The following is a 144,179-nucleotide window of genomic DNA, read 5'->3' on the forward strand; positions in this document are numbered from 1 at the left end:
CAAGAGCTAAAGTCAGGCTAAGGGGTTGACGCTGAACCTTTGCAGTCAAAATGGCCACACTTTAAAGTTCTGACAAATCATAGAGTTGCCCACTGCTCTCCACCCTGCCCCCAAATATAAGAAAGAACAAAACTGCAGTCTCTTTGCTGTTGAAGAAAATATGTGAATTCCATTTATTTCTTTCTTGCTAAGTAGAGGGCTTTGCCAGGTTGCCCCTAGGAAAATAGTCTAAGAGTGGAATGAAAACCATGACGTCTTTTTTTTACCTATGGGAGATTAATCGCCCCATAAAACTCATGTTTGCTTTTGTGGAAAGAAAAAGAAGGGCATCGGAGGGGTTGGCACAGAGTTTGCACCTCGTGTGCTGGGAACCCAGCCACCTCTCTCAGTCGGCGGTCCCCATTAAGGATGACCATTTGGCCCCTGTGTTCCCTTGTTAACATGTGGAACAATGTTGCAGCTGTCCTAGAGAAGGGGCCCTGTTTTGGGCCCCTCAATAATGTAGGGGCTAGAACTCTCACTAGCTCTGTCGTAAACAGCACCACCTGTGGCAAGCTCTGTTTGAATTTACTCCAGCATACTCAAAGGCAGCAGATGCCATCGACATTTTCCCTATTGTATGAAGCAGTATTAAACATCTGGCCCCTTCAGGGAAGGGAGGGTTATCTTCTCTTTCCCAAAATGAATGGATGATCACATTTCAAATATATATGCTCTATGGCTCTAACTCCTGGGAAGATATGGAAGATTGAGGTTTCACTGCTTTCTGCCACTAAAATAGTGCCCAGGCAATCATTCATAATTTAGTATATATGACTGGAGGTGTACCCACCAGGTAAATATATTCTGCTTCAATAATGCCAGACAGCATTTAGATACTAGAGATTTTCATCATTGCAATTTATATTGTTTTTGTCTTACTATAAAGGTAACACATGCCCATAATAAATAACATTCACGGAGTAAAAATTTAGGAAATAGAAATAAAAATATTCCTTAAAATCCCATAACCCAGAGATGATTACTTCCAATATTGCTTTAATATGCATATAAAGTGGAGTAATCCTGTAATATTTAATTAGCTTTTTGCATATCATGAACATTTCTGATACGAAATATTTTATGGAGCATTGATAATTTTTAGAGTAGGTATTATATTCACATGAGTTATATATCATATGATATAATGAGTTATATATAATGTAATATCTAATTGACATGAGTTATATGTTATATATAATATATATATTTGAAGGACAAATGAAAAGTTTTATTCCTGCCCCATCTTCCATCCACCTGCTTGTTACCCTCCATTCTCCATAGCTAACTACCTACTTCATTGGTTTTAAAATCTCTTCCCAGAGTTTCTTTGCACAATGTAAGCGGATTTAATTGTATGTTCTTATTCCCCTCACAACTTTGATGCAAAATGTAGCCTTCTGTATACACTTTTACACATTGATTTTCTCACCCATCTGTCTATTCTTTCTGCAACATTGTCCATGCCACATGAGTTTTATATTGCCTGATTGTTTGGGGGATATTGTTTAACCAATTCCTGATTTTTGAACAATCTTTTTAGACATTTAGGCTGTCTCAAAACTGCTTTATTAGATGTATCCTTGTATACAACTCATGATTATTTCCTTAGGATAAATTATTTGAAATTCTTTGCTGGGCTTTTGCTTCATGTTTTCTAAATTGTCCCTGAAAGGCTGTAGCACTTTATGCCTTCCCCAGCAAGGGTCGCCAGTGGTTCAAAAGGGAATGAAGTTAACAGAGGCCATTTGGAACAGTGAACCTTTTGACTATCCTATGCAGAAGGAAATAGGAACAGGAAAGCCATGGTAGACTGGTACTGTGATGGTGTGGAGGGGGAGGGTAGGTGAGAGGTGGTGGGCATCCTTGAAAGAATATGTCAGAACCCGAGTGAGATGTCTGTTCTGGTCCTGCCTCTGACATGACATCTGGGTCTTCAAGTCTGTTTTTTCATCATTGAGAAAGGGTTTCTGAGTTTATTGCGGTCTCATTTTATCCCAAAATGCCTTTATAAAGATGAAATGTCTTTTCCAGCTCTAAAAGTCTTTATTTGTGTAATGGTACCTTTGTGTTCAAAGGAAATGAATTGGGCTTCTGCTTATCCTGGTTGTGGTTTGAAAGGATAGACCGCCTTCTTTCTAATGCTCTGTGTTACTCATCTCTCATTTCAGTAAATGCTAAGCCTAAACTTCTCAATCCACTACATGTCACAAAATTCAGAATGAACTGGAGAGGGAATGTTAAAAGTACAACAGATTGCTGACTGTGTGTAATTTTTTTTAAATTCCCTTAGTTTTAGATGAGATAACAGACCATGTAGACCTGCATCAGCATTAAGCAGCAGCAGATGATTCGCGCAAACACCGAGCTTGGGGAGGCTGCCACAGTGGGAGATTTGGCTCTTTGTGGTGCAGTGATTTAACAGGTGGCAGCCAGGGAGGCTGGGCTTCAGTTCAGAAACCCCCTAATCAGGCCTTCCTGTGGGGGTCAGTCATCAGCCAGCCCCTGCAGGCAAGCATTCCGTTATTGGCCAGCTAAGTGTCCAAGCCGCTTGCCATTAGAAGCTTCCCCCACTTCGCCAAATGAGAACTTTGGTCACTGAGATGAGACCGGTCAAGTATAAATAAGATGCCAGGCATTTCCTTCCTTTGTCTACAGCAAGCAAACTAAAGAGGATCCGGGTGAGCAAGAACTGGAAGCATTAATAGACACAATTCAGAAGCAACTGAAACATCATCCATGCAAAGACAACATTCGTGAAACATTTCAAATTTATGACAAGGAAGCTTCAGGATATGTGGACAAAGAAATGTTCTTTAAAATCTGTGACTCTCTCCACCTCCCAGTTGATGATTCTTTGATTAAGGAGGTCAGTATGAATTGCTCTTCTGGGTGACTGCAGAGGCTGAACACCGTTCATTCTCTCCCAAAGGCAATTGCATGCATATTTTGTTTTAATGGGAAACTTAAAGGTGTTCAAATCAGATCTCCTATTCAGTTCTGGTTATGGTGTTTCCCCTGGATTTTTGCATTGATGTTCTTTCCTAATGGCTGCAGCAGGGACTCTGTTTAAGTGGATAGGGGCTAGACAGCACAGGGTGGCTGATGAGTCATTTCTGGGCTGAAGGAGACTCCACAGAGGTGATCCTAGAGAGGCAGCCCCGAGGGGAGACTCAAAGGTAACTGGGTTGAGCAGAATGGTGGGCAGCCTGTGACACCCTTCATGGCGATGCTTACATTAGCCCAGCAGTCTAGCCATCATGGAAGAGGGCATGATCACTGCCAGGGGCAGTGACGTCTATTGGTAAGGGGTCACGCATGGCCAGATGCAAGTGGAGGAAGGACATGGCCAGTCTCCTTCTAGAATTTTCATAAGTGAGTAAAAGAAGGTGTTTTGTGCCTTTTTTCATTATAAATTCCCAGGAAGCTTGGGTCTCCCTGGAACTCAGAACAAAGTTTCTCCCACAATTGCCAAGGACTGTGACTTTTCATGGAGACTTCTCACTGATGAAAAACACTGAAGTGCTGTAGACCTTCTTAAAGATTTTTTAGCAAAAAGTGATGTTCAGAACTGAAGACTCACTTAGGGAAGGCTGTCTGTATGGTGCTGGAGGGGCTAGATCAGAGATGAGGATTTTTCATAAATCAGGACATTAGGGAGTACAGGAGACAGGAGAGAAGGTGTTCACCTGGGCAAATGCCCCTTTGGCTTCCCAAATCTCAGAGTGATAGTGTGCCCAGCTTTTAAGTCATGTGTGCCATCCATGACCTAGCGAAGAGAGGAACTGCAGTCAGTGGGAAGGGGGGGGGGGGGAGGTGTGGGCGGCATGGGTTTGCACATTTTGTAAAGGTGACCACAGCAAATCTAGAAGTCTACCATCACCCACAGCTGCATTTCAGGGGACCTGGTTTGAGCAGTGATGTAACTGGATTCTTTTGTTAGGCGATGATAATAGCAGCTTGCTATTTTAAGAGTTTTACTCTGTGCAGGCTGGGTGGACAAAGCTCGTATTTGAATATAAAAATAATTAAAAGTGCTTTGGAAATGGCAATGTGCTTACAAATGTTAGTCCTGAAATCCCAGGCAGGCCTTTTATTCCATCTGAGCTTCAATTTCATAAAGTTTAAGATGGGCATAACATCTGAGCTACCTGGCAGGTTCGCAGGACCATTTTGGAATCCTCTGATACAAACTCTGACCTGGTTTACAAAGGCTGAGGATTGTTATTAACAAGCGTACCCCGCAGCTCTGCCTCACTTGCTCTCTGCTCTCTCCTGCAGTTGATCAGGGTGTGCTCTCACGGAGAAGACAAGATTAACTACTCTAACTTTGTTCGTGCTTTTTCAAACGGACCTGGCTGATGAGAGAATGTGGTATCGTTTGGAGGTTGGACCTACATTTTGAAACACCTTCTACTTTTCAGAGAGGCATTTACAGAACTCTTAAAATATAGGAACCAAAAAAACATAACTTTAATACTAAAGTCTAAATTAAATTGGATCTTTAAAGAGCTAAGATGGTACCTTATTTAGTGAGGTAGGGGTAGGGATATTGTGATGGTTAATTTTATGTGTCAACTTGTCTGGGCCTTGGGGTCATTTTTCTGGATGTGACTGTTTCTGGATGAGATTAACATTTGAGTTTATAGAATGAGTAAAGCAGATTGCCCTCCCTGGTGTGGGTGGGCCTCACCCACTCCCCTGAAAGCCTGAATAGGCTGTGCTTTCCCGAAGTAAGAAAGAATTCCTCCTGCTTGCCTTTGAACTAGGACAACCTTTTCCTGCCTTTGGACTCAAACTAAAACACTGGCTCATCCTGGGTCTCAAGCCTGCTGGCCTGGCCTTCAGACCAGAACTACACCATCAGCTCTCCTGGGTCTCTAGCCTGCTTGCTGCAAATCTTGGGCTTTGTCAGCCTCCGTAATCATGTGAGCCAATTCTTATAATAATCATCTTTCTCTCTATATACATTCCATTGGTTCTGTTTCTCTGGACAATCCTCATACAGGTGTGGCATGATTAAGAGCAGGAGAAAAACTAGATTTTGCCAGGAGAAGCATCACTTGGGGTGTAGACAGCACACAGACTGCTGTTGCTGCAAGCCGATGCCCCCCGCCATGTGCCTACTTACCCCAGCATTGCAGGGAAATAGACATTGGCAAACTGTGGCTATAGGCCCATTAGACCTGCATTTAAACAAAAATGGAATAGAACAGAAAATATGAGAGTGTAATACAAATAGTAGGTATATACTGTTTCATGAAACTTTTGTTTCAGCTGAGGATGTATTTACTGGGTCATAATAGAAAATGTATTTTGTGATTTGAACTATAGTTAATAATTTTATACACACACACACATATCTACACACATGCTGCTTTTAGAAAATATATATAAAATCCCTGCTTTTAGAGAACCTGGCCTTGAGATGGGAGGAAAAACAGTTACTGGTTATCTGTGAGCTCTGACTCAGTTTTTAGAACCATGGCTGCTCCAGAGTTGAGGTCAGCCACCAGCTCCAGCTCCTCCCTGCTGCCCAGCCAGTGGTGTGAATGAGTGGGAGTTGTCGATACAAGATCCGGGATACCTGGCCTCGGAAGTGCTGGGTAACTTCCCACAGTTCTTCCTCTCTTGCTGAACCAAGCCACCTCGAACTAGCTTGCTAAAAGTTCTGTAAGATAGTACATGTTGAGTTTTTCTGCTCCAGGTCAAGATTTCAAGAACCACCCAATTTAAAATTTTTTACCCCCAGTCACTCATTACTATTGAAAGTATTATTTTCAAGTATTCAGAAGTCCATTTCAGTCTAAAGTGAAAATACTAAGCTCTATCCTGCATGCCCAGGCCAAGCTTAGATACACATAGTCTGTGTGTGTGTGAGTGAGTGAGAGAGAGAGAGGAAAGAGGGAGGAAGGATGGGTAGGTGCTGGGGCAGCTATGGTGGGTTTCTCCTTCCTTCCTTTCTGCTCCTTCCCCTTCCCACCTGCCATACTACTGTTTCTGGCCTTTGTAATGTCTGGGAAGGGTTAGGGAGTAGACACCAGAGGAAAGGGGCAAGGTCTTACTTCTGTGGCCAGTAAAGCCCTAACTGGACCAGGACCTTCTGTGTGTCATGTGCCGAAAATCTGGCTCTTTCTCTCTCCCAAGGCAGCTTTTGTGAGTTCTCAGGACACTTTCCCCCAGAAAACCTCCCAGAGTGCCATTCTCAGATACAGATGGCCCAGTCTCCAACATGCCCGGTTCCAGTAGTACATTCCCTCCAGGCTCCCTCTCATCCTCTCAGGAGGCCCTACAGGTGGGGCCTCCTTGGGCTAACCCTTCCAGATCCACTCTTTCCCTCTGTATCCACTTAGATTGCTCTCAGGGCTCTGCAGTTAAGCAGCTCAGACAGTCCATCTTCTGGAGACTCGCTTTAGGGGAGAAGCAGGCACCCTAAACTTCACGCTCTCTAAACTCCAGGGGATACGTGTCAAGCCCTGAGTCTGTTAAAGCACCTCCGTCATGGAGCTTGTGGACCTACAGCACTGATGGCCCCTCTCAAGAAATCCACACTCCATCAATTTCTCCCCCGCCCCCGCAGGAGGGAGGTTCACCAGACTCTGGGCCTGCTTCAAGTCTCTGGTGGCTCTGCACCAGCTGCAGCAGAGATCCTTGCCGACTTCTGTCTTTGGCTTAAATGGAGACATTAGGAAAAAATCCTCTTATCCACCCTTTGAGATCCAAGTGCTCATAGCCCTTCTGTCCGATCCGACATTTCTTCTTCTTGGACTCCTGGCACCCTACCCACTGTTATGGGGAGCAGGATGAAAACGTCAGCCTGCTGCAGCCGTCAGAAGTGCCTCACAGCTGTGCTGAGCACAGTAGGCAGCATTCACATGTATGACTTGGGCTCACGATCCACTCACCACTCACTTTCCAAGTCTCCCCGAGATGGGAAGGTTCGATATGCCAGCACCATCACCAGGTGCAGACGACCAGAGCTAGCAGGTCACTTCTGTCATCCACACACAGAAGGGCTGTGCTCAGCCCTGCTAGTTTACATGAGATGGCCGAGTACAGGCGCCATGCAAGTCCGAGCAAATCGCTTTTCCTACTGAATCCCGAATGGCGGTGCGGCCTTTTGAGGTCACTTACACTGCGGTCACACCCGACACGCATCTGGCGTCCTGGCCTAGATGATGGAAGAGTTGAGCGTTAGCCTGCAGCAAGCAGTACTATAGGGAGAAACGACCTCCTTTGTCTCCCCTCCCTGGTGGCCGGCTAAAAGAAGCCACTACTCAGGCCCTGGGCCTGGACTCTGTCTGCACTACTAGGGGGCCTTGAAAATACCATCGAATTAACATGTATCAAACCCATATCTATAGGCACTGAGGGTATTTGGGACCACCAGGTGGAGAAGCCCTCTCGAAACAGTTTCCAGAGAATCAAGGGCCACTTGGATGAGGGACTCCTTAATGTCCTGCTGGCACAGAAGTGTGCCTCTTAAAAAAAAAAAAAAATTGAGTGCTTTACTTGTAGCATGAACAGCACTCACTATCCCTAAATCTCGCCAGCACTGCTGCCTGCAAAAACAAGCAACAAGCACACAAACCCCACATGTAAGCAAATGGGCTCAGAAAGGTTAACCACCTGGGGCCACCTAGCTGCTTCTGGCAGAGCCAGACTGAAACCCAAGTCTGAGCCAAAGCCTGACCTCTGTGAGTGCCACTCACCTTGACCTCAGGTGAACCCTTCCTGGGTAATCCTCACACCCTGTGGTGTCCATGGCTGACTGCCAGCTGTAACCACTCCTCTCCTGAGCTCTCAGAAGATGGTTCTGGAAAACACAGACCACTGCAGCCAAGAGCAGGCCTTAGAACTGGCACCAGCAGCCCCCACTGCCCTCCATTGTCACCACTACTGCTCAGCACCGGCACCAAGATTCCACACACACCTTCCGTCTTCTCCGAGCCAGTGACTTCACACCATAGTAGGCATCAAGTCCACGGCACTTCCTTGTGAGAGCTACAAACTCAAGGTCAAGAAAACTCCTTTCCGTTTTTATAGTCTACTGATACAGACTCAAAAATGCTCGTTACTATGCACACTGCATGTAACTTTCTCCATCCTTACAGTTCCCTCATTCACATGACCAAGATGAACACCGTTCAAAAAGATATATGAGAAAGAACTCCTACAGTGAAAAATGAGGCTAAAATTGACATGAAATTATTTTCCAAGTGAAAGCAAATGTAAGCATCCAGATTAAAAAGGAATAGAAGTAATTATACCAGAGACAATTAGACTGATAATTCTATGCCTTTTATTCAGTTATTTCAAAAATATTTGATTTGTTTCGAAATGTACATTAAAAAAAAATCCATACAAAACTGCAATTTGTTTTAAAACCAGACAGAAACGGTGGAAAAGGATTTTGAAAAAAGTTCACTGAAAATAAAAAGACCCCCCCCTCCAAAAAAAAAAAAAAAAAAACCCCTTTTACATGAAAGCATAAATACAGCAGGTACAAATTTTCCTTGAGTTCCTTGTTGAAATTTGGTCCATAACGTGAACAGGCTAAAGTAGAAAACAAAAAGACACTTTGTCCACATTTGCATTAGGAGTTGCTCAGGCGGCACCAGCGGCCTCAGCTTGTCCTTCAGCTGTTTGTTAAACCAGAGGGACAGACACGTGAGGTGTATGGTCTCATCACACAAACACGGGAATCCGCCCCCAAGGCAACAGTGGCACTTACGATGCCAGCCCGCTCCTACCGGGGGAGCAGGGCTGTCCCCGCGTGGCCGCATCTCCGCACAAGCTGCTTCCTCTCCACGCAAACAAGAAACTCTAGAACGCCTTTAGACAGAGTGACGGTGACATCTCAGGGGTCACAGCAGATCTACTTCCCAGACATGGACTTATTTAATGCCCCATCATGAGGATGGTTTTTTTTTTTTTTTTCCAACAGATTAAAAAAAAAAAAAACAACACGAACTTCTAAGGTGATGCTACGATGCTCTATTCGAGTGCCACAGAAACCAACCCAGGGTGAAGACAAGGGCAGCAACACAGGGGAAGTGGCGCACATTTCTTCTGTAAGGGATGTCGACCGCCCTCCCACGGGTCCCTTCCCTCCCCAACTGCAGGGTGTTTAGGGACAGCAAGGCCTGTGGAAAGACCACCGGCTGGGAGAGTTATTGCACAGCCCGGAAGAGCAAGGGGACGGCAGGCAGCCGCTGCGAACATAGGTAACACTGAGTTTGGAGCGCAAGGAGACTGCAACAGCCACACTAGACCCACTGTCAAATGGGTGTCTGTGGGCCGACACTTGTGACTAACACCTTTACCATACAAACTGTGGGTTGAATGGGAGACAAAACAGAGTGGAAGAGGTTACAGCCAGGGCGCCTTTCTTTTTAAACTAGGTGTGGGGGGTGCTGGCAGAGCAGGGTTCACAGGGCACTCAGTGTCCCTGGAGGCCACCAGGCTTCCTTCCATGGGTAGGAGGCACAGGTGACTGCAGCCACCCCTGTGGGCCAGAAAACCGACACAAAGGAGAAACCAGAAACCTAGAACTGACCACATACCCGAACACGATGGAGGGAGGGAACTGAGACGAGTGTGGCCAAACTGTCACAATCTATGTCCCTTTTACATGTGATATCCCAGGGTCTGGTGTCCTTGGCTGCACAGGACAGACCACCCTAGAGGCCTGGCAGCTGGCAGTACAAGCCAAGGCCAGAAGACCACATGGCAAGTAAGGCACTTCTACAGCGAGGAGGAGGGTCTGCTCAGGACAAACTCTCGGGGGTTGCTGAGCACAGAGTCAGAACGGAACATGGAAGTCTCGATGCTGTTGAGACATCTATAAAAACGAGTAGGGGGGAGGCAGGAGAGGAGAGACCCGGGGTAAAGACAGTGAAGCCGATGAAGGCTTGCTCATTGGGCTAGCCTCCGGCTGAAGAGGGATTCTATTTAAGTGTCTCACCATCTGACAATGGCCCTGCGCCCTTCTGAGGAGCAGGGTTGTGGGCTGGGAGGCAGTGGGAGGGAAGGAAGACCATTCTATCTTCCCACCTCCCAAGACCACAGCACACCTTCCATTATGGAACAACTCTGCTCACTTGAGTCTCCCAGGCACTCAGCAAGGGGAGTGAGTGCTGTCCAGGCCAGGGAAAACGGACAGGGAAGGCTGAAATCTGTGATGTAAATCCAACAGCTGAGCCTTCCCTAGCCACATGTGGCCTGGCAAGCCACTTCAAATTTAAAGAGGCATCCAGGGAGAAGAATTTTCTATTGTGGAATCTTGGGAGAGTGTACTCTCTGCCCCTACCTCTTATTCACCACTTAGGGGAAAAAAAAAAAAAAAAAAAATCAAAGGCCGCTAAGGAAGAAGATCCCTAAAGAAAACCGAGATGCACACCTCCTGGGAGAATACCCCACCCAAGCTTTAGGGGTTTCTAGGGTCCCAGGGATTCTAGTCAAGAGAAGCATCTGCAAAGGTGGCCAGAATACAGATGTCAATTTTGGTTTCTGAAATGTCAGTAAGTTCTGCCTGGGGACAGAAACAGAAACGTTTCTCGGCAACCATTTACATCTGTTGGCCCAGACACACACACACGGGGTTAGAATGGACTAGAATGGGGGAGAAGCAGCTCCCCTCCTGGCTCAGCCTGCTTCCCTTTCCTCTAGAACCTTCCCCTACCTTCAAAAGGAACACATGTCACTTAATTGTGCAGCTATCAGAGCCTAGATGGTAAAAATAACTTTCCCACCACTGAACCCGAGGAGCACAGGGCCCTCCTGTCCACCACACAGCCTGCCTCTCTTGCCCACTGCCACCTGCCACACCTGTGCTGGCCAGGGATGTTTAGAGAGAGAGGCGGCTGTTGGCTGAGGTAGATGAGCATCTGTTCTCCTGCTCTTGCTGAGCCAGCCTCTCAAACTCAGAGCTGTCTGGCAGGGCCTTCCCAGATGGCTTGGCACTTTGGGAACAGGAGAGCGTGTAGAAGATGGAAGACGACAGCCAAAGTGGCCAAATCAGGACAAGCCAGCACAACAAGCTCACAGGATGGAGTTATTTCGGCAACATGCTTTGAGCCAGCCTGCCAAAGCCCGGGCTCTGCTCTGAAATACATGTGGCGGGGATGCCAGTGGGGTGACAAAGCACCCTACATTTACTCTCATCCCGTCTCCTCTCAAATCATCCCAGAGGCCCTGCTAGTGACATGCTAGCCTGAGTCATAGTCTCAGGGAGCCTAGGTTGACCCAGACCCCTGGAGTGGTGGTAGCAGCTCTGAATCATACCTACCACAGAGCCAGAAGTTTGCAGGAGGCTGAGGGAGCATGAAGCCACGTAGTCTCTGACCACAAACACCTAGCACACCTACATGAGAAGGGGGCTGCCTGATGGCATGCCTGGGGCCGCTCTCCCCACCTCCCAGGCCTGCAGCCTACTGCATACCCACCGAAAATTAAATGGGGCTCACCTGAGGGAGTGGCCCCTCACAGGAGGCAGGTTGCTGCCCGAGACACAGCCAGAAGAGGACCAGGAAGGGCTGTGAGGCTGACGGGCAGGTTGGAGGCTGCTGGCCAAATGCCCCTCCATCTCCAGGCAAGGTAAGGAACCCAAACGCAGCCTCAGCAGGGTATTTGGCCGAATGGCTAAAGGGTCCTGGCTCGGGTCTGCAGGGTTGATTCCAAGTACCCTTTTAGCAACATTCTGCTCTGCAGCCTAGGAAGTGTCAGACGAGGATGGGAGAGATGCAGATCTCCAAAAGTGCCGTCCCACTTCCTAAGGGTAATCAGAAGCCCAGGGTAGCTTTTCGCATTTCTACCTTATCCTGGACAGAGGAGGGTACAACTTCCTCAGTCACTGGAAAATCCAATCTGTTGCTGATAAAAGGGACATGGAGGAGGAGTTGCCCTGATGAAAAAACCCATCTCCCCCCTTTTAGGATAATAACCCAAGGTTTGGCTTCTACTGTGGCATCAGAAAGAGGACCAGCACATCAAAGGGTACTAACATTTCTATGCCCCCCAAGAATCACTCCCCAGCACCTTAATGCAGAATTCAAGAGTTCTTAATTAGGACCTCTGAAAGCCTAACCCCTTCCCGAAGTCCAAACCAGGCCCCACATGGGCTTGGAGGCCTTGTCTTTGGGTGGAGCAGAGGGAAAGGATATGTGAGGGACAGGGCAGAGGCCCCCCAGTGGCACAGTGGTAGAGTGGCGTTTGCTCATCTACCCTGCAGACCAATTCCAAATCGGTCCTGCTCTCAGATAGTCTCAAATGCTGGAGGTGCGCTGGACAGACATCGGAGGATGACAACGACCTTGCCGAAGAACACACGACAGACGGGGCCAGAGGGGATGTGGACCAGTGACCCTCTCTGGGGCACCAGGGGACGAGTGGGGGACTCGGATGTTCCTGCAGCTAGAGAGATGAAGTCAGGTAGCGAGGCCAGCCCTGACAGGGCTGCCTGGGTCTGGGGTTGAGGACCAGCGTCCGTCAGGCTGGTCTGTTCACTGTGGTTTGGATTTGGTTTTGGATGCTGGTGAACGGTTGAAAAAGCAGCTGTAGCTGGGGCTGAAGAAAGGCTGAGGACAACAGCTCCATCACCTCTGCCGCTGTTACCTTTCCAGAGGAGCCTGCTGCTCAGTACGCTTTGTTCTTGCTTTAGAGGGTGGGGAGACTTGTCCTCCTTCAGCACCTCCCCGGCAAAGCGAGGGCAGGCTGGCCCCCGTCCATGACCAGCCACCGGTAAGCCGTCTCGAGTCACGGGACCCAACATGGTTAACACCATCTTTCTGGACCAGGTCTCCATGCCCCACAGCCAAATGCCTTGGCAATTCCAAGGAGCAGTGGCTATGCCGGGCCTCCAGCTGGTGCGTGTGGAACTGGAATCATACATCTCAGTTAATCAGCACCTAGGAGATTATGATCCAAGAGGGCTGGTCTCTCCTCTCCTCGAGCGAACATGGGGCCCGTGGGTGGGCCTGCCAGTGGCCCCAGGCAGAGGCTCCTTGGCACGAGGCTTCTGGCTTTGACAAGTCCTGGGGACTGAAGCTGGGTGGTGGATGGCCAGGACTCACTGCAACTTGAGCTCCCTCTCATTGTAAAAATCAGACACGGAAAAATTGCACAATACGGTGAGAGAAGTAAAAAGCAGCAGCCGTGAAGGAAGAGAAAGAGGAGGCAAGCAAAAAGATAACCATGAGGGCCTGGGCTTCTAGAAAACCCAACACAGGACAGAGGCAAGGACGTGAGGTGGCTTAAGGGAGAGAAAGAAGGAAGAGTTTTGGTTTTATTGAGAATGGTTTATGGAGGAGTAAGAAAAGAAAGCCAAAAAGTGAGAAAGGAAAAGCCCCATTTGAAGACAGGTTCCTGCTGCTTGAGATGGAGCATCAGGAGCAGGAGGGGGAAGGCAGTGGCGGGGGCCAGGCTCCCCAACCTCCCTGCCGTGCCCCCATGAGAGGATCCCTGTTCCAGCACTTTGGCCTCAAGGAGACTTGAGTTTCTTAGTCCGTGGGGAGGTCCCATTCTCCGCTTTCACTACTCCGTTTTCATGGTAACCTAGGAAGTGAAGGGAGACAGACACACATGGTGTTCCTGCCTGGACTGGAACAGGAGAGGGGCCCGTGAGGGCCGAGCTTGCACATGGGGACCAGCCAAGGGGATGCCTGGCTGCAGCTTCCTGCCAAGATGGGAAACCAGTAGATGCTCCCAGGAGGCCCTTGCTCCCCTCAACGTGACTCTGCTAAAGGTGGTTGGTCTCTGACTGTCCTTTAGCAGGAGGCGGCTGGGATGACATATAGTAACCCAGGAACAGGCCGGGGCCCGCCCGCCTGCTCGCCCAGGCCTCAGGCTGGAACCAGATCCTAGGTGGAATCGCACAGACGCTGCCAGGGGCCTCAGTTTCTCTCCCCCACAGTGCACCAGCCCACTTCCGCGACCACTCCCTGGGAAGGGAGAGTGGAAAGGAGGAGGTAGAGACGCTGTAGGGACAGGCATTACTCAGAGGCCTGATACTCCTCTGGCAGAAAAAAACTGTGCTTTTTACTGTTGTGGAAAACACCTCCATGTGCTTGCTCAAAGTCAATCTGGCTGCAGCCTCACGCCCCACATCCCCTCCCAGCCAGGCCTGACTCGTCACACCCAGCCCCGCACGTGTCTGGTTCAAACGCACGGGAGCCCTTGCCAAGCAGGCCACACCTGGAGCAAGGCAGGTGAGTCAGGGAACAGAGCCCGGTGCAGACAGGCCCCCGGGCTGCACAGAACGTGCAGGGCTGCCAGTGGGCCTGGGACCTGGCAGGGGCGGGCAGTTACTGGAGCGTGGCCAGGGCCAGAGGCAAAGCGGGCATCCCACCCTTTCCGCCCACCCAGCACTGTATCGCCCCTAGTCATTCTTGAAGACAGGAGAGGAGCCAGCGGCCTGGGAGGCGGGGGATGCCGAGATGCGGAGCAAGAGGGCAGGTGAGGACAGGGCTGCTGGGCCGCACAGGGAACAGGCGGCAGATCTTGGCTGGGGTTCAGAAGCCACTTCGAGGACATGCTTCCGGCCACAGCTCCCCAGCCGGTTGCTGCCCTGCCCCACCGCGGCCAGCCTCACCCACAAAGTGTCCCTGGCCCACACCCAGCCACGTGCCAGTTAGGCCCCGGCAGGGGCCGAGGACCCAGGGCCCCAGGGAAGGACAGGGGAGCGGCAGGGCTGGTCTGGGTGGAGGTGGAGGAGCCGAGCCCAGGCCCCTCCCCACCCATCCCAGACCCACTTCTGTGTCTACCTGCCCACGGGCCCAGCACTCACCAGATTCCCTCTTGACGAGCCTGGCTGGCAGTCTGGGGGCAGCTGGGACTCTCCGCTTGGCGCTCTGCTCATTCCAGTATTCCCGCCAGTGTCGCAGCTGGGAGTGGATGAAGCGCCACATGAGCCAGGCCTGGGCAGCGCACACCAGCAGCAGCACACAGAGCCTGCGGAGGGACAGGGCGGTGGGCTCGGGAGTCGCCTCAGGGCGGAGCGGGAGACCAGGGCAGGAACCCCACAGCTCCCTTGGTCATCACCCTGGGCGCCAGCACGCCCCCATCATGCCACCCGCACGAGGGAGGGCGTGTGGTTCGGTGCCGGTCTCCGCTCTAGTGCACTTTAGGGCTGGTGACAAAGAGATGGGGTCTAGGGACACCAGGGAGGAGGAGGGGACATCTGCATATCCAGCTCCAGAGTCACTGCCTCCATGGCCTGTCTTTTCTGTACCCACAACAAACAACATGACTAAGCTCCATGTACATATACTGAAAGAATTCAACTGAATTGAACTACAATACAGCAGAATAATTCTAGAAGAGTGGCTTCTCATTTAGAATGCCACTTAAAAGCTGAGCAACAATGGATCAATCACACACCCTCCCAGGCCCAAGGGTCACATGGGAACACAACGGCTTCCTCCCCACTTTCCCTGCTACTATGGGAGGCCACAGGCCGCGCTGCTGAGCACACGTGGCTGTAATGATCAGCTGAGGGGCTAGAGAGGTCACCTATCATGCACTTGAAGCACTGGACAAGGGGGAGGGGATTCCTGCTTGGGAACCTCGACTAGAGTCCCAGCAGGTGGTGGAGATGGTTTTGCTGGAGGCAGAAGGCTGGCACTCCTTCTCCCCTCAGGCCTGATGTCTACAGATCTCCAGCTAAACATCAGTGTGCGGGAGACCCCGGGGGTCTATTGCCCCCTGACCTTCTGAAGTTGTGCCAAGTTCAGGAGGCTCCTGGCAGCACTCAGGGAGCCTTGATTTATCTTTGGGGGCTTTTTCCCAACTCACCTGCAAAGTAAGGTGTTGAAGTTTCCTTTCTCGGGATCAAAGGCCTGGTTTTCTATGCGAGCGAGTCCAAAGCCGATGGCCAGCACGGCGAGTGTGAGGATGAAGAGGCGGGTGACCCCAAACACAGCAGCCCAGGCGTTAAACCTGCTCGTGGAGGTGGCAAAGGGACGTCAGCCTTTAGGGCCGGTGAGGGAGCTTTCACCCACTTCTCCAGAAGCAACGCCAAGTGGAAAGAGGGTGTGAAGGTAGCGCATCGGGGTGTTTGAGGGAGGAGATCTCTGGAGTAAGATACTCCAAAAAAACAACCCTGGGGTTCCATCTGCAGGAAGGGGCACTATCAGCCAGGCCTCATGGGAGGCTCCTGCCCACAGCACTGTGAGTGGGCCAGCCTGCTTTACACTACTTACAGCTTCTCGTTGTTCTCGTCGGCAAAGTAGAAGAGTCGAGCCATGTGGAAGAGGAACTCAGTTGAGTACTGCAGCAGCAGCAAGATCAGGCCCAGGCGGCTGAGGCTGGGAGAAACGGACAAGCCTCACAGTTCCCCCCTGGGATGCTACAGAGCGTGAGGCACCCCGCACCCTGGGCTCTGCTCTCCTCGCCAGCCTTCCCTGGCTGGCCCTCCTCACCCTACAGGATTCAGTTCTGCCATCACACCTTTAACAGAATACTGAATCCCCCAGGCCTCCGCCTGTCCTGTCTGGGTCAGGGGCCCCTCACCGCTCCCACAGTGAACCTAACTTAGGCTCCACGGCACCAGTCACCATGCATTCTTTACCGGGCCCAGGACCCAGTGCATAAAAGGTGCTCAGACCAAGTGACTGAGCTTTGTACACACTTGAGCTTTGTACACAGAAATACAAAGGATTCCCGTCTGGTTTTTCATTATCCAAGTCTTCACAGCTAAGAGGTACAAGAAGAAGCAAAACTCAACATAATGCAAAGAGATGTGCTACTGAACCCACCTCTTAAAAATCTGCACCCACTCAGACACCCCCTCCCCTCAATTCCAGGCATGGTGGCGTTACCAGCTTTCTTAGGCAGTTTGCTATGGATGTCAACTGTAGCTCAAATGGAGAAAGACCGCGAAGGGAAACCGCGGACCCTGCTGAACATGCAGGGCTTCAGGTAGTCAATAAAAAAATGTGGGAGCAGCCCCACAGGCTGTGCTAATGAAGGGCCCGGCCAATTCCACCCAACAAAACGAAAGCAGTGCAGAATCCAGTGGGGTGGTCACTGGGTCCTGAGGATGGTCAAGAGAATGATGGGAGCACTACCCAAGGTCTTCACGTGACCTAGAAAGTCCAATATGACCGTGCCCAGTGACCTCATGTCAAAACTCATTTTCTGCATTCCAGCCACGGTGGGCTTTACGAACACCTCAGGGCCTCTGCACCTGCTGTTTCTCTGCCCACACAGCTCTATCCCCAGATCTTCACATGCCTGACTCTCATCATACCTGCCTCAACCTGAGTCACCTCCCTCCCCACGACAAAGGTGCCACGTAGACAAGTCGCTGTTACAATACCCTACTTTATTGTTTTAGAGAGTACACTAGTGAGCAGGGGAGAGGAGCAGGGGGACAGGGAGAGAAAGACAAAATGAATGAATGAATATCTCAGGGGAGAGGGAAGGGGGGCAGGGAGAGGGAAGGAGAGGGGGAGAGGGGGAGAGGGAGGGAGAGAGGGACAGAGGGACAGAGGGACAGAGAGAAAATATCTCAAGCAGGCTCCATACCCAATGAGGAGCCCAATGTAGGGCTTGATCTCATGACCCTGGGACCATGACCTGAACAGAAATCAAGAGTCAGACGTTCAACCAACTAAGCCACCCAGGTGCCCCTAGTATTTTCTTCATCGCATTTACCAACACAGGAAGCTATTTTCTTGTTAATTGTCTGACTCCCTCTAGATTGGACACCCCAGGAGAACAAGGCCTTGGTCTGACTTCACCCAGGGGTAACTTCGGCTCCAAGAGCAGTGCCTGGCCCAGAGGAGGAGCTCAGGTACGTGTCAAGCAAGTGAAGGCCTCTAAAAGTCAAGCTCTTCACCAAAACAAGGCTCTGCAATCATTCAGCATTTCAAAGGTCTGCCTCCCTTGGGAAATCCTGTAGTCAGGGGGTCTCTCCTGTCCCCACACTCACTTCTGAAAACCACAGCAAGGATGGAAGCAAAGGAAGGCCAGGCCACGGTCCTTACAGGAGCAGAGAGACGGCTGCACCAGCATCGCTGGAAAGGGAATGGGCCTCGTTTTGGAGGGCCTGCTGCTCCCTGCCCTCTCACTTCTATCCTCATCCCAAAACAAGAATGACAGGACTCGCCCAAACAGGGTCTGACACCTGCCCTTCTCCTTCCGTGGGACACATCAGCTGTGGGAAAAGCAGATCTTAGAGCATCTCCTTTCTTTGGGAGGAACACTGACAATACAGCAGGGACCCGACAAGTAGCAAGAAGCTCTCTTTCCACATGGTCCTGCCTGAAGGTTCTCACCCTGGTCCTCACCACACACTGCTGGGTGCAGCACAAGAGCAAGGCTGGTCCCACCATAGAGGCTTTGGCCTCCAAGGACCCATCCAGGTGTCGATGCTATTTCACGCCTCCAGGGATAAGAGCATATTTGAGAGCTGCCATCCTCCTAATTCCATTACCCCAGGTCCGTCATCCTCACAGGAAGCCTGCTGTGAGGGCCTAGGAGATGACAGGCCCAAGGACCTCCAAGCAGCTTAGCAGAAAGTTATACATCACAAACCCTTAAAACGTCAGCCCAGAGAAAGTACAGGGTGCTCTCCTATCCTGCTCGGATAAAGCTCAGGAAAATTCCAAATTAGCAACGACATATCTACTCATCAGTAGGATTCTTTTTGTAAAAGACACTCAAGGCCAAACACCATGGCCATTCCTCTGACTTCAAAGGCACGGTTCAAGTGCCAGCATCCCTCGAAGACTTCCCTGGCTCTGTCTCAGGCTGCGTTAGTCCCTCTTCTGGATTCCCACGGCAGATGACCCATATTGTAGCACAGCCATCATCTCACTAAGCTGTCCTGACCTGTGCCTCTGCTGTCACTCCTACTAGGCTGAGCATGAACCACTAAAGACAAGGGAATCGCCGCCTTTGTATCCCCAGGTCTTAGCACGGTGCTTGGCAAACAGAAGGTGTGCAGTAACTGCCTCCTAACTGAATGTGTGGAGAGATGCATGGACATAAAAGGGCACAGAAATGTGACAGGCTCTGGGATCTCACTCACTTTAAGAGGTATGCTCCAGCTATGTGGACCAGGTACAGACAGATGTACTGGAGCTGGCGGGGAATTTCCTCCTGCAAACAAGAGAAGCAGGCAGTAAATGTGCTCATCCCCACCTCCTCTCCGCAGAGGGGAGGTACAGAGGGGCGGGGAGAGGGCAGCAGGCCAGGTTGCTCTGACACAGACAGTCCCCAGGTCACACCAGAAGCCCATGCACCAGGCTGCTGGGAAGTCAGAGGACGAGGTGCTGGCTTCAGGTCCATGTGGCAGGGCTGGGTTGAGAAAGAAGAGACAGGGACTGGGGAACAGGGCTTCTGGAAATAATTCAGAGGAAGACTATTTAAAAAAAAAAAAAAAAAAGACTGGGAAAGGCAAAAACCTCTGATCCACTACCCGGAAGACAAGAGGTAGACCTCCCCCAAAGCCACATGTCTAGTGTGGGCAGCAGGAGACCCGCTGGTGGCCTGCTCTCAGGGAGATCTTTGTGGAGACTTCACTGGCTCAGCATTTTCCTCAACCCGCCAACACGTCCCCTGTCCCCACCCAGCTCTGGGCTTCTGGAGGAAGGCTCAGGGGAAGGAGGCTGGGAAGAGCAGGAGGGGAGTGAAGGGCACGTACCTTCCAAGGGGGAAACGAGTACTCACCTTCCGTACCTTCTGGAAGTACAGCTCAGGCAGTGCATGCAGCCAGTAGGCCAGCTGGCACAGGTAGAAAAACTTCACCTGGAAGCTGGAGACAAGGAAACGAGTCACACGGGAGGGAGAAGACTATCCCTGCAGGTGCTCGCAAAACACAGGACAAGAAGGTGAGGCCCAGGACCGTGGGACGAGCTGGGCCAGGACTGCGGGAGGGAGGCCCCACACCCGGGGACCCTGCTCCACATACGGGACCACTTAATGGGACACGGAGTCCACAGAAAGAAACAAAAATGGTGAAAAGAGTACAGAGGAGGAAGGTTCTTCGGCTTGGAGAAGGGAAGGCTGAGCAAGGACAAGGAAGACGGGGCACCAATATACTGAAGAGTGAACAGATTTAAGCAAAGGAGGGTCCTCGTGCAGCTGTTAGCCCTGTGCTGTTGTGGTTCCGAAGGGTGGCCAGGAATGGCAGGGAGGGTGTCCTGTGGGAGGCAGACCTGGTGCTGCCCTTCTGGGGTCTTGGCAGCACAGAGCAGGAAGGGAAGGGGGTGCTGCCTCTGGAAGGGCACCCGCCACGCGAGGCTGGGCGGACCGTGTGTGGTGCACGAGCGCGGGTCACCAAGGACATACAAAGCCCAGAGAGCGTTACGGAGATGCTCCGCTTGCGTATCCATCTTCCGACCATTTAGGTGCCTGCTGTGGACTAAATGTGTGCGTCCCCTCAAAATTCCTATGTTGGAACCCGAATCCCAATGTGATGGTGCTAGGAGGTGGGGGCCTTTGGGAGGAGATCTAGCAGTGAGGACGGGGACCTCAGTAATGGGATTCGTGCCCTCGTCAAACAGACCCCAGAGGGCTCCTTCTCTGCTCCTCCACATGAGGATACGGCCAGAAGACAACCATCTATGAACCAGACACCAAAACTGCCGGCGTCCTCATCTTGGGCTTTTCGGCCTCCAGAACTGTGAGAAGTTTCTGTTGTTTATAAGCCACGCAGCCTACGGGGTCCTGGCACAGCAGCCTGAGCTAGGACACCCGCTCCGTGACGGGGGCTACCGCAGAAGACATTTCATTTGGGGGTTGTCCAGTCAAGCGCCCTAGGAGGAAGCAGCTCCCGGATGAGACTGCCATCTACAATACTGGGCCCCCACAGGCTCGGGGTGCAACCTGCTCCTCCTGCCAGCTGGTCTGGAGTTCTCTGGGGTGGGGAAGCCGGTGGACCAGCTTGCTCCTCCCTGGAGACCAAGTCATGAGAATACTCACGGGAGGTACACGTGTGGGTAGTCTTCCCAGAGGCTTCTTGGGTTTGTTAAATATCCTTCCTGTAGTGGGCAAGAAGAGGTAGTGTTTAGAGATGTGGATATGAGACCCGCTGGGGCCCTGGGCAGGCCTAGGGGTCAGGGGCACATCCAATCCCCAGCTGCCAGGAAGAGGAAGATACAGGAAACGTGAAAACGAAGGCCTTCTCTGAAGGGGAGCCACCCGGCCTTCAACTGGCTTTTTTATTGTGAAAATGCTCTACTCTGGGGTTTGAAGACCTGTGTCTGGACATGAATCTGGGACTTACTGGCTCTAGCCTCTGAGCAAGCTTGTCTCCCTAAGCTTCAGTTGGGTCATCTTTAAATGAGGACAAAAATACCCTCCCAGAGTTATTGTTAGAAATAAATGTGATAGCTCATGTTTATGTGTCTAGCATGATGCCTGGCATGAAGGTACTCAGGAAATGCTTGTAGAATGAGTAAGCACGTGACCTCTAGAATCACCATCCACTGGAAAAATGAAAAGCCTACTTTGGCTTTTCACAACTCTGGCAGTAAAAAGAATGCAGGACCGCACAGGCCACCCTGGGAGGCCTCACCCCAGAGGCCTTGTAAGTGTGACACATACCACACTGGGTCATCATTGCTAGAGATCTCCATTACTCTGCAAGCTCATGGGTCTCATCATGCCCTTCTTTACACCTCCAGCACCTAGCCCAGGGCCTATTACAGAGTGGGCGAGGTAACCTGAAAACCCTCCCATCACGAAACATCTAGAAATGCTGAGTGAAACCTAACAACTAATTCTTTTGTATTCAAAAAGTTTTTACCAGAAAGGGAAAACCTTTGGAATTCAAAAGGGCTAGAAGGCTAAAAGCCTAAGCAGTAAGGGGAGGCTGAGGCAGCCCACAAGGCCCTATTCTTGGGCCAGGGTGGTCATGCCCATGTGGGAACAGAAGATGATGCCTCGGGAGTTGGAGCCCAAGACCTTGTATAAAATCAGGATCCCTGGGGCACCTGGGTGGCTCAGTCGGTTAAGTGTCCAACTTCGGCTCAGGTCATGATCTCACGGTCAGTGAGTCTGAGCCCCATGTCGGGCTCTGTGCTGACAGCTCAGAGCCTGGAGCCTGCCTCAGATTGTGTGTCTCCCTCTCTCTCTGCCCATCCCCCGCTTGTTCTCATTCTCTCTCCTTCCCTCTCAAAAATAAACAAACATTGAAAAAAATTTTTAAAAATATCAGGACCCCTCAATGGCTACAAACTTCAAGAGAAGGTTAGATTAGAGTCTGCATTAGTTTGGATTAGACTAGAGAAAGGGTCGACTATAGTCTGGCAACAATAAAAGGAGATAAAGAAGCTGTTTGCTCACCCTGTGCTCACGATGAAAACTAAAATATATTAGCCCTTGAAAATCTGTAACCTTGGGTTCACTTTCAGATGGGTTTGGAGTTCAAATTTATAACCACTTTTATGGTCCAGGAACCACCAAGCTAAGAAATTAGTGTTAATGCTACTGTGACACCATTGGGACATACTCTCATCCAAGGATGTACAGGATTCTCATGCATTAAAATCTTGCTAAAGAGGAGATTACAATCCAAAATTACAAAACATAAGAGGAAACAATCCACCATGAGCAAGAGTCAGCTGATGTTACAGGAATCCAATAAAAACTTGTTGGTTGAATGAATCAATGATGAACGCTTTAGGTGATTTCTCCCTTCTGAGGGAAAAAACAAGGCTCTTATTTGTCACTCAGAGATGGTTAGATCAATATGACCCCATTCCACAAACAGGCTAATAAAGGAAAAGACAGGAAGTAGCTCCTGAAATGAGATGGTTTTTCAGCAGCATAGGTGAAATCTGAGCTGGGCCACCAACCTCCTGGCCCAATAACCTCAAGCCCAGTTCCTCAGTAAGTCAGAAAATAAACTGAGCTGGCGGCTTTGATGAGGAGACTGAGACTCAAATGTCACACTGGGACTAAGATCAGGGCGTTAGCAGTGCTCAAAGCCAACGTGGTCCAGGGACAAACACTTGACTTACTGCCTCGTGGATCCACAGCTGTGTTTCCACGTGAGGCCTGACCTACCCACCCTCAAGTCACTACATTACCTTGGACATCTCAGGTATAGTCCCCAGCCCCCAGCCCACAAGCTGGGGCCCCATTAGCACAGTGACCAAAGTGACAGGTCCAGTCAGGCCACATGCACCAGTGTGGTCATGGTAACATTTCTGAAGGAAAAGGTCTCTCCCCAACCCCTCACAGCCTCACTCCCAGTCCTTTCTTCCTACCACTGCCTCCTCCCTCAGTCACACACAGATGGAAAGTTCCGGGGCCTCTGGAGGGTGACAGGAGCACTTTGCCACACCGCTGCTATCGGGCTCTGCCTTCCCTCTCTGCTGCTCATGAGGACCCAGGCACACAGTCATATATATGGTCTTCCACTCTCTACCTCAGTCCAGGGAAATCAGAGGTAAGAACGCACCATGATGGAAGAAGCAGCAATGCATTTAAGGAGGAAAATGGTACATCTGGGACTGACGTGGGAGGAAAACTTCGGCCCAAAAAGAGGCCGCCCAAGAGAAGCAGCATGGAGAAAAACCTAAAAGTCCAGATGATCTTGTGATTTTAAACATGAACCTCCTTGGCCTGGCGCCTTTTCTTAGGAGACAAGGAGGTCAGAACTTTTAAGCCAACAAGCAAAGAAAACTCCCCAGAAAAATGCTGCCTGCTTGTGAATGTCCAGTCCACAGGGAGTTCAGGGAGGGTATGCAGGGGGGAGGGTGGGGGAGTCGGAGGAAAATGACTCACCGCTCTGAGAACAGCCTTTTCCAGACCTCGGGCCAGGCAGCTGCCTGAGGGCGGCCTGGGGCCGGGTTGCCCTCAGAGCTCTGGCAGGCCATGTACCTGAGATCATGGGGAGCCAAGAGGGCTAGAGCCAGCACCTGCACCCCACCCGCCTCTGAATCCCAGGCCCCATCAGGCACTGGCAGAGGGGCCTGGGAACTTTTGAAATCCTTCGTTATCTCCTTAACCTACAAGCTAAGTGAGGCCTGAGCGAACTGGAGCAATCTCTCCCTCCCCCACCCCTGCCCTGCAGCCTTCCTTTTTGGTGAATGGACAAACAGAACCACAGAAACAGCAGAATCCAGTCATAACACAGCCACAGTTGCTACCTAGATTCAGACATACCAATAGCGTTTGTCCTTCAGAAACAATCATGTACTAAAGTTCTGCTCTGAGTAGCCAGTCTGTTAACAGGAAATCAGTCCAGGGTGAAGAGCATTCCCCATACCAGGCTCTCAAGGAGCACCAGACTTCAGGATTTAAAACATGAAGGGAAACATCCCCAGGAAGCCGGCATGGAGACCAAACACGGCCCGCCCTGCTTTCCCCTATAGAGTGCTCATGTTTTGTTGTGTTTTCTAATCAATAGGAAGTAGTCCATAGGTAGGTTAACAGTAGGAGGTTGATCTTTTCATAAATTATTGGTCGGTCCAGTCACACTCTCATCACTCTGCTTGTATAAATGCAGAGAGAAATGTCCAAACCCCACTGCCCAAAACCAGTTACTTCTAGGGGGATGGATCTGGGGCAATTTTTTTTACTTAAAAAAACAAAAAAAAACCTTTTACGTATTTCTTATGTAATAGACGGTCATCTAGAAGTTTACAAAAACAATTGACTTGTTATTTTAAAAGCAGTTAAGGGCCAGAGCAAGAAGACGTAACTGCTGCTTACCCCCTCAGTCTCACAACCACTGTTTAGTGAGCACTTAGTACCTGCCGGGCTCTGCACTAGAGACTCTGTGAGCATGCAGGCTGTTCACAAGCAGTTCGGGGTCTAGTGGGACAGACAGACAGCACGGAATATATGCATGAATGAGAAAAACGTCACAGCAATGGGTGTAGTGCATGCAGTACAAACTGGGGGAGGGGGTTCTCTGAGGAGATGGCATTTATGTGGAGACTCAGATGGGAAGGAGTCAGCCGCGGGCGGCCGTGGGATTCAGGGGGTGGAGCATGTGAGGAGAGGAACTGCCCCCGCAAAGTGCAAGAATCAGGAACAGCCAGGAAAGGTAGAGGAGCAGAGGTAATAGTGGGACCCAGATCACAGGAGCGAGGAAGATAATGGCTTAACTGGCTGCAAGAGGGACAAGGGCTTTTACACAAGGGTGCAGGACTTCATTTATGTTCTAAAAGGACCTGTCTGGGTAAGCAGAAGAAAACGGATTGTGGAGGGAGGCTACGAGAGAGGAAACGTCTCCATCTAGAAGGACGATGGTCAGTGGTCCAGGCAAGAGGTAATGGCGGTTTGGACTGTGGAGCAGGACTTCCCAACCTTGGCACTACCAACATCTGGGGCTGGGTAATTCTCGGTGGTGGGGGCTGCCCTGTGTGGTGCAGGACATTCAGCAGCACTCCTGGGCTCCACCTGCCAGCCCCATGTCCCCAGGGGCCAAAATCTCCCCTGTGGAAACTGGTGGGCCGGGCTACAGCATGTATAGAACCTCAATGACCTCTGCAGGTGGGGTTCACAGGACCTGCTGTGGACCAAGTTCCAAGAAACTGCTCAAAGCTTTTACAAACTGCAGGTGGGGTTCACAGGACCTGATGAACTGACTGCAGACAGTAGAAGACAAGAACCAAGGAAGATTTCATCCTAACAGAAAAATAGGATTTAAGAAACACTTAGCTATTTCTCACTCCTTTTACAAAACTACCCTCCCTTCTTCTTCAATCATCTTTATTCCCTGCAGGATGGTGCAGTGGGAGTAGAGGAGGGCCAGGAGCGGCATGGTGCTCTTAGGAGTTGGGGGTCACTGGAGCTTTCCAGGGTCCCCATGGCCCCCACTTTCTACTGAAGATGTTGAGTGGGGAACTGGCTGTCACCATAATAAAGGCCTGTCATGAGCTTCCCCAAGTAAAGTGCTACATGCTGTCAGACTAATGAGCATCATTTTTAAGCCCCTGAAGGCCTGAGAGAAACAAAGAGCAGTTGAGCATTTAACGCACTGGAAGAGACATCACATAACATGGCTTTTGGCCTCCAGAATCTGGTCTAAATGTGTCACAGCTCCAGGAGAATATCTGGGGCTGAAGTAGGAGGGGTAGAAGTGATTCAGAGACGAGGCAATGTTTCTTCTGAAAGACGCTGAGGCCATTCAGCCTCAAAGCAGCAGAGGGACTCCACGGGCAAACACCGAGAGGTTGGGAGAAGTCTGAAAGGCAGCATTACCTAGACCTGAAGGGGCCCGGACACACACTGTGCAACATTAAGGGACGCTCCTCATATGGGCCACACTGCACATCTTTCCCTCTGGGGACAGTATAACATGGCAGTCCTGCTCAAGAGGACAGAAGCCTCAGGTCCTACATTTAAAATTCCTAATGTTCTGTTTAGGAAACGGTTCCATGATTAAAGGATAAGAGACATACAAGCAATATACACAAGGACATGCAGACTCCTGCTCTCAGAACGTGAATTCAGCGTTGAGCTCTGGAAGCAGAGAGTTCCTTAGGATGTGAAAGTTCATCACTGTCACTGAAGGAAGAGGAAGGGGGTGAGAGGTCAGCGGAAGGCAGGGAATGAGAGGTCAGCAGAAGGCAGGGAAGGGAACTTAGAGATCACAGGGTTGCTGAATTTTCCAAGCCCTAGGCCTGTGTTTCTCACAGGACGACTCTAGCTCTAGAAAAAGGGACCAAGTTACAGACAGGAGTTATTTCACGTGGGGGTGGGGGGCTTCTAATTAAACACTTTCATGCATCACAGGCCAGGTCTTGTTACAGCGAACCCCAAAAGACTGTCCGCATTCCTTGCTAGTAAGGAATTCTGGTGTATCAAAGGCTGCTTGAAATAAGAGTCCTATTGTGTAGAAAGGAGAGGTAGATAAATTGTCTGGTCCCCCAGGCATTTGTGGGAATGGCACTGACTCTCACAGGATTTGATGTGCGGATGAGGGGATGCTTGCAGGAGGCCAGTGTGGTAAAACAGAAAGCGTACTGAACTTGGAACCAGACTCCTAGGTCCCAGTCTGGCCCTTGCCACCTCAGAACCACATGACCATGGGGACACTGCAAAATTTGATCTTGGATGCCATCAATCTATCAACATGGGGACCAGAATAAACAAACAACTCATCTCATGGGATAGCACTGGTAGGAGGACACTGTCAAATGATGCAGTGCTGTGTAGAGGTATGGTACCATTATCATAGCATCACAGAATAACTATAACAAGGGTTTATTTTTGGACAAGAGGGCTCTCTGCAGCTTTAAAAGAGCATCTATACCATCTGGCCCCTCTCTCCTACCATGAGGATACAAAAATAGTCGTAGTTCCAAGAAACTGCTCAAAGCTTTTACAAACTGCTCCTGACTCTTTTCCTTCCCTGCTTAGCCCTTCACGGTCATTTTATCAGCCATCTGAGAAGAGATACGTTGCTGGAAGCCCAGGCCCTGTGCTTCAGCGGTCCCCGGGGCCACTCACCGTCACCACCACGTAGAAGCACCATACCACAGAGCTGAGATGAAAGACGACCAGCTGTCCAGATTCGTTGAACTTGCTGTGTTTCACCTTGGAGAGGTGAAGCCGTTTGCTGATTTTCTAAAGAATAAAGAGAATCCTGCATATTAATATATGCAGGTGCATTCGTAATGGGCGGCTTCAAACTCCCATTTTCTACCCTTGAAAGGATAGCAGTCTGAAGCGGCCATGGCTCAGGCCATTCAGTGTAAGCCTGCTGTGTGCATGGAGCGCTCAGTTCAAGGCAAGCATGTTGAGAAAGCGGCCAGATTGAGGTCCTCAGCCTAGATGTAAAGAAAACACCCCACAATCAGGCCACATATGACAGACCCATAAGCACTGTGTCTTGCCATTTCGGGCAGCTGTCCCCTCATGCAGTAAACGCTGCATCCCATGCACTAAGAAGGCTGTGAGAGGGGACAGAAACCACAGTGTGTCACAATGGATGTCCAGTCAATAGGACCAATCAGGGCATGCAGATTAGGAGGGAAAGGGGCAGAGAGCTGCAGTGTCCTCTAAGGCGAGGCCCTTCTGCCCACCGCATCTCCCCGGCTTGTGATCTCAGAATCCAGACAGCATCACTCACATCTAAAATGTACTCCTGAACCACAGCGTGCAAGATGATGGTGATGAAGACGTAGAACAAGATGGTGACCAGATCCTTCGGCCCATAGTGGTAGTGCACAGTCTCACTATCTGTGGAGGTAAGAAAAGCCATGTCAGCATCCCCGGGCTGAGGAAATGCTCTGGGACCCCAAACTGAAGAGATCTCTGAAGCAGAAGGCGCCATGCCGTACCCCTAGACTTGGAAGAAACCTTTTTCCCTAGAATCCTACCCACCCTGTGGGCATCGCCCTTGGTAAGTGCCAATGGGGAGGATTAAGGAGAACCAAGCACAAACGGTGATGACTACATCTCCTGCATCTGGGCAGGAGAGCGCAGTGGTTAGCAGCCAGGATAAGAGACAAGCCATCTCGATCGCTCCCTGGCTATGCGACTATACAGAAGTGACCAACCTCTCTGAGCCACAATTTCCATCCCTGGAAGATGGGACTGTCGTCTTCAGCACGGAAGCATGGAGTAGCGGTTAGGAGCGTGGACTCAGAAGCCCGAGTTTATATCACAGCTCACTCATTACCTATGTGACTTTGGGGCACCTCTATATGTGACTTTTCTGTGCCTCAGTTTCCTCATCTGTAAAATGAGAGTAACAGCAGTTCCTGTATCGTAAGGTTTCCCTCAGAATCAGACAGCTTCAAAGCAAAGTGCAGGGAACAATATCTAGTACATAGCAAGTGCCATATGTATATTTGTTATTATTTCTGTTGTTGGGCTAGTGTGAGGATTAAGTGAAATAATTTGTATCAAGAGGATTATCACCATGCCTACACCCATGGCAAACATGCCATAAGTGGCAGTCTATTAAAATATTATTTAATAGTAATAAATTAGCATCCCAGACATGTAATAAGCCTTGTATAGCCCTGCTGTGGCGGCCTCGTTCTCCACGGACAGAGGAGGATTTATACTTTTGTTCCAGTTAGCAGGCTAGGGTTGCAAGGGCTCATGAACCCGCGCTGGGTCTCTGCTGCTCTGTAAACGCCCCCCTGGCTCCACCAAGCAGACTCGCTGGCTGCCTTTCCAGCTGTGCTGTGCTCACGCCGAGTCGCACACACATGAGTCATCTGTCTCTGCCAGGATGCGTTTACCAGAAGGTGGACCAGGGCCGGTGAGTTTCGGGGTGGCCACGGAGCGAAGCAGAGCTGACTGGGTCACCCAGGGAGTCAAACCATCCCCTCTGCCTCCCGGGACGGAGAGAACGGGATGGTCCATGGCTCTGAGTGGGGAGAAGGCAGCGAGCATGTGAACTCTGGAATCAGACAGACTTGCCTTTTTCCTCTCCCTCCTCCTTTCCACAAAAACCTACTCTGTAAGGGGCACTGGGCTAACTGCCGGAGTGTGGAGATAAGGGATACTGGCCGGACTTCAGAGCACACAGACTAGTGAGGAGACGGATAAGTAAACGTACAATTACCCTACAGACAGGCACGTGGGGCCAAGAGGCAAAGAGAGCGTCCCAGCGGGCCCCGGCAGGCCAGGGCCCAACCCCGGCTGGGTGGGCGCAGTGGGCAGCAGGTCAGGGTGAACAGGAGGACACCGGAACTTGGGGAGAAGCACGGGGGGGGGGGAGGGGGGCATCTAGGCTGAGGAGGTAGTGTCTGCACAGGCTGCAGGGAATGAGACCACAGCGCCTGTTGAGTGCCTGGGCACCGCGTGAAAGGGGGTGGGCTTTGTCCTGGGGGCAACATGGGACACATGGAAGAATTCAAATCCAACAGGCAAATGACAAAATACGGGTTTTGGAAAGTTTACTCTGGCAGCAGTGAACAGCGCCGTGCCTGGAGGTGAAGACACCAGTCAGGGAGCTGCCTCCGGATCCACAATAAGGAAGCATGGAGGCCTGAATTAAAGCAGGATGAGAGACGGAGAGGGCTGTCAGTGAGACAACGGGCAACACAGGGGGACTGGCCCACCCAGGGGCTGAGGGCTGGGAGGGGGAGTCAGGCACTGGCCGGTGGAGAAGGCACTAGAGCCAAGAGGATTGCTGCAATGACACTTTCCTAGCCTCCTTCAGAATGGAGGACCAGAGGAGACAAGTTCAATTGTAGTATATTTTGAAACTATAAAATAACTGAACACACGCAGAGTTCCATCAAGACCAGCATCACGAGTTATGGGCGCCTGGGTGGCTCAGTCGGTTAAGTGTTCGACTTCGGCTCAGGTCATGGTCTCACGGTCTATGAGTTTGAGCCCCACGTTGGGCTCTGTGCTGACAGCTCAGAGCCTGGAGACTGCTTTGGATTCTCTGTCTCCCTCTCTCTGTCCCTCCCCTGCTTGCACCCTGTCTCTCTCAAAAATAAACATTAAAAACTTTTTTAAAAAAAGACTAGCATCCCTAGGCAAAATGGGATTTAAACTCAAGTATAGTCTAACAGTAGTGAAATAACACCTGTCAAGACTTTGGGTTATCTTCTTTAAGGCCTATTCAGGATCACCTGTTATTCTTCACCCCCAAATACCATGGTTCCAAAGAGACGTGACCATAGGCTTAGACCCCTCTTGAAACAAGAATCAGTGCATGAGTTAATACATTCTTTTGTTCCTTCGCTGTTGAGAGCCACATGCATGTTTTTCATCAACAAATAAACCATGTGCAGAGCTCCATTCTGGGTGCTGGGAGAAGACCATGAAGGATGGGCACAGACCTGCTCTCTTGGAGCTTAGTGGATGTGCACAAAATTCTCATACTTAAAAACTACAGAGGCTAAAACTACAACACAGCAACAACCAAAAAACTGAAACAACCAGATTAAAAATGGGCAAAGGATGTGAACAGACATTTATCTTAAAAAGACATACAACTAGAGGCACTTGATTAAGCATCCAATTTCCGCTCAGGTCGTGATTTCACGATTCGTGAGTTTGAGCCCCACATCAGGCTTGCTGCTGTCAGCACAGAGCCTACTTCTGATTCTCTGTCCCCCTCTCTCTCTGCCCCCTCTCCCCTCCTCTCAAAAATAAATAAACTTTAAAAAAAAGAGAGATGTACAAATGGTCAACATGTATGTGACAAAGTGCTCACCATCGTTACTGTTAGGGAAATACAAATCGAAACTACCCCACATCCATCAGAATGGCTACAATTTAAAAAAAAAAATGAAAAAGAACAGAAAATAACAAGCGTTGATGAGGACGTAGATAAATTGGAACTTTTATGCACTGTAAAATGGTAGTCACTATGGAAAACAGTATGGTAGTTCCTAAAAAATTAAAAATAGTAAACTCAAAATGGATTAAAGACCTAACTGTAAGATCTGAAGCCATAAAAACTCCTAAACAAACAAAAACATAGGCAGTAATCTCTTGGACATCAGCCTTAGCAACATTTTTCTGGATATATCCCCTAAGGCAAGGGAAACAAAAGCAAAAATAAACTATTGGGCCTACGCCAAAATAAAAAGGTTTTGCACAGCAAAGGAAACCATCAACAAAACAAAAAGGCAACCTACAAACTGGAAGGAGATTATTTGCAAGTGATCTAATAAAGGGTTAATACGCAAAATATATAAAGAATTTATACAAGTCAACACACACACAATAATAATCTGATTAAAAATGAGCACAAGACCTGAATAGACAGGTTTCCAAAGAAGACATACAGATGGCCAACACACATGAAAACATGTTCAACATCACTAATCATCTGGGAAATGCAAATCAAAACTACAATGAGAGAATACCTCACACCTGTCAGAATGGCTAGAATCAGACAAGAAATAACAATTGTTGGTGAGAATGTGGAGAATAGGGAACCCCTGTGCACTGTTGGTGGGGATGTAAATTGGTCCAACCACTGTGGAAAACAGTATGGAGTTTCCCCCCAAAAAATTAAAAATAGAAATACCATACAATCCAGCAATTCTACTACTGGGTATTTACCCAAATAAAATGAAAACACTCATTCAAAAAGATGTTTACTGCACCCCTATGTTTACTGCAGCATTATTAACAATAGCCACATTATGGAAGCAACCTAAGTGTCCACTGATAAAGAAGATGTGGTATATACATGTATATAATGGGATATTATTCAGCCATAAAAACGAAGGAGATCTTGCCATTCGAGACAACATGGATGGACCTACAGGGTATTATGCCAAGTAAAGTAAGTCCGAGAAATATAAATGCCTTAAGATTTCACTTCTATGTGGCATGTAAAAAACAAAACAGAAACAGACTCCTATATAGAGAGAACAGATGGCTGGTTGCCAGACAGTGGGGGTAGGTGATGAGTGAAATAAGTGAAGGGGATTAAGAAGCCTACACTACTAGTTAAAAGTAACCCATGGAGATGACAAGTCCAGTATAGGGAGTCTAGTCAGTGATGCTATAATAATGTCATATGGTGACAGTAACTACACTTTTGGTGATGAGCACAGTGTAATGTCAACTCGCTATGTTTGTTGCACACCAGAAACTATTACAACATTGTATGTCAACTATATTCCCTTTAAAAAAATTAAAAATGGAGTCACCACGTGATTCTGCAATTCCACTTTTGAGTATATACTCAAAACAACTGAAAGCAGGATCTCAAAGAAATATTTGTACACCCATGTTCACAGCAGCATTTTTCGCAATAGCCAAAGGTGGAAATGACCCCAATGTCTATTGACGGATGGATAAACAAAATGTGGTATACACATACAACAGAACACTATTCAGCCTTAGAAAGGAAGGAAATCGTGTCACATGCTACAGCACAGATCAACCTACAGGATATCATACTAAGTGAAATAGGCCAATCACAAAAGACATACTGGATGATTCCATCCTATAAGGTAGAAGTAGTCAAAATCATAGGCACAAACCAGAATGCTAGGTGGGGGCTGTGGAGGGAATGGGGCGTTGCTGTATAATAGCTACAAAGTTGCAGTTTTGCAAGATGAATAGGATTCTGGAGATCACTTGCAGGACAATGTGAATGCATTTAACAGCTACTGAACACTTAGAAATGGTAAAGATCACAAATTTCATCTTCTATATAATTAAAAAAAAAAAAAAAAAACCACCAGTGGCCACATGTGAGAAGTGCTCTGAGGTGGACTGAAGGCTGAGGGGGAATAAGAGGGAGCAGAAGCCTCGCTCTGAGGGACCTGAGCACAGCGCCCAGTGCAGTCGGTGCCCTGCACTCGGATGGTGGCACAGCGATGGGGAGAGGACACGTCCACATAGAGGTGGGGGACGGGCCAGCCATAGGGAGTGGTTCTCAATGGGCAAGGAGAGCAGCTGACAACACGGGGTTGAGAGAGGTAAGGGATACCGGCCATCCTCAGGTCCCCCAGGGGCTTCCGCACCCCAGCCCAGCCCCCCAATGCCACCTCAGGGTCAACACAAGCCACTGACACCCTCCCCTTGCCCCACATCCTTACTGGTGATAATCTGCTCCTTTGAGGTCTTTCGCCTACAATCGTAACGGGTAGCAGCATCCACAAATACTGAGAAGACATGCTCTGGTTCATACACATGATCTCTGGTGCTTTCCCCTTATCTGCTACTTTCCTACTTTTGATCAAAGCAGGCAAGTGAACTGGTTTGGCCCTTTCTGCTCTCCACAGAGCCATGGAGGCTGGGTGGATACTTTGTGAACACAAAGTATTCTTCCAGGAGGCTATAAACAAATCCCTGTTTCCAGCAGATTTTTCTTTTTCTTTCTTTCTTTTTTTTTTTTTTTTTTTGGTTGCTCATTAATTCTAATACAAACCCTCTCAGGACCCAGGCTGGAGTTCTTGCTCTTCAAGCACTGCCCCTGTCTTGCATGAGCTCTCAAAAAGGCTGGCAATGGTTTGGCAGAAACCTAGTATAATTTTTTCTGAAAAGTAACTTGCAACACATCTCTGAGCTATTAGACCAGGGAGGCCACCCTGGTTGTGAGTTGCAGCAAAATACCGACAGGTACCAGGTGGGTAACCCAAACGAGCAAAGCAGTCTGGGTGTGGTAAGCTAAAACCTTTTGGCACAGAGGTCTGCTGGTTACCCAGGGAATATCTGCACGTCCACAGTACGCTTCCCACTGACTTCCTTCAACCATCGCACCTTCTTGGTCTATCATTCACATTTCTGCTTTGAGAGAGGGACACGTTCTTCTTTCTCCACCTTACTAAAAGAACAGTTAAAAGTGGAACACACAGTGACTGACAGGTAGTCTCGCTGTCAGGGACACCCTGGAGGGGAGTCGGTAACTGTGGGAAACTGCACAGCGTGTGTCCCCCGGGGGGAGAAGAAGGAGTGGGGAAGTCGCTCCTCAGATATGGAGGCCGTGGGAGGGATATAGCCCAGTGTGTCCAGATTCTCGATATTCCAGAAGCAAAGAAAGAGATCTTTACATGAAATCACTTGATTTAAAGACACTGTGCACAAATTCAAAATTTTAAAAAACACTTTATGGGCCAACACCAGACTGACAAGAAAAAATGGACCTGCCGGGCCATGGTGACCATGGGCCACCAGTGTGTAACCCCCAGGCAACAGGACCCCTGCAACTTTCCAATAGCAACATCCTGGGAGTCTCCTTCCTACACACCCCCATGGAGTATGTCGATATGCCCTTCTGTAGGCATTACTCTAGCTTTGGAAGAAAGTACCTTCAGTAATGATCTTCCAACTGTAGACGAGTTACTCAGCCCTCATCCAAAGTGGCATCTGCTTGGCTGATCTCTGATCACAGTTTAAAAAGAAAGCTAGAGTAATCAATAACAGCCTTGGCTGTTTTGACCAACAGCCTCAGTCAGCAGCTGCCCCTTTACGGGAGTAACATTCTTATGGACATCCTGCTTTGCTTCCTATGACTAAGAGATACATTCCTGTTTCCTCTGGTGTCACCTGTAAGCAGCTTCTCTGGTCTGCCTCACATGTTCCCATCCCGTCCGGGTACTACTGTGCGGTCTCGGCCCTCCTCCCATGACTTGAGCTGGTTGGTGGCTGTCTGTAGCCATCCCATCCACCTCTTAGATCCTTGGAGTCTGGGCACCTGCCAACGAGACTTCTAGCCTTTGTGTGAAAAACTGGTTGCTCAAAGAGCATCACTGCCCATCCTGGCTGCGTCTTTGCTCCTGGTTCCTTTCCTAATGCCTGCCCATCTGGGTTTATAAGATGTACTTTCTGTTAGTTTCTGTGCTTATGGCCAACTCTGTTTCCATGTTAGTGTGACGTTCTAAAAGAACTCAGATACAAAAAAAAAAAAAAAAAAAAAAAACCACCACAAGCAAAATCAAAAGGGAAATGATCACTTAAGGGGGAAATATTTATAATTCAGATCATAAACAAAGGACTAAGCTTGCTAATATGTAAAACACTTGATAATAAAAAGATCAAAAATCCAAAAGAAAAATGGGCAAAGGATACGAACAATTTACAGAAAAAATTTAAAAGATGCTCCTCCTTACACAGAAAGGAAATGCAAATGAAAACTACAATGAGCTGCCATTTCATACCCATCACATTGGCAAAGATCCACAGCTTGACAACATACTCTCGCTGAGGCTGTGGAGAAACAACCTCTCCTTCACACACCACTGATGGGGGTGCAAAATGGACCACCCCTTTGGAAGGGCAATTTGGCAATTTCTATTGAGATTACAAGCGCATCAACCCTTTGATGTGGCAACTCCACTTCTGGGAATTTATCTTGTGGTAATACCTGCCACGTTCACAATGACATGTGATGAGGTTATGCACGGCAGCACTGTTTTGAACAATAAACTAATGGAAGCAATCCAAGTTGTTTTCATCTATCAGGGGCAGGTTACATAGTCCATAGTTCTAATACACTGGGGCTATGCAAAGTGTGGCTGTGGACCAACAGCACTGGCATCACCTACAGGCTTGGAAACACGGGCTGTTGTGGATCTACCCCAGGCCTGCTGGATCAGAAACTCGGGATGGCCCAGGACTCCATGCTTAATGACATCTCCATGTGATTCTGATGCATGCTAACATTTAAGAAGTGCTGGTATGGGGCGCCTGGGTGGTACAGTCGGTTAAGCATCTGACCTCGGCTCAGGTCATGATCTCACGGTTCGTGAGTTCGAGTCCCGCGTCGGGCTCTGTGCTGACAGCTCAGAGCCTGGAGCCTGCTTCGGATTCTGTGTCTCCCTCTCTCTCTGTCCCTCCCTTGCTCATGCTCTGTCTCAAAAAATAAATAAAACATTAAAAAAAAAATTTTTTTTTAAAGAAGTGCTGATATAAACAATGGGTCTGTTTTTTAAAATCAGAGAGGGGACGCCTAAGTGACTCCATTGGTTAAGCGTCCGACTTCAGTTTAGGTCATTATCTCATCGTGCACGGAGTTCAAGCCCCGCATCGGGCTCTCTGCTGTCAGTGCAGAGCATGCTTTGGATCCTCTGTACCCCTTTCTCCCTGCCCCTCTCCAGCTTGTGCGTGCTCTCAAAAAGAAATAAAAATTAAAAAAAGAAAAAAAATCAGAGAGAAACAAAGATCAGAAACAGGGAAAACCAATCAGGAGATTTAGAAAGCAGACCCATGGTTGCTTTGGGAGGGGGTAATGGCTGGGAGTGCTGTATCCTGCTGTAGGTGATGGTAGCGTGGGTGCACATCTATGTACAAATTCACCGGCCGTACCCTCAAGAACACGTATGTGTCACTGCAGGTGCTATACCTCAATAAAGTTCGTGACGAAGATGATGAAGCTCTCTACCCATTGACATAAAAGGATATCCAGCATACATTACTTAGTGGGGAAAAAAGTTAGGCCCAGAATAGTACAGTATTCCACCAATTACATAAAAAAGAGAAGAAAAGAAATATGCGTATTTGTGTCTGCATAAAGCAACAGTGGAAGGCGGGGGATAAATCCAGGAAGGGCACACAGGAAACAACAGGGATTATCCACAGGGGATGCGAGTGTCAAAGGAAGAGAGTTCAGGGTGAGAACAAGACTGAATTTTTGGACATGTGAGCGTATTTCCTACTCAAAAAATAATCCTTCCGCTTTGTACAAATAAAATTAAAAAGTATCCATTTTTCCCACCTCGCTGTCCCTTCCCCCCCCCCCCTTTTTTTTTTTTTTACCACAGGGACCCAGACAAAGCATGAAAAGACCTGAAGCTCATTTCTAATGCTGCCACTCGCCCACCAGGGTGGGCATGATCCAGGGTCTCTCTGCCCTCAGTTACTCCTTTGGGACAATGAGGATAATGCCATCTACCTCTTCTCACAGAGCTCTAAGGATCAAGTAGATAACTGACTTATAAAGTGCTACACCAAAAGAGGAGATCATTCTGACCACTTCTATCAGAACCAGAAGCTAAAAGAACATAACTGTCACCGTGTACCACATACAAAGTACTCCCATCAGGGTGCTTATTTAGGATAAGGAATACAAACAACCATAAGCCACTTATTGAGCATGTGCTCTGCCTGGCAGTGTAGTGAACACATCTTGTAAGCGGCATCATTCACCTCTCCCAGGAATCCTGAGTATTATACCCATTTTACAGACAGGGCAGCTGAGGTTAAGAGGTGGGAGTTAGTTAGGAGTGGGCTAAGACCCCAAACATGCTGCCAATGACAGGGGGTGAGGCCCATCGTTTATTCCGAGGCCTCCTTGCTTTCTGACTCCCCGAAGGCCATGTTAATATAAACAATGGCACGCCGAGGTGCCAGGGGAAGAGTGGGATCGAGGACAGGCATGGGGCCCATGCCTCACAGGGCAACATTCTGATCTCCACTCTCACTCTGTGTGGCCAGGCCGCCAGGTCACACCGCCGCTGACCTCCCAAACTATAAGCATCACCATGGTTCTCACACGCACTCAGCTGGTATGGGCCGAAATGTGGCTCCCCTCACCCTCCTGCCAAAAATGATTATGTTGAAGTCCTAACCCTTACCACCTCACAATGTGACCTCATTGGGACACGGGGTCTTTACAGAGGTCATCAAGTTAAAATGAGAACGTTAGGGTGTACCCTAATCCAATGTGACTGGTGTCCTTACAAAAAGGGGAAATCCGGAGGCACCTGGGTGGCTCAGTTGGTTAAGCATCCAACTTTGGTTCAGGTCATGATCTCGCAATTCACAAGTTTGAGCCCTGCATTGGGCTCTCTGCCATCAGCACAAACCCTACTTTGGTCCTTTATCTCCCTCTCTCTCCGCCCCTCCCCTGCTTGTGCACTTTGTCTCGCTCTCAAAAATAAATAAACGTTAAAAAAAAAATCTTAAAAAAAAGGGGTGGGGGGATGGATCTGGACACAGAGACACATACAAAGAGGATGGCCGTCTACACGCCAAGGACAGAGGCCTGGAACAGATCGTGGCTCAGAGCCCTCAAGTAAGCCAACCTGCCGACACTTTGATTTTGGAACTTCTAGCCTCCGGAGCTGTGAGACAATAAATTTCTGTTCCTTAAGCCACTTGGTCTGTAGTATTTTGCCATGGCAGCACTAGAGAAATACACACCCTTATACAATCCTTCCTCACATAGACCCTAACCCCGCCCCTGCCCACAAAATTAAAGATCTGCCCGAGGATCTTCAAGGTTACCATTTTATCCCCATCTTGTATGGCTTGAGATAGATTTTCAACAATTTTCTAGTAAGATAGAAAGATAAGGAAAGGATACTTTCATGATGTAAAAAGATGCAGCCAAATGAGAGAAGCATTAAAGAGAACTTGGAAATAAAGGGCCTAACTTGTGACTCGTTTTCTTGATGTACCATTTTTTTTTTTTTTTTTTTTTTTTTTTTTTTGTAATAAAGCTATAACCCTCCCCGGGCCTTCGGGAAAGAAATAAAATAGTAAGTCCTAGGTGCCAAGCACACACTCAGCAGTTTACACACTGCAGTTTACACACATGAGGCTTCTATACACAACTCACCTGGGCAGACAACAATGCAGCACGTGGAGAATGCCTACAGGGAGGGAAAGCATGAACTTCAAGAGAAAACTTCATTGAGAGCCATAAAGGAAAAATAACTCCACAAGGATCCCATGCAAAAAAAAAAAAAAAAAAAGAAAAATCTAGAATCACTGCTTTTTTCTCCCTCTGGGTAAAAAATAACAATGTCAACAAGTTCATTGTTAAATTAGGAACAAAAATTATTTCAGTAAGAACTGAATAAGAAAACAATTATCCTAGCTAGACAGAAGAAGGGATTTGATTGGGAAGGCCAGGAATGTGCAGAAGTGAAAACGCGGGGCAGGGTCTGGATCAGAGGGTGTGTTGGAGGGAAGGGAAAGAACAAGACAACTCACGAGGAGAAGAAACTAGGAGGATGGGAGAAAAGACAGTGGGAGGCTGCAGGTCAAAGACGCCATTGCCAGGCTTCTGGCTGGTGAACAATTAGCCACAGCAACTCAGTCTCCACTTACTTAAACCTCTGGAACTGTACCCGGAAGGGGAGGAATCTTCTGGGCTGTGGCAGGGAATTGGATTAAATCAAGTTTAGGCTGGAAGGGGGTCACCTCTGAGATGCTGTTTTCCCTTTGTGAAAATTCACTGAGCTGACCACCTACGTTGTGTCCACTTTTCTACACAACTGTTATGCTGAGATAATACCTGTCCTGTTCTGAATGGATCAGCCCCAAATTCACACGTTGGGGTCCTAACGCCAAGGTGAAGGTGTTACAGGTGGGGGCCTTTGGGAGTCGCTTATTATTAGGGAATGAGGCGAAGCCTTCATGTATGGGACTGGGGCCTTAGAAGGGAACTCACATAGCTCCCTGCCCCCCACCCCCTATCAGGACACAACAAGACGTTTGTGACTGGAAGAGGGCCCTCACCCGAACATGCTGGCACTCAGATCTCAGGCTTCTAGGCTCCAGACCTGGGAGAAATAAGTTTCTCTTGTTTAGAGGCCACCTTCTATGCTATTCTGTTTGAACAGACCAAACAGAGTGAGGCAGCAAGTTTAACATGTTTCAGTTCACTGGGGAAAAAAAAAAACAAAAACAAAAAACAAAAAACAGGTTCGGGGCTGGCTATCAGTCCTGGGTCAGAGGCCCCTCACTGTCTTTCAGATGGCTGACCAATAAGGCCAGGGACACTGGGGGCTGTGGTTTATTTTCTCTTATTCATACAGACAAGACCTCAGGGCCAAAGGGAACCTTGGCAGCTGCTTTGACCATGGGGCCAGGACAGAGCTAGGTCTCTGCCTCCCTGGTTGGGTTTGCCCTCTCTCCGCTGCCCCATTTGGTAAACCCAGCCTTCCTCTGGCTTGTCTGGGCCAGTGCTGCATGGGGTGTGAGCAGCCCAGCCTTGGTGTGCCCCTGGGAATGTCTGTGTGTCTCAGCTCCCTCAGCAGGAAAAGGATGGGGCCAGGCCAGGCGAGCCTCCAGTACCCTCCAACTACGTTGGGCAGCTTTCTCTGCCCAGAGCCACTGCTTCCCACCCATCTCTTCCCTTTTGTCCCCCACAAGATTATCTTACAAAGAGGCACTCAGTCTGATATGCGATGCCAGTTTCAAGTCCATGGAACAAGCAGAAGACAAGACTAACTCCTGCCACGCAGCCCAGGGAACAAACCCCACTCCAAGCCCTGGACAAAGGCCTTCAGCTGAATGAAGCTTGCAAACCATCTGTCTGAGGTTGTTTTGATGGGGCAGAATGTCTCATCCTACCAGGGGTTGGGAGAACACAGCCAGGCTATCTTATGGGAGGTCCCTGGTCTTTGCATCTCTCCCTGCAAAAAGCTGCACAGCAACTGGTGGCAATAAAGCAGCCAGGACAAGAATGCCAGGGATGTGTCCTTGTCACCTTTGAGGACCACAAAACAAACCTTTCTCTCAAAGAAGCCCTCACCCTCGGCGATTTAGTCCTGGGGCACAGCAACAGGCTCAGGAACGTCAGAGCTACCATGACCCCTGCCCACGCAGGGGGTGCCCCAAACATGGCCATGACTTCTCAGGAAGCTACAGCCCAGCTTGAAACCAAATCCAGCCCATGATACTGTTCACCCCCCTCCACTCCTCAGACCAAAGAGTTCTAGAAAAACCAAAATTGGAAGAGAACAGAAAAATGCAAATGATTCACAGGATTTAGCAAGTTTCCCTGTCTTACCTTCAAGGATGGAAGCAAAGGGTCGTTTGAAAGTCTGCCTGGTGCTTTTTACGCAGGGCACTTAGAACAGCGCTTTTAGTCTTCACAGGAATCACCTGTGGATCTCCTTAAAAAGCAAGATCTGATGCAGGTGTGTGGCAGGGCCCGGGGAGCCTGCATGTCTAACAAGTTCTCAAGTGATGTGAACGGTGTGGGTCCGTGGATCATTTGAGTGGCAAGCACTTAAGAGGACTCTCAGGGCTTCCTGTATTCAGGAAACACTTGAGATTGAGAGCATGACCATAGCTCTCAATTTTGCAGATCAAGGATGGAGACAACAAATGTTACGTGATCCACCCAAGATAATTCAGCAGTTCAGTGGCACAACCCAAGACAACCTTATAAATGCTCAGCCCATTTGGGGTCACCTGTTCTAGACCAGCAGGAAAGCCAGCAGGCCTTGGGTCATTCAGCAAATCAGTGGCAAAGCCCAAAATAACCTTGTAAATGCTCAGCCCATTTGCGGTCACCTGTTCTAGATCAGACGGAAAGCCAGCAGGCCTTGGGTCATTCAGCAAATCAGTGGAAAAGCCCAAAATAACCTTGTAAATGCTCAACCCATTTGCGGTCACCTGTTCTAGATCAGACGGAAAGCCAGCAGGCCTTGGGTCTGCGTAAAGAATCAAACATCTTTTCCTGAGCCTTTATGTTCTGTGTATTTCTGGCCACAACATTACGCTCTGTGGTATTTTAATGAGAAAGAAGACTCAGTGTCTAATGGTACGACCAGAAACCAGACATCTTATTCCTTGCCACGGGGCACCGGCACGTAGTTGCCAGATAAAATACAAGACGACCAGTTCAACTTAAATTTCAGACAGATAAAGAATAATTTTCTAGTATAATTATGTCCCATACACAATCTGGGATATACTCATACTGAAAAAGAAAGTATTCACTGTTTATCTGAAACTCAAGTTTAACTGGCGGTCCTGGATTTTTGTTTGCTAAGTCTGGCAACCCTACCAGGGTAGCAAAATGGGAATAAGGACAGTAGGGATTTGGTAACAAGGAGCACTCTCTGCTTCACTGCTGTTGACGTTAAAGAAAAACACGAGGAAGCCAGCATGGCAGGCATTTCACCAGGATGCACAACTTACTACGGCAACAAGAATGCCCATCTCTTTAGTTCATCTCTCTGAACACGGCTTAATCTTCTCAACCAGCTCATTACAATGTGACAAAATCATACATGGAGGGCTGGTATTATTAGTTGAATTGCATCCCCTCAAACTCCTATGTTGGAAGTCCTAACCCCAGCACTTCAGAATGTGACCTTATTTGGAAATAGAATCAGTAGCAGCTGCAATTAGTTAAGATGAGGTCATAGTGGAGTAGAATGCCCTTAATCTAATATGACTGATGTCCTTATAAAAGGGGGAAATGCGGATGCAGAGACTGACATGCACGCAGAGCAAATGCCATATGAAGACTGGCGTTCTGATGCCACGAGCTTCAGGACCAAGGGCTGGAGCAGAGGGAGCGTGGCCCTCCTGATGCCTTGATCTTGGACTTCTTGCCTCCAGAACTGTGAGACAATAAATTTCTGTTGTTAAGCCACTCAGTTTGTGGCACTTTTGTGACCTCAGCCCCATGAGCAGATGCTGGCAGCTGGGAGGAAGGGAAGAGAGGACAGAGACGAGAAACCCATCAACATTACCATTAGCTATTTTCTGTCAAACTTGAAAACTTCAGCTGAGGGAAGACACTGGGATTCAGAAATAGTAGGCTGCTTTGTGTGAACACAGCCACTGCCCTACTAAAATTCAAACTTAAATGTCGAATTGAGCAAGTTACACACGATTTAAAGAAGAAACCTTAGAAATAAGAAACCCTTACCCAGGTTACACAAAAAGGATACATTCCCAAGCACCCTCAGTCTTAAAGACATTTGGGAGGAGGGTTCTAAAACTTGCAACCTCAACAGACCCGTTATTGTGAACCGCTGTTTTCCCATGAGAAGTCTGCTTTCCTCCTGTACTTACAAACCAAACATGACCACACCGAGCTGGTGACTAAAGAGGCCAATGCAAAATTAAGCAGGCTATTCTGATTTCATTGCCTCTCTTGATTATTTGCTTGTCATATTTCGTATAACCCCAAATGGCAAGATTTAAACAAAAGATACGCTATTTAACAATACTTTATCCTCTCTTTCCAAAGTAACTGAAACCTCCTCAATTCAGAATGGATTCTAATGGACCTTCACCTTTACCCAGGCCTCGTTGTGGCCCGGAGGGGCAGGCCAGGAGCAGAATTCAATAACCGCACCCAAGAAAAATGCCAAACCCAGCTGGCTCCTGCCACACTGGCCTTCGCTCAGTCACCAGAATGGGCCAAGATATTTGTTTCTCACTTGAGGCCTCTGCACATGCTAATCCCTATGTCTGGAATGTTCTTTCTTCTGCCTGGACCCTCTCCCTGTGTCCCAACACAACTGGCCACACATACTCGGCTTTAACATCAGCTTCTCAGCAGCATCTTCTGTCCTTACTTTTTCATTTTTCTTTATCACATAAGCCTGTCTATTCCCTTCACCACCCCTACCACAACCATAATTTTTTATTGTTTACTTGTTTATTATCTATCCCTCCCTAATAAATGGTGAGCTCCATGAGTCAGAAATCAGACATGTTTTGTACACAAAAATAGACACAAATATCAATGGAACAGAATAGAGAACCCAGAAATAAACCCACACTTACATGGCCAATTCATCTATGACAAAGGAGGCAAGAATACACAATTGGGGGAAAGACGGTCTCTTCAATAAATGGTGCTGGGAAAACTGGACAGCTACATGCAAAAGAATGAAATTGGACCACTTTCTTACACCACACACAAAAATAAACTTAAAATGGATTAAAGACTTAAAGGTGACACCCAAAGCCATAAAAATCCTAGAAGAGAACACAGGCAGTAATTTCTCCGCCATCAGCTATAGCAGTATTTTTCTAGATATGTCTCCTAAGGCAAGGCAAACAAAAGCAAAAGCAAACTATTGGGACTATACCAAAATAAAAAGCTTCTGCACACCAAAGGAAACAGTCAACAAAATGAAAAGGCAACCTACAGAATGGGGAAAGGTATTTGCGAGTAATAAATCTTGTAAGGGATTAATATCCAAAATATATAAAGAACTCCTACACCTCCATGCCAAAAAACCAAGTAATCCAATTAAAAATCGGTAGAGAACCTGAACAGACATGTTTCCAAAGAATATAGACAGATGCACACCAGACATGTAAAAAGTAGGTCAACATCACTATCAGAGAAATGCAAATCAAAACAATGAGAGAATACCTCACACTTGCCAGAATGGCTAGAATCAGACAAAACAATAACAAGTGTTGGTGAGAATATGGTGAATAAGGGAACACTTGTGCCTTATTGGTGGGAATGTAAATTGATGCAACCACTGTGGAAAACAGCATGGAGGTTCCTCAAAAAATTAAAAATAGAAATACTATATGGTCCAATAATTCTACCCAATTAGATATTTGCCCAAAGAAAGTGAAAACACTCATTCAAAAAGATATATGCATCCCTATGTTTATTACAGCATTATGTACAATAGCCAAAACATGGGAGCAACCAAAGTGGTCATCAATAGATGAATAGACAAGGAAGATGTCGTATATAAACACATGTATATGTACATAACCAATATACAGAGAGAACAGAATATTACACAGTCATAAAAAAAAAAAAAAAAGGATGAGATCTCAGGGGTGCCTGGGTGGCTAAGTCAGTCGAGTGTCCAACTCTTGATGTTGGCTCGGGTCATGATCTCACAGTTGTGGGATCAAGCCTCGCATCAGGCTCCGCACTGAACATGGAGGCTGCTTGGGATTCTCTCTCTTCCTCTCTCTCTGCCCCTCCCCTGCTTGTGCTCGCTCACTCTCTCTCAAAATAAACTTTTTTTTTTTTTAAAAGGATAAGATCTTGCCATTTATGACAATAAGGACGGACCTAGAGGGTACTATGCAAAGTGAAATAAGTCAGAGAGAGACAAATTTCATATGATGGTCACCAGAGTGGAGAAGGGAAGAGTATGGGCAGAATGGGTGAAGGGAAGTGGGAGATAAAGGCTTCCAGTTATTTAATGAATAAGTCACAGGAGTAAAAGGTACAGCACAGAAAATACAGTCAGTCAATGGTACTGTAATAACGTTGTACGGTGATAGATGATAGCTACACTTGTGATGGGCATAGCATAATATATAAACTTGTGGAATCACAAAGTCGTACACCTGAAACTAACGTAACATTGTGTGTCAACTATACTCAAATAAAACAATTGAAAAATTAAAAATAAAAGTAAAAACGACAACCTTTATTTCACTTCACTCTCTTCTTGCTTGTTCATAGTTTCCAAGAACTCAGATGTAATTCTTACCTCTATGTTCATCTATAAAGAAGTCGTACCCCTCCCAGACTGTTTCTTAATAAAAATTTAAAATAGCCATTTCTTAAAAGAAAGAAAGAAATCAGACACGTTTTAGAAACTCCTTAACACCCAGGGCTTGGAGCTCAGGAGGCACACAAACATTTGTGGGGATTGATCAATTAATTAATTATTTAAAACAAATGAATGAGAGCATGCTATGATCAATAGCGGCATACTTCCAAATCCTGCCGGGAAATTCTGTATGCTCAGAGGCTCCAAGTTCAGCCCTGGAGCATGCAGTCTACCTTCTCATCCCAGCTGGAGATGGATTCTTTTAGGATATCACTTGTCTGCTAATTTCTCTGGGAAAGTTTCAAACTCAAAAATCAACCCTCTGATCATGCTCGAGCTTTATAAACACAGGCATATCTCATTTTATTGCACTTTGCAGACACTGCATTTTTCACATATTGAAGGCTTATGGAAGTCCTGGGTCCAGCAAGTGAACTGGTGCCATTTTTCCAACAGCATTTGCTCACTGGTTTGTGTGTCACATTTTGGCAATTCTCAAAATACTTCAAAGGTTTTCATTATTATGTTTGCTACTGTCATCCATGATCAGTGATTGCAAGTCGCTGAAAGCTCAGATGATGGTTAGCATTTTGCAGCAATACACTATTTTTTACTTGAGGTAGGTACGCTGCTTTTTAGACATAATGCTACTGCACACTTAACAGGCTACAGTATAGTGGAAACACAACGATTATATGCACCAGGAAACCAAAAAGTTCATCTGATTTGCTTTACTGCGATACTCATTTTATGACAGTGGTCTGGAACTGAACCCGCAGTATCTCCGAGGTCTTTTCTATAATAAAAGCATACCCTGGTCACATGCACATCAGCTGTTGTAGTCCCCAGGACAATACTTTCTCATGGTAAATTAATAAAGCAGTGTTGGGTTGTGATCTGGCAGCCCATATAAATGGACTTCAGGGAGAAATGTGATGAAAATACCAACACAACATTTGATAGCTGGATCTCTCTTTATAAATTAATAAATTGGCATTCTGACATTAACAAAAAAGAAAAAGGCTGTCCATTTTATATTTGGAAAAAAAAAAGAAAAAATAGGACTTATGGGTCATTAGAATTAGATGACCGAGGGCATTTTGGCAATGCAAATACACAACCTACAACCTTTAAAATGTACATAGCACTTGGCCCAGAAATTCCAGTAATAGGAATTCATCCTGAGAAAATAATCACAAATGCATGTAAAAATTTAGTCCCAAGAATGTTTACTGTAGCTCTGTTTACAACAGAAACTAGAAGCTTAAATATTCAGTAATACGGGGTTGAATGGATAATTTGTGGTAATCCCTACTAAGAATAATTTGCGAGGGTGCCTAGGTGGGGCTCAGTTGGTTGAGCGTCCAACTTTTGATTTTGGCTCAGGTCATGATCCCAGGGTCATGGGATCGAGCCCTGTGCTGCTTTCCACACTGAGCCCCCCACTCACACTCCCTCTCGAAAGAAAAGAAAAGAAAAGAAAAGAAAAGAAAGAAAGAAAGAAAGAAAGAAAGAAAGAAAGAAAGGAGAAAGTCTCTGCAGCTTTTCAAAATATCTTATCGAATAGAATCATAATTAATTAATGGCTTGGAAAAAAGGTTCATCATATGCTGAAAGCAAAAAACTGGGTTAAGAATCAATATTCCTTAACTGTAGTGGTTGGGTAGGTGGTGGTGTCAGGTGATTTTTACCTTCCTGTGTTTATCCGCATTTTATAAATTTCCTCTGGGAGTCATTTTGAAATATGTTTCCATACAAGGAATTTTAACCAGTCACAAAAAGACAAAAACTATATGATTCCACTTACATAAGGTACCTAGAATAGTCAACTTCATAGAGACAGGAAGTAGCATGGGAGTTGCCAGGGGTTGCAGGGAAGGGGTGGGGGGTGGAGTGTGGAGTTACTGTTTAATGGGTACAGAGTTTCAGTTTTGCAAGATGGGTGGTGGTGATGGTTGCACAACAGTGTGAATGTGCTTAGTGCCCCTGAACTGTACACTTAAACAGGGTTAAGATGGTAAATTGTATGTTATGTTAAGTTTAGCACAACGTTTTTAAAAACAGAAAAAAAAGCTAAAAAATTTAAATTAGTAAATGGTAAGTACCACTGGATCTAGCAGTGTGTTAGTTATTAGGATTTTCAAGAGACAGGAATAGGTAGTGTAACATGGTGTCTCAACTATACTTCAATTAAAAAAAAAAAGCGGGAGGGACACAGGAGTAGAGAAGGCAGAACCTGACCTTGGACCACGTGGCACTGAGCAAGACAATCCACTGTGCCCACCAGGGCTGGGGTGTGCCTTGGGACGAGCGAGCGTTTGCCGTGTCTGCTGGCCACGGTGTTTCCTATCTCTTCCTTCACCAGCATTGGGTTTTCCTGCTCTCCTGCTAGTGTCTCTCACTTTGATCCTCAGGTGAAGGAATTGATTTGGCTGCCCCCGAAGCGTGATTTCCCCAGAGTCTGGCTACAGAAACTATATCCTCTGTATGCCATGGGTTAAGGGATTTGCCCCCAGAGTCCTTCAGCTAGGCAAAGAAGAGAATCTCACCTTAAAGTCAAGTCAATTCACCTCTGTATTACTGAAGAAAGAAGTAGATTCAGCAAACAAAAATTTCCCCTTTCTTCACCGAGAGGACACCCAGGGCTTTGCAACTGAAAGGGAGGTGCAATGCCTGCTTCCTGGTGGTGGGGGACCCGAGAACCCCAAGATTGCAGAGCCACAGGCCGAGGGCTGTGCGTGGCCTGCAGCTGCATCTTAACGGTCCTACAATGGTGGATGCTGAGCTTCAATATCTGAAAAGTCCAAGTCCTTCAGAGTTAACAGGGCCAGGGAGAGACAGAGACTAGTGCTTTCCTTACCTGCTGTAGGCACGCTAACGTTATACTGAGGTAAAATAAATAGGAAGGCAGTCTTGGCGGTGACCTGTAAAATAAAGGGAAAATGTTCCAATTTAGTTTCTTGGTCACATCAAAAGAAACAAGTGGATCCTGCTACCAGCCCCCAGGGCCCACCCCTTTTGCATCTCGGACCCACAGACCTGTCCAATGAAGGGTTTCACCTAAGGAGGAATTTACACTGTTTCCCCATTTACCTTTAATGACAAGCCTCCCAATACCTGCACTAAAACCCAACAAGACAGCGTGGGGCCCTGCACGGTATCTAGACTTGGACCCACTGAGGATGGAATGAAACAAGCTGTGCTTGGCAGCCGAGGGCTGTATAAATCTGCCTGCCATTCATTCAAATATGTATTAAGTTCATTCTAGGTACCCAGCATTTTGGATTGCAGAAACTAACAGGAAATGAGGACACGGACTTCAAGAAGCTTCAGACCTAGCTGGGGTTCCCCCCAGCGCACAGGCTAACGGCACACTGGACAGCAGCCCCAAAAGTCTACACCTGAGCTTCAGAAACAGAGAACTCCAGCTGCTAATTTCACATCCAGTGTGTTGCGGGACACGGGACAAGACATAATGCCCCCCACTGCTGGCTTGTTTATTTCGAAAGCTGCCTTTAAATAAAATCTTGTGTTGTGAAAAATCTATGGTTGTCACCTGGTTATTAATAACCAAATCAGTACCCTGGCAATTCAGCCTGCAGAGAAGAGATGACAAAATGTGGGGATTCAAAGCTTGGACTTTAAGGATCAACAACCTGGGTTCAAATGCTGCCTCGGCCATTTGCTAGGTGTAACCTTACACCCGAGCCTCAGTTTCCCTGTCCACAAAAATCAGGGACATTTGTAATATCCCAGCTTGTAATATCTGGGTAGCGCTGGCCCAACTGTGGGTGTGGTTGAAGGCTCCCCAGATGTTTCTGATGTGCAGCTGGGGCTCAGAAGTACCACCCACACTGTTGTGGAGCAGGGGAGGAGGCCAGGTGAGGAGGGGGGCCCTGGATACGCCTCAGCAATAAAGACTTGCTGGTTCTCCTCTAAATAGAAAGGTTTGAAGGCTGCACCATGGGTGTGGGGGAAACACACTGGGCGTGGCAGAAAGTAGCGTGGAACCAAGACCCTCCCCGGGTGGACTCCCAACACACCCAGAGGGAGGTGACTGTCCGTGGCCACTCTCCCCATCACCGAGACCCACTCCTCTGCAGCGGGGTATCATTTGCTCTTTGCACACAGCGATGCACAAGCCTTCTCATGTATTTGTGCTGTTTTCTTGGACATGTTCTGTCATGCTCACAGGGAAAAAGTCAAATGAGACTAGGGATAAGAAGGCGCTCTGGAAAACACAAAGCCCTATCCAAATCCACAGGTCTTCCCCCACGTCCATCCCCAAATCTATCTTATTACTGTGGTCCACAAAACCTTTTTCAGGATGTTCCCAACGTCCCTTCTAGTCCAATTGCCTATATTTCTTTTTGTGAAAAATGTTTTCATTATTTATTTTTGAGAGAGAGAGAGCATGAGCAGGGGAGGGGCAGAGAGAGGAGGGGACTGAGGACCCGAAGCAGGCTGCTGGCTGACAGCCCAGAGCTAGACGCGGGGCTCAAACTCACAAACTGTGAGATCGTGACCTGAGCCTAAATCAGAAGCTCAAGTGACTGAGCCACCCAGGTGCCCCCAATTGCCTGTATTTCTTTAGAACAGAGGGACACTGGTTTAGCCAAAATGTGGTACCCATTATTTTTCCTTTTGGGGGTTTTAGCCCCTCTCATTTTGTATCCTACTTCTGTTACATCCCCCCTTCCCAAATTCTATTGATCAGAATCTCATTTATCCATCATAGTCCAGCTCAACTATAGCTCTCCACCAAGCCTCCCCCCCCCCAACTGCTCAGAGTGGAATGCTTTCTTCCGCTGTGCCCCCCACCACACCACCTTTTCTGTCTATTCCTTTACCTGTCAGGTGCCACTCCCTGCACACAGGGACTAACCCAGATGCACAAGGAAGGCCTCAGTAACTGCTCACTGGACAAGATGGAAAATCAAAAGCTGAGTCTGCGCTGGCCTGCTTCACTCAACTGTTCTGTTCCCACTCTTTAGCAGGAGCTGCCCCAGTGCTGTCACGTTGGTGGTCCTCTGTCACCTCTCTGTCGCCCACAGCTTTTCTTTGACACCATCTGGCTGCTACACCAGCTGAACGCATGATGTCATGAAGCCCCCCACCACTCCAGCCACGGTGGTGTCTCACTGTAGGCAGCTGTTAGGGATGTGGCGATGAGAGTTATTAGTAGGGCTCAGGCGTCGGTGTATGACGTGTTGGTCGTGTACCTGACTCTACTCACACTGGTCATCCGTGACCCAACTGCCTGACTCTATACTGTCCGCCATGACTTCTTTTGCGAGTAAGCTTTGCCTTCTCAGGATGAAATCCCCTCAAGGGAAGATGAGGAAGCCAGAGGAAGCAGAAGGGAAGACAGAGGAGAAAGGCAGGCAGACAGGCACAAAACCAAACTACATATGTTCTAGGCACACACTACATATGTTCTAGGTAAATATGTATATTTACCAAACTACATATGTTCTAGGCACAAATCTCCTTTCAGTTTCATCCAGGAAACACACCCATCTTTTAACTTCATGGAGTGGAGTGGACCTCCATGAAGTTTTGGCTGACCGGGATCCACTCCCTGCTCCCTGAGGGCATCACCTCTCCCCAGCTGTGTGTGTTTTATGTGTGTACACGCACACATGCATGTTTGGGGATTACCCTGATGACCACCTTCCTCCTGGAGGGATGACAAGGCCAGGCCCTCTCCCCTGGACAGAATACCAGCCAATCAGATACCTTCTCCTGGACTCAGAAACTTGGGCAGGAATGTAGGAATTGCTGGTCAGTGCCGGGTGCCTGACCAGATTCTTCCTCTGCAGCTCCCACAGCCCTGCCCTGGAGTGCCCCAGACCCTCATCAACTGCATGAACCCCCAGAGAGCCTCCTTAAGTCGGCCAGAGTCCATTCCTAAGACACATTAGAGTTCCATGTATCGAGTACTGGTATTCAACTCTAGCTCACACATTTGAATTCCTAGGTAAGCTTTTAAAATGTCTATGCCTGGGCCGCCCCCAGTCCATTAAACCTCATCCTTCGTGGCATCAGCATGTCGCTAAGCTCCCCAGAGCGCTCCCACGCGTAGCCAAGTCTGCAAGGCCACTCACGCAGAGACTCGCCTTCACCACCTTGTCTAAGCAAGGCTGTCAGGCTCTCTATCTAGGAACTTTTCCTGTGCCCTTCACAGAATTTAATTAATTTATGTCTTAAGTACATTTTTATTTTAACTTCTAAAGAAACATACATACTTTTAAAAGCTGAACAATTCAGGGGCACCTAGGCAGCATAGTCAGTTAAGCATCCGACTCTTGATTTCAGCTCAGGTCACAATCTCACGATTTGTGGGCTCGAGCCCTGCATGGGGCTCCACGCTGGCAGTATGGGGCCTGCTTGGGATTCTCTCTCCCTCTCTTTCTGCCCCTCCCCTGATCTCTATCTCTCTCAAAACAAATAAACTTTAAAAAAAAAAAGGAACAATTCAGAAATATGTAAAGTAAAAACCTACCACCCTTTCTGTGTTCTTTGCTTTCCTACCTTCTGCAGCCCATATTCATGTCTCCCTCTGTATGTTCGATGCCAATTCTGTGAGAGCTTTTCCTCTGCATGTATCTTATTTGGAATTTATTACCTTTTATTTTGACATTACAACGTGAATTGTGTTTATATAACTTGATGCAAGGGATGAAAGAATGAAAAAATTTAAAAAGAGCTACAGCCTATAAATAATGTTTAAATCACATCTTAAGCTCAGTATCATATGGACCAAGATACAGATCTATTCAATGTACATCAAAGTATCTGAAGTATGGTTAGTTACATGGAGAATGTGCAGGTCAACTTTTCTTTACTAATGTCAACATATAAATAACTGGCTATTTAATAAAAATTTCCTTATACATTCTAGGGTTTTTCACTAATATTTCCCACAAGGTCAAATGATATTCGACACCAAAAAGCTCAGCAGAATAAAATGAGCTCTGACAGGAGATATAAATGTATAGAGTCCACTACTCCAGCTACTGAAGAATCATCTCACTTTTTTTTTCTTTGAAGAAGACAGACATTTGCTATATGGGCTGTACATATATATATTCTTTCCCTGGTCCTGAATATACAGTCAATTCTTGTTATTCATGGTAGTTCTGTTCAATGAAGTCACTGCGGACACTGAGTTAACAAACACTGGACCACTGCTCCCAGGAGAAATAGAGTTAGGTACCAACAGTCTGGTCACCACATTTCCATCAACCAATCACTATGTGCATTTTTGTGTAAGGATGCTGTATTTATAATATATTGCTAAAGCATGAACACTAAACTCATGGCCAACAGCACTGTAATTCATGCCTGAAGAAGCTTATCTAACACACGTACATCCTCTGTGAGGCATATCAGGGCCTTCTCATGCTTAGGAACGACAGATGGCACTTCAGCACCAGGGGTGAGGGCCATTTTAAACAGCAAAATCACCAACAAAAAGCACAAAAATGAAAAAAAAAAATGTGGCACTGGATAGATCACAAAAAAGACATTTGCTTACAACAGGAGAGCTGAAACTAGAAGGCAAAGCATGGTCTTGTTTGATGTCAGCTGGGAATGTGCTCATTGGGTGACTCAAATTTTCCATTGCTGTGTGTACGTTCACAAATGACCACACAATTGCCCAGTGTTGATGTTCAGAGTCACAAATAAATTTTAGCGAGGAGGAGCATCGGCACGCACAAAATGTGTGAAGGACAAGGATCAACTGTTGGGACAAACCCGACTGCCAACTCCACGAGGGCCAAGATTTTTTGTAACATCTCTTTGAGGTATAATTTACACACTATAAAGTTTACCCACTGTAAGTGTATAGCTTTATAGGGTTTATCTTTACTTGTTTTTACACTCTCCATTCACTGGAATACAAGTTCCAGGAAAGTGTGGATCTTACTCGTCTCGATTATCTCCAAACCATTACCTCCAATGGTGCCGAGGACACAGCCAGCACTCAGGGAGCTCTTGTTAAATGAATACAGTGATGAGGTAGGGGAGCCAGTGCTGTGCTCAGCTGGCTGCCCCTTGGCCCATCATCTGCATGTCCTCTCCCTCTCCCTGGGGTCCAGCCCAGTGCGAGGCACGTAGTAGGTATCTCATACATACCTAGTTGATGAACTAATGGTGCAAGCAGCCATAGTTAGTAACCACAGATGGTTGCTTAACAGAGGTTTTCTGGACATGGTTCTGAGAGAATAGGATCTGGGACTCTGATTAAGGCAAAAACACCAAATTCCAGTGTTTTTCCATCCCTAACCGCTGGGTCGTAGCAGCAGAAACCATTCGAGGCCCTGCATCTTTCTCTATAGGCGGCCATGCTTACCCCCCCATTTTAGTCTGTCTCAGTAAGGTGACATCAGTACCTCTGTTTCACGGATGAAGAAGATAAACGTGAGGCCCAGAGGAGTACAGTGGTCTCCTGAGACCTCACAATTGTATAAGCAGAAAAGGCACATTCAATCTGATTTTTATTTTTGTAAGTTTATTTATTTATTAATTTTGAGAGAAAGAGGTGGTGGGGGAGGGGAGTAAAGAGAGGGAGAGAAAGCAAATCCTAAGCAGGCTCTGCATTGTCGGCACAGAGCCCGATGTGGGGCTCAAACCCACAAATCATGAGATCATGGCCTGAGCTAAAACCAAGAGTCAGACACTCAACTGACTGAACCACACAGGTGCCCTTCAATGTGATTTTTTAAAAATGTGTTCCCCCCAAAAATTTAGGATATTCACAATATGGCACATAAAATAGAATGGTGACATAAAACAGAAGCAGGAAAGGAACAAAAATTATCTACTGGAGGCAAAGAGGAAGAGTGAGGAATGAGACTGCTCCACAAAAATGCAGTCCAGGAAGTCCTTCTCATAGGCTAAGGTGGCCAGAAATTTGCTCCGTGCTTTCTTGAAGGCATCTGAAGGAGGAAGGAGTGACTGGCTCCTGCATTCACCATGTTCATTAATTAAAAAAAAAAAAAAAAAAAAAACTACTCGAAAAAAGCAATTCTACTTCTCCAGCATAAAAGCCACTTTGTTCTTTAAAAGGCACCCCAAAACCTCACCCCATAACCCTCTTCCAACCTCAGAGCAAGGACAAAACAGCTAACAAGCTGCTCTCTGCAAGTTCTCACTGGGTTTGCAGAGCACACAGGGCTGAGAAACAGGAGCCTATTAAAAATGTCATTCCAATTATCTCCCATCCCTTTAAGGCTGTTTATAGGAAACATTATTGAGTTTAATAGCATTTTAAATGCCAGGTTCAGTGGGTGAAAGGTTAAAAGTGAAAATGTGCTAATACACTAAAGGGGTACACTAAATTATGGAGGGGGAGCCACATCTCCCTCGTTCCCTCCTTTCTCCCTCTCTGTCTCTCAAACACACACACACACACACACACACACACACACACACACACACAGCTTCACTGAACTTTTAACTAAAACAGGGCATCAAGCACAAACACAGTGATGTTGAGCATGCTTGTGTAGCCATAACAAATCTAAAATCATTCCGCATGCCGTGTTCTATTAGGGGCACATGAATCTGAGCTCTTGGCTGCAATGAGACCAAAGATGCCGGTGAAATAGCTGCTTTTGGCAAAGCATACTGGGCTTGGATTCCAGTCCCAGTTCTGCTCCTGGGCAGCTGGGTGACCGCAGGCAAGGTATTTTACCTCTCTGGATCCCAGGTTTCTCATCCATTAACAACAACAACAAAAAGGACAATTAGTGTTATCAAGTGCTTAGTCTGCACCTTGCACAGTTCCAAGTGCTTGACATAAATTATTTCATGTAATGCTCACAACAACCCTAAGGGTAGGTACTAATAATATCCCCATTTTACAGATAAGGTGGAAAGGATAAAGCCAACTAAGGTGGTCAGAAGGGATGTCCTTAAAGATCCTCTCCACCCTCCGCTCCAAAAGGCTATCATTTCAGGATTCCATTTATCATCAACCCCCAAAAGCACAGCCTCATGCTGACAGCTCGCTGGGAGGTCATCCCAAAGTCTGAACCATATTACTGTTTCTCCACCTTGTGGAGACAGGGCCTGGGTATCACCTGTATCTGACAGGGCAAGGAAAAGCAAGGCCTCTTGAGCCAACCCACCCTAGACCAGCCTGCCAGCCACAGCTTCCGGCCACACCAAGGTTCCCAAATGCCCCAAACTGTTGTCTTTTCAATGCAAGCTGATATCTGGGCACCAAAGATAAGAGAGAAGAAATGCAATGAAAGCAGCCTCATCGCTTTCTTTTTTGGTAGTATTTCACCCTCAGATCTGGCTAGTTCTCTTTATTTCTTGGCAGTCACAAGCACGCGTGGGCCCTTGGAAGGGGGCTGGGGTGGAGGACCAGCCACCGAGGACAGGAGAGGGTATGTGGCCTGTTTCACAGAAACAGCTCTGCTCCAGCCACCATTGTCCCGTGCACGACCACCACCCCCTCCTAGGGCCCAGGACACAAAGAGAAGCACATGGGGGACCCTGACCCCACAAGGGACAGCCAGCATGGCGCCCCTCCTCCCAAGAAGCACAGGGGGTGGCCAAGTGAAACATCCTTGTCCCCCAGCTCAGCCTCTGCTCTCTGGAAGCCAAACGGTCTCAGCTCAGAATTTCCCAAAATTGATTTTGCATCTTTCTGCTGAGGCAGTGCATAGGAAAATTTCAGTCAGACAGGAAAACATTTGAAAGTTACGCCCAATTGGTGGGGAAGATTTTTTTTTTTTTAATAAAGAGTCTTTTAGCCCCAAGCATTTGCTCCCCGGGGCTCCTGCTTCAGGAGAACCATGGGCGGCGGGCTGGTCACCTGCAAGTACATGAGCAGGACTCAATGGACCAGGTTTGCAGCCCCTCTGTCACTCAATGAAAGGCAGATACAGCTGAAACAAAGATGCTTTTCACTCCTGCGTTCTGAAATTCTACGTTTTGGATGACCAGAAGCTGGCTGGGAGGGCCGAGCGCCTGAAACCAGGAGGCAGAGTTCTGACAGTACCTTTCTGTGTGATTTTTTCAGCAACGCCTAGACATCCTGGTTTTCTCACTTGAAAAACTGCCTTGATATAAGAATTTAGCAAAGCTACACAAACACACACACAACAGACTCTCCACGAGCCCATGTTCACAACGTTGAATAGACTCACCACGAACAGCGACGATCACACTTTTCTATTTTGGACTTAAAAATGACAATACATATTTATGAGAAAAGTCCATAATCAGAACGGCCATGATCAAATTGTTATTACCCACTTTGTTATACTCATCGGTTCCAAGGTCTCAATTTTATATTGGGATAAACAGGAATTTAGAAAGGGTCACTTCCAGAGTTTTAAAAATCTTTGAAGATGGGCTTAAAAAAAAAAATGCATCTGAAGATTGAATTTGTCATGTGATCCATCCCCAATTTGGGAAGTTAATTATGTACTGAAAGACAGGAGGTAGCCTAAAGCTAGCTCTCCTCCACTGCCTTTATATCCACAACTGAATGACAACTTCAGGAAGACTACATATTTACGCAATCGGTTTACACAGATTGAACTTGATCTACTGGTGCCCTACAGATACCCTTAGGTAACCTATGAAATGTATTTCTTCTCTCAAGGCCTTAGTATATATACCCCTCATCTGCCCCCTCAAAAAAAAGACCCCTTGACCAATATTTCTGGCATTCTAGTTGATTATATACTGCACTCTCCCAACTGCACATCCCAATAGCTATCCCGCCATTTGGACAGCACAGCATACTCATAAACCATTCCTTGTGGGAGCTAAAAACTAAAGAAAAATAAAGAAGTATTCACATAAGACAATTTAGAATGTCAATACTCTTCGGATGTATCTCTCTTGCACTGCATGGTGGAGTTCAGATGGCTGGTTGCACTGTGGATAGTCCCAAAACACACGTTTTGTTGGTCTGAACAAAATATTTCTCAATGTGACCAAAAGCCACCTATTCAGACAGAATATAAACAGTAAATACATATATAATTAAAAATAAATTAAAAATCGAAATAGGCAAATGAAAAAGTCTTGGAGTGTGGCATTTCAGGTTGCAAGTTAAGACTGGGTTAACATTTTAGGGGCCCCTGGGTGGCTCAGTTGGTTAAGCATGCAACTCTTGATTCCAGTTCAGGTCATGATCTCACGGTTTTTGAGATCGAGCCCCATGTTGGGCTCTATGATGACAGTGCAGAGCCTACTCTCAATTCTCTATCTCTTCCTCTCTCTCTGCCCCTACCCCACTCACTGTCTCTCAAAAATAAAGAAGCATTAATAAATAAATAAAGACTGGGTAACATTTTAGACTAGACTGCAGAAGAAGACCACCGCACAGTGCCACAGTGTCAATCAGCTGTGGTTTTTAAAGAAGCTTTAGCTCCATAAAGCAGGAAGCACAAAGGGGGTAATTCGAATCGTTACAGATTTGTCTGCGACAGCAAGTTGCTAACCGTCGTCAATCATCATAAGTGGGTGCCAGAGAGAATCATCCTCAAGGAACTTATGGCGTTTCCTGGTACTTGAGGAAATGAAAGGATTACTCAGGGGCTCCAAAAACCCAGGGTAGCTGGACCAGGCGGGGCCCAGGTGTATTGGCCTTCATCTGTTTACACTCAGGAAAGAAAGAGAAGGCAGAAAGTGATCCCTCTCCTGCAACCATCTTTAATTAGTCTCTACCTTCTGGAAAGTATCCGACTCAAAACAGCAGTATGTTGATCCCCATGTTTTGTCTGAAGAGCCAGCCATGTGGATTAGAGCTTACTAGAAAAATGAACTGTGAGTTCACAGGGATGGAGTGGAGTGAAGCCATCTCCAAGGGCCATATACCAGGCCCATCAGGGGGCTGATGGCTGACTCACACAGGGAGCTTTCAGATTCCTCTAGTTATCTGTGTCAGGGCACCTAAAGAGAGATCCTGACTCAGAGGGTCCACCTCTGTCCATATTTAAACTGAGAACCAGGGCTAGAAGGCAAATAAGTGAGTTTTTCAAATAAGCCACTCTGTAGGAATTTGAGATGTGGGATCTCTGCTGTCCCAGTTTCTGCACACCCCTACTCCACTGAGGGGTGAAAGGGATTAAGGAATAGGCCCCGTGAATGGGCCACCATGGTACCATTCTAATACCAGTAAGAGCCATTCTCTTCCACACAGGCAAGGAGTTGAGGTCAGGCAAGGGAACTCTTAAATGTGCATCTTGATTCCGCATCACCTTTACTTCCTACCACTCTCTGTGTTACAATGCCTCCCGCTCCTACGGGACATGCATTATAACCCCATTCTGGGCTGGCATCCAGCCTGTTACACCTGAGTCTACAAAGACCCATCAAGGACCACCTGAATGGGGGCACCTGATAAACAGAACTTAATGATGATGATTTGATTCAAGTGAATTAAATCAAGGCCAAGAAGGTTAATGAAAAACATCTAGCACTCAAATATCCTTATTTGTCAGCAAATAATATTCACAGGGGATATTCCACATCATCTTCAAAGTGGAGAAGAAAAACAACTTAAAAGACAAGAGATCCCCCCAAAATGTGCTACAGATAAACAGAAAATACAAATCTAACCCCAAAGGCATGGCTGGAGGTAAACACTACCCACACTGTGCCACAAACCAATCTCTCCATACCCCTAAACCTAATAAGCAAAGTCTGGGCAAATGTCAATATTTAGGTAGAATGCCATATTCCAAGGTATCTCCCTCTCCCCGCACCCCACAGATCTGGCAATATACGTTACCACAGAACTCATTTTACTAATAGAAAGTGGTAATTTATTTTATTTTATTTATTGTTGGGGGGCAGCACACTCAAGCAGGGGAGGGACAGAGAGAGAGGGAGATACAAAATTTGAAGCAGGCTCCAGACTCTGCGCTGTCAGCACAGAGCCCGGTGTGTGGCTCAAACCCATGAACTGTGAGATCATGGCCTGAGCCGAAGTCAGACACTTAACTGATTGAGCCACCCAGGCACCCCAGAAAGTGGTAGTTTAAATAACATCTAAACATTGGTGTGCTTTTTCTCTGCCCAGCCTCTCAGCACCCCAGGCGACTGACTGTGACCGCACACAGGGTAAAGACAGCCTGAGGAGCAAACCAACCATCAGAGGGAGAGGCTGGACCTCAATCTGAACTCACAGCTGGTCCTCAGAGGCTGACAGGAGGCTGCAGGCACCCTCATCCCAGGCTTGATGTGCAACACCCCACTTGCTTATAATAAATCCCGGCCTTAGAGCAAGAGACAGGAGGCCAGGTGTCCCCTCAGCTGGGCCCACTGGGTAACTGTATTTCAGGGGATACAAAAAGAAACAGGAACTGCCTGGGACACCAGTGACCTTAAACTTTGGCCAAGAAACACAGATAATCTCCATGCAAGACAATCACACAGTGAGAGCTGACAGAGGGGAGGACAGAGCCACACACAGACACACACCGAGTGGGAGGGAAAGAGGAAAGACTCTCCCCTGCCAAGGCCTTGGGTGTGGGAATGTGGGTCTGCTCCTTTCACTCTTTAGCCACTGCTCTGTCCCCCTGAGGCAGGAACCAAGGCCACGGTCTGCAGAGGGCAGATTGAAGGACTACCCTTGGCTGTTCTTTCTGCCATTTCCCAACTACACCAAGAAAGATGACAGATCCATCTTGCTAAAACACTACAGGCCCTGTTCTACAGTCCCCCATGACTCCCTAGTGCCTAGGAGAGAATCAAGATCCCCAGCTGGCATCACAGGATTCCACAGGTACCCCACCTCACATTTCCGAGCTTTGGCCCCTCAAATCTGAGACACAAGAATGCCCCCCTACCCCTCCTAATCCAAACACCATCCCAGACAGGAAAGGCAATACCCAAATGTAGAGCCCAGTCAGACAAACCAGTCTGTAAAAGCTTACTTATAACACAACAAAACCATCGTTATTAGCAGGTACAGTAGTCCCCCCTTATCCGTGAGTGATACGTTCTGAGACCCCAACTGGATGCCAGCAAGTGTGGACAGTACCGAAACCTACGTATACTATGTTTTTTTCCTATACAAACACACATACCTACGATCAAGTTTAATTTGTAAATTAGGCACAGTGAGAAATTAACAACAATAACTAATAATAAAACAGAATAATTATAACAATGTGTAATAAGAGTTATGTGAATGAGGTCTCTCTCTCAAAATATCTCACCGCTCCCTACTTGCCCTTCTTCTTGTGACAACGTGAGATGATAAAAGGCCTACATAATGAGACGAAGTGAGGTGAATGGCGTGGCCTCGTGACGTAGCATCAGGCTACTGACCATCTGAAGGTCATCTGCTTCCGCACCATAGTTGACCGCAGGTAACTGAAACCGCAGATGAGGGGGACGACAGCACACGCAAGCAATTCAAGAGACCAGTGGGGGTCCCCTGACTGAAATGGGCACTGAGCCCCCTAACCACCCCGTCCCATGGGGAACATCACCAATGAGGTTCTGCCTCATCCGTATTCTAAGGGACGGATGAGCCAAAAGAAGGCCAGAAAGGGGCTGCCTGCACTAAGGGTCGAGAAGTAGAAGAAATGTAATTCCCAGGAAAAATGAATGTCTGAGTGTAGATGGGGATGAGGCTGGAGGGCTGGCAGAAAGCAGGTCTATGAAGGGTCCTTTATGGCAGGTATAAAAAGTGGACTTTATCCTACATGTGGGAGGTAGCCACCTACGATTTTTAATGGGAAGATACAGTGAGATTTCCACTGCAGAAAGTGCATTCTGCTCAGTGTGTGGAGGGTGGGCTGGGGAAGGGGAGGTGAGCCGGGCAGCGTGGAAAGGTTAGGAAGGAGGTTGCCGCAACAAGGGATGACGCAGGCCTGGATTCAGGTAACGGCACAGACGCACGACAGTGATGGGTGATTTTCAGAAGATTCAATGGCACGATAAATTAAGGTGGAAAAGTAGTCAAGAGGGGTGCCCGGGGCTTGCTCAGGAAGCAGATGCACAAACATATAATTCAAATAAGATATGCTAGGTGTTATGACAGTTAACTCAAAACATTGTAGACGGTGACGACATCAACAGAGACACAACGGAAGTCCAGGGCTGGGAAGGGGAGACTTGAGAAGGGCCAGTCAGAGGCCACAGGAAAGCCAAAGGGCCCCAGCAGCCAAGGGAGGTGAGCAGTGAGGAGCCCGTGCTCAGCACGAGGAGACCTTCAGGGAGAACAGGTCAACTGGGGGCTGAGATGCAGACTGCACAGGGGCAGCAGTCTTATTTATTTATTTATTTAATTTTTTCCTCTCTGATGGGTCCCAATGGTGCTCAGCACACAGTGAGATTTCCAAAAATATTTGAGGAATAAATGAATGCATGAAGACTCCATTAGATTTGGGGACCAGAAGGTTACTGGGTCCTTGCAGGGTAAACGTTCTAGGAAGGAGGGAAGTCAGTGTATGTGGGTGAATGTGAAGTGGAAGAGTGGAGACAAAGGTCCATAAAGCTTGTTCAGGTGGCTGGGAGCTAGATGGGGGGAGGGGGGTTAGGGAGAGGATGGGGGAAGCTTGAACCTACCAGTTGAGTCATGAGGAGAAAGACAATGAGAGAAGAGTGGTTGGATATGCAGAGGAGTAGGGGGAGCTGGAGAGGAATACATCCATCCAAAGGAAACTTCTTTCTTAACGGCACCTAGAACCGCAGGAGAGGGATGCCCTAGGAGAACACCAGTCCTGGGCAGCTTCCTGGTCAGGCCCCACACCTCCTGGTTCCCCAAGATCCCTCTCTCCGAAGCTCTGACGGTGTCTAGATACAAATACCAGATACAGAGAAGCAGCTCGATCAATGCGCCTTGAATTGATATAAATCAGAGGAGGAAAAGACAAGTGAAAGAAGATTACCAAGGACTTGGGGGTTTGGGGAGAGATGCAAAACCAAAATTAACACCCCCCCCAACTATATTCACAGCAAGACTAGGAAACGTTTATGCCCTCTATTTAGTCAATTCCTTTGAACCAGTGCTACACTATCACTCTGGGTGGCCATGACTCTACTTTCATTCATTTCCCAAGAGGGAGAGGCAGGGTCACCTGGATGGATTTGCAAAAGGATAGCTGTTCTGTGGGTTCCCGGGGTGGGGTGCTGGTCAGAGGGCCATGAGGAGGCTCTGGCTTCCTATCATTCCATCAGCCTGTGCTGTCTCTGGCCAGACTGACGGGGTTCAGAATCAGAACCCGCAGACACGCAGGTAAGTGTCTGGCCATGGGCCAAGGTCCCTGTTCTGAGACCTGTTGTGACTGCCGCCATGGCCACAGGGGTGATTCTGGGGCTTTTTTCCCACATCTCACAATGGCCACACCAGGTTTTCTAAACAGATGTGTCAAGGAAAGCAGTGTGTGTGTGTGTGTGTGTTTGTGTGTGTGTGTGTGCGCGCGCGCACGCGTGCACGCACATGTACGGGCGCACACATGAGCAAAGCTAGCTGGTAAGACATTTTTTTCACACTCCAGAAACATGCATTTGCTTAGAAACACCTATAGAAAAAGCAGAGTTAGAAACATATAATCAATCACAAAATATTTGAGTGCATCATCCGGGCAAGGCCCAAGGCTACAGTAGATCTAAAAACTTGTAAGACTCATTTTCTTCCCTCAGAGACCAAAATCAGGAGCTAGGTTATCAATCTAGTCCAACTCCCTTATTTCAGAAGTGATAAAACCAACTGCCTTTTATTGACCATTTACTGCGAGCCAGGCAAGGTTGAGGCACTTTCTATGATTACCTCATGTAACCCTCAAGAACCCTGTAAAGAACAACAACTAACGTGTAAGATCTGAGTAAATGCCAGGCCTTGTGCTCAACACCAAACAGGATTACCTCATTTAACCTCCAACTCTAGAAAAACTTCGGCTGCCTCTGCTACTGGCACTACTATTATTTACCGAGCTCCTACCATGTGCCAGGACAGAAATTATCTCCTTTCATACTCCCAGAGGCCATACTGTACAGAACAAGTGAGGCTCAGAAAGCTTGAGACACTTGCTCAGAGGCACACGGCTAATAAGTCCCAAGAGAGAACTGGATCTCGAGATTCATCAGACTAGGACGTCTGGATTCTTCACCACCATGCTACCCGAGTAATGTGTCTAAAAACTAATGATCAAAGCAAGACTTTGATCTGTGAAAAGCTAGTTTTAAGACAGGAAAAGATGTCATGGATCTGGACACAATTAGGCAAAGGAGAAATTAAGGCTCTTTTCCTTTCTCAAGGCAGAGACCATGGCTATATTCATATTTGCATGCCCAGCGTCCTTGGTACTAAGGAGGGACTCAGTAAATATCAGTTAAGTTCTCTGGGTTTGGAGATTTATGCATCTCCTCTGGGAAGGCTTCTGGGAGACACTGAGCTAAGCTAGAAAGACCTAGATTGGGGATAAGAAGAGGGGAAGGGGCTCAGGGTTAGAAAAGAGTCATTACTGTGCTGAGAAAGCACACGAAGGGGACCCAGATTAGCACCTTCTAGCTTAATATCATCATGGTGGCTTTGGGGGACTATCCTCTGTGCAGGCCAACTTTCGATCTCAGGTGTCCTCATCTGTTTCAAACAAGTCTAAAATGGAAAGAGGAAAGGAGATCTGGCCCTCAGAGTCCTTAAAGCTTTTATCCATTCATCCATCCACTCGTTTATTCTAAGAGCTACTGGGCCCCAAAGTCAACTGTCTCCATCCTCTGAGTTAGTTCATCAATAGAGACGTGCCAATTCCAGCACAACGTGCATTTCAAAACCTTGCTTCCCCAAACCATCCAAGCCCAGATAAAGAAACAGTTGCTTCCCTCAAAGCAAGGCAAACAACACTGTAACATGAAGATTCAAGCTCTATTTCCAGCCACAAAACTCTAAAAGCGGTCCCATATTTCATAATTTACCAATTAAATTTTATCAGTTACTTAATGGACAAGTGAGCCCGAGCGCCTCCATGTGAAGCTGTTACGAAAGTAATTTCCTGATGGATACCAATATTCAAAGACTGGTGGTAACTGGACACGGTGATTAGAATCCCATTAATGCTACACTGGAAACTCCTCTTGGTCCCTGAGGGCTGAGCGTGCAAAGAGTAGAGTAAGGGTAAGAGAAGGAAATGGGTTTAAGTGGTACTTGAGTATCATCTGAGCTAGCCGCAAAAGATGGAAATGGAGGCATGTGATGTAGTGCCACTTTTAAGAAGTGAGGGCCATCCTGGTCTCACCAGAGACCAAGGCAGTAAGTAGCTGAAGGTGGATGCGTTATGCTCTTTGGCTTTATTGCAGTCAGGAAACATCTGTCCAGAAAGCCTGTGTTAGAGTCTGCAGTATTTCAAGAGTGTCAGTCTTGCCCTGCCACCTTTTCCGATTGCCTGTGGGTGTAAGTGAGGCAGGATTCAAATAGGAAATAGACTGTGTGAGTGCTCCTGGGCTGGCCAATTCCCCACTTGGCCCTCCGGGTCCATTCTCCACTCTGTCCCTATGCCCCAGAGCAGAGAGCAGGTGACCTTTATGGAGCAGGCATCAGTGGGCTTCCAGGACCGCTGCCTTCAGATGAATCCTCAGGAGATGAGAGAGCTCAAGGAGGGAGCTTGTCACCTGGCTCCCTCCCTGCTGGGCAGATGTGGCAGTGACCCGGATTTACATCAAAGGTCCAGCCCCCCTCCTTCAGCCACAGCTCCCGGCATTACCTCCCCCACATCTTCCCTTTCCTCCTAACGTCTAAAGAAGTTCTGTATGTGCTCCATTCCTGGTCCCCTCAGGCTTAGGGCTATCTCACACTTTTGTAAACTCCGGGGTGCTTTACCATCCCTTATCTGTTTCCCCTGATCCTGTCTGTACCCTTGTTAATGGTGCCTTCAATACCTTGCTCTAAACACCCCATCTGTTTCCTGTGGGACCCTGACTGATGCAATTCTGCTCCTCAAATAAAAGACTTAATACTAACACTGCATGATGATAATTAACCTCAATACAACCCCTGGCAATGGGGCACTTCCCGTCAGGAAAACTCTCTCCCATACATACATGCTGGAAATATCCCTCTCTCTGGGCCAGCTGAGTTCCGAATGCCCAATGGTGCTGACGATGACTAGCTTTTGTTGTACGGGACACCCTGGAACTGACTTCTCACAAAATCCGATCAAAACAACCCTCACCGGGGATCAGTGATCACCTGTCTGAGTGTCCCAGGGGTCCTTTACCGAGGACACAGGAGAACATAGGCCCCTGAGGACACCACTGACCTCAGGATGCATTAACAAATCCCAGGTCTGGCATCAGGAACACTCGATGACATAGCTTTTAGTATTGATTCTGCAAGATCACACCCACTATGAATGGGGACTGACTTTATACTGACAAAGAATGGCTTCTAAATCATCTCTGACCAACTTCTGTCAGGAAGTAAAAGGTTCTTTGCCTTATGTGCCCCAAGTGCTACATTAGATGGAAGGGATAAGCCAGGGAGCCCTAGCCCAGCACCTCTTCTGACACAAAGAAATTCTTTCCTCTCCTATTTTTTCAGGATAGAGCAAGAATTGGAGTGAGGGGAGGCAGGAGGGGGAAGGTGAATGAGGGAGGAGGGTGAGTCTGCGAACGAACGAACCAACGAACGAGAACGAACGAGAATGAACGGGGCCACTCATCTCCAGGATGTCTTTCTACCTTTTCCTACAGCTGAGTAGCCCAGGGGCAAGTTGTCTGCCAAGCTTCCCCGCCCGTGTAAACACTCTGGCACCAGCTGGGGTTCGGAATCTGCTGAGTCTCTGCCAGCTGGCGACCTGGAGATGGGTCAGATTAAAGGAATGCATAATGAGTGAGGGGGTGGGAGACAGAGGCTGTATTTACACGGAAGGGGTCTGCAGGGGTCAGTAAGGCACCGGCCAAATGGGGCTCTGGAAGTGGAAAAAATATGAAGGTAAAGAGGAAAGGGGTTTCAATGTACCCAAATGCCACGCCCCACCCAAATGTCCCGAGGCTGTTAAGTTCATTTATTTTTTTTTTTCTTTTAAAAACTGACTTCTTTGTCCCCGTCTCAGTCCCCACCCTCCCCCGCCAACATCTCCCAAACCAATTACACACAGCCCTTTGAAAGGTTCGCAGCTGCCTGCTGGAGAAGGCTCAGCATGATCAGACAGCACGGACACTCAATCCTCCTCGATCCCAATTTGGGAACGTTAACACGGAAACCCAAGCCACGTGCTGACAAGCAGGCTCTGGGCCATATTCAGCCCCAGACGGAGGAGGCCAGGCAAGGTGGAGGGCACAGAGAGCCAGCAGTCCCGAGCAGACATCCTGGTCTCCAGCCTCAAAGACAGACACTTCAGGCTCCCCTACCCCAGTCGGGGGTGGGGGGGGGGGCGGTGGGGGGGGGGGGGAGGGTGCAGGGCAAAGATTCAGAGGAGACAATCCAACAAACAAGACCCCCAGGCCACACAGGCCCTTCTGCCGCCCTGCAGAAAGGCTTAGGGGACAAGAACAGACAAGCCAAAAGTCCTGGTGGGCATTTTGTGGCCACACCTGGTCAGAAGGCCACCTGTAGCCTTCCTGGAGCACCTGCAAATGTCTAACCCCAAATGGCTATATATGTTACTGAGGAGAGGAAGTCAGCAGCCCTGAAGAGCAAATGAGAAAAAGCACTGGGAGGTGCTGGGGAAGCTCGGACACAAACCAGATGTAGGGCCTCAGGCTGCTCCCATCCCCGCGCTAGGCCTCTGGGTTCTTATTTTTTAAAGCATGTTCACAGAAGTTCCTCTACTTCCACTGATCTTTCCCCACACGCTGCCAGGACAGGGATTCACCTCCAGATATAGAGTTCAAGCCCAGCCCTTCTTGCTCCCTTGGAAATCCCTGCCACAGCGGTTGCCTTGATTCCAGTGACTCTCAAATCTACCTTCCCCACTCAGATCTTTCTCCTGAGGATATTCCTGCATCTCTACCTAAAGAGCACATCACCAGCTCTCACTGGGCACACCCCAAGTCAAACCTCATGTCTTTATTCCAAAAGCTGGTGCCCAGGAAACATCCCTATACTTGCCCATATCCTAGGCTGCCCACCATCCCTTACAGCCAGCCACCTGTTGGCTCTTTCCTTTACTATTTTATTAAATCCATTATTTCCACTCACACTGCTACTAAAATGCCTCACACCCTCCTCTCATACTAGCCTGTAGAAGAGCCTTCTAACTGGATGGTCTGCCTCAGTACTCAACCCCAACCCACCCCCACCATCCTGAACAGAACAACCAGGCTATACATAACATAAACAATGGGTACCCCCTTCATGGCTCCCCACTGCTTAGAGGATATATCTCTTTAATCTGACATTCTTGAACCTCCTTCCCTCTCCTCCTTTGATTACTGCAACTCCCCCAACAAACTCAGTACAACAGCCCTGGCTGTGCCAAAGGATATTCTAGATTATTATTCCATGAAATACTCTCCAAGGTCAACAAATATGTTTGGTGCAGATATACAATATTCATTATTACTACATTAAAGGCTCTGACAAGTCTTGCAGTAAATAAACCTGTTTAGCCTAGCATTTCCCAAGCCTATGTGGCCCAAGAACTTTTTGTAGCATTATACCTATTAACTAACTGCTTTCTTCATTTCTCTGAACCCTTTTTCTTGCCTGAAATACCAGCCCTCTGTTCTGTCTTCCATTTATGCCTCTGCTTTTTTTTTTTTTTTTTTTTAACGTGTATTTATTTTTGAGACAGAGAGAGAGCATGAACGGGGGAGGGTCAGAGAGAGAGGGAGACACAGAATCCGAAACAGGCTCCAGGCTCTGAGCAGTCAGCACAGAGCCCGACACGGGGCTCGAACTCACGGACCGCGAGATCGTGACCTGAGCTGAAGTCGGACGCCTAACCGACTGAGCCACCCAGGTGCCCCTATGCCTCTGCTTTGACTTTCCTTTCAGGGCCAGCTCTGAGCTCACCTCCCTGGAGCCTTCTCCCCCATCAGACCACCAGCACCCATGCTGCTTCCTTCCCTTCCATCTGAAGCACCTACTTTCTATACCTCCTTGCTGAGAGGCAGGGGTGCACGATGGTTGAGAGCCTGGGTTTTGAATTCAGAAAGACCAGTGTTAAAATCCCAAATCTGCCCTCACTAACTCTGAGATGGAGTTGTTTAGCTTGTTTGGTGTAGACAGAGATAATAGAATCTATTAAAGAAATTGTTGAGGGGATGAGTGGGATGAGAAGATCAAGTCTAGCACAAGGCCTGGCACATCATGGTATTCAGTTTAAATAACAACTAGTCATTTTTCTCCTTATTTTTTATCGTGGTTTTGTCACTTACCATTTTCTGTCACTTATCAGTTCTTTCAGATGGCAAGTCACTGGAAGTTCAGGGCTAAGTCCTGTCCCATCCCCTACCCTTCCCTCTACATATAAATTGGGTTTAACAAATATGTGCTGATAAGGCAACCACCACCACCCACCCCCAGACAGCAGGTAAATGTAGACCCTGGGCAGGGAAATAGAGCCCCCAGTCCTAGACTACCAGCACTGAGCAAGAGGCTGTCGGTCCGGAGATTCTTCAAGGCAGTTGAGTCCTCTAACTTCACAAAATCTCCTGGACCATACTGTCCTGCTCTGCCCTCAGCACCTGTTTATTATGCCCTTGGAAGGGCTGGGGTGGGGGGAGGAGGGGGGTGCTCTGTAAACCAAAGTGAATAGGTCTCACCCAAAAGTGGCCTGGGTGGCCACAGCCCCACTACTGGGCAACAGTGGGCTGCTGGGCTGGCATTGAAACTTTAAATTTTCAATTGCTGTTTTTAAAAGCTTAAATTTTCAACACAGGCTATTTCATTCATGTGACTTTTCTAGCTAATATCTGGAACTGAGAAGTTTCATTTCCACTTCTAGTCAATCCTGACTTGCATTTTTCTTGGTGCTTTTGTATAGGCTTCTCGGAATGGTTTAAAATATCCATATTTCACCCTCTGAGCCATTCTTCAAAAGGCTTCTGAAAAGTAAAGATTTTATTTATAGTAGGTGAGAATGACCTCTCTAAGATCAAGGGCAAGGGCTTCTCTGTGGGGCATCTCCTAACTGTTTTGCTGAAGCCCCTCCCCCTGCTTGCCCTATCCCACCCACACACACCAGCCTGCCATCCAGGCTCCAGCTTCTCTCCCTCTATGCTCCATTCACCTTTCCTGCTCTCCAAGCAACAGGCTGTCACTGATCCAACCTTGCCATCTTTCTCTTTCTAAAATGGAACAGCTTTTTAAAAAAAAATTTTTTTTAATGTTTTTTATTTATTTTTGAGACCGAGAGAGACAGAGCATGAACGGGGGAGGGGCAGAGAGAGAGGGAGACACAGAATCGGAAGCAGGCTCCAGGCTCTGAGCCATCAGCCCAGAGCCCGATGCGGGGCTCGAACTCACGGACCGCGAGATCGTGACCTGAGCCAAAGTCGGACGCTTAGCCGACTGAGCCACCCAGGCGCCCCAAAATGGAACAGCTTTAATGTGACTTTTCTGATTTTATTGAAATATACAGAGAAAAAATAAAAATGACATGGAATTCTACTACACAGAGAAAACCACTGATTACACTCTGATTATTCTTAGAGACATTTTTTTATAAAAATAAAAAAAACCAAATGTTTACAGAAAAAGTCCTACAACAATATGGCATTCTGTAATCTGCTTTTTAAAAAACACAGCCATATGTCTTGGACATTATTCAACGACATTGTATATTGATGTACGTCACCATTTGAAATTTAACCAATTCCTTACTGGTAGGCATTTAAGAACAACCTCATCTTTTAAAAATGCTAACATCTCAGAATATTTGGATATAATATTGAGCGGGAAAAAATCAGGATTTGGTCTGTGTATTTTTATTACAAGCATGAAAACCATAGCGTCTGGGCATAAGAACAAATAGAAATTAAATCAACTGTGCTAAGTGAAAGAGCTTGAGGAAATCTGTTTATAAAGGTGGTGTTCAAACAGAAAAAAAAAAAAAAAAGCCCTTCAACAAAGTAATTCATAAAATGCAAAATCCCTATTACTGAAAAAGATGCTATGACAGGTCATGCCTCAATGTAAAATATTTCAAGCGGCTGATTTCCACTTATTTAACCTCATAACCTTTCCAAGTGGGAAAGGAAGACAGCAGTACTGAAGCTATATGATTTCTGAGAAAGGGAAAAGGGAAGAAGTAATTCTGGAAAGGAAAGGCATTCACAGGGAGAACCGTGGACTGGGGGCTCAGGCTCAGAGCCCATCAAGGAGAAGCCTTCACATGGACTCAACCTGCACGCTTCTTAACGGTCGTGGTGGCCCAGGCAACAGTGTTTGAGTGTGAAAGGTGTATCTGGTGCAGAATGGATGCACCAGAATGTATAGACTATACATAACTAATACGGAATGAGAAAACGAGAGGCACAGAAAAATGGCTGCAGAATGACAGCTGTAATTGTCATGGAATTGATTAATTAATATTCATGAGTAACTAACACCGATGGAGTCCTTACATGGTATCAAGCTATGTAAAAGTGTCATATAGGCATTATTAGCTTACTTGATTCTTCCAAAAACTTCATGAGGTAAGCACAATTATCTGCATTCCCATTTTACTGGCAAAAACACTAGGGCACGGTTAAGTAAGTTAATCAAGTTATCCAGTGAAGTGAGGGAGCTGGTAAGAAATGAGGCAATGTGGGGGCGCCTGGGTGGCTCGGTCGGTTAAGCCTGTGACTTCGGCTCAGGTCACGATCTCACGGTCCGTGAGTTCGAGCCCCGCATTGGGCTCTGGGCTGATGGCTCAGAGCCTGGAGCCTGCTTCCGATTCTGTGTCTCCCTCTCTCTCTGCCCCTCCCCCGTTCATGCTCTGTCTCTCTCTGTCTCAAAAATAAATAAACGTTAAAAAAAAATTTAAAAAAAATTACATGTGTTCTTTAAAAAAAAAAAAAAAGAAATGAGGCAATGTGAATTCAAAGCCTGCATTCCAAACCTGTGCACACTTCATGGTATTTATAAACCCAGTACAGTCTGGCACCATGCAATGGAGAATCAGGGTACATATCCAGATGGCTAAGGCAAATGAGCCTTAAACCTGCAGTCTATTTTTCAGGGGAAGGAGGAGAGCCTGTGAGCTCATCATCATAATAAACTTTCTCTACAAGGAGCTCTATGTACTATACAAGAATGCCATGACTGTCCTTCACTTCCAAGACATCTCCGTGAAAATGCACAAAACCAAACATGATCTGGAGCCAGTCCTCTCCAATCTGTTTAGTTTCTCACATGCCCCTAGTCTGGGATTTCGGCCACGTCACTGTGGTTGGTTTTCAGAAGGAAAACGGACTAACAGCACTTAGGAAGAATCATGTAAGTCATTCTTGGAGGATGCTGAGCTTCCAGGCTGAAGGACAGCACATTTAGGTTAAACCCAATGGGTGGAAGGTCTAGGTTACTATATTTGGGCAAACCATTGATTTGGGGCTTGATTTGAGTTCTGGGTTTGGCAACAGCACCCTTCTCCCACCCTGCCCCCGCCCCGGGCCACGTGGGCTCAGCTACAGAGCTTGGCCCTCACACAGGCACCATGTACCAACTCCTCCCCGGGCTCCGAGAGCAGAGGTGGCAAACTGCTCCAGGGAGCGATGGGGCAAGAAGCAGCCAGCAAGTAGCCACCAAGAAGCCAGAAGAGGGGATGCCCTGAACCACTGGGTGGTAACGAGGTCACATCCCAAAGCACAGAAGCCCCCCAAGGATCCAATCCCATAAGGAGCACCTCGCAACTCTGGCCATACTGAACAGAAAGCACTGGTTTTCTCATCCGTCTTCCTCATCAAACGGAACAGAAAGTGTGTCTTAACCATCCCGGTGGCCCAGGCACTCCGGAGTTCAAGGAGCTCCATAAATACTTGTGGAATGAATTAAAAGTTCTGGAGATTGTACAACAATGTGAGTGTACTTAACACTACTGAACTGTGCACTTAAAAAATGGTTAGGAGAGTAAATTTAATTTTGAGTATTTATTTTGAGAGTATTTGACCATGATTTTTAGGAAAAAACCACTAACACATGGTACAGGGTGGGGGACGAGGTAGCATGCATTAATTCTAATACTTTATGAAAGCTGAGAGAGTGTGGGCTGAATAATTTAAGAAGTATGGGGGAAGGTTTAGTGAGGTAACTGTTATCGACAGTGGATCATGTTTCTGTAAGAAACAAAAAGTCACAAAGAGATGGCAAATACGACACTCAGTAGGTTCTTCCAGGTGTTCTAAAGCAGGAGGAGTAGATAAATTGTACAGGTGGGTAGAGATGTGGCCTCACGTCCAGCCAGGGAATTCTGCTCCACTCGTTCTGACAAATACACTCTTCCTCATATACTTCCAACCTCGACGCTAAAGCTGGCATTTCTCTTTATTAAAGGAGAGAGAAGGCTGCTCATGAACCACCCTTCCCGCGTGCGGCCTCACAGGAAGGGAGGGCGGCGTTTCACAAAGCGAGGTCTATGTGATGTTACTGAACACTACTTGAGAGAGATGGTCAGGTGGGTCAGAAATGTAGGACGCTACTTTAATAGGTTTATATGACACATGAATCTCCAAAGGGGGCATGATACGCAGAAGTTTCACACACCTCTCTGACCCAGAACCTTCCAGCCTCCTATTACCACCCCCAGAGATCTCAATGGAATTTTGAGTTCAGATCCTGGCTCCCCAGTTTCCTAACTGTGTGATCTCAGGAAAATTATTTAAACTTTCTAGGCCTCAGTGTCTCCTGCCCTTTAAATGAAGTATGGAACACAGGCTCTGAAGTTAGCAAAGGGGCTTTGAATTTTGATTCTGACATTATGACTGACGGGGACCTGGTCAGGTTACTCAGTCTTTCTAAACCTCAGTTTTCTCATCTGTAAAATGGGAGTAATCATAGTATCTCCCTCACAGGGTGAGTGTGCAGACTGATCACGAGAAGATAGGTAAAGTGCTTACTTATTACAGTATTCAGCACAAGGTTAGCACTTGGTATGCATTTATTCTTTGGCTCAATAAACTGGGAAGTGCTATATAAATGTCACCATTCTTTAAGGACCAAGCAAAGTCCTACCCTTCTTTCATGAAGCTTCCCTAACTTCCAGAGTCTCAACGCCCTCTTATCCCTGGGTACACTGCTCATAAGACTATTTACTACTAATTTAGTCAGCATTTAGTCATGTGCTGATATGTCATATTAGATCCCACATTGATATCTAGTGTTTTCTGACAGAATTTTTACCTCAAGCTTTTTCTAAAATAGAATCAGGGAAATTCTTTTCATGAACTTAATGAGTTTAATTAAGTTTGAATTTAAAAGTTCTATCTTCCTAGTGTAAAAAAAATTTCTAAAGGGAGGGACGCATGGGTGGCTTTCTCGGTTAAGCTTCTGACTTCAGCTCAGGACATGATCTCATGGTTCGTGGGTTCAAGCCCCACATCAGGCTCTGTGATGATAGTGCAGAGCCTGGAGCCTGCTTCAGATTCTGTGTCTCCCTCTCTCTCTCTGCCCTTCCCCTGCTCACTCTCTCTCTCATTCTCTCTCAAAAAGTAAATAAACATTAAAAAAAAATGTCTAAAGGGAAACACAGAACACTGAAAGCTAACATCTTCCATAACCTACCTTCTAGTGACATAATAAATGTGGACAGTCTCCTGTGATCCTCCCAGATTTTGACTGTGTATACATAAACATAAGTTTTTTATTAAAATGGGCTCACCCTGGACATACTAATCTCTAACCTATTTTTTCCCTCACACATCAGTCCGTGTCAGTACCTAAGGATTGACCTTATCCTCTTTTAAACAGCTGTAGAGGATTCCACTGCATGACTCTACCATAATTTACTTAATAGGTTCACTACAGACGGATATTTAGGTTGCTTCAAATGAATGACGACTTTAGGGCAAGAGCTGTGTCCTGTGTATTTTGGCAGCTCCATATAGTTAGCACGGTGCACATGGTAAGAATTCAGTAAATTGTGTTGTGTAAACTCTGACAATATTTGCCTCAGAATCACAGATGATTATTGAGCCACAGTCTATTAAATACAACTCTCAATAAGCCAGCACTGTTGTGAGAAGCCTGGATAAGAATGAGCAATATTTGCAATGCTGGCCCTTGAGATACAACTCTCAGATCCAAAAGACAAACTGTTCACATTATAGTTTCAATCCTGGCTCCTTTCCTGTGTTAAAATTATCTGGTGACCCAGCAATTCTACCCCTATGTATATGCCCAAGAGAACAGAAAATATTATGTCCACACAAAAACTCATACATGAATGTTCACAGCAGCATCATTCATGTAATATGGTGGAAACAACCCAAATGTCCATCAATGGCCGAGTGAACAAACGAAATGTGGTATTTGCATACAGTGGAATATTAGTCATAAAGAGGAATGACACACATTACAACATGGACGAACCTTGACAACATTATGCTAAGTGAAAGAACACGGTCACAGAAGGCCACATGTTCTATGATCCCATTTACACGATGTGTCCAGAACAGACAAATCCGGACAGAAAGCAGATTAGTGGTTGGGGGTGGGGGAGCAATGGGAAGTGACCACTAACCGGTCTCTTTGGGGAATGATGGAAATATTCTAGAATGAGAAAATGGTGATAGTTGCAAAACATGGTGAATATACTAAAAACCACTGAACTGTACACTTTTAACGGGTGAATTTTACAGTATATGAATTATATCTCAATTAAATATGCAAAAATCCTTTGAAAACTGGTTATCAATTGATAATTCCAAGTTACCACTTATTTGCTGCAAGAATATTACAGGAGAACCACCAGAATGCCAAGTATCATGCTGGGGCCTAGAGACACAATGGTGAGCGAGACCCTCTCCCGTCCTGGCAGAGCTCCCAGTCAAGCCCTGGAGACAGACAAGGCCACACACCATGGAGGCGGGGCAATGATGAGAACTGTGTTAGGAGGGCCCAGGGAACTGCTGAGGCAGAAGGAAGCACCCTGCCCAGTAGGGCAAAGCAGGGCATTCCAAAAAAAGGGGGTTGTGGCCTCAGGAATGAGGAACCATGGCCAAGTGAAAGCAGGATGGTGTCCTGAGGGAAAAATTTGTATAAAGGGCCAGACAGAAAAGATACATCACAGAAGAGCTGAAAGATAATCAACAGGGAAGAACCCCACTATCCGAACATGCCAAACAACGTCATTTAGAAATCCAAGTATTTGACTCCCGTTACATGCCGGGCACCATGTTAGTTGCTAAGAATACAGCAGTGAACAAGATCAATGCAGGCAGTGGTATTAGATTTTCAACGACACACAATAAAGAGTCTATGGCTGATTTCTTGGTTTCAATGTGGTATTTAAAAAGGACAAGGAGGGGCGCCTGGGTGGCTCAGTTGGTTAAGCGTCAGACTTCGGCTCAGGTCATGATCTCACGGTCTATGAGTTCGAGCCCTGCATCAGGTTCTGTGCTAACAGCTCAGAGCCTGGAGCCTGCTTCGGATTCTGTGTCTCCCTCTCTCTCTGCCCCTTCCCTGTTCATGCTCTGTCTCTGTCTGTCTCTCTCTCTCTCTCAAAAATAAAATAAAAACATTAAAAAATTTAAAAAAATAAAGGACGAGGACAATTTGTCAATATCTGTCAAAAACACAAATGCATTTATGCTTGGACCCAGTCATCCTGCTTCTGGGAAAATATGTTATGAGATATATGGCTGTATAGACATGAAATGACCTATGTACCAAGATATTCACTGCAGCATTGCTTATAAGAGCAAACGATTAGAAACAACCCAGGTATCCACCAAAAGGGGACTGATTAAATGAAGTCCAGTGTACCTGCATGATGGGAGACTATGCAAGCTTACACACTGATGAGGAAATTCTCTGCATACTGACATGGAAAGAGCTCTAGGATATTTTGTGAACCAAAAACAGCAAGGAGCAGAACAGTGTAGATAATACACTTTGTTCTGCGCAAGAGAGGGGGACAGGAAATACACACACATATATATATACACATACATACATATGTATATATTATATATATATATACACATACATACATATGTATATATTATATATATATATATATATGTGTGCATATCACATGTGTATATGTACTCTCTATATATCCAAAATCTATCATATAATTTATAGCTGCTTGTATTTGCATAAATAAACTCAAGGATACACAAAAATAAATGAAGTGCTACCTAGGGGCAGGGGAGGGGAGCTAGATAAGAAGAGGTCAGGGAGGGACACTTTCAATGTATTCTTTTTTTTTAATGTTTTTGATTTTTGAATAATGTGACTGCACTGCCAAATATTGTCTATTCAAAAAAAAATGTTTAAAAGCTTTAAATGGCTAGGATTATAGGTTCCCTCCCTGTGTGCACATGCTAAAGTAGCAGGAATTCCGAATATGCTCACGAGCACCTCTTACTGGGTACCTGAGAACCCAGAAGAGACAGCATGAATAGAAAAAGGTGCACATGACCACCAGCAGCAGAAAGGCAACTCAAGATGCACACTATCCTGTGTGTGCACAAGCCCATCCTCAATCAATTCACACCAACTACATATTAGGCACAGAGGTGCTGGGGATACTGAGAAAATGTAAAGCAACCTGTTCCTTTCAGGGAGCTCACAGCAAGTGCAAGGAACACGCTTCGGCCCTACTGCCTGTGACCTTCCAAGTACAAATGTGATGAAGTAACTTCTGTGCTCAGGAAAACTTCAATGGCTCCCTATTACCTGAGCTGAGGAGTAAATCCAAACTTCTGAACAAGGGCCACCAATGGGCCGAACCGTGCCTGCCAGTCCAGACTCATCTTCCCTCACTTCCTTCCTTACTCCCCACCCCCACCCCACTTTGGTAACATGGAGCCACTTATCACATCACCCACCTGCACATCTCTGTCCTTTACACATGTCCTCTCTGCCTGGCCAATGCCCCTCAGGCCTCAGGGTCCAGCCCAGACTTCTCCATTTTCAAATAAACTGTCCCTAATACTCCCAGGAGAATTATGCTCCCCTCCCTGACTCTTGAAGTGTACCTCCTACACACAGGAGTGGCAGTGACACTGTCACCTCCCTAAGGACTCTTGGCTCCGCGATGGCAGAATCTTCGCCTTTTCATCTTTTATCCTACCTAGCCCCAAGAACAGTGCTTGGAAGGGAGCAAATGCTCGGTCTGAGTCTGGTTGAATGAATAAACAAGAGAAATAGAGAGGTAGACAGAAAGGAGGCAGGAAGAAGGGCTGAGGACAACGTTTGGAGCAGGTGGCGACTGTGTGATATGGGAGGCAGTGGTTCAAGAAGGGGGAAGGAGAAGACCTGGGGGTGGGCAGGAGCATGAACGGAAGCAGGCAGGCACAGAGAGAGGATGTTCTGGAACCTCAGGTAGGTGGTTTGCGTTGGGGGTAGGCAGGGCAGGGCCCAAACAAGGAACAGAGGGGGTCCAGGACAAAGACTGGTCAGGCTTTGGGGGAGCCCAGCATGCCATGCTAGGCAGCCTAGACTTTAGGTGGGCACCATGGAAGGATTTTAAGTAAGGGAGCCCCATGGTCGGCTCTGTGTCTGAAGACAACAATCAGTGGTAGCTCTGAGGAAAGGGAGCGGACAGGAGACCAGACAAGAGGCTGAGGTCCAAGCTAGGACCCGTATAACCACTCAGGAGTCTGAGCTAAAGCCAAAGAGCAGTGAAGTATGAGAGGGGACTTGGGAGCAAATGCAGGGGTAAAACTGCTGGGACTTCGATATGGGGAACAAGGCAAGGGAGAAGTGGCCATGGTGGGTTTCTGTCCGGACACACATGCTTGTATTCTCCCTCTCCTCCGGAGACAATGTAAACCACCCATGGGAGTCCGGGGTGTTTCGTAAAATAGTGGATGATCACCAACAGGTCTTGGGAAGACAACCCCCAGGTGTTCAAATAACGTGCTAGAAATCACACAAAGGCAAATCTCAATGCATCTGTTTCTAAGGGTCTGCAAAAGTTTAGAGATGGAAGGCATGCGACAGATCAGCTACTCCTCATTCTCCCAAGCACATTTCAAAGAATTATTTACTGACACCGCTGTGGGGTACTCCTTGACACGATATGGGTATACTCTAGTATACAGTGAGTGCTCGATAACTTAGAGCAAATGAAATGCTACCTACAGGCCATGCCTACCTTCCTCTGTCCACCAGTGAACCCCTACATGTCTGTCCCCACCTCACCTATACCTAGAAAAGCCTCTACAAAAAAAAAAATGCTCCCCCTCCCTCCATCTCCTCTGAACACAGGAACAGCACCAGCTTCCTTAGATAAGGCCACAGTACTTGAGTGCAAACCTCTTCGTGGCTTATTTAACTAAAAAAAAAAAAAAAAAAAAAAGTGGAGAAAAAGATGTTCCATCTAGCTGAGGCCCTCCCTACTTTTTAAAAAATTGGAAATCACATTAGGTGCAAAAAAAATACCTTTTAAATAAGTTCAAAGGACATGTCAGTGATAATGCAAAGGCAACACAAGACAAACAATGATATTCATATTCAAGAGCAACATCACATCAATGCATGCCTCAGGGTTACAATAAGGTCTAAAGAAAAGCTGTTCCTCTCTCCTAGCTTTAGCTGTCCTTGCCTGCCCACCCCCCCCTCCCCCCCACAACTGCCTTGTAGCTTGCCTGTGTCACATAACATGCCTGGGGAAAGAGAACTGGGAGAGGAGAGACCCTGCAGTGCCAGCAGCCTCTGAATTGACATCAGCGTGGGGGTCCTGGTCCCTCCTCCAGGTTGGAAGGAGACTGAAATTTTGGGGAGGGAGCAGTTCTCACATGGATCAGTGCCACAGCCTCCTGACCAGACTCTTCATTTCCAGTCTCACCCAGAGCATCCTATCACACTAGCCTGCTGAGTACCCCAGTGCTTCATGCCAGCCCCAGCTGTGCATTCACAGGGACAAGCGGATCCCCTTGCCTAGTGTCCTCTCACATCCTCTTCTCTCCCTGGCCTCACCCAGCATGCACTTACCCCTATTCTGGGCAAGGAGCCCCTCCTCCATGTTCCCAGAGTATCCTCTCCAGCAGACCACTACCTAGTGAACACCACTGTGTGCCAAACACAGAAGACAAATATGGCGGCTCAACTGGAATACTCATCATCAAGAGACTGTACTTGTTTCCCGTCATCTGTCTCCCTTATTAGATGGTAAGGTTCTTCCTTGTAATTGGGCAGCATGTCTTTCCCCTGTTTTGCCAGCATCTAGAACAATGACTCACAAAAAGCTCTTTAATCAAGGTTTGTAGAAAGAGGAGGCAAGAGATCGGAATCAGCTTAGTCTGGACACACATCTATCGGGCCATGTGAGCAAACAACCCAAATGGTGAGACTGAGAAGCCAGCAACATTGGTCAAGTTACACCTGGCCACAGCTATACGCTAAAGGTCGTGTAAGTGGCCACTGATAATCTGACAAGGCACAGTTGTCAGGCCTAGAATATGCTGGACCCACGAGACTCCAGGAACAGTGGCTGAGCAGCATCTCCTTTTCTTCGTTTGGAAGCTCCAAAACGGACCACAGTAGAGCAAGTCATGCCAAGAACTATGTCAGGTGGCTTCCATTACACATTTCAGAATTTTGCGCAGAGATGTATTTACTGAATGATTAGAAAAAGAAGAAAATTGAACGGCAGGTGGTTGAATAGTGTTGAATGAAGGGATTTCCCAGACTAGACGATAAGAATGTCAGCAAAGTTTCTTCCGCATTTCTTGGGTAAGAAAGTACACTGTACAATGGACCGACTTTGCCTTTTATTTCAGGGCTACAAAAAAATCTGTGACTGGCCAGAAATGTCTGGGGCTGAATCATTCTGGATATCCAGTTTCCATATTGCTGAAGATTTAGGTACTGAAACTGCAACATTAATCACTGTGGACAGAAATGTTCCTACACACGTGAGCATCCTACATACCTTTCACTTTCCCTGCAGATAATCATTATGATCGAGTACCATCTGGTGCTAGTCTATCATGGTAACCTCAAAATCTATACAAGTTGTCTGTGCATCTGTGCGTATACTAAGGGACACCAAGTACACATGTTTGCTTTTTTTTTTTTTTATTTCTTATGACTTTAAGTTTGTTTTGTTGTTGTTGTTGTTGTTTTGGGTTTTTTTTTCTGAGAGAGGGAGAGAGAGAGAAGCAAGCAGGGGAGGGACAGAGAGAGGGGGAGAGAGAGACTCGGAGACTCGGAAGCATGCTCTGCACTGTCAGCAGAGCCCAGTGTGGGGCTTGAACTCACGAACTGTGAGATCATGACCTGAGTCGAAATCAAGAGTTGGACGCTTAACTGGCTGAGCCATCCAGGCACCCCATTTCTTATGACTCTTAAGTGTTTAGGAATGGGGTAGTCCTCCCCAAAAGTCAGCTACCCCAGCCACTTCTCCTGTTCTAACTTAATCTTCCTTCTGTAATCTTGGGAATGAGATAACCAAGCCTCATAGAGCTGTATGAAAAGTAAGCGCTGGTGGGCTTTGAGTAGAGGTCAAAGCCCAAGCAACTAGCCTAGGTGTGGTGTCAGGACACAGGTCTGGGGCCATCACTGGGCTGCTCCGGGACCTCCCCCTGCATCCTGTTTCTCAGCTATGCTCCAAACAGATGAGGCAGCTGCAAAGGGGGTTTCTGCAGAGTTAAGGTGTCACTCCAGCGCTGTTCAAGCGTAGGAAGGACAACAGGCAGCAGGTATTGAGCTCCTGTACCACACCTTCTTCTAGGTGCTCTATTTATGTCAACCTTTCTGACATCTTTTATATCAATGCTTCTAATCCTCCCAACAACTTTACGGCATAATTTTACTGATGAGGAAACGGCAGCACAGAGAGGTTAGATCCTTTACCAAGATGACAAGGTGAACCAGAGTTCAAAGTCAGGCGGACTGGTAGTAGGGCCCTGACCTTAGCCACCGTGATCCAGGGCCTCTAATGGTTCCCCCACAGAACCACAGCATGAACCACTGCTTACTACTATGAAAGCCCTCAGAAAGGAACATGTGCACCTACGTGGTCCAACAGAACTTTCTGCGGTGGTGGCAACACTCTATCTATAGCTGTGCTCCTGAGACGTCGAACGTGCCTAGTGTGACTAAGGAACCGAATTTTTAATTTCACTTCATTCTACTGCACTAGAAAAGCCAAACGTGGCTAGTGGCCACCTGCTGGATGCCACAGGTGTGGACTACTTTTGGTGAGCCAAACACTGTGATACTTCAAATATGAGATGTGACGGGTAACTCCTACTTGAAGCTAGGCGTCAGAACAAGGTCATTAAGCACTGCCTCGTCCCTCTCTACCTCTTCCTCACTCTTATAATTTTGAGGAAGAAAGCCTGCTATTTGGTCAGAGTGATGGAAGATGCTTCAGAAGTAGTGGTTGTTGGGGCATCTGGGTGGCTCAGTCGGTTGAGCCTCCAACTTTGGCTCAGGTCATGAACTCACGGTTCAGGGGTTCAGGCCCCGCGTCAGGCTCTGTGCTGACAGCTCAGAGCCTGGCGCCTGCTTCAGATTCTGTGTCTCCCTGTCCTCTGCCCCTCCCCTGCTCGTGTTCTGTCTGTCTGTCTCTCTCTCTCTCTCTCTCTCAAAAGTAAATTAACATTAAAAAAAGAAGAAGAAGAAGAAGTGGTTGTAGTCAGTCAGGCAAAGCCCTGAGAACACTCTTGAGGGCAGAGGGGATAAGAATGGTAGGTCATGGGTCAGACACTACTGATCTGAAAAAAGAAAAGAAAAAAGCCACAGAGGAGTGTAATGTGTACACGACAAGCACATCACTGAATAGGAAAATCTGCTCCAGCCCAGGGCCCCAGATCACACTCAGAAGACCAGGATGATAAAACGCACACAGCAGAGCAGGAGACACGGGCTATTCTTCTTGCTCTGCCTCAACACCCTGATTGGCCTTAGAGAGGCCACAGGGCCTTTGGCTTGAAAGTCACAAACAAAGCCTAGCCTCTCCCCTGACTCCAGACAGTTCCTTTCTAATGTAAGGATTTTCTCCTTTTCCAAAGCTGGTTCCACTAAGCTGGACTCTGCATCAAACCCAAATTTAGGCTAGAACCTGATTTCGATGCAAAGAAGAAATGAAACTAAGATGAGAAGTTGAGACCACTTAACCCGATGGAGGCACAACTTTATTCTGACTAACCCCGAAATCTATATGGCTGGGGGAGAAGAGGGGGAAGGAAGGTGCCCCCTTTCCTCCCCTCCCAATTTCTGACTGACAACTTAAGTTGTCTACACATCCCCAGCCCTGTTGTACATAACCACATTAAACAGGCATGACTGAGCCACAAACAAGAGACAGCCCGGGAAGCAATGGGGCCCAGAGAGCTGAGCAGCTTGCATGGGCCATGCAGCTATTTAGTGGCAGGACCCAAGGGAGAATCCAGGCCTGAGGACAGCTCAAGCCTCGAGGACTCTGGAAGAGGAACATGTGTTCACACTTCATGCCAAACCAGAGAGCAAACTGCAATTAAAAAAAAAAAAAAGGAAAAGAAAGCAGCTATCAACCATCCCTTTCCACCTTCCAGGCCAACAGTCACAAAATCCATACAAACAAGTGTGTCCTTGCCCAACGAGGTCAAAAGTTGATCCAGTACAAAGTCATGCTACACACCAAACACACTCTCAACTCCAGAAGTGTTGGGTCTAAAAAGTGCAATTCTGCTCCAAGTTCCAAGGAATTCTCAGCAGGAAACCAGGCATTGTGAAGCAGGCCTGGTGATTTCCTGCAGGGCTCCAGGCATTGCTGGAGGGGAGGCCTGCTTACCCTGGAATTGCTCCTCCAGGTCAGGAACCCCCAGCCTGCTCTTAACATTCAGGAAAGGAGCCCATAATACATCCCTGGTACCTTTAAACCTAAAGCCACATTCTCACAGACTCGCAACACTATCTTTTGGCAGATCCCACCCTATACCAGGCACAAACACACTTGTTGACAAGCCAGTGTGATCCTGGACATTCCTCAAAGCAAGCAGCTGGGGGAGAGGTAGGCTGTAAAAATCACCTCTCTATCCTTTGTCTTGAAGTAGGACACACCCTTCTGTCTCCCCAAAAGCCACAGAAATCTTCAGAATACTGGTGGGTCACTACAAAGTCTCTTTTAAAAACTCTCTGCAGAGATTATCTACACATTTATGATAAAAATGAAGGAACAAACTGATAATAATACTCGGCCCTGGGGCGCCCGGCTGGCTCAGTCAGTGGAGCACGCAACTCCTGATCTCCAGGTCATGAGTTTAAGCCCCATGTTGGGCATAGAACCTACTTAAAAAAATAAAACGAATAAATTAAGTAAAAAAGGAAATGCTCTGCTCTTATAAAATTCAGGAGCTTTATTAAGAAATCTCCCTACTGCAAAGACAGGGCAACTGAGGCTCAGAGTCGTAAGTCCTTTTCACCCCAGGTGTGATCATCACCTCCACTAACCCAAAAGGTACATTTCAGATCATGTTGGAGTTTTATGGTAAAAATCTTAAGAAATCATATGGAAGAGCTCTCCTAATCTCAATCAATAAAGACCTCCTGGTGTTAGAAATCACATCTGTGGCACGTGCACATGGACATGTGCATACACGCGCACACACACACACACACACACACACACACAAAGCCTTTGGTCAGTTCACTTATTCACAAAGCTGTAAAGTTTAAGAGCACCAGCTGTGCCTCACAAGGTATCTAGAAATGACCACCACTCTTGTCCCCTAACTACTGACAACTCCACACTCAGGGTGTCGGGTCTACATTTAAGAAACCACCCCCTTCCACCAACAGCAGTGGCTTAAGGTTGAGGCCCAACAGTCTGCCTATAAGCTGCACCTGCCATTTACATCAAGTTCAAGGCCTGACTCCCCTCCACAAATAGCTTACCAGCTTTAAGCTACCACACAGTGACCTCTCTGAGGACAAGGACCCCACTTTATTCATCTGCGTTCCCAGAACTCAACACAGGAACACGGCAGGAACTCAATAAACAGTTGCCAAACTAATGAACATAGCACACTTAAGAAAGATGTATCAATTGCAAGGCTTCTACACATACCATGGCACTCAAAGGTAGCATCAAGAATTCCAGGGGCAAATAAACGCGTAGAAAATTCCCTAGACTTGAGTCAGAAGATGTATGCTCAAGCCCCACATTTGCCAAAACTTCCCTCTACTGTCCTGGGCAAATCTCCCAACCTCTGGGAGTCTATTATCCTCTTCTATAGACATAGTAGATGACTTCTAGGTTTCCCTCTAATCCTTAATCTTGGGAAATGCGAAGAAAAGATATGCCCTTGATCTATGACCACAATATTAACTTGACCATAAGGGCAATGAAAATACAACAGCCAGAGGAAACTATTCTTCCACAGATGCTGGCTAATAACAGGCAGGAACTTTCACAGTAGGTAAAGCCCCTGCCCATTCACCTATGTTCCCATGTGATACACACATTTGGGTCATCCTCTGTCATCTCTTTCAGGGAGATGCAAATCTCAATGACTGTTCCAGGCAGAAAAGCCTCCAAGTGGAACAATGACCTGCAGACATTACTTCCAGGTAATAAACAGATTCCACTCAGACAAAGAAAAATAAAGCAGCCTGTGGCTACATTCCATAGACTCCTCGTTCATGGAAGCATTAGGGCTGAGCTCTAAATGTGAGCCAGACGTTGCTGAATTCTTATTTTGGCTCCAACTCTGACTAGGAGGGAATGGTCCTTGGCCAAGTCTCTCCTCTGGAAGCCAGGCTCTGGATGGGTATGACAACCCCCATAAACCATCCAGATTACAGGGTGAGGCTAGTAAAGCATTTTGCAGATGTCAAGTGTTGCCAACCCATCCAGACAAATGAGGAAAGCCGTCAAGAGGCAACGTGGCTCAGGCGGAGAGCCACAGAGCAGCGCCTCACCTAACCCTAAGCTCCCACAAACTCACCAGTGGGCTCCAGGGGCCTCAGAGCACCCTCCCCCACCCGCCTCCAATCTGCCTCCACTTCCTCTGTTGAAAAGCAAAGAAAGCTGTGTGAACCTGCACTGGCCAGAAGAGCTGCCTGCAAAGCTCTTTAAACCACACAGTGAACTTGCACCGTCAACCAGCTGTGACTAGGTTGAGTTGGGTTCTCCTCTACTGTGGGCCATTTGAGACAGCGGAGGTAAATCAAGGCAAAGCAATAGACTGTGTAAAAGATAAAGGTCTGCTTGTGAAATAAGAAGGGCTGTGTCAGGAGCCATGTTAGTAGTTTTACTGTTTTCTTTTCCTCTTTTTTTTTCCCTTTCTTTAACCATTAGGTACCAACGGATACCAGATACACAGCGCTGGATGAAAAGGTTAAGAGATAGTATCAGTGCAATTTCCCACCAAAGACTGCTAATAGTGCTCTCGCTGATTAGAAAGCACTTCTGGAGTTTGGGAACTCTAATCCGGTCTTATCAACCCTCTGGCTTCGTCATTTATCAGGGTGGGAACGGGAGGTACATCAGCTATGCCACAGAGTGATTTCTGGGGCCCCTGCCCATGACAAAGCAGATCAAAAGGGAGCTCATGCCTGCCAGAGTGAAGTTTTCACCATAGCAACACGTGTGCTCTACAAACAGTCAGGACTGAGGCGCTCTGTTGTGACTGGTCTGGACAGTGCCCCCGAGAAACGAGCAACTGAGGGCTCAGAAAACGGAGTGAGCAAGAGAAAAGGGGCACCTATTTAGCTCACGGGGCAGTCTCCTCATGGTTTTTACTCCTCCACCGGCTGACAGTGGCCGCACAGAGACCCCACAGCCCGTGTTCTAACGAGACAGATGTCAGAGAGAAAACAGACGTTCTCCAAAGAACGCCGTACCACAGGCTCCCTGGGGAAAAAGAGGGACCCAGGGTAGAGCAATCATCCCCTTTGGTGAGCAAATGGCCAGCACTGGAAAACTTGGGGGCAAGGTCTCATCGCAAAACATGTCAGATCTAAAATGAAATGCAGCCCCCGTGCCCAACAAGCCAGTCTGATGGTGGAAGATGTACTCACAGACCCAACAATGAAGCCAAGAGCAGCAGTGATGGGCGTGTTTGTTGAGACCATCGACTAAGTGCCCATGTGCCAGGCAGAGTGCCGGGCATTTTTACAGGTATCAGTCTTCATCCTGAGGTAAGGGTTAAAAACTCACTAACTGATCAACACCCCCTTTCCGGAGAGCACATTTTTGCCAAGGGAAGAAATAGGGATAGCTGATTCACCATTAAGTCCCATAGGATACAGTTACACTTGAGGCTTGACCAGGAGAGAAACTAGCTCCAAATTTCTGCTCTGTTGCTCAGATCACTGAGCAATGTGTGTGGAAATCCAACCACAGAATGAGAGCACCCAAGAGAATAAGTGACCCTTCTCAGTTTCCCTTGACTAATTTCTCTAGAACACCACTAAACGACTAAGTCAGAGGCCAGTGAGGATGATGTATAAAGTCAAAAGCTACAAAAGCTGGCAAAGAGACATCTTCAAAAGCACCCTGAAGGTAGTCCAAGAAACAACATCTGTCCACAGACGCACGCCTGTGCCATTTACATACCTCTTCACAGAAATACAACAGAAGCAGAACTGTTTCACAAGGCTAATAATCAGACAGGACCAGCAGCCTCACGCAGGTCATAATGCCTACAGGTGCGTCTGGGAGGGTGTGAGCTGGAGCCATGGAACCTGTGTGTTAACAGGACTGCCATTGTACGGGCTGCAGGCACATCATTCTGACAAGTCAATCACGGTGTCCGGAACAGGGAAGAAGGCAGCTCTTCCACATCTACCTCCAAAAGAAGCAAAACCAGCCGCTACCAGAAAAGTTCTCTGGGTCCTAAACCCTCAAGTCATCACAGACCAAACAGGAACCGAACCTACAAATGACAGGCCTAGAGTTCTAGAAACATTTCCATGCTACAGAGCCCGCAGGGCCTGCGAATGAGCTTTAAAACCAACAAAAAAGTTTCTGTTTCAAAATGACATTTTAGAGGTAATGTATAATTGCTTCCTCTCTGTTCGATGCTCCCCCCCACACCCTCCACTTTTTCTCATTCTCCATTCACTAATGAGAGAGTTTTCCTCTTCCCCTGCCTGTTTCAGTTTGAAACGTGGCACTGAACGGGACACTGGAAAGCAAAGGGAAAGGGGAGGGGCAGGCAGCTTTCAAATCTGACGCACACACACACACCCCCGGCTGGCCGCCCACACCCTGAAGGGGAGTCAGACTGGACTCCACCAAAGACAGGACTGCAGGACCAAACCGTGGGGTAGAAAACTCCCACTTGCACCAACTCCCCCAAAAGCCAGAGTTAAGAAAGAGAGAGCTGGAAGGGAAGGAGGGGGAAAATAAAGCTCCACATTCCTGACATTTTTTAGCCAAGTGCTGTGGCTGCACAGAAGAGCTCTATTCCAAACAGCATTGCAGAATGGAAAGGAAACCTGGGTTCAGGGCAAAGAACCCACCCCTGCCTTGGAAATGGGAGAAGGAATTTTAGGACGGCCCAAAACTAAACCAAAAGGAGGAGGGAGGGGCACCTCTTCATGTGTGTTCCCAAAGGAAGGGATCCCGAGGGAGGAAATTTGGAGTCATCATCTCCCAGGAGACAGAACTCAAGTCCTAGGATCCCTGAGGGGGAAATGAAAGCCCCTCTAAATGCTGGCGAGCTGAGGGTGAGTTGGGGAAGGGGCAAGGTGAGATGGAGGCCTGTTGGGATGCGAGGGGCTATGGCTGCCTGGGGTGGGGACAGTGGGGTCCAGCTCATTGGCAGAAGCTGGGCAGGGGACCCCAGAGGGAGGAGCGGCCAGGAGAGTCACTCTTTGTGGGAAGAATCATAACTGTGTTTTCCTGACTCAGCTTCTGAATGAAGGAATCCTAGCCCTGCCCCAAGTCAGAAACCCAAGAGCCTGACATCCTCTCTCCCTGTGTCCCCCTTTCCCTTCCCCCTCCTTCTGTCCTCACTTCTACGAAAAAGCGTGTTAAGTGCTGGACTGCCCCGCTCATATGCACCCTACATATACACCAGTCCTCCAGGGGAGAACCCAGAACCCTAAGTAATATCTATTAGTCCTATGCTGGGTTATGTGGTGCCACCCCTTGGCTTTACTCCAAATGTGAAGTGTTCCTCTGGTGTTCCTCTGAGGTCCTTTGGGAGTAACTGAGCTCTTTCTGCTCTCATTCGGTAGGGAGAGCAGAGCTCCAAAAATCTGACTGTCTCTCCTATCTCTGTGGAGTCAGTTGTTAGGTATAGACAACAAGAACCTTTGTGCCTAACACAGCAGAACACATGTCCTTCACAAGGGAAGTTTAGGCATGACCCTCTCACATACCAGCATACATCACCAATATCACAAGGTACCTCCGGTGCCCTATAAGCCCAACCGCTGTAGGTCTAAGCTTCTGTAGGGAGAGGGTGGTGGCAAGAGGGAGTCCGCAGGCATTTCACAGCCAGGGCCTTCTCCATGCTCCCCAGTCCAGTCCCAAGAGGGGAAATCAGGGAAGGCATTTTTGTTGTTATTTCTTCTACCCTGGACCTTTCTCTTCTGTCAGGTAGTGGGATTAAGGGCTCCTCGCACTTTTCAACTCCCACAAAACTCCAGGTTTAATGCGTAGGACTTTCCAGAAGACTAAAGGCAGGAGAGGGAAGAAGATACCAAACTCAAACCCTAAGCAGCTCTTTCAAGCAAAGATAAAACCCACAGAGCCACAAACCTTAGCAAATGCCTGAAACACAGCAAAGAGGGCCATAAGACTATGCAAGAGGCTCTGCTGGCTGTATAGCATGTGGCTCTGAGGTCTCCAGCTGTCACATGTGTCTTTCCAACCACACCCTCCAAGACTGGTGACACTGCACACTCAGAGGCCTCTTAGAATGGAGGACAGCAAATAGATACTGAGGGTATTGGCTGGACAAAACAAAATTCTCTCTTATTTCATTAAGCTAGTAGTATGATCAATAACAACAGGCCTTCAGGAACAAGCGATTTGTCACATTTGTAGAATCTCTTCTGGCTTTTATCGTTTATATGATCTTGGTTAAACCTTACAATAACTAACCTTGTGAGGAAGACAGGTTTTACAAACCTCTTTAATGATGGGGAAACTGAGGCTGCAGTCAATTTTTCAGTCCGACTAGTGACAGAGCAGAGACTGGGACCCAGGGATGACCCTGGCTTGACAAAGTCAGGGTCAATATACCATGAGAGCTGGGGGGTGGGGGTGGGGGGTAGGAGAGGAAGAAGGGAGGGAGGGAGGAGCTGAAATGGAGAAGCACTACCAAAAGCTGGAGTACAGACCCCAATCCTGATCCCAGGTTTATCTCCTACAGACCCTGAAGCCCAGCCAAGGACACATTCACACATCCAACCCTGACTCACCACCACAAGAATGTCCCCAGCCTGAGGGCAGCTTCACCGGCCAAGGAGAACCCTTGCCATCCTTAGAGAGGAGACAGAGGGACACAGAGGGAGAAATCAGCCACACTAGGAACCCTTCATCTCCGAAGCAGTTCATAAATGATTACAGCTTCCTATCCCATCCCTGAGAATGCAGATAAGCAATCCTACCCAGCAGGAAGGACCCGGTGAGAGTGAGGGGAGTGTCACTCACACGTAATCTCACTCCTGAGACAAGATACACCACAGCAAGCCCTAGACTCACTTTCCTCCAGTTCCTCCCACTTTGAATATAACATTTGTCTCCCTCTCCGGAGCACAGTCAGTCGTTCCCTGGACCCCCTCGGATTCTGACCCCCAGGAGGCTCACTAACACACTAACACTCTCTGCTTGGTGAGGCCTGCACCAGTGCACTGCTGTCCCTGGTAGGACCCCATCCTCGTCCCCCACCCCCACAGCTCTGAGAGAAGCACCTTTCCCCTAAAGCAGAGAGTATTTCCATCTCTCTCCCTGTCCCTGTAATGGGTGAGAAGCTCTGGGTCCACTACAGATGGCTCTAAAGGAACAGTCCACAGGGTCATAAAGGGTATATGGAACCTGGCCTTTTAGGCAAGGGCAAAAGAAGGCGGGGGGGGGGGGGGGGGGCGAGGAGGATGGCAGAAGGGCACTTCTGGGATGGGGCCAGGGCCACACGTGAACACCCTGAGCACGTTCCAGAGGTGAGGATGCAAAAGACCCGGAAAATCAGATGGGAGGGTGGAAAAGAGTCAGGGTCCCTCCCACTGGAAAAGCCCAGAGAAGCTGGCAGCCACCGCTCGGGAGGGGGAGAGTTGTGCAATGACTGCGGGTCTGGGAGTCTCCGGGCTTGGCTCCCGGACACCAGAAAGGAAACCCCACTGGTCGGGCCAGGGTGGCAGCGCTGCGGTTGGTTCGAAGCCAGGCTTAGGATCCAGGGCTGCAGAGAGCGCTGCAAGATAGGGTGGGTGCTCCAGGGGGCGGCAGAGCAGGGCACGGCTGCCACGGCGCATTGCTGAGGGTGGCGTCCGGGCTGACCCGGAGGCCAAGGGGCGTAGAGTGCACAAAGCCGGCGCGCAGAGAGCGTACATGGCAGCCAGGTTCCCCAGCTCAGACGAGTACCCGCGGAACCTGCAGGGCTACGCCGGCCGACGCACGAGAGGGGGCACCCCCTCCCCAGTCTCGCTCACCTCGAACATAAGCCCGATGAGGACGCAGAGCACCAGGCAGAAGCCGATGTCCGCATGGTTGTGGATGACGAACTCCTGGCTGAAGAGCGGGTAACTTTTCGTCCTCCTGCGGAAAGCCATGGCAGCGGGCGCGCAGCGGCCGGCGGGGCCCGCACCCTGCGCTCTCGAGCCGCCGCGCAAACTTCTCCAGCCCCGGCCCGGTCCGCCCGCCGGCCCGCTGCCCGCTCGCCCTCCCGCCCGCCGGCCTAGCGCCGAACAACTTCTGGGGCCCGCCCCCTTCCTCCGCCCGCCCCCGCCCCCGCCCCCTCCGCCCGGAACCGCCCCCGGCCGCAGCCCCCTCCCCACCCGCGGCCCGCACTCGGCGCTCAGGGCTCGCTGCGGCCCCGCCCCCCGCGCGCTTAACCCTCTCGCCGCCGGGACGCGCGGGGCGGGGTGGGGCCGGCCCGGCGCGCGGGGCGACCAACGCTGCCAGGTCCCCCTGGCCCCGCGCCCTCGTCCCGGCCCGCCGCTGCGGCGCCCCAGTGCATGCTCTCTGCTGCGGCCCGGCCGCCTCCCGCGCCCAGAGAGCAGGCCGCGGGGGGCGCTGACGCCCAGCCTTGCCGGGACAGGAAGTGGGCCCGGGTTTCCCACTTCTCGGCGCCCGCTCCTTCCTCCGCGGGAGGGGAAGGGCCAGGGAGGCCGCGGCCGGGCCGAGGGGTGGGCCAGGCAGCCGGATACTCCCGGGGTTGCAGGGCTGAGAGCGGCTCAGGTCCGGTGGAGGGAGGGGAACTGCAGGCCGGCCTTCTCGCTGGCCGCAGCGCCTGCACGGATGATCAATGAATGGACGGTCAACCAAGTATTTATTGAGAGCTCGCAGTGGCTTAAGCACGTTTCAGATCGCTGGGAATATGCAGCAAACAAAAAAAGACCTGGCCCTGGGGAGCTTGGATTCCAATGAGGGGAGTGCATGGATGGGTGCAGTTTTGCTAACTTCTCTGAGAGACGTTTGTGCTATTATAAATTAGTTTTACACGTCTTATCCAAAGTCTACCTTCAATATTAATTGACCTGAAGAATAAACACTGAAGAAGAAAGAAAGAAGGCACCTTTTCGTGGAAAATTTTTGTTTAATATTAAAAAGTACTCCTGGGAAGGACAAAAGGTATTTTTAATAAGTTAATTTATATAGGCAAATATTGGATTTATTCCTACCAGTGATGAAGGAGTCAACTAATCACTCTCTAGATGTGCAAAAATATAAAATGAACAAAGAACTATTTAATTTCCATTCTCTTTTTCATGAGGTCCACAGTTATTTCACTAAGTAAATAGGGTTTCTTAAATATGGCACAATGTATGAAATGTGATTGAGACTAGGCTTGTCTTGACTTCCTAGATAAATTTTACATCTGTAGTTTCTTCACTCAGTATTTAGCACACAGTCTTTGGTCTTTAGTTTCTTTATCTGACTTCAGGAAATGGGAAAGTAATGGCTATATAAGACTAAACCTCATTTAACTTCAAGGCTGACCTTTTTTTTTTTTTTTTTAATGTTTATTTATTTTTGTGAGAGAGAGAATGAGCAGGTAGTGGGGGAGAGGGAGAGAGAGATTCCCAAGCAGGCTCCATGCTGTCAGCGCCACGCACACTGTGGGGCTGGAACTCAGGACCTGGAGATCGTCACCTAAGCTGAAATCAAGAGCCAGTTCCTTCACTGACTGAGCCACCCATGTGCTCTAAGGCTGACCTTTCTTAAAGTTGGACCTGACACATGTAAGGAATAAAAAGGTTAAGAACTCCAGAGCATCACACCTGTGAAAAGGTGTTCAAATTTTCAAACTGCTGCCACATCTATTAGGTCAACCTCTATCCAGTTGGTTTCTTTCTAGGTCAAAACTAAAATACCAGCATTTCACACGGTTCAACCTAATTCTTTCCTCCTGGTTCCCTATGACCATTTGTAGAGGATATCGTGGTGGGAATTTCTTGCAAAAGGTGGGATATTGCTAACCTCTTAACATTGTGTTCAGGCTGAAAGTCCTGGGTATAGGTATTATAACCTCTACGTTTATAAATGAGAAACCTGAAGTAAAGGGGATGGCTTAGTGCTCATACTGATGAGCCCTGAGTCCTTTCAAATGTAATTAAAGTGTTCTTTAAAAAAAAAAAAATTATTTTAGAGAGAGAGAGAGAGAGAGAGAGAGCATGAGTGGGGGGGAAAGCAGAGAGAGAGAGAATCTGAGGCAGGCTCCACGCTGAGCGTAGAGCGCAATGCAGGACTCAAACTCACGACCCTGGGATCAAGACCTGAGCTTATTTCAAGAGTCAGACGCTTAACTGACTGAGCCATCCAGGAACCCTGACAAAGGGTTCTCCTACGCATGTTTTAGCATTTTATTACCTTGCAACCCCCCAGGGGAAGTACTAGATGCCTGTGTCAGCCATCCCAAAGTCCTAGTTTCAAAACCATCTTCAACCCCAAATGGACCCCTTCTCAGCCCCTCCCATCCAGTCACTCATAGACCCTATGAATCTCAGAACCTCAGGATCTCTCCCAACAGCCCCCACTTCCACCATTCTTCACCTGGCCCACACTAGTTACCTTGGATACCCTGCCTCCAGTATCTCCCCCTTTAATACATCATTCCATTAGAAATATCTACTGAGCACGTACTGAGTGACAAACACTGCTTGTTACCAGAGACAGAAAGATAAGATAATCCATGTGTGGTGGTTTTAAAATATGTCCTCAAGGGGCTCTTGGGTGGCTCAGTGTTAAGTGTTCCACTTCGACTCAGGTCGTGATCTTGTGGTCGGTGAGTTTGAGGACCGCATCAGGCTCTGTGCTGACACCTCAGAGCCTGGAGCCTACTTCGGATTCTGTGTCTCTCTCAATCCATACCCTCTCTTGAGTGTGGGCTGGACTTAGCGGCTCACTTCTAACAAATGGCTATGGCATATGTGATGGTGTAAGGCTCCCAAGAGTAGGTCATAAAACACATTTTGCCTTTCCCCTTTCTGTCTTGTCTTAGGTCACTAGTTCTGGGGGAAGCTGGCTGCCATGTTGTAAAGATATGCAAGCAGCTTTATGGAGAGGTCCACATGGCAAGGAACCGAGGCCTCCTGCCAACAACCAGCACTAGTTTGCCTGGCTTGCCACCTTGGAAGCAGATCCTTTAGTCCCAGTGAAGCCTTCAGATGATGACCACAGCCCCCGCTGACCTCTTGACTGGGTTTGGTGACTGCTTTAATATAAGATGTACAGGAGTTAAAGGAGTCAAAACTCTAGGCTGGGATGACATAGTGATAGGGGGACCATTAAAAACTCTATGTGGAACAACAGAGAAGGAAGGAGTGGGCATAAGAGAGCTGAAGATGGCCTCACCTTTGGACAAGCTGGGCTTGAGGAGTCATGAGACATCCCAATCGCCACTTTGACAGCTCAGATGGAAGCTGTTAGACTGGAGTTAGGGAGGGAAAATCAGAATTAAAGGTGTTTGTGGTTCATCTGCAATGGGACTGTTGAAACCACGGGGTTAAGTAAGCGGTCCAAGGAGAGTGTGCTGAGTGAGGAAAAGCCTGAGGTCGGCAGAATCCTAGGGAACCCCAAACACTGAGGGAGGAGGAGGAGGAAAAGGAAAGTGTAGGGATGGAGGAAGCCACAGCCTAGGCATTTCACAAGGAGAGGCTAGGTGAGGCAGGATGAGAATAAAAGGAAGTCCCTTGATGCAGCCATTCTGGCTTTTGAGAGCCCATTTTTAACATTGGAGAGGGCTTACCGGTGGATAGAAGATGAGAAAAGGAGGTGAGAAAGTAGTCTATTCTTTTGAGAAGTTTGGTGAGAAAAAGGGAAATGGATGGTGTCTTGGCGGATATAGAGAATTGAAGGATGGATCTTTAAATTATATATATTTTTTGAGACTGGAGCAAGAGAAGAAACAGGAGAGAGAGAGAAGGAAATACTGAAAATACTCAAACTATTAATACTAGAGATCATTGATGAAACAAAGGAGGAGACTTAGAAAACAGCCCCAACCACAGGAGGAAGAGGGAGAACTCCTCTAGTGGTTGTCTTTGCTGGAGCAAAGATGAAGAATGGGTGAATATATAGTTACATCTGGAGGTGGAGGAAATAATAACCTCTTGTGTTTCTATTGCACTTGACAGTAGCCTTGTGAGGGAGGCAAGACAGTTATTACCAACCCGTTATAGCTGTTTTGAGACACATAAATGACCAAGGGCCACATAACTAGTGGGTGGCTAACCAGGACTCAGAGCAGCTGGTCAGCACAGAGTTCCCTTTGCTGGACCATCCCGTAGCATTTCAGGCTTCATAAAGCGTGGCACTGATCAGGTGGATACCATCTGCCTCTCTCCACCTGTCCTGTTATGGCTGCTGATAATTCTGCCACACCAACTCTTAACTAAACTGGAAGAGCCCCTCTTTCCAGAACAGACCATGTGGTTCCCAATCTCTGTGTCTTTGTTCCCCTCACAAGGCCTTTGTTCCATGTCCCTTTGCCAAAGAAGTAACCATCCTCCAAGATAAAGAGCATGTATCTCTTCCTTCACAAAGCTGTCTTCGGGGTACTAGGCTGGAGGCATGCATACTGTACCTTGTGCATACCTCTCAGGTAGCAGCACATTCTTCTGGAGTCAGTGTATTTTTCTGTGAGTTTTGCCCCCTTTTGGATAGTGTCACCGTTGAGGGCAGGAAACTAATCATTTGCTCTCATATTTCAACAGCACCAAGCATAGGAATCCCACATGGTATATTTTCATCAAGTGTTGGTTGAATGAATGATTGAATGAGAGATGCTGTTACCTTGGCTGGTATATATACAATCATTATCCCCCAAAAATGTATTTTCTCACATAATAAGAAGTCTTAAGTTTGTTCATTCCCAGGGGTAAATGATTCATCAAAAACTAGGATCTCACTATTTTTCCACTTTGCCACTCTGTGTTTGCTTTTGACTTGGACTTTTCCCTCATGGCTACAGAGTAGCTGCAACAGCTCCAGGCCTTCTATCCTTCATACAATAAGACCTAAAAATCAGACAAGAAGGAGAGGGCATTTTGAAGAGTAAAGAAAACTTTCCCAGAAACCCCAGACTTCTCCTACTGCCTCACTGGCTAGAATTACATCACATGCCCATTCCTAAACCAAGTCATGGGCAAGGTGAATAGAACTAACATAATTGGATTCACCTCACCAGGGAAGCATCCTCAGAGGGCTTGAAGAGATTTCTCAACTCCTTTGAAGATTCTGGCTACCCCTCACCTAGATAAAATTAAAATTCTGATTGCAAGGAAAAAGGAGAGAATTGGTATGGAGCAGTCATCCAGAAAGATCTGCACAGTGATCTTTTTTCGGGGTTTCTTACTCTATATATTTTTACATCTTTGCCTCGTAGGACACACAGCACTTTTGCCCTGAACAACCCTTGCTTTCTGGTTTCTTACAGTAGGAACATGAACCTTGCAAATGTCATACGCTTAACAGTCACTGTGGAAGTGTTCGGCTGAAGGATCTCCAGCTTCACAAAGTGGACTGTCTGTTCTGGTAGTCCAGCATGTGATGTCAGACTCAATACCACCTTTCACCAAAGAATGGGGCATCTCAGCCGTCAGATCTTCTTGCCACCAAGATCACAGCGTTTATTGGAATCCGTGACATACGATGGGGTCATCCCTGGTGGCAAGCACTAAGGAGTTGCATGATCTATGAAGAATTTTAAAACAATGATAAACCTCTAAATGCAATGTGATATACTAGATTGAACCCTGAAACAGAAAAAGGACATTAGTAAAAACTGCTAATATCCAGTCTGTACTTTGGTAATAGCATTGTACCAGTGTTGGCGTGCCTGGGTGGCTCAGTCAGTTAAGTATCCGATTTTGGCTCAGGTCATTATCTTATGGTTCAAGCCCTACATTGTCTCCCCTTCTCTCTCTGCCCCACCCCCACCCCCCCCCCCCCCCCGTCTCTCTTGTTCTCTCAAAAAAAAAAATAAACTTAAAATAACATTGTACCAGTGTTAATTTCTGTGTTTTGATAAATGTACCATGGTTATATAACCTGGGTGAAAGAGTTGTGAGAACTCTGTATATTGTCTTTGCAACTCTCCCGTAAATCTAAAATTATTTTAAAATTAAAAAAATCTAAATGACAAAAGTGCCTCAAAATCAGGTATGCTTGTTGTATTATCACCATAGCAATTCTAAACAATGTTAGTGGTAAAAATACGTCCCCCCTCAACCAAGTCTTTTGGTCTAAGTTCTAGGCTACTGTTGTCATTGTTGTTGAGTCTTAATAATACATATGTAAGTTCCAACTTAACCCATTTTTATTACTTATCTTTTAGTAAGCACTGCATTCTACATGCAGGTTAATCCTAGTAGCTCTCATACATACAGCCCATGCCTAATATGGGGTCTCAGATGCACACGTGTGGTTCAGGCACATATCCAACTGGAATCATCTGAGCTTGTTTCGAGCCCGATGGTACCTCAGAAGCTTGTGTTTGAACCACAAATTGGAAACAATTATAGCACAGTGCTTTTAGAGATGAAAAACAATGTGTTGCTTCAATTCTGTCACTCTGTGTGGCCACTAGCAGCTTTTATGTGTGTTTAAAATTTAAAACAATGCAAAACGCCATTATTACTATTTGTTTCGTGTCATGTGTCATGATTATTTCTGAAAAATTTTTTCATGTCGAGGAGCAGAGAGTTAAAAATGATCAGGTATTAAATATGCTAAGTATAACAGGGCACCTGGGTTGCTCAGTCGGGGTTAAGCTCCTGACTTCAGCTCAGGGCATGATCTCACAGTTTGTGAGTTCGAGACCCGTATCAGGCTCTGTGCTGACAGCTCAGAGCCTGGAGCCTGCTTTGGATTCTGTGTCTCCCTCTCTCTCTTCCCCTCCCCCACTAGCCTAGCACTCTGTCTCTCTCTCTCTCTCAGAAATAAATAAACATTTTTTAAAAATATGCTAAATATGAGAGTGAGTGGAATTAAGATCCTAGGTGTTAGAAACTACCTTAAAAATCATATTGCCACTCCCTTCTGTTTAGAGACCATGAAAGTTTGAAGGCCCAGAAAGATGCTGAGGTTAATAAGGATTTGGTGAGTTGGGGCAAGGACAAGGGCCTCTCCCCTCCTGGCCAGCATCCCTGGCACAGTCTCTGTAGTCCGTACCCGCTCTTCTTTTGCAGACAGGCATAACTTAGAAAAACCGAGTCACTAGTCCAGTGTCAGCTAGTGACTCAGTGGCAGAGCAAGACATGGAAACCAGGACTCCTGACCATTCAGGGCTCTAACCACTGCCCCCTATTTCCTCTTTCCAGCTCTCATTCAGCGACAGACAGATTAATTCCAGACGACTGAAGAATGTGCCACCTGATGTATGGGAAGAGGGGAGCATTTTTTTTTTTTTTAAAGAGTCACAACTCAGATTGACATTAGAAAAGAGTAGATTTCAGTCAGAATTCCCGCAAGCAGAAAAACAGTTTGGGAAGTAAGGGAATGATTTCAGAACTTTATTTCCACTCAATTCTCCAATTTGTGTGTGTGTGGGGGGGGGGGGGGGTATTGTTCATTGGAAACTATATTGGGAACTTAAATGGTGCACAAAAATTCTTATCCTTGGTTTTTTCATGTTTAGGGAGAAAGCAATAATTACTAGAGTGACCATTGTGATATAGGAGGTCATCACATTGAGGAAAAGCTCAATAGCAAGAACTCATTGGAAAGGTGTACATGAATCACTGCCTTCCCTGAGCCACTCTCTCCTACACTTTTCTAGACTGCTAGAAAGGTAGACACTATCCTGATTAAACCTAAGCACCTCCCTGTGAACCTTTGCCGCCAGTCTTTGAAATTCATCTCCTCTCTCCTTCTCAGATCACAGCCCAGGGTTCAGTGATCATTCACTTGTGACTTGTCAGGCATGGACGCTACATACAACAATTGGGATCTGTCTTTGCACAGCTTCCTACCACAATAATTGTTTAGGTGTTCACTGATACCCACTGAGCTAATAATGGACTTCCTACCGCATGCTTGGGGAGATGATGGTTGGGTGGATGGATGGATGGATGAGTGGAAGGGTAGATAGGTGTAGAGGTAGGTAGACAGATGAATAGATGGATAGGTAGATTTACGGGTAGGTAGATGGATAGATGGGTGAATGGAAGACTGGAAAGGTGAATGGTTGGATATGTGGAAGAGTGGATGGGTGGATGGATGAATTGATCAATATATAGGAATCCATACCATTCTATTTTTATATTGGCACCCAAGGCAATTCCATATTGAAGGGGCCCCAAGGGAATTCTTCCACATAGGAGATATGTTTGAGACCAAAGCTAGGTTTAGATTGGGTAGAATTTAGCCTTGGTATAGATTTTTAGGCCCTGAGAGGCAGGAATTATAGCTTTCCATCTATATGCCTTAAAAACCAGTTCATTTCCTGCCACACAGTAGGTACTACATGAATATTTGTTGCCAAGAATGAATGAATGAATGAATGAATGGTTTGAGAAACAAGCTCTTTCCACTTGCTGTCTCCTTGGCAGGAATTAGCTGGTCACACTGCTGTCCCTCTTGATTCTTTGCTGATGAGATTGGGCATGGGGCAGGTCCAGAGGTTTCTCTGACTGGGCTGAATGATTCTTACTGACAAGTGCGAGTGGCCCCTTTACAGTTGGAAGTCCCAGGGCTGTGATGAGTGACCCAAAGTCTCTCCTCTCTCCTGATTCCTGGCAGGTAGCCCCTCCTCTTGATAAGATAGGAATTCCTCACTGTGTCCCACAGGTTTGTGCAAGGTAGGCAGGGTGCTGAGTGAGGACAGAGATGAGAGAAGAGGAAAGTGAGAGCAAGGAAGGAGACATGAGAGGAAGGGAGACATGGGACAGTGAAGAGAGGAGAGGGGGGAAAGCTCCGAGCGAGGTGGGCTATGGGCTGGAGTAGGACAGAGAGAAAATGGCATTTGCAGCACAATGCCTCCAGTAATAACACCATCATTGTCTTGCCTGAACAGATGTGCAAGGAGTCCATCTCATTATACAACATGAAAATGGAACATGTTTGTTTCTATCGGCCTCATCGGAAATCTTGGCAGATGCTGTCAGAAAGTGCACACTGTTTCTGAGATGTGATTTTTCAATAGCGCATACTGTACTTTTTGATTGAGGTTGGAGAAGAGAGGAAAAGGGAGTTGGTTGGGCCTTTTTTTTTTTTTTTTTTTTTTTTTTTTTAATTTTGAAATTCTTCTCTCCAGGGAGGCTTTTCCTTAGACCACACTGAGTTCCTTTGGCTAGCCACACCAGCATGACCAGTGGTCTGGGGCTGGCCACACTAAAGCCCTGTGCCAAGGGCCCATTCCTTTGAAATAGCCCCCTCCATACAGTCTGCAGGGCACACCCTTCATGGCGCTCACCTCCCCTTAGTCCAGCATTATTCACAACTTCTCCTCTCGTCTACTCCACTTCTGCCTTGACCTCCGTGTCCCTGTCTTGCCTTAAGACATCTGAAGTGGGTGTTTCAAGCAAAGAGTATTTTGTTCCCAGCTGAACAAGGCTCGGGGAGACCGGCAGTGCCAGAGACGGGAGTGGGCACCATTCGTCACTGAACTAAAGCCTCGCAGTGTGCAAGTTCCCCGCGACAAACACCACCTTTCCCTGGGAAGGCAGCCAAGGCCTGGAGCCCTGGGTAGGAAATCCCCAGTGAGAGGCCCTTCCTGAGCGCCAGAGAAAATGGTTCTTTTCATAGACTGAGTCCCCTTCCTTTCTAGCGTAAAGGCCCACATCACATCCCCCTTCCTGGCCTTCGACGCTCCATCCACATGCCAAGTGCCCCCGCCCCGGCGCCTCCTGGCTCCTGTGCCCCTCCACGCTCAGCTGGCTTTCCCAGCCTTTGCACAGCCTCCTCCGTTCCCCGGCTGGGCTGCCCGCTCCCCGTCCATCCAACACTCTGCGCCTTCACACGAAACTGTGCCATGCCACGTCCTATCCTCTCCAGAGACTCCTATAGGGTTGGACAGAAATGATTTGTTGACTTTACCAGATTAGCAAAGGGAGCAAATTCCACAGATGCCTCTGTCCCTAAGTCTCAAAGTTCAGACCTACGGCTTGATAGCAGGAGCGAGGTGATGCAGGCAGCCCAAGACTGAGCGAAACAATAACAAGGGTAACAGTCACTCTTCATGGGGCAATGACTAGCTGGCAGGCAATTGTCTACACCTCTCACGGACTTCTTAATTTAATCTTCTCAACAACCCTCTGCAGCAGGTACTGTTACTAGCCCTGCTTTACAGAGGAGGAAAGAGATGGGACGTGAGGCTAGCAAGAGGCAGACCCTGGGTATGCCTGGGGGATGGTGTTTCTGCGCTCATGCCCTTGGGGGGGGGGGGGGCGGGTAGCAGCAGACTTGGATCCCAGCTTCCTTCTGCCACTCCTTAGGTGGGTCACTTCGGGCCAGCCACACTCATTTTCCAAGTCTCCTTTACCTGATGAGAAAAATTATGGGAATGAGGTGATTTCCTGGGGGCACTTCCATAAGGTGACACTGATTTTTCCCCCCTCATTATAAAGCCACTCAGAAAGATCCCCAAATTTCCTGGACTCAAGGCCAGCTCGAGATAAAGGGACAAAGTAGCCGTTGAATGCGTTGCCATCTGTAACATGGCAAACACACTGACGAGTGCTAGGCAGCTAGTCTAGTCCCACTCCAACTCTCTTGGGCAAGAGGGGATGATCCTTCATGCTTCGATACTAGATGGAGTCATAAATACTGTTTCAGAGAGCAGGGGCCATAGGATCGGAGCTGTCCTGAGCCCCACCCAGGATCCCCTTGGCCACTGCCCTTCATGGCCAAGGGCGAAGCCTGCACTCGTCAGCCTGGCTTCTGGGAACTGCACGGGCACACTCTCACCTTCCCACCTTGGCTTCTTGTCTTCCCTGGAGACTCAGGAGCACCTCTCCCGCCGGGTTTGACTGAGCTGACAGCATGGTAAGAGCTCATCCTTACCACTGGCAGAAGATTCGCAGCACCATATTCGATTTGAAGATGCACCCTTTTCCTCATTTTAGCATCTTATTCATTTACTATTGATCTTAAAATCAATGGCACAGTATCGCTTATTTGGTAGCACTTTTTCTTTCACGGACGCTCGTGAAATAATGGTGTACCTTACAAGTGAGGGTCTCTTAGGTTTGATGAAGTATGGTAAACAGCGGTTTCCAGATCTGAGCTCTAGAAGCTCAGTCAGAGGCTGGCAGGCTGTGTGCTTGTTCTCTGAGTCTTTTCCTCCAGATCAGGACTGGGTCTGGTAAAATGGAGGTGATCTCTTAGGGCTGATAGGGCCCTCTGGTTGTAGCCATGGGTGATATGTAAACCGTTTCATGGCCAGTCCAGTCAGCCAGAAGACAGCTGGAAACAACTGGCATGTCTGACCCGGAGCTTACCAGATCCCCTCCCTGGCTCTAGTACCCTGCATTGTTGGCTCCAAACCCGCAGCCATGTTCCTTCCTTCCTAATGTTTTGGATACTTGCCAGCACACTCAGGGAACTTGGCCTGTCACCCAATCCCAGGGGACAATCCCTAACTGGACTAAGTCAGGCATGGTTGTCCCTGTCTCCTTTACTTTCATTGTCTACAGGAGAGGGCATGTGTATTAATGTACTATTGTTGCCATAGCAAACGACTACAACTCTAGCTTAAAACAGGTCGGGCACAGGTCTCCCTGGACTAACAATCAAGGTGTCTGCAGGGTTGAGTTCCCTTCTGCAGACTCTCAGGGAAAATTGGTTTCCTTGCTCTTTCAGGTATTGGCAGAATTTAGTTCCCTGAAGCTCTGTGACTCAGGTCCCTGGCTGCCAGCTGGGTTCCTCTATTAGCATCGAGAGCCCTCTTTCCAGTTCTTACACATAGTCTCCTCCACCTCAGGACCAGTGACGCATCCTCTTCACACTGCCATCTCTGTCACCTCACTGGGCTTATGTGATTAGATTGGGCATCCCACATAATCCAAGAGAGCCTCCTCATCTCCAGCTTCTGCCCTTAATCACATCTGCAAAGTCCCTGTTGCCAGGTAAGATAACGAACGGAGTCACAGGCTCCAGAGGACAAGCGTGTGGGCATCTTTGGAGGCCACTGTTCTGCCTGCTACAGCATGTGACCCACTCTGGCTGATGAGCTATAAAGGGGGTATCTGCTGGGCTTTGGGGAAAAGATTTTGCTCCCTGACAAAAAGACAGACTTTGAGGGGGCTTGCCCTGCTCCTACCTACTATGTTTGAGGTGATATGAGCTGTGGCTGCTAGCTTGCCAGCATGAGGCATCCACACCTAGGATAAAAGCTGAAACACTGAGAGTAGCAATGAGAATTTCAGGGTGAAAAGAAAAAGCTTGGCCTTTCGATGATGATGTTGAGCCACCGAAACCACCTAGATCTCCTGCCTTGCTCCTGCTGATCCCTCTTTGGGGGCTGGGCAAGGCTCCTATATTTCTGATTATGGCTGGGGATTAGTCTTGGGTGAATAGATCTCCCATAGTCCATAACGCTGCCTTCCAGGTGGTACCTCCGGGTTGAGATTATTGTCTTACTTTGCCTGAACTTGTGGTGCCCTCCAAACTTGGCAGCTTGGCTTGCTGGCTGCCCTCATGCTGGCTCCGTCTCCCAGTCTATACCACCCAGGCTTGGCTTTTCCCTCCCTGGTAACCCTCCATTTCCAGGGTCACACCACATCTACACTCTGCATCTCTTGGTGTTTCTGGTGTATCTTAATATCCAGACAAACTAGGTGTCTGGCCATTCCCTGGCAAGTGCTTTCACCTTTATGCCTCTGTGCTATTATTCCTCATGCTATTCCTTCAATCAGAAATCCCCTTTCAATCTCCTTATACCTTTACCATAAATCCTTGTGTCTTATGAGATGCTATGATTCCCATGTGGCAAATGATTCAAAAACATCGGGTAACTTATTTAAGATGACCTTGCCAGTAAATGGCAGAACTGGGATGCTACAGTAGATCTCTCTGACTTCAAAGCCCAGGTCCTTTTGCTCACTTTGTCTTTTGGCATTTTAGAGGAGACACTGCCCAACTGAAGTCTTGAAGGACTTGTCTCCCTCACTACATCACAAGCATCTTGAGTGCCAGGGAGTGAATCATTCTTTAGTGACCCCAGAGTCAGTGGCATGCTGGCCAATGTTACCAGCTGGCTCTGGGAAGGGGTTGGGGGAAGCCACCTGATTTGTACTGTTTTCCATGAGGTGAATTCTCCCATCACGGCTGATTTCAAGCTCCCGATGTGACATTACTGAACAACGAGTTAGGAGAGATGTAGAAGCACACCTTTATATGATATTTCCACCACACAGATTCCATAGATGTGAATTACCTCAAGAGCCCAGATCATAGTGAAATGTAGTAAAATAATTAGGAAGTGAATGAGTTTTGCTTGCTATTACCTTTGTTTTAAAGCTATTTAAATTTTGATTTATTCTATCCTATTCTATTTTTATTTTGATCTATGTGACTTAACCTTTAATCATTGTGTTTCATGATCGGCCTGCAAGTTTCCTGAAAACTTAACAATTAGGTTCACGACTGGTTTGGGCTGGCTCCGGCATACCACTGCCAGAGTCTCTAGCACAAGGATTTGCTTTCAACAGGCACTGGAATGGCAGGTGAGGATGCTAATAAAAAGAACATGATTATCCATTAATGAGTTTTAAATGGAGTCTAGTAACCCAGACTCAATATTCTTTCCTATGTTTGAGAATTCCTTAGTTCCATTGCTCAGACTTCACCGAAAGCCAAACAAATAAAAACTAGCTGAGAGTAGAGACCGAAGAATAGCCAAGGCTCGAACTAAGGGCTGTGAACACCCAGTGTCAGGGTGGGGCCCCAAGACTGCTTCCAGTTCCAAAGGGTCCGCTTTGTTGATCGGGCTCGAGCAAGCCTCTGAGCTAGAACTGTCTCCTGTCTTCACCTCCCCCTGCCCATGTCCACCACAGGAGAAGTGCTGAAGAAAACCCACTAGTCAAATTAACATTTGGTTACACTGGAGAGAGGACAGGCTCCCAGGAACTAGGGAGTCTGGAAAGAAGTAAAAACTACATTGCAGCCTCCCAAGAAGTTTTGCATTTCTCCATCTTAACCTTTTGTCTAGGGTGCAGTGCTGACGTCACTGGAAACTGGAGTGGGCAGGCTCAGCTTAGGGAGGGGAGAGACAGCTGGTGAATCAGCTGTGCTGCCTTACACTCCCCACTCTCCCTGTCCTGGCTCAGGGACTGTACCATATAAGGACTCCGGCTGGAGAAGGCAGTCCCACTGATTTGCATTAGGGCTCCCTTTAAATTGCATTTTGGGATTAGGTCACTGTTAACCAGCAAAAGAGAGACCCCAGAAAGGTTGGTCAGCATGAAGAAACCAGAGCCAATTGTGGTCTGCCAAGAGAAAGATGAGAAGAGGGGCAGACCCATCCAGCCACACAGCTCTTGGGAATGAAGACCAGAGCCTGAGAAAGCAGTGGGAGTGACTCTTAGACATGGTTGCAAGGGGAAGGATTGGGCAGAGGACCAGCCCACTCCTGCAGACTGCCTTCATTCCGGCCTCTGGCTGGCCCAGGGCTGCAGGAGCTTTATCCTGAGGCCGATTCAGACAGGGAAATAACTCCAAAATTCCAGATGTGAGAGATGGCTTCCCTGCAGGGGGTGAAGGTGGCCCTGATGCTGCTGAATGTACAGGAACCCTGCTGGTCAAGTGACAGTCTAGACTCTGAGAAATTCTGAAGTCAGGATGGGTTCACCCAGGTAGAACACAGCTTGTTAACTTCCAGCTCCCATCCCATCCATCCAGACTGGGTCAGCCCAGTGTGACACAGCAAGGCTGTGGGAATCCAGGGACACAGGAGAGGAGAGGGAGGTTGGGAAGTGATCTGGGAAAGTGGCTTTTAATGAATGGCCAATAAATTGCATCCAATTTGTAAAGAGTAACCAACTTTTTTGTTGTTGTTTCTGTAGTCTCTTTGCTGTAACTTTTTTTTTAAGGACCAGCTTGAATTATTTCATGGCACTTCTCTTTCTGTGTACCCCCTGATTTTGTTCAAAAAGACCAGCACCATGGAATACTCTATCGCTGTGAGAATGCACTACTCCATATGCAAAACGCAGACAAATCTCACAAACATAGAGTGGAGTGAAAGAAGGCAGACACAAAAGCGTACTGTGAAATCCCATTTATATCAAGCTCAGAAACAGGCAAAACCAATCTGTGATGTTAGAAGTCAGGATAGTGGTTCCTTTGTTGGCCTTAGCAACTGGGAGGGGCAGGAGGGCTTCAGGGGTGCTGGTGATGTACTAATTCTTTGTCTGGATGCTGTTTACATGGATATAGACGCACTGAGCTGTCCACTTATGGACATATTTCTGTATGTAGGCTACATTTCAATCAAGTTTCCTCAAACAAACAAACAAACAAAAAAAGGAACCAGAATGTAATCTTTGAAAGAAGCAGTGACAGGAGAGTAAACTCCTGTGCGCCGACCCAGAAATGAGCCTCTGAGGGTCCGTGTGACAGAAAACTTGATCTCCAGTTGCACTGTTATCTGCTGCTGGAAGGCTCTAAGAAACTTAGCTCCCCTGCGTCTCACATTCTCTGCTGCAGAACAAATGGGATGGAATCAGTTACATAATGTCAGAGACAAGATTCCTCTTCCTTACCTGTTCCAATGGAGCTGGAATATGATTTAATGTTCACTTTGCCTCTCATGTGATCTTCTTATGAAGGAACAGTCTTCAGGCTCACAGACCGATTCTTACACTGTCAAAATGTGCACACACACATCTGCACCCCTGGCGGTATTCAGCCCCTCTCAGCATTCAAGGTGTTAGCAGCGCCATGGTGCCTCGGAAGGATCTTTTCCATGTCTCTCTCCTTGCTTCTGACAGCCTCAGGCGTTCTTTGGCTTGGAGAATGCAAAACACAGACAAACCTCACAAACGTAGTGTGGAGCTACTGTGTTCAGGCAGCATTCTCCTGTGACTTCCCTCACGGGATCTTCCCTCTGTGCTTGTCTGTGTCTGTGTGTGTGACACCAGTCGTATTGGGTTAGGGCCCACCTAAATGACCTCATTTTAACCTGATGACCTCTGTAAAGATGACCTATTTCCAAATAAAGTCGCTTTCTGAGGTATTGGGGGCTAGGACTTCAACATCTGTTTTTTTGGGGGGGGGGCATTATTCAACTCATAAAAGCCAGTGATTAAAAGGCTTCAGGAAACCCTAAGGGAGCCCCCTGACTCCACATCCCACCAGGAAAGGTTAAGGATCCCAACTGAAGACCAAACACCAAGAGACTTGGATAAATTGTGATAATCTCCAGTTTGTATAGCGCCTCCCATTCCCAAAGCCCTTTCATGATTAAACATTTGATTTTTCACAGTTAGAAAGGCAGAAATGCAGGCTCTGGGGCCAGACTGCTTGGGTTGGAACCTCAGCTCCATCTGCTATTAGCTGCCTGACCCACATTGCCTCTGTGCCTCAGTTTTCTCATCTGTCAAATAGGGATGTGGCAAGAATCAAGTGAATTAACATAAGCCCTTCAAGCACGCCAGGTACACAGATAGCACTGATAAATGTTAGCTGCCAGAACAAAAAGCCAGGTAGCATTGTCTACATCTTACAGAGGAAGAAACTGGGGCACACAAGGCTAATTCAAAGCAGATCCAGAACTGAAACTCGGGCCTCTAGGATTTAGCAGTTAGTCAGTTAGATAACCTAACTGACTTGTTAGGTTATCCAGCATGACTTGATGTCGTCCATTTTTAGGTAAAAGTAACAACAATCACAGCTACCTTTTACTGGGCACTTACTAAGCACCAGGCATGGTCCTAAGTGCTTTACATATAGCATCTCATTTATTCCTCATAATAACCTATGAGGCAGATATTGTCCCTGTTTTAGAAAGGTGTAAATTAAGGCCTGAAATTTCAGGAGGCCAAGTTGGATCACCCAGCTGGTGATGAAGAGCCGGGATTTGGATGCCAGTCTCTGCAATGCCAGGGCCTGAGTTTTCAACCACTTAAACTCCATAACCTCTGGAAAGAAAACCAGCATACTTACTTTATACACAACTAAGGGCTGCCAGGATGGATGGGGTGATGTTTGTAAGTTCCCGAAGGGTCAAGAAGAAGCCAATCTAGGGGCACCAGGGTGGCTCAGTTGGTTCAGCATCCAACTCTTGATTTCAGCTCAGGTCATGACTTCATGGTTCGAGAATTCAAGCCCCGCATCAGGCTCTGCACTGACCATTTGGAGCCTGCTTGAGATTCTGTCTCCTTCTCTCTCTGCCCTTCCTCTGCTAGCTCTCTGTATCTTTCTCAAAATAAATAAAAATAAACTTTAAAAAAGCAGACTAAAGAGCCATTCTTAACCATCCTTCCCCCTTCTCCCTGCTGCTTCAGGCACTATACCCCAGTAAGTGTCCCAGATGCTCCCATGGAAAAGTTTGCAGATGGGTCCCCAGGAGCTTGGGGAGCCAGGCCTGGGAGTGGAGAGGCACCAGATAAGTGCTCGATTAGCCAGGCCGGAGGGATTGTCAGACGCTGCCAAAGAAACAGAGGAGATCCCAGTGCCAGAACCCAGAGGGAGCCGTGGTGCCCGGGCACAAAGACTTTGTGACACCTCTCAAATCTGTGAAGAGAGAGGGGAATGACTTCACATCTCGTCCTAGAAGGGGGAGTACTGCCCTTCACGGATGGCTTCAGATGGCCATGTAGGAACACCTGCCTGCTTTGGGATTTCAAGCAAAGGCCTAATCAAAGCAGTTCTTTGGAGGGCTCTGCTCAGGCTGGTCCCACATCCATCTCGATGCCCACACATGGTTGTGGCTGGCCGGCCAGACAGACACAACTGTTTTGGCTTCTGTCATTTCTTTTTTTCCCTCTATCGGCAGCACTGTACTCAGAGTCCTTGATCCTGTACTCAGAGTCCTTGATCCCAGCTCGCCTGATTAGGGTCCTCAGGACCCAGCACCCAGTCTGTGCCTCCTGGGGCCCCCTGGTGGAGGAGCAAAGGTTAAATGAATCATTTGAGTCATAAAATAAGACAGGTGTGGTTGTGGAGAAAGGGGAGAGAAGAGGAGGAAAAAAAATCATTGTGGATTTTTCCCCAACAGAATTTAAAGAGCTCTGTTGTGACTCTCTTTCTTGTCCCCCACTGGATGAATGATTTGCTGTGACTTAAGGAGCCACAAACACAACAGCTCTGACCCTGGAATGGACTTTGAAGGGGAAGCAAAGTAGAGAACTGGCCTCTTCCCTCGACTTCCATTTGGAGCACCCCACAACTCTCAGGGCATTTAGAAAGTAACACATTTAGCATTTTCCCAAAGGAATGTGAATTGTGGCCTCAGGAAAAGGTGTTTACTCCCATGGAGGTGGGATTTTTATTGCTAGTTTCAACATCAAGGAGGTGTGAAAGTTATGTACAAATCCTGACAATCAATACCACCTGAGGAAGGCCAGAAAGGGGCCCACAGGTCAGTGCTCAAATGTAAGGTGCACAGCTCAGAAGCGCCTGGGGATCGTGTGAAAATGCAGATTTTCAATCAGTAGGTCTGGGCTGGGGCCTGAGAGTCTGACATGCTGTTGTTGGTCAGAGGATCACTGGCTAAGAAATAATTCCAGCACTTTTCTTGGCATTCTCCTTCACACACACCTCCCCTAATCAAAAACAAAACAAAACAAAACAAAACAAAACAGGGAAACAGCATGGCCTAGAAGTGTCTTACATAATCCCAAATATTTGGGAAGGGACTGCCATATGATATTTAGAATTTCAATCTGCTCCCTCTCTGGACAAGAATGGGTTTATTATTATTATTTTTTTTTAATTTTTTAATGTTTATTGCTTTGAGAGAGACAGACTGCAAGCTGGGGAAGGGCAGAGAGAGAGGGAGACAGAGAATCCAAAGCAGGCTCCAGGCTCTGAGCTGTTAGCATGAAGCCTGATACGGGGTGCAAACCCACAAACCGTGAGATCATGACCTGAGCTGAAGTGGGCCACTTAACCGACTGAGCCACCCAGGCACCCCAAGAATGGATTTATTCTTGATCAGGTCAGATGGTCGAGCAAAGGATGAAGAAGGTTCCATAGAATATTAAGTAGTGTCAGAGAAAAAGAAGAAACAACAGTATTATAACTATTGTTTTTTGCTCTAAAATACATTCTTAAAGGTGGCTTTGACTGATACACAAGAAATACTAGAAATACTAGTATATATATACTATAATATATATATACTAAAAATACTAGAAAACATAATCGAAGGCAAATTTTATTTGTGCTTTGTATTTTTCTATATTTCCCAAATTTTCTACAAACCAACCTATATTGCTTCTTTTTTCTAATACATTTTATAAATGTTTACTCATTTTTGAGAGACAGAGTGTGAGAGGGGGAAGGGCAGAGAGCAAGAGGGACAGAAGATCCAAAGCAGGCTCTGTGTTGAAGGCAGAGAGCCCGATGCAGGGCTCGAACTCACAAACTGCAAGATCATAACCTGAGCTGAAGTTGGACACTCAGGTGCCCCCATGTTGCTTCTTTTTTGAAGGCTAAACTTGAAACATCCTGTACTGTCAAAATATATAGGCCTTTTCCCTGGTGCTAGGAACTAGAATGGAATCTGATATTGTATATACAGGTACACTCTGCAGATAACTAAACCTTTGGGATGGGTGAAGATAAGAATCTTCTGGTGTTTAGGAGACCATGCGAGCAGGGCAGGTCACTGAACCACTACGCAGCATGGAAAGAACCACAGAGAAGGCTTATGAGGAGCACCCAGTCTCTGCCTCCTGAGGTCACGCCGACCGCTTGCTGGCCCAAGGTCTGATTTATTTTAGTTTCTATAGCTTTAAGCAAAGCCAATTTGCATAAATGATGGTCTGCATCTTGATCCATGTTTACAAATCAATGAACAGACTACCTAAATCAATGAACTGTGATCTGGTACATTTTATAAGATGAGAAGAAGCAAGTTGGGCAGACGAAGGTTGCAGAGGGTAGAAGTAATCATGGAAATGGAACCTTCATAACTCAGTTTCACATCCCATGGCATTTCCTTTAAATCAGGATTCCCAATCTTCACAATTGCTAGGGCAGCATAACTTTAGATAACACAGTCCTCCCTAATCAGCACAGTGCTTTGTATACCATGGGCACTCGGGTTTTAAATACACTAATGTTTCTTTGATAATGGTCTGAGCATAGAGCACAGAGCAATTTTAGGAAATGGTCATCTTTTCCCACTGGTAGCAAAGAGGTTTACACAGGCAGTCACCCCAAACCTATCTGTTAAATGGAATAAAAGATTATTGAAGCACAAGAGGACTTGTTTTTATTATTTAAGAGGACTGAAATACTAAAACAGGTTACTAAGATATGGGAAAAGGGACAGCAATAAATGTAGCAATATTCTTTTTTTTTTAAATGTTCATTTACTTTTGAGAGAGAGAGACACAGCACGAGCAGGGTAGAGGCAGAGAGAGAAGGAGACACAGAATCTGAAGCAGGCTCAAAGTTCTGAGCTGTCAGCACAGAGCCCAACACGGGACTTGCACCCACAAACTGTGAGATCATGATCTGAGCCGAAGTCAGACGCTTAACTGACTGAGCCTCCCAGGCGCCCCTTCTTTTCTATTTAAACATATAGGATGGCTTTATAGGTTTCAAGTATGTGATTTCTAATGTTTGAGGAAATAAAATTCCAGGAGGGCCCATGCCTCCGTCTCTCCATCCACTGTTTGGGAACGAAGACTGACCTTCTGTTAGCATCTCAGCTGATCTCTTGGGTGCTTTTTGCCAGTCTCATTCAGTTTTGAATATTCTTTACCCTTCATGCTTGGGCTGCAAAGGTAATCATATGCAACATTTTGCTCTTTTGTCTCCAGTCCTTATTCCTCTAGGTCCTTTATTCCCTTGACCATGACCCTTTCCATCAGGTGTCCAGTACTTTCATGGCTTCTCTAGAAAAAAGGGAAAACTCTTTTATACAGAGGTACAAACAACTGATAACAATTTAGAGCAGCACAGATAGGTTCTTTTCCAGGCCAAATCAATTACAGACAAAATTTGTTCCTAAGGATCTGCTTGCTTATTTTTGATCCTCTGTTTTCAGTGTGAAGATGACCCTGGCTTCAAGAACGTCTTTCTGAGGCTCTCTATCAGCTCAGGAAAGGCTCCCTATCTTCAACTGTGCCTGACTCCTATACTTCTCTCCTTCTCACCATCCCACCAAAACTTACCCAACCTACCCCAGCCTTCCTTGTCTTCATCATACATTGACCAAATATACCAGTAGGTCCCCTTAATAGTGAGAATTGGGGACAAGTGCATTTTTGAGATGCTCTGCTCTTTGGTCCAGGGGCCCAGTAAAGCTTGATGACAAATGAGTTAAGCTGTGGCCTAGGTGGTCCAGTCTCAATTCCAAAACACCTTCCTCTGGCCCTATGGGCATCAGTGACTCACCAGCAGTCTGGGAGGACCAAATTGCTCCCCAAGTAAAGCAGATAAGATGAAAACACAGAGTGGTATTTGCTGGGGTGGATCCTTGCCCATTCAGTGTGTTTGCATTGTCTACTTTTGATCCAAGGTCCCTGGCTGAGCAAATTGATACAAGACCAATTAAATTTCCACTGCAGGGGATTCAGCAGATGTCCAATGCTTCTGCTGTACTGAAGCGTACTCCCTGACTGCCTTGCTAATGGTAAGTGGGCCTTGAAACATACATATCACGTTGGAAGAACCAAGAGACTAGATGCAGGGCTCAGCACCCCTTTTCCTGGGCAAAAGCCAAACCTAAGTCCCCACAAGTTTGCCATATCTTACCACTATCCTACACCAACCTCCGTAATTAATTATGAAAAGCAGTCTGTTGTAGAGAAAAGCAGCTGGGAAGACTCTCAGACACCCTGACTTCTAGGGTGTGTTAGCACCAGCAGCTAATGAAAACAGTGTTTTATTCATTTGCTGTTGGAGGCAGCATGAGGTGGAGTTCTCAGACCCAGGTCACAAAGATAATGACCTTGAGAAGGTAACTCTCTGCAAGCAGGAGAGAAGTCTTCCATCTTTGTCATACCAGGCTGCAGTGGTGTCTGGGCTGGCACTGCAAGGCCCCCAGTTGAGAGTATAGGTTGGGGGCTGGTCAGCAGTTTGAGCTATGGCAGGCCACATAACCTCTAGAACTTTCCAGGGGAATCCTCCTAACAAATAGTCACCCAGATCTGACTCATCCTTAGCTTACTGAAGGCTACTGACAAGAATGGGTCTCCCACTCTTCCCGAGGATGCTTGATCGGGGCAACTGGGATGTGTGTCTGTTTGGGGTGGGGGATACCATTTACTTTCTGATCTGAGAGTAAATATGACTGAACCAAAAAAGGGTCTCAGATGTGTAAGTTACAGGCACACATAAATGTTACCAGTTTACCTCTTAAATATTTATCAGCCTAAAGTTACTTATCTTGAGAGGCCATATAACACAGTGGTGAAACCCACAGTCTTTGGCACCTAATGGATCTGGGTTTGAATTCCAACTATACTCACTGTGTGGTCTTGGGCAAGTTACTTAATTTTCCAGGCCTCACCTCCCTGATAGTAAGATCGAGGTGATGATAATGAAACAGTACCTTCCAAATAGAGTTACTATTAAGACTGAATGAGCTCATGTAATCTAAGTGGTAGAACAGTGCACTATTAGTAAGTGCTCAGCTATCATCTTGGGAATATGAAAGGTCATCATTTTTCAGTAAAAGTCAGGTTTACTTAGATGTAATTTATGTATAATGAAATTCACTCCTTTTGGTGTACATTTCTGTAAGTTTTAATAAACTTATACAATCATGTAACCACCACCACAATCAAGATACATCACCCCAAAAAGTTCCTTGGTGCCCCTTTTTCATCGACCCCTCTCCTCAACCCTAGCCTTAGACAACTACTGATCTGTTTTCTGTCCCTATAGTTTTACCTTTTCCTGAATGTCATACAATAAATAGCAGAAAACTCATCATTTTTAAAGGCTGACATATGTGACAACCAATGAATTTCTAAGTATATTAAAGAATCAAGTTACAATTTTCATTCCAAATCAGATGATATATTTCCTGTTGACTTATAGAAGAGGTATATTATTTTTCAATGCCTCCTGAATTAGTTCCTTTATGGGTAAGTGGATCTTTCTCATATGCTATCTCATCAGTCATTACATCTCAACCTTGAGGCTGGAGTTGGCAAGGAGCAGGATATGACATAAAGGAGATCTCAGGTATTCAGAAAAGCAAAATAAAATGGAGATAGAGTCACTTGAGGCAGGAAGTGAATTATATGGTTCTCCATCTCTCCATTTTAGGGGAAGTCTGGGGAGTTGTAGAGAGTAATGCCAAGGACAGGGGCATTTTGTTTGTTTGTTTGTTTGTTTGTTTTTTCAATCTATGACTTGGACTCTGGAATGAGTTTGCCTTGCAACCTGTCCTGCACAAAGTCTAGGAGTTGGCCACTCCTAAGTAAACTTGGTGGCATAATGACCATCTTGGTTCCCATATGGTATGGAGGGGCTCCTGAAGCTCCCCCACGAAGTGAGAGGAAAGAAAGTAGCTAACTGGAGAATGGCCCACTGTGACAGAGGGAAATGACCCTACAGCAGACAACATGGGCTAATCACCTAGACCAAGAACTAGATACAGGACAGTTTTGGAGGGGCTCACTAACAAGAGCCTGGCAAACCAAAGTATCCAGGAATTACCCCTACACCCTGGCCAAGAGGCCAGATGTTGAAGCACGCCTATAGTCAACTTAGCTGTAGGCAAAGTCAGGAGGGAAGGCAGTAGGCAATGGTGGGGATCTGAGCTGTTCGAGTCCCATGATAATTCAGGTAATACACCCCTCACCACAATCCCATCTTATGGAAGCACAGGAGAGGGCAAGGACACTGACAAGACCAAGCCTTTCTCCTCAAGTACTGTTTGAACTGTTGTAGCAGACTAAGGTGACCCAGTGGGCCAGGGCTTGTGAGAAAGTCACAAGCTGTTGTCCCAGCCCACTTGAGTGTAAGGCGTGTGACTCTCCAGCCCCAGTACACTCCCATCACACTTTCACAGCTACTTTATCCTCATTTCTCATCTATTACCTCTTGGAAGTGGCCCCTGAGACTGCAGCTTTAAGAATCTTGGTCTTGTGGGGTGCCTGGGTGGCTCAGTTGGTTAAGCATCCAACTCTTGATTTCGGCTCAAGTCATAATCTCATGCTTCATGGGATATAGCCCAAGTCAGGCTCCATGCTGACAGCATGGAATCTGCTTGGGATTCTCTCTCTCTCTCTCTCTCTGTCTCTCTCTCTCTGCCACACCCCCACTTGCACACTCAAGCACGTGCGCTCTCTCTCTTTCTCTCAAAATAAATAAATAAACTTTAAAAAAAAAAGAATCTTGGTCTTGGAATATTAGTCAACCATTAAAAAAACAACAACGAAATCTTGCCATTTGCAACAAAAAAAGTATAATGCTAAGTGAAATACGTCAGTCAGAGAAAGGCAAATACTATATGATTTCACTCATACATGGAATTTAAGAAACAAATGAACAAAGGAAAAAAGAGATAAATCAAAATGTAGACTCTTGGGTCACCTGGGTGGCTCAGTTGATTAAGCATCCAACTTCAGTTCAGGTCATAATCTTGCGGTTCATGAATTTGAGCCCCACGTTGGACTCTGTGCACAGAACCTGCTTTAGATCCTCTGTCTCCCTCTCTCTCTGCCCCTTCCCTGCTCATGCACTCTCTCTCTCTCTCTCTCTCCAAAATAAATAAATATTAAAAAAAAAGAAGAAGAAGACTCTTAACTATAGAGAACAACACGATGGTTTCTAGAGGGGAGGTGAGCGAAGGGATGGGTGAAATAGGTAATGGGGATTAAAAGTATATTTATGGTAATGAGCACTGAATAATGCACAAAATTACTGAATCACTATTATTGCACACCTGAAACTAATATAACACTGGACTTTCAAAATATAAGTCTTTCAAAACATAATACTGGACTTTCAAAAATGTTTAAAAATAGAATCTTGGTCTTACAACTTCTACATAAGCTGGACATTTTAAGGAATAGTGAAATGCATCCCTCTGTAAATAATGATTTTTTTTTTTTAAGTTTGTAACTCAAGGGGATGCCTGAGTGACTCAGTTGGCGGAGCGTCAGACTTTTGATTTCGGCTCAGGTTATGATCTCATGGTTCATGAGATGGAGCCCTGAGTCAGGCTCTGCACTATCAGCTTGCTTGGGATTCTCTCCCTCCCCCTCTCTCTGCCCTTCCCCCACTCACATGTGCACGCATGTGCTCACACTCTCTCTCAACATAAATAGATTTTTAAAAGTTTGTAACTCAGATAAGCACTCCACAGCTCATCTTTAAGTTCAAGATTTTATCATTCAGATTTCTTCAAATTTCTCCCTTTCTTTTGGATACACTTGAAGGTACATGGTGCCATTAGATGCATTTATGCATTTCCACAGAGCAAACATGAGCTTTTTATAATGAGCAACTGTAATGGGATTTGGCTTCTAGGAGAAGATTAAGAAAATGATTATAAATAATAGGAAGACCAAATGCCCTTTATTTGAGAGCAAATAAACTTTAAATGTTAGGGCAGATTACAATGCCACAGTGATAAAGTAATTAGTAGTTCCTATTGAAACAAGCTTAATCCAAGGGAAATTCCATAACCAATTATATTTCCCATGTGTAACTGGGCAGGAAAATACGACATTTAAGAAGGCAGAAAAGGAACTTCTTTGTAGGCCTCCATTAAAACTGGATGTTGGAACACGAATGCACTCCAAAGTATATCATTATTTTTTGCACTTTTTTATCACTCTGAAGTGAAGAAACCAATCTAGGAAAAAGGTGAGAGTCAGCATTTTGAAATGCATTGGAAAATTGTAAATTATGAGAGCTATTGATAAAGCTGGTATTTATAGCTCTATCAAGGATTTTATATTGTTTACATCTGGATTGCAGACTCAAAGCCCACTAACCTATTCCAACTTATTAATGCTGTTTCCTTGTTCAGTGTCAACTACACATGAGACAAAGATGATCTGAGTGGGTCACTTGGGTCAAGATTTAAAATACAGCTACTTAAAATAAAGGCTTCCCAAGCTAGATTGTATGTTTTGATATAAACTGCATCTGAATTGGTATCACTGAGGATGTATCTTTGCTATTCATCTACAAACACAAATACTTATGAATGATATCAGATAGTGCCTGGGCATATAAATTGTCCACTCACCTGTTGAATTTCTGATTCTAAAAACTTTGGAAGAGTTTTCCCCAAAACGCCTCCTTTAGATTCTATGGTTGAGAGAAACAAAATCAAACAGGAAGCATGGACAATTGTCTTTGAGCATATCAGTCCACTCTCTCTACACTACCCCCTCACCTCCACCAGGTCTTAGTTTCCCCTTCCTTTAGTGAGGTCTTCAGTTTCATCCAGTCACTTACTGACTTACTCACTTATTTGTCTTATTAGCTACCTATTGCTGTGTAAGAAATTATCCCCAAGACTTAGTGGCTTAAAACTACACACATTTGTTATCTCTTAGTTTCTGAGGGTTAGGAGTTGAGGCATGCTTAGCTAAGTACTCAGCTTCAGGGTCTCTCACAAGGCTGTAATCAAGGTGTTGGCCAGGGCAGGGATCTCATCTGAAGGTTGACTGGGTGAAGCACCCATTCCCAGACTCATGTGGTTGTTGCCAGGATTCAATTCCTTGAGCTTTTCCAACATGTGAGCTTGCTTCATCAAAGCATATAAGGTGAGAAGGTGATCAGCAAGATGGAAGTTGCAGTCTTATGTAACCTAATAATGGAAATGACATACCCTCAACGTTGCTGAATTCTATTGGTTAGAAGCAAGTTACTCCAGGTAACGTAGGCTGTGAATACTAGCAGGTGGGGAAAATTGGGGACATTTTAAAAGTTGCCAATCACATTTATGAAGAATTTTTTGAGCACTTCTTAGGTGCCTGACACTGTGCTAGGTGCAGAGAATACAGTGGAGAACTTCCTTCTCTCATCAGAACTCATAACCTATCAAGGGCACTGGGTGGCTCAGTTGGTTGAGCATCTGACTTCTGCTCAGGTCATGACTTATGGTTCCTGGGTTCAAGCCCCATGTCAGGCTTTGCACTGATTGTTTTGGATTCTCTGTCTTCCCCTCTCTGTGTCCCTCCTCCTCTGGCACACCTTTTCTCTCAAAAATAAATAAACATTAAAAAAAATTAGAACTCACAATCTATCTGGGGGAAAAGGAGCAGTCCTTGAATAGATTATTGCAATTGTGATAAGCCCACTAAATTAGAAATACAGGAAACAAAGGAGCCGTCCTGGTCTAGGCTGAGGGAGATAGGATGTCAGAAAGGGACATTTCAATGGAAACTCAAAGAAGGACTCACCCAGAAAAGGAGGAAGAACATTTCCCAGGCAGAGGGAACGGCCTTTGCAAAGATCTTCAGGCAAGATTTGAGGAAGAGTAGCTGGAATATAGAGACAGAGACAGTGGGAAGAGTAAGAGGAGGAAGTAGGGTCTTGTCTGCTATATTCAGGAGGTTGGTTCATAGTCAATGACCAAAGGAAAGCCCTTGAGAAGTGATTCGTAAGATCTCTTTGGCCACCTTTCTCCTTCTTCTGCAGGTCTCCTCTCTACTGGCCTAGGGTCAGTCTTGTGGCTACGACCATGCTCCGTGACACTACTAAGTGGCCTGACTCTCCTTTATCCTGTAACAATATCCTGCTAAGATTGTATCATATAGTCCCAAAGGCTCTTCTTCTTTCCACCTCCAGGATTTTTCTGGCAATTTTCAAACAAAACCATGGTAAACTCTTATTATATAAAACAGACAAAAGCAGAACCACTCGGATCAAAGACAGTTATAGGAGGAGGAAGGACACTTGGGAATGCTCTCCCTCACATCTCCATGGGGGGTCCCCAAGACACCTGTCTGGAGTTCCAGGACTCCAGTTTTGGAAACATGCACCTGGGCCCCAACTTTGTCAACTATTATTCCCAAGGACCCTTTCTGTCAATAAATTTTTATTGGAATCCTTGCAACATATTAGACATGTAGTAGGCACGTAGAACAGAAGGGGATTAAGACAGCTCTTCCCTCTATACCTCAAATTGTCTGTACACTTATAGAAGGAGGATCTGAGCAGAGAACACTCTTTGTATCCTATCTCAGCGTGTTTCCTCCCTACCAAGGCTCTGCACAGAAAATGCGGCAGCAGCCTTTGACCTCCAATCTGATTTCAGAGTCTTAGACTTGAGTCAGCCATCAGGTCTAGCATGTTCTGTTGGTCTCTGGGATCCTGCCCAATATGCCTCAAACAATCCCGAATTCTAGGGTGAGATGGCTTCCATTTGCTGGTTGATTACCAGGGATTTGACTAATCCTTCATAATTAACAACTAAAAGCTCATACCAGTCCTGAAACAGTAAATTCAAAAAATTCAAAGTCTTAAAACAGTAAAAGGTGCAATGGTAGGCCAAGGCTATGGAACATCAGAACAACAAGCCCGGATGTTGGGTTGTGCAAGCCAAGCAGTCTGTTGTTTAATTGTTTTATCTCTGCGTGACTCATTTGGCATGTTTTAGCTTAGACTCAGGCCAGGTTTTAATAAAAACAGCAAAAGGATCCAGCTCAACTTTCTCCTCCTCCAGAAGATCTTCCCTCCAAACAAAAAGTAAGCTCTATCTCTGTCCTACAAACTGAGATCACCTCTTGATTTTCTGACCTATTGCAGAATACTGGAACAGTATTTTGGGATACCTACACTTCTTAAAATGTTTTATTAAAATTTTTATTAAAATTTTTCTTCTCAAGTGATGTGCTTTACCTGAGTAAATCTTAAACTCCTTCCAGGCTCAGGGAATGCTTTACTCATGTTGGTATTTATGGTCCTTTCCCACCTCCAGTCGACTTAGCACTGTGTCATACAAATAGGCACTCTATAAATATTTGTATGTGAATGAATAACCATGGGCCACCCCATGTATTATACAGCTAGTCTCATTGACTTGAAGGTGACCTAGCTGGGGCATTTGTGAGGGACACGAGTTCTGGAGGCAGTCTGGGTGGGCAGCATATGGTTCACAGCTGGCAGGCAACATTCACAGACCCCTGGCCAAGTATGTGTGAAAGTCAACATCTTTATGCCTTGGGGGAAAAGGTCACTGATTAAACCTGCACGGAGGGTGATTATCATTTACTTAACCCCAACCTGGACTACATATCACCAGGCTTCACTTGCACCCTTACCTTAGTTGTAATTTAACCATTTTTGCAACATTTCACTTTACACAAGAGCGCATTCCCTGAAAACAACCAACCAGAGGATTCTACTAAAAGCAGCATGGTTTTTATTTCCTTTCAACTTTTGCTGTTTAGTTAGACTACAGGCAATTCGAATTTCATCTCCTTCAACTTACGTGAAACGTTGAAGAGGAGGTAATATAACCAGAGTGTCGTGAAGCTCTTATTCAAATCAGGATTTGCTTTGTATGAGACTTCATGTTCTGAGCCATGGATAACCATGTCAGAAGGGGGTTAGGCTTCCATTCTTTGGACAGGCCCTCCCGGCTTTATGACTGTGGGTGACTCACTCAACCTTCTGGCAACTTTCTTCCTGCCACTAAAAAGGTGAGAAACAGAGTAGGGATATTATGAATTACTTCTTAGGCTTAAGGGTATTATGAGAATGAATTGCTTTTTGTCCATCCCTTCTAGGAAAAAGATACACAAAAAGTGTGAACTTCTGGACTCACCTTTTCCATAAACTGGATCCTGTTCCTATTTCCCCTACTTCTAGCAAGAGGACTATTAACTACTTAACACCTTTCCAGAGGCAACCAGTTTAGTCTTAGCAAGTCTTCCTTGCCAAAACCTATGCATCTGTCCTTTTTTGTATACCTCATTCATTCACTTAGTGACTATTACTGACCATCAGTGAAATGCATGCCACTGTATTAGTTGCAATTGATAGAAACAAGTATAAGACTAAGAAATGGATAGAAATAAGAAATAAGACTTGGTTCTCACCATTAAGAAGCCTACAAAGCTTTTTAAGGGTCACAGTTACCAACTGTTTCTGTGTTTTTTCCTTATACGTGAGAAGTTGAAGTTCCAAGTCTAATCTCCCGTCTGCAATCTCTTACTTATTTTCTCTATAAAGCACTTCAATGACAAATTATTATTTCTAAATAAACATTATAATCATGTCATTTCATGGAGATAAAAAAACATTTTTTTGAGAGAGAGAGAGAGAATGGGAGGGGCAGAGAGAGACAGAATCCTAAGCAGGGATTCTCTGTCAGCTCAGAGCCTGATGTGGGGCTCAAATCCATGAATTGTGAGTGAGATCATGACCTGAGCTGAGATCAAGAGTCGGACACCCAACTGTTTGAGCCACCCAGGCACCCCTTGGAGGTAAAATTTCTAATAGCTCTTCACTGCTCACAGGATAAAGATAAAACTGTTTCTTAAAAAAAAAAATTTTAACATTTATTTTTGAGAGAGAAAGAGAGAGACAGAGTATGAGACGGGGAGGGGCAGAGAGAGAAGGAGACACAGAATCCGAAGCAGGCTCCAGGCTCTGAGCTGCCAGCACAGAGCCTGACCCGGGGCTCAAACCCACAAACGCGAGATCATGACCTGAGCTGAAGTTGGATGCTTAACCGATTGAGCCACCCAGGTGCCCCAGATCAAACTCTTAACTTAACTTTTAAGTGTTAGAGCCTCTAAAATCTGGAACGAACTTATTTCCTGATCTCACTTCCTACAACTACCCATTATAAATTTTCTGCTTGGACAAATTGGTCAGATTATTATACTAAAAGTATATATATCCTTTTCCCACTGCAATCTATTGCTAAAAAGAAAACCACAGACCCAAAATGGTGTCACTTAGGCTAAGTCACTAAACTAGGGCTTAATACCTAACCTAATTGTAGTTTCAACCTTCCCCAGAAATGTAGTCTTCATCACTCAGGAATTTTCTGATAAGCATCATTGAGGTAATCTGTTACAGGGCTCTCTCTAACCCTCAAAGGAAGATGAGGTAATTTGCATGATAAGACCTCTTTCTCTTCCCCTAAGGGAAAGTGACCTTGCCTGAAACAGTCCTTTTCTTTTCCTAATAACTTCTTTGCTCCACCCTCCTTCCCATAAAAACCCTCCATTTTATACCCTCCATGCTACTCGCTAGATGGGATGCTGCCCATTCAAGAGCTGCTTAATAAAGCCAATTAGATCTTCAAATTCACTCAGTTGAATTTTTGTTCTTTAACACTATGTATTCATATATTCAAGAAGGGATTGGGTGCCTTCTGTGTGGCAGTCTGTGATAAGAGATGGTGCACAGTTTCCACGCTCAAAGAGCTCATTGTTTGCTCAAGGATACAGAAAATGAGTTGGCTGCGCCCATGATAGGAAGAGCACAGGACATAATGAAGCACTGAATGTGATGGGAACGCACAGAATCGCACAGTATCCAGCCTTGGAGAAGTCAAAGCATATTACTCAGAGAAAATGACATCTACAGTGACACACAAAGAATGAGTAAAAGGCAAGAAGTTGAAGAAACTGTGTACCAGACAGAAAACAGCAGTGGCCTGGTGATAAGAATATATGGTGTGAGTAACTGAGAGAATGTGAATCAGACTGGAATGTGGACTACACATGGCAAGAGGCTGAAGATGGAAGCAAGTCCAGATGATCAGAGATCTCATAAACCTGGCTAACAGGTTTAGGCTGGACAGGCTTTGAAGCAGCAAAGGCCATGACCAGATTTGGCTGTCATGAGAATGCCATGCCCCGGTCTCATAAATCAGGAATGAAGTGTTTGAGAGCATTAAGGAAGGCCTTGCTTTCCAGGAGTCTTGTTAATGATCTTATTAAGATGTTTGATTCATTCCCCTGCATCAGTCCTGAAAGTAGGAGAAATCCAACGGAAGCATTCTTTGAGAGAATAAGAGCTCTTGCTGGGCCTTAGAAGAATGGCAGGGGAGATCTGCCTAAATCAATGCAGAGACAAGTATACCACCTGGTGGTGTTTCAAATCAAATTCTTGCCAATAAAATAATGGCTACCACTGGTTGAGCACTCACTACGAGCTCATATACTCACATCACTTTGTGTGAGGTACATATTATACCCATTTTAGAGATGCAAAAACTGAGGTTCGAACAGTTTAAGTATCTGGCTTAAGGTCTTAGGTTCATGGTAAATATTTACTTATTATGATATGAACAAATAAGCCTGGAATTTGAACCCAAAACAATAGAACTCCAAAGTACAAGTAATTTTGATTCATTTAGTTTAAAGTTACTCTGTATTAATCAAAGATAGTTACAATATTTCCTTTCCATCGTCCTTCTGATAAATCCAGGCGTATAGGCCTACTCTATGTTTTGCCTAGAGCGGTAGGAATATAACAAAAACACATGGCATTGGATAGAGAAATGAGGAGGAAAGAGAGATCCACCAAGGAACAGGATGAGGGGTATTTTTGGGTGATTTGTACTGATGAGATAGGGGAGGACAGAATTTAAACTATGCAAAATGAGTAGGATTAATGTTCCCCTCACAGACTTCAATTCAGGCGTATGCCTTGTAGTAATAACTAGCGGGTTGGAGTGAAATTGCTTCTCTCCTATGGCCCATTTGAGCGGTGTAATGAATGGTTCCTCACATAAGGCTCCCTTGTAAGGACGAACACAAGTACACAGAACTGAGTCCTCCAGAAACAGAGGCCCACGTCCAGGTTTTAAAAACCACCAAACAACCTGTACCCAGAAACAGTCACTAATTTAGATGTGCAGGAACTGAACGACTGCAGAAATGTTCCAAGCCAAACGGCAGTGGGTAAAAAACAAACAGCAGCAGCTTGCTTGCATGAGGTTGCCAGGAATCACCCTGACCAATTAAGAAAACAACAGCCCCAAACTGCTTGTTAACCAGTGCAAGGCTGAGAGGATAACTCTGGGTCTCAAACATGTTTTATTATTTAATAATGGAAAATGATCTAAGACCTTGAAAATACATTATGAACTCAATGAGAAATAAGAATATTTCAGCTGATATTCCACCACTTACTAGTAAGCAAGATATTCATCATAAGGTTTCTTATGATTGCAAAACCACAGAAAACAACGACAATATTCATTAATTGGAGATGGCTAACATACCAGTGTACCCATGTTGTGGAATACCATTCAACACAGAAGAAGGATACACTAACGGTTACTAATAAATACTCAGCTGGCTGGCTCTCCTTGTCATCCAGTTGAGTAATATGTACAGTCTGACAATATTCATGTATTAAAAAATAGAAAGCAAAACTAAATTTGAGCAACCCTATCTTTTCTAACAGTAAATGTATTAGAAAAAGTTCTAGAAAAATACATAGCAAATTGGTAAGAGTGGTTACTTCTGGAGAAGACAGGATAGAAGGTAAGCACAAAGTAGGGACTACAGTTCTATTTATAATATTTAACTTTTTGTAAGTAGGTATATTTCTGCATTTTTTGTATAACTATAAACTAGAAATAGTTATCAAATAAATCATAGTATAGTGCTTGAAAAAGAACAGGCTTGGGCGCCTGGTTGGCTCAGTCGGCTGAGTGTCTGACTTTGGCTCAGGTCATGATCTTTTATGGTTTATGAGTTCGAAGCCCTATCGGGCTCTCTGCTGTCAGTGCAGAGCCTGCTTCTGATTTTCTGTCTCCGTCTCTCTCTCTCTCTCCCTCCCCTGCTTGTGCGCACATGCACACACACACACTCTCTCTTAAAAATAAGTATTTTTTTTAAAAAGAAAAAAAACAAGCCTTAGCACTGTTAATATGAGGATCCCACTTAGATATCTACCAAATTCATGTAGGAAAAACAAAAAAAATTTTTTAAAGAAATGGAGACTTATTAAGCAAGAATTTCATGTTAGTATATTGAGATGACGAAGCCGAGATTTCCATTAGTTGGCATTTTTAGACTATGAAACAGACAACCAAAGGAAACTGTGAAGACTTTCTTACTGAAAAGCTTTATTACCAAGATGTACTTAAGGAGTAAACCTAGGAGGTTTATAAGGAAATCCCCCCAATAAAGTGAAATTGGATAAAATATTTAGAATTATATGTAGTTTTCCAATATTTGAGCAATTATTGATTGGAAGACACTAATGAAAAAATTATGTTGACAATAGCAGAAATGTATAGAATATCCTAGAATATACAGGAACTATATGACCAAACTTTTTAGGAAATATACATAAGTAAATTAAAATAAGCGGAGTGGTAGATTACATTCCTGGGTGAAAAAAAAAACTGGCTGCTTTTCAAATCCTTATCAAATTAATTTACAAGATTAAGGCAATCCCACTTAAAAATCCCAGCAGAATTTTGTTTTCTTGTTGGACTTTGAGGACACAAAAGAATGGACTGATGAGAAAAATCAACATTTTTCTTGTTCCACAAAAATTAAAATATAACAGAACTTCAATTTTTTTTTTTAATGTTTATTTATGTTTGAGACAGAGAGAGACAGAGCATGAATGGGGGAGGGTCGGAGAGAGAGGGAGACACAGAATCGGAAGCAGGCTCCAGTCTCTGAGCTGTCAGCACAGAGCCCGACACGGGGCTCGAACTCACAGACTGTGAGATCATGACCTGAGCCAAAGTCGGAAGCTCAACCGACTGAGCCACCCAGGCGCCCCCAGAACTTCAATTTTTAAGATGTTCTGGTATGGGTACAAAAATCTAAAAAGTGGTGCCTCGGTGGCTCAGTCAGTTAAGCATCCAACTTTGGCTCAGGTCATGATCTCACAGTTCATGAGTTCAAGCCCCACGGCAGGTTCTGTGCTGACAGCTTGGAGCCTGGAGCCTGCTTCAGATTCTGTGTCTCACACTCTCTCTGCCTTCCCCCACTCCTGCTCTGTCTCTGTCTCTCTGTCTCTGTCTCTGTCTCTGTCTCTCTCTAAAATAAATAAACATTAAAAGAACGTTTAAAAAGAATCAAAAGAAAAACTAATACAGCAGAATAGAACATAGTTCTGAAAGAGATCTATCATTATATGTATTTGTGATAAATATCACAATCCAATGATGAAAGGAAGGATTGTTCAACAGATGATATTTAAAAAAAATGGTTATATGAAAAAAACAGAACACAGCTAATTCCAATGTTTGGGGTTCAAAATTTCCATATAACCGTAAAATATATGATTTTACCTGAAAACACAGATTAAGAGATAAGTGGTATTTGTAAGAGAAGGACATTCTAAACATAAATAAAGAAAGAGATCATAAAAGGAAAGATGATGCTTTGAGCATATAGAAAAAATAAAACTCTTACAGGGCTTCTGGGTCACACAATTACAGAAGAAGAATGGTGACTCCTGAAGCCTGCACAGCCCCACAGAGTCTTGCTTCTGTATATCAAAAAACCACCATCATCCACATTAAATAAAGGTGGAATTAAAAAGCACTTCATCATATATGACAAAGAAGTTCAGACACAGTGATCCTTTTGCAACATGGCAGATCACCTCTCTCTTCTTTTCAATCCTTGCAATGGCTTCCATCTCATTCCAAGTCGAAGCCAAAGTCTTTGCGGTGGCCTCAAGGCCCTCTGGCCATCTCTCTGACATGCCTCCTTCTGGTCTTCCCCTCTATGACTCTACTCCAGCCACACTGGCCACTTCGAACCTTGAGCCCATGAGGCACACCTCCATTCCCGGGCTTTTGCTCTTGCTCTTCCCTCTGCCTCAAGGCTCTTTCCCTCACTTTCTTCAGCTCTCTATTATCAATTTTTTTCATTAGGGTTTCCCCTTCCCAAAGGGTTGCTTTTTTTCCTCCATGCTACCAATCCCTACCAACATTCTATACATTTACTTGTTTCTCTGTTTTCTGTCTCCCTGCCTCTTGAATATAAGCTCAGGGAGGGCAAGGATTATGTCTGCTTTGACCACTCGTATATTTCTAGCATCTAAAACAGTGCTTGCAGGTAGTACTCAATATTTATTTGTTAAATAACTGAATAAATATATTTACTAATTGCTACTTTTTAATATAATTGCCAGAGAACCATTAAAGCTAACTTGAATTACAACTGATTAAGTGTGGGGAGGCAGGTGGCCCTCAGTTACTAGAATCAGCACCAGAACATCATCAGGATCTAATATTGTCCCCCATTCCCCAGCTACTCTACTTCATACTTATCTTTCCTCACAGATCCCCATCTCTGTTTCCCAGAGCACATGGTGATCAAATGGTCCCCAGGAGCACCCAAGTTTTACTGTAGGTTGCTCAGCTACTTGGAAACAGTATGACCTGACTCGGTGGGTTCTATTCCAAATTCCTGGGGACGGCTGTGAATAACTTGGTCTGGACTGATGTCTATCCAGGGACCAAGTGACTGTGGCCAGGGTGGAGGTGAGGGTCAGAAGTTCACTGTGAAATCATGCTACCGTATTGCAACCATATGGATAGAGGAAAGGACAATTCCTAACAAGGGTGTCAAGCAGTTGAACCAATAGGTATCTACTATAACATAAAATTAACTCTCAGATAAATTATAAAAAATGCCAATCCCTAATTTAAAATGGAAAAGGTCGGGTTCGGTGCTGACAGCTCAGAGCCTGGAGTCTGCTTTGGATTCTGTATCTCCCTCTCTCTCTCTCTCTCCCCCTCTCCCACTCATCCTCTCTCTCTCAAAAATAAATAAACATTAAAAAAACTTAATGGAAAAGGTATGAATAGATAATTTTCAGAAAAGGGGATACAATTGTCCGATACATTTTAAAAAGGGTTTGACTTCATTTATAATCCAAAAATACTCTATAAAATGATGGTATATTACTGGGGAAATATTTGCTACAATAATGACAAAACATTAATATCCTTAATATATAAGGAGTTAATCGGGGCACCTGGGTGGCTTGGTCGGTTAAGCGTCCAACTTCGGCTCAGGTCGTGATCTCGCGGTCCGTGAGTTCGAGCCCCGCGTCAGGCTCTGTGCTGACAGCTCAGAGCCTGGAGCCTGTTTCAGATTCTACGTCTCCCTCTCTCTCTGCCCCTCCCCTGTTCATGCTCTGTCTCTCTCTGTCTCAAAAAGAAACGTTAAAAAATATATATATATAAGGAGTTAATAAACACAAAAAATTAAAGATATTAATGTGACCTAGGAATGGTAAAAGATATGTAAAAATTATTCATAATAGAGAGAAAGCTTAGAAAGACATCTGTGTTCATGGATTGGAAGACTTAAAATTGTTAACATGTCAGTACTATCCAAAGTAATATACAGATTTAATGTAATTACTATCAAGATCTCAATGGTGTGTTTTGCAGAAATTAAAAAAAAAAACCCATCCTAAAATTCATATAGAATCTCAAGAGATCTGGAATAGTAAAAAAATATTGATAAAAAAACAAAGTTGGAAGTCTCATATTTTATGATTTTATGATTTTAATTATTTTTTTTAATTTTTAATGTTTATCTTTGAGAGAGACAGAGCGCAAGTAGGGGAGGGGCAGAGAGAGAGGGAGACACAGAACCCGAAGCAGGCTCTAGACTCTGAGCTGTCAGCACAGAGCCCAACACAGGCTGGAACTCAAGCTGTGAGATCATGATCTGAGCCAAAGTCGGATGTTTAACTGACCCAGCCACCCAGGCACCCCTCATATTTCATGATTTTAAAACTTACTACAAAGCTATGTTAATTAAAACAATGTGGTACTGGCATAAAGACATAAATGTAGATCAATGAAATAGAATAGAGAGCCTGAAAATAAACCCTGACATACATGGGTCAAAGAATACAAGTCAAAGAATTTTTCAACAAGGGTGCCAAGATCATTCAATGAGGACAGGATGTTCAACAAAGGTTGGGGAAACCAGATATCCATATTCGAAGTAATAAAGTTATATCCTTATCTTAAGCCATATACAAAAATCAACCCCAATGGATCAAAGACATAAATTGAAGACCTACAATTATAAAACTCTGAGAAGAAAACACAGGGGAAAACTTCATGATATTGGAATTAGCAATGATTTCTTATATATGACGCCAAAAGCACAGGCAACAAAAGCAAAAGTAGACAAACAAGACAACATCAAAGTTAAAAACTTCTGCACATCAAACAACAACAAAATAAGCAATACATGTAATGAAAAAGCAACTTATGGAATGGGAGAAAATATTTGCAAATCATAGATCTGATGGAGTTGATATCCAGTACATATAAAGAACTTCTACAACTGAACAACAAATAAATAACCCAATTAAAAAAATAGGTAGGGGTGCTTGGGCGGCTCAGTTGGTTAAAAATCCGACTTCGGCTCAGGTCATGGCCTCATGGTTCATGAGTTCGAGCCCCACATTGGGCTCTGCACTGACCATGAAGAGCCTGCTTGGGATTCTCCTTCCCTCTCTCTCTCTCTGCCCCTCCCCCACTCATACTTTCTCTGTCTCTCTAAAAATAAATAAACTTAAAAAAATATGTAAAACAGTTGAATAGACATTTCTCCAAAGACAAATGGCCAAGAAGTATATTTAAAAGATGCTTAATATCACTAATCATTAGAGAAATGCCAGTCAAAATCCCACCTCACACCCATTAGGATGGTGACTATCAAAAAACAGAAAATAGCAAGTGTTGGTGAGGATGTGGAGATATTGGAATCTTTGTCCACTGTTGGTGGGAATATGAAATGGTGCAGTTGTTTTGGAAAATAGTATAGAGTTTACTCAAAAAATTAGAATTACCATACGATCCAGCAATCCCATTTCTGAGTATATATCTAAAAATAAAAATAAAAGCAGGATCTAAGAGAGATATTTGCATACCCATGTTTATTACAGCATTATTCACAATAGAATATTGTGAATTATTCCACTAGAGGTGGAAGCAACCCAACTGTTCATCAAAAGATTTGCTGTATACATACAATGGAATATTATTCAGCTTTTAAAAAAGAAGTCCTGTCACATTCTATGACATGGGTGAATCTTGACATGATGCTAGATGAAATAGGGTACTCTAAAAAGACAAATACACAAATACATATACTCCGCTTACATGAGGTATCTAGAATAGTCAAACTCACAGAATCAGAAAGAATGCTGGTTGTCAGATGCTGGGGGGAGGGGGACACGGAGAGTTGTTGTTCAGTAGTTACAGTTGTACAAGAATGAAAAATTCTTGGGATCTGCTATACAGCAATGTGCACATACCTAACATTACTGAACTGCACACTTAGAATGGTAAGATGGTAAATTTTATGCTATGTGTTTAAAAACACACACACAAAGAATCCCAGGTAGATCTCAGATGGATTTAAGTCTGAGATGCACTATTCTAGATACTAAAAACCCTGGTATTGTATCTAGAGTTTTAAAGCTTTAATATTCTTAAAAGATATTTTATAGACGTTGTTTGGAAAATATACTAAAGCAACATTTGAACAAAGCAATGAATAAACTGAAAAGAGATGATTTACAACTTTCCAAAGGAACATCCATGGAGGAGATTTAATGTTGATTTACAGATACAATGCAAATAAGGCTTTCACTCATTGACCACAGTGGAAAATTCCATTGTTAAAAGTGTGTTGATGGTCGAACAAAGGAATTTGGTGATCCCTCGCTCAGGTATAATGATGCACTTGGAAAGATGAAAAAAATATATACCATTCCCATCTGTTAAGTTGGCAAATATAAAACATAAATACAATGTAAAAAAACATATTGAGAAATAACATACGTACATAAAGGACAAAAATTTTAAAGGTGATATTCAATGACTTCTGATGCACAGGAATGTGTGTACACACACACACACACACACCCTTCACTTTGTGAAACTGCACAAATCAAGACACAGAACACTTCCAAAACTACAGAAGACTCTCTCATGCCCTTCCCAGTCAAACCCTCTCGAGAATGTTTTGGAGATAATTAGATTACATTGTGTGACCTCCACTTCCATACATCATTAATAGGAGTGTAATTAGTGGATACTTTATATAAAGCAATTTTGTAATATTACCAAAAGTATTATTAATGCTTAAATTATTTCTAAGGAAGGAATTGAGCTTCTTGGAATCTATCCTAAGCAAATAACATGAAATGTAACTAATCATATACATATAAGGATGCTCGTCACTGCAAAAATGACATCAAAAAATTAGAAATTGGGGAGATGTAGGTCAAAGGATACAAACTTTCAATTAAAGAAGTTCAGAGGACCCAATATACAGCATGGTGACTATGGTATATAATACAGTATTGTATCCTTGGAGGTTGTTGGAAGCAATCTTAAGCATTTTCACTACAAAAAAAATAAATAAATAAAGCTAAATATGTGAGGGGATGGATGTGCTTATTATCCTGATAATGGTAACCATGCCAAAATGTATATGTATGTCAAATTATCACCTTGTATGCTTTAAATCTATACAGTTATATTTGTCAATGATTGCTCAATAAGGTTTGGGGAAAAAATAAAGCACACATAAAAACATTAGAAATAGCCTAAATATCCATAGTAAGAATGGTTAGATTATAACATATCCACTTAATAAAATAGTTTACAGTCATTAAAAATTAGGTTTTTGAAAAATTTTTGACATGAAAAAATACTATGATCAGGTATTAATTTATATGGATGAAATAAAATGAGAAATTCAATATGATCCTAATTTTAAAAATCATTAGTGAATATGAATATAGGAAATTTTAATTCTGTTCTTTTGCTTTTTGTATTTTCCAAACTTTTTATAATCACATGTATTTATTTTGTAATTAGAAGAAAACCTTATTTTGAAAAGCAACCAAAGAAAGTAAATAAACCACCATTGGTTCAGTTTCTTTGGGGTAAAATAAAAGTCTTCCCATGGTTGACTGTGATTTCCATACAACTTATCCTGGAGACTTGAATAATGAAAACAACAAAACACAGAATGGATCAAAAGTCAAAATGGACACTTCTATGAAGAATCTCATGACATACCTTGTGTTAAGACAATTGATAAAGGTTCATCATTTCAATGTTTTGTCAAAAGGAAGAGACTGTGAAAGCTGCATACAATTCTGTGCTATTCCTTCAATGGGAGGAAAGGGGGAAATAACAGAAAAAGCTCAAGCCTCTATAATGACTCATTTTCATCTCCTTTCCAGAGTTCATAGGACAGGTCAAAATCAATCCAATCTGGAAGCTTCTGGAGGGAACCCAAAGTCCTTCTAATACCCACATAACACAGATGACATGCATAAGCAAACATCTGACCTGCTCTTTAGTAGGTTTATGGTTCTGTACCAAAGAGAAAAATTTAAGGCCAGAAATTGTATTTCTTGGTGGATCCTCAAATAGCTCCCTGCTTTATTTTTTCTAGAAGTTGGAGGGAAAAATAAACTTGCCAAGGTCTGTGCAACACAATCCATATGGATGGAGGAAAAAGATATTAGAGTTTTAATTTATAATTATTTTCATGTCACCTTTTAAAACTTCCTATTCTTGAGGTGCCTGGGTAGCTCAGTCAGTTAAGCAGTCAACTCTTGATTTTGGCTCAGTTTATGATTTCATGGTTTGTGAGACTGAGCCCCACATCAGGCTCTGTGCTGACAGGGTGGAACCTGCTTGGGATTCTCTCTAAATACATACATACATACATACATACATACATACATAAAACACTGAAATTTCCTATTCTCTCTGGGTACAGAGTATATAAGCACAGTGCTACATGCACATAATTTTTAAATAAATATGCATACATATATTGGAATGTTCACACTTACATTTTTTAGTGGCAGGTGTACATGCAAAAAACAAAAACAAAAACAAAAAAACTGTCCAGACCAGAGGAACTTAGCCTCAGTTAACTGTGAAGCACGTTGCAATTAATGTTTACTGATAACATTGAAATACTATAATAGTTTGGGATTTAAAAAAAGTCAGAGCAGATTCAAAATTACCACTCTCAGTTTTTTCATAGGTAGTATGATTTAAATTTTTTTTTTAATTTTAAACAGTTTATATTTTACAGCAGGTGTAGGTTCACAGCAAAATTAAGAGGAAGGGGCAGAGATTTGCCATATACTTCCTGCCCCACTTATACATAGTCTCCCTTATTGTCAGTACTGACCCACCAGAGAGGTACGTTTGTTACCTACGTTGACACATGATAATCAACCAAAGTCGATAGTTTACATTAGGGTCCATCTTTGGTGTTTTATGTTCTATGGGTTTGTATAATGACATGTATCCATTACTACAGTATCATACAGAATATTTTCACTACCCTAATAATCCTCTGTGGTCTGCCTGTTCATCTGTCCTTCCACCTTCCAGCCCCTGCAACCACTGATCTTTACTGTCTATAAGTTTGCCTTTCCCAGGATGCCATATGGTTGAAATCAAATAGTATGTAGCCTTTTCAGATTTGCTTTACTTATTAACAAGCATTTAAGTTTCCCCTATGTCTCCTCATAGCTTGATAGCTCTTTTTTTTTTTAATTTTTTAAGTTTTATTTATTTGAGAGAGAGAGAGCACACACATACAAGTGAGGGGGGACAGAGAGGAGAGACAGAACCCCAAGCAGGCTCCACACCATCAACACAGAGCACAACCCACTAACCATGAGATTAGGACATGAGCCAAGATCAAGAGTCAGACACTCAACCGACTGTGCCACCCAGGCGCCCTGCTCATTTCTTTTTAATGCTGAGTAATATTCCAGTGAGCACTGAAAAGAAATGTCTGGATGTACTACAGTTTATTAATCCATTCACCTCCTGAAGGACATCTTGGTTGCTTCCGCATTTTGGCAATTATGAATAGAGCTGCTAAAAATATGCATGCAGGTTTGGTGTTGGTTGTAAGTTTTCAATTCCTTTGGGTAAGTACCAAGGAACTTGATTGCTAGATCATGTGGTAAGAGTATGTTTACTTTTCTAAGAAGCTGCCAAACTGTGTTCCAATGTCTGGAAGTAGGTGTACCATTTTGCATTTCTGCCAGAAATGAATGAGGGTTCCTCACATCTTCACCAGGATTTGTTGTCTGTGTTCTGCATCTGGCCATTCTGATAGATGTGTAGTGGCATTTCAGTGTTGTTTTAATTTGCATTTCCGTAATGACATATAATGTGGAAAGCTTTTCATATGCTCATTTACCATCTGTACATCTTCTTTGGTTAGGTGCCTGTTAAGATCTTTGGCCCATTGTTTAATCAGGTTGTCTGATTGCTAATTGTTGAGATTTAAGAGGGCTATGTATATTTTGAATAACGGTACTTTTGCAAATATGTTCTCCCAGTCTGTGGCTGGCCTTCTCATTCTCTTACATTGTCTTTTGCAAAGTAGATATTTTTTAATTTTAGTGAAGTCCATCTTACAAATTATTTATTTCATGGATTGTGCCTTCAATGTTGGGTGTGCCTTTTTTCCAGGGAAAAGATAGTCATACAGCTTGACTCATTTTCTCCAAAGGCCCAAATCAGTCTTTACTAATGACATACTATTAATAATTAGGAAAATTGAAAATCATTGTAACGGATTGTTTTCTCATTTTCTCATGAGAAAATTTCTCACTTTTTTCTTAATGCTTATTTACTTGTTTTGAAAGAGAGCATGCGCATGCACATGTGAGTAAGCGGAGGAGGGGCAGAGAGAGAAGGAGAGAGAGAATCCCAAGCAGACTCTGCACCAGTCAGCACAGAGCCCGATGTGGAGCTTGATCCAACAAACCATGAGATCATGACCTGAGCGGAAATCAAGAACTGGACACTTAACCAACTGAGTCACCCAGGCACCCCCTCACTTTCTTTTAAATGAGAAGCATGGATAGATACATAGTAGAATACAAAGGATAGACACAGTGTATATATATATATATATATAGTTTATAAACAAGAATGGTATTATGAACATTTCTATTATAATGACATGATAAAATATTATTACCAAACCAAAGCAATGATGTGAATGTTTGCATTAATGTTATTGATATTAATGCAAACTTTTAAGAAATTCAACAGATGGAACATTAAAATGATCAAGCAAGTTTTATCTAAGCTTACTCTTCATTTGTAATACTTATTTGATCTGTTAATATACCTGTGGAAAAGTGTGCTGAAAAACAACTTGTCTTGCATTTTAAATAAAGTTTAAAAATTAAGACTGTGCTTTTCCATGTTTTATTATAATTTTTGAAATTCTTAATGACTGATTTATTAGATGGATAAAATGATGTATTGATATCAAACCCAGAAAGAAAGAGGTCTTACTACTATTTTCTTATCTTTGCTATAAAATATTTCCAGATTTTTTTCAATGTCTGGATAGAGCAGGAAGGAAAGGCATGGTAGTGAGCATCATCTATCATTCTTGTTGAAGTGGGAAAAAGATGAGGGCCTTGGGTCTATATTTCAGTCCCATCTGAAGAGATCACTTCTTCATTGGTATTCCAGAAAATCCATAATGCTCTTCAAACTTCAGGTAGTTCATGTGAACTAGAATTGCAGAGGTGTAGATGGTATCAGGACCTAGAGAGGCCCTGAGGTCTAGCAATAGGAAGGGAAGATGAGCAATCAGGGACTGACTACTGCCACAAGTGGATCAATGTGTTATTTATTCCAAAGTTTCCTCAGAGATAATCTGACCACTTGTCAGGATAGCATCCTAAGTCAATGCCTCCAGCTACCCACAGCTTCACTTAGCCATGGTCACAAAATGTAATATTAATGTGAGAGGTCATTTCATTCCCTTTATTTTTGTTTAAAGTTTTTTATTTATTTAAGTAATCTCTATACCCAACACGCGGCTCAAACTCATGACCCAAAGATCAAGAGTTGCACGCTCTTCCAACTGAGCCAGCTGGGAGCCCCTCATTCTCTTTAGATCTCACAGTGATTTTGTCAAGCCTTGAAGGCGTTGCCTATGAGAAGGATAAAAATCAAGAGCCAAAAGGAAAAAAAACAAACGAACCCAAAAGAAGCCAACCAAAAAACAAAAACAAACAACAAAGGCTTTCTAGTCTTTGTACTAGAAATGGTGAACAGATGTTCCTCAAATCCACAGATATGGCCTTAAGTTAAAATAATCAGAATTTAGACACATCAAAATTTGGGTACATATGGGACAGAGAGCCCAGGGGTTTAAAAATCTAGTTATAAATAGGAAAGCAGAGGTAGTGGGTGAGGATTTTTTCAGAGGGGAGAGTTAATAGGGGGTTGGGTTATTGATGAAGGTTGTTCAACATACATTCACTCTTAGTAGACATTAAAATCAGACAGACTCTCACCCCTCTGGGCTAACACAAATTAATTCTCAGGACTCTCAATATTTTGAAACTCTAGGATTATGTGTAGGGTACAATTACATTTTATTACTAGATTTTCCTATGACATGTCATGAAATGGACATCTCTCCGAAGTGGGACATCTTAATCAAGGTAAATTTCACCTTCCTGTCCCTAGCAGGGCCACACATGGGCAGAGAACCTAAGATTTGTGATTTGGGGGACAATCTTATGGACATTAAGCAACCATTCTCAACACTGGCTGCACATTATAATTATCTGAAAAACCTTAAAAAATATCAATGCTGCAATACTGTACCCTAAAAATTTTTTGTAAAACATCACTGAAAGCAATTTAAAAAGATGTAAGTTAATGAAAATATCTCAGGTCAATAGATTGGAAGGCTCAATATTGTTAACATACAATACTCTTCATACTGATATATAGATTCAATGTAATTCCTATCAAAATCCAGGCTCTCTTTTTGGTAGAAATTGACAAGCTGATCCTAAAATTCATATGGAAATGTAAGGGACTCAGAATAGCCAAAACAACCTCCAAAAATACCACAACAAAACCAAAACAAAGTTGTAGGACTTGCCCTTCAAGATTGCTTGGTACTGGCATAAGGATAGATGTATAGATCAATAAAACAGAATTGAGAGTCCAGAAATAAACCCATGTGTCTATAGCTAACTGTTTTTGACAAGAGTGTCAAGACATTTGGTGGGGAAAGAACAACATTTTTAAATGTTGGAATGACTGGATATCCACATGCAAAAGAACAAGTTGGATTCCTACTTCATTCCATATGCAAGAATTAACCCAAAACGCAGCAAAACATAAATTTTAGAGGTAAAATTATAAAACCGTAGAAGTAAACATAGATGTAAATCTTCATGACATTGGAGTAGGCAATGGTTTCTTGGATTTGATACCAAAAGCACACATAATAAGAAAGAAATAAAACAGGGCTTTACCAAAATGAAAAATGTTTGTGTATCAAAAAGTATTAGAAGGAAGTAAAAAGCAACCCATGAAATAAAAAAATTATTTGTAAGTCGTGTATCTGCAAATCATATATTAGATATTATATATCGACATGTCTATTGATATCTATCTATACTCCAGCATCTAAAATACATAAAGACTTTTACAACTCAACAATAAAAAGACAAATAACCCAATTTAAAAGAACTTAAATAAACATTCTTCAAAGAAGATATATAAATGAGTGATAAATATATGAAAGGATGCTCAACATTATTAGTCATGAGGGAAATGCAAATCAAAATATATTCCTAAAAACATGTAAACTGCCAAAAATGAAGCAAGAAGAAATAGAAAATCTGAACAGACTGATTACCAGTTATGAAATTGAATCAGTAATCAATTAACTCCCAACAAACAAAAGTCCAGGACCAGATGGCTTCATAGATGAATTCTATCAAACATTTAAAGAAGAGTTAATACCTATTCTTTTCAAACTTTTCCAAAAATTAAAAGAGGATGGAAAACTTTCCAAATTCATTGTATGAGGCCAGCATCATCCCAAAACCAAAGCCAGATAAAGACACCACACACACAAAAAGTACTAGAGGCTAATATCTCTGATGAGCATAGATGCAAAAATCCTCAACAAAAGACCAGCAAACCCAATACAACAATACACTGAAAAAAATCATTCACTATGATCAAGTGGGATTTATTCCCAGAATGCAAGTATCATTCAATATTTGCAAATCAATCAACAGGATATATCATATCAACAAGAGAAAGGATAAAAACCGTATGATCATTTCAATAGATGCAGTAAAAGCATCTGACAAAGTGCAACATCCATTTATGATAAAAACCTTTAACAAAGGAGATTTAGGAGATTTACCTCAACATAATAAAGGCTACATATGAAAAACCCACAGCTAACATCATACTTAATGGGGAAGAACTGAGAGCTTTTCCCTTAAGGTAAGGAACAAGACAACGTCTCACTCTTACTCAACATAGTACTGGAAATCCTAGCCACATCAATCAGAGAAGAAAATGAAATAAAAAGGCATCCAAATTAGTAAGGAAGAAGTAAAACTATCACTATTTGGGATGACATGATACTATTTATAGAAAACCCTAAAGATTCCACCAAAACATACTGATAAATGAATTCGGTAAAGTCTCAGGATACAAAATCAATGTACAGTAATCTGTTGCATTTCTATACACTAATAATGAGTCAGCAGAAAGAGAAATTAAGAGAACAATCCCATTTAAAACTGCATCAAAAATAATAAAATACCTAGGAATAAACTTAACCAAAGAGGAGAAAGAGCTGGACTCTGAAAACTGTAAAACATAATAAAAGATATTGACAACACAAACAAATGGAAAGACATTCCATGGATTGGAAGAATAAATATTGTTAAAATGTCAAACCAATCTACAGATTTAATGCAATCCCTATCAAAATACCAACAATATTTTTCACAGAACTAGAACAAAATCCTAAAATTTGTATAGAACCACAAAAGACCTCAAATAGCCAAAGCAATCTTGGAAAAGAAAAACAAAACTGGAGGCACCACAATCCCAGACTTCAAGTTATATCACAAAGCTGTAGTAATCAAAATAGTATGATACTGGCACAAAAACAGACACACAGATCAGTAGAACAGAATAGAAATCCCAGAAATAAACCCATAATCATTTGGTAAATTAATCTTCAACAAAGGAGGAAAGAATATGCAACAAATGATTTTGGGAAAACTGGGAAGCTAAATGCAAAAGAATGAAACTGAACCACTTTCTTGCACCAAAAACAAAAATCAACTCAAAACGAATTAAGAACCTAAATGTGAGACCAGAAACCATAAAAATCCTAGAAGAGAGCTTAGGCAGTAATTTCTCTGACAATGGTCATAGCAGCATTTTTCTAGATATGTCTCCTGTGGCAAGGGAAACAAAAGCAAAAATAAACTATTGGGACTACATCAAAATAAAAAAAACTTCTATGTAGCAAAGGAAACAACCAACAAAACTAAAAGACACCCTACCAAATGGGAAAAGATATTTGTAAACGACATATCTGATAAAGGGCTTGTATCTAAAATATATAAAGAACTTATACAACTCAAAATCAAAAAACCAAATAATCCAATTAAAAATGGGGAGAAGACAAGAACAGACATTTCTCCAAAGAAGACATACACATGGACAATAGACACATGGAAAGATGCTCAGTATCATTCATCATCAGAGAAATGCAAATCAAAATCACAATGAGATATCACCTCACACCTGTCAGAATAGCTAAAAACAAAACGTCAGGAAACAACAAGTGTTGATTAAGATGTGGAGAAAAAATAACTCTCATGCATTGTTGGTAGGAATGCAAACTGGGGTAGCCAGTGTGGAAGACAGTATGGAGGTTCCTCAAAAAATTAAAAATACAACTGTCCTGTGATCCAGTAATTGCACTACTGGATATTTACCCAAAGAATATGAAAACATTAATTTGAGGGAATAAGTGCACCCCTATGTTTATTGCAGCATTATTTAGAATAGCCAAATTATGGAAGCAGCCCAAGTGTCCCCTGATAAATGGATAAAGAAGAAGTGGTATATATACAATGTAATATTATTCAGCCATAAAAAAGAATAAAGTCATGTCATTTGCAACAACATGGATAGAGCTAGAGAGTATAATGCAAAGTGAAATAAGTCAGTCAGAGAAAGACAAATACCATATGATTTCACTCATAATAAACAAACAAAAAAGAGACAAACCAAAAAACTGACTCTTAACTGTAGAAAATAAATTAATGGTTACCAGAGGAGAGGTGGCGGTGGGGAATTGGATGAAACAGGTTAAGAGCACACTTACCTTCATGAGCACTGAGTAATGTATGGAATTGTTGAATCACTATATTGTACACCTGAAACTAACATAACATTGTATGTTAACTATACTAGAATTAAAATTTTAATAATTAAAATTTAAAAAAAACTACAAGATATTGCTTCTTCATAACCACTAGGATAGTTATAATCAAAAAGACAGATAGGGGTGCCTGGGTGGCTCATTCAGTTGAGCATGTGACTCTTGATTTCAGCTCAGGTCATGATCCCAGGGCTGTGGGATCGAGCCCCACATCAGGCTTCATGCTGAGCATGGAGCCTGCTTAAGATTCTTTCTCTCTCCCTTTGCCCCTCTCCCCTGCTCTCTAAACACAGACAGAGAGAGAGAGAGAGAGAGAGAGAGAGAGAGAGAGATAACAAGTGTTATTGGGGAAAGTGGGGAAAATTGGAACCCTCATACATTGTTGGTGGAAATATAAAATGATGCAGTTCCTCAAAAAGTTAAACATAAAATTACCATATGACCCAATAATTTGACCCTTAAATATATGCCCAAAAGAACTTAAAATATATACCCACACAAAGACTTGAACATGGATGTTCATAGCAGTACTTACTTATTTATTTAGTAATTTCTACACCCAACATGGATGTTCATAGCAGTATTTACTTATTTATTTAGTAATTTCTACACCCAACGTGGGGCTCAAATTCATGACCCTGAGATCAAAAACTGCACACTCCTCTGGCTGAACCAGCCAGGCACCCTGCTGATAGATAAATAGAGTGGTATTTATAATAGCCAAAATGGAAACAATCCAAATGTCTACCAACTGCTGAATGGATAAACAAAATATGGTATAGCTACATCATGGAAGGAGTATTATGCAGTCATAAAAAGGAACGATGTACTGATTCATGCTATAGTATATGACCTTGAAAACATTATGCTAAGTGAAAGAAGTCAGCCACAAAATTGTGATTCCACTTTTATAAAATGGCCCAGAATAGGTAAGTCATAGAGACAGAAGTATCTGGGCATGCAGCCTGACCTTTGAATTAAGGCTCCTGGTGATTTTGAAGCACCTGGGGCTTGTGATCTAATCCACTACATTAAATAAACCATCAAATTTTTTATTATAAATTTGTTGGCAGAAATTAAGATTTTTTTGATGCTGCCTTCCACCCTCATCGTTGTTCTAATGGTTAATTTTTTTTAACGTTTTTTATTTATTTTTGAGACAGAGAGCAGAGGGTCAGAGAGAGGGAGACACAGAATCTGAAACAGGCTCCAGGCTCCGAGCTGTCAGCACAGAGCCCGACGCGGGGCTTGAACTCACGAACCGTGAGATCATGACCTGAGCCAAAGTCGGCCACTTAACCGACTGAGCCACCCAGGCGCCCCTCTAATGGTTAATTTTGATGAGAACACTGGTGGACAAGGTCTAGAGTAATGATTGCTAAAATTCACCAGTGCTAGAATTATTCACCAGTGCTATCAACAAAGAAACATATTGTTTCATTACATTATAATATGCTTTTTAAAAAAGTTTTCCCCATTGCTAATCTGCATACTATTCATATTCTCTGCATTGTAATATCATTTAAGATTTTTCACAGGATGTAGCATTACCCTTATTACAGTGTCAATATAATAATCTGTAATGCTGGAGGGTTGTTGGTTGCTTTTTTTCTATGTTTATATATTATTGAGAGTGAGAGAGAGAGAGCAGGGGAGGTGCAGAGAGAGAGAGGGAGACATAGAAACCAAAGCAGGCTCCAGGCACCGAGCTGTCAGCACAGAGCCCGATGCAGGGCTCAAACTCACAAACCACCAGATCATGACCTGAGCTGAAGTCAACGGCTCAACCGACTCAGCCACTCCTGGTTGTTTTTGTGTTTAATCAACTCCTGCTTTAAAGTTCACAGTGTAATAATAGCCATGGTAAGCCCTAGCTCTGAGGATTTTTCCCTTTGGACTCAGGAGTGGGATATAGCCTTCAGATCTTGGGTAGTCCAAAGGGTTGGGTGTGAGTGCTTTAAGTCAGGATAGGCTAAACAATTTCACCTACCCTGAGTGAAGGCTAGAATCACAACTGCCCAGTGGTTTTTAATTTTATCATTTGTTTACTATTCCCACTTAATTTCCAAAAGGAAATTGAAGTAATTCGATTGTCTAAGAAAGTAGATTTAGGTGGAGCAGGCCTGATAAGCAAAGGATTAGGTTTCTAGCATGATTCTTTATGGGTATTAACCTGGATATTATGTATCATTTTGGAAAATGACTGCTTTCCTCATAGTCTAATTGTAGGATGAGAAGCAGCAGAGACAAAGCCATGCAGAAGATGCGGATTTAACGGCAAAGTTCTTGTACATTCTACTGGGAAACACCTCATTTCTGCTGAGATACCAGAATCATATACACATTTATTTTATTAGAAAAGGTTTGCACAGGGGCACCTGGGTGGCTCAGTCAGTTAAGTGTCTGACTCTTGGTTTTAGTTCAGGTCATGATCTCACAGTTGGTGAGTTCAACTCCTGCATCAGGCTCTGTTGCTGATAGCACAGAGCCTGCCTGGGATTCTGTCTCCCTCTCTTTCTGCCTCCACTGCTTGCTCTCTCTGTCTCTCTGTCTCTCTGTCTCTCTCTCTCTCTCCCTCAAAATAAACAAACAAATAAATAATTTTAAAAAAAGAAAAGGTTTGCACATTTAAGCAGTAACATTTCCAAAACATGTAAGTCTCTAAATAATGAGTTTCAAACTTTTTTTTTTATGAAGTTTATTGTCAAATTGGTTTCCATACAACACCCAGATGAGTTTCAAACTTTTAATCTCATATTACTAAGCATAATGGATGAAATGCAAAACACACTCATGGAGCATATTAGAGTAATGCAAAATAACTCTACCTGTAACTTTACTACTTTTTATTCCATACAAGGAAGCATATCAAAATTGAAGTAAGCAAAAATAATGTTAATTATTGAATCTATGTGGTAAGTCTGTTGTTCAATGTACTAGTCTTTGCTAATATTGAATTATACTAATACTTAATTTTGGGGTAAATTCAACAGAAATGAGATTAATACAATCTATTGAGGTAGCTTCAATATTGGGGTAACATTAAGTCTATTGAATTTAGAATTATCTTTTAAAAAAAATTTTTTTAATGTTTATTTTTGAGACAGAGAGACAGAACATAAGTGAGGGGGTGGGGCAGAGAGAGAGATGGAGACACAGAATCCGAAGCAGGCTCCAGGCTCTGAGCTGTCAACACACAGCTCGACGCAGGGCTCGAATTCACAAACCGCGAGATCATGACTTAAGCCAAAGTCAGATGCTCAACTTCCTGAGCCACCCAGGCACCCCAAATTTTGAATTATCTTAATAATAGCATCAAATAAAACAAACTTCTTACTAGATACTCTTATTCTAGCCATGATTAAGTAATTGGTACCACAAAGCCCTTCCACTATAAACCACACAAAAGTAGATAAAATACATAAAATAGCTGTTTTCAGATACTGGACAGCCATCATGTCTGCTGAAAGAAAGAAAACAATTTACATACACACAAAAGAGACTTCACTGATGAATTATCTCAAACATCTAAGGAAGAAACAGTACTAATCCTATACAACTCTTTTTAGAAAATAGAGGACGGGAACACTTAC

The 144,179-nt window shown here is 45.3% G+C and overlaps 2 protein-coding genes and 1 long non-coding RNA gene across 4 annotated transcripts in view; 1 reads left to right on the forward strand and 2 right to left on the reverse strand.

Annotated features, from left to right (window-relative positions):
* The window catches only part of EFHC1 (EF-hand domain containing 1), a 67,504-nt gene extending 62,954 nt beyond the window's left edge, over positions 1-4,550 (forward strand). The window contains exons 10-11 of the mRNA XM_060615727.3: positions 2,698-2,908; positions 4,321-4,550. Of these exons, the coding sequence (XP_060471710.3) occupies positions 2,698-2,908; positions 4,321-4,401 (292 nt within the window). The 3' untranslated portion in view covers positions 4,402-4,550. The remainder of the gene's footprint in view (positions 1-2,697; positions 2,909-4,320) is intronic.
* A 3,768-nt stretch (positions 4,551-8,318) lies between these two features.
* On the reverse strand, positions 8,319-91,518 carry TRAM2 (translocation associated membrane protein 2). Its single transcript, XM_060615728.3, has 11 exons — positions 91,246-91,518; positions 48,490-48,553; positions 28,079-28,188; positions 27,457-27,573; positions 20,968-21,026; positions 19,714-19,798; positions 19,073-19,143; positions 16,239-16,343; positions 15,832-15,975; positions 14,825-14,988; positions 8,319-13,593 (listed from the first exon to the last, which is right to left on the reverse strand). Exons 1-11 carry the CDS (start codon positions 91,363-91,365, stop codon positions 13,520-13,522), a joined length of 1,113 nt encoding a protein of 370 aa, XP_060471711.1. The 5' UTR covers positions 91,366-91,518; the 3' UTR covers positions 8,319-13,519.
* Positions 91,519-106,470: 14,952 nt separating this feature from the next.
* Positions 106,471-121,009, reverse strand: LOC132667188 (uncharacterized). Of its 2 annotated transcripts, none has more exons than XR_009605031.3 (5): positions 120,783-121,009; positions 118,750-118,830; positions 117,941-118,154; positions 112,063-112,266; positions 106,471-106,897 (listed from the first exon to the last, which is right to left on the reverse strand). It is a non-coding gene; the product is annotated as an uncharacterized LOC132667188 (long non-coding RNA). The 2 variants fall into 2 exon arrangements; XR_009605030.3 differs by having other exon boundaries at positions 117,588-118,154.
* Between the last annotated feature and the right edge of the window lie 23,170 nt (positions 121,010-144,179).

The sequence above is a fragment of the Panthera onca genome, chromosome B2 (genome assembly GCF_046562875.1).
Source record: "Panthera onca isolate mPanOnc1 chromosome B2, mPanOnc1 haplotype 2, whole genome shotgun sequence".
Lineage (NCBI taxonomy): Eukaryota > Metazoa > Chordata > Mammalia > Carnivora > Felidae > Panthera > Panthera onca.

Bases quoted from the DNA above. Each gene is read 5' to 3' on its own strand.
- TRAM2 (XM_060615728.3), bottom strand. From the start codon at position 91,365: ATGGCTTTCCGCAGGAGGACGAAAAGTTACCCGCTCTTCAGCCAGGAG. The intron at 19,144-19,713 runs GTGAGTACTCGT...TCTTGTTTGCAG, and splicing joins ACTTCCAGAAGGTACGGAAG to GAGGAAATTCCCCGCCAGCT. The intron at 14,989-15,831 runs GTGAGTTGGGAA...GTCCCTCCGCAG, and splicing joins TTCAACACCTTACTTTGCAG to GCTCTGTGTGCTGCTGCTGG.